At 36.4% G+C, this 138,412-nt stretch overlaps 9 protein-coding genes across 24 annotated transcripts; 4 read left to right on the top strand and 5 right to left on the bottom strand.

Annotated features, from left to right (window-relative positions):
* Positions 1-278: 278 nt before the first annotated feature.
* Positions 279-3,519, top strand: LOC127933910 (calumenin-B). Of its 2 annotated transcripts, none has more exons than XM_052531040.1 (7): positions 279-420; positions 742-970; positions 1,051-1,244; positions 1,471-1,637; positions 1,843-1,903; positions 2,018-2,217; positions 2,322-3,519. In XM_052531040.1, exons 2-7 carry the CDS (start codon positions 753-755, stop codon positions 2,424-2,426), a joined length of 945 nt encoding a protein of 314 aa, XP_052387000.1. In that variant the 5' UTR covers positions 279-420; positions 742-752; the 3' UTR covers positions 2,427-3,519. The 2 variants fall into 2 exon arrangements, with proteins under 2 accessions (XP_052387000.1, XP_052387001.1); XM_052531041.1 differs by lacking the exon at positions 279-420 and adding an exon at positions 469-598.
* Positions 3,520-14,151: 10,632 nt separating this feature from the next.
* LOC127933878 (dnaJ homolog subfamily A member 2) lies at positions 14,152-21,593 on the bottom strand. The gene is made up of 9 exons (XM_052530927.1): positions 21,407-21,593; positions 19,948-20,007; positions 19,632-19,861; positions 17,642-17,722; positions 17,413-17,546; positions 17,137-17,333; positions 16,130-16,274; positions 15,920-16,047; positions 14,152-15,147 (listed from the first exon to the last, which is right to left on the bottom strand). The coding sequence occupies exons 1-9, from the start codon at positions 21,482-21,484 to the stop codon at positions 14,959-14,961; spliced, it is 1,242 nt and encodes a 413-aa protein (XP_052386887.1). The 5' UTR covers positions 21,485-21,593; the 3' UTR covers positions 14,152-14,958.
* A 590-nt stretch (positions 21,594-22,183) lies between these two features.
* Positions 22,184-46,965, top strand: LOC127934373 (serine/threonine-protein phosphatase 6 regulatory subunit 2). 2 transcript variants are annotated; one of them, XM_052531710.1, is made up of 25 exons: positions 22,184-22,435; positions 23,837-23,966; positions 25,295-25,600; positions 26,256-26,442; positions 26,538-26,675; positions 27,992-28,057; positions 28,298-28,410; positions 29,161-29,274; positions 29,353-29,479; positions 29,587-29,739; positions 31,036-31,227; positions 31,346-31,410; positions 31,561-31,676; positions 31,781-31,866; positions 31,948-32,045; positions 32,660-32,711; positions 32,906-33,033; positions 33,112-33,266; positions 33,354-33,516; positions 33,593-33,666; positions 35,599-35,803; positions 44,218-44,369; positions 44,972-45,068; positions 45,833-45,957; positions 46,031-46,965. In XM_052531710.1, the coding sequence occupies exons 3-25, from the start codon at positions 25,374-25,376 to the stop codon at positions 46,261-46,263; spliced, it is 3,066 nt and encodes a 1,021-aa protein (XP_052387670.1). In that variant the 5' UTR covers positions 22,184-22,435; positions 23,837-23,966; positions 25,295-25,373; the 3' UTR covers positions 46,264-46,965. The 2 variants fall into 2 exon arrangements, with proteins under 2 accessions (XP_052387670.1, XP_052387669.1); XM_052531709.1 differs by lacking the exons at positions 44,218-44,369; positions 44,972-45,068; positions 45,833-45,957; positions 46,031-46,965 and adding exons at positions 35,959-36,033; positions 36,110-39,189 and having other exon boundaries at positions 22,185-22,435.
* Positions 46,966-50,791: 3,826 nt separating this feature from the next.
* LOC127934578 (protein ADM2) lies at positions 50,792-57,292 on the top strand. The gene is made up of 2 exons (XM_052532057.1): positions 50,792-51,034; positions 55,376-57,292. Exons 1-2 carry the CDS (start codon positions 50,964-50,966, stop codon positions 55,749-55,751), a joined length of 447 nt encoding a protein of 148 aa, XP_052388017.1. The 5' UTR covers positions 50,792-50,963; the 3' UTR covers positions 55,752-57,292.
* A 1,098-nt stretch (positions 57,293-58,390) lies between these two features.
* Positions 58,391-68,032, bottom strand: LOC127934001 (lipase maturation factor 2). The gene is made up of 15 exons (XM_052531163.1): positions 67,799-68,032; positions 66,699-66,952; positions 65,661-65,689; positions 65,253-65,443; positions 63,972-64,150; positions 63,739-63,877; positions 63,270-63,404; positions 63,095-63,200; positions 62,923-63,019; positions 62,045-62,227; positions 61,685-61,853; positions 61,447-61,558; positions 60,600-60,708; positions 59,210-59,610; positions 58,391-59,090 (listed from the first exon to the last, which is right to left on the bottom strand). Exons 1-15 carry the CDS (start codon positions 67,890-67,892, stop codon positions 59,081-59,083), a joined length of 2,208 nt encoding a protein of 735 aa, XP_052387123.1. The 5' UTR covers positions 67,893-68,032; the 3' UTR covers positions 58,391-59,080.
* Positions 68,033-68,695: 663 nt separating this feature from the next.
* Positions 68,696-99,468, bottom strand: LOC127933999 (C2 domain-containing protein 5). 14 transcript variants are annotated; one of them, XM_052531162.1, is made up of 29 exons: positions 99,223-99,468; positions 98,320-98,416; positions 98,106-98,192; positions 97,842-98,013; positions 97,666-97,761; positions 97,342-97,497; positions 96,764-96,968; positions 95,325-95,498; positions 94,522-94,676; positions 92,697-92,897; positions 91,086-91,174; positions 90,066-90,174; positions 83,641-83,755; positions 83,280-83,450; positions 80,612-80,803; positions 80,157-80,343; positions 79,896-80,060; positions 79,645-79,785; positions 79,484-79,547; positions 79,325-79,386; positions 78,966-79,061; positions 78,714-78,803; positions 74,101-74,188; positions 73,935-74,015; positions 73,176-73,211; positions 72,745-72,846; positions 71,158-71,351; positions 69,747-69,893; positions 68,696-69,662 (listed from the first exon to the last, which is right to left on the bottom strand). In XM_052531162.1, the coding sequence occupies exons 2-29, from the start codon at positions 98,407-98,409 to the stop codon at positions 69,537-69,539; spliced, it is 3,591 nt and encodes a 1,196-aa protein (XP_052387122.1). In that variant the 5' UTR covers positions 98,410-98,416; positions 99,223-99,468; the 3' UTR covers positions 68,696-69,536. The 14 variants fall into 14 exon arrangements, with proteins under 14 accessions (XP_052387122.1, XP_052387108.1, XP_052387110.1 ...); XM_052531148.1 differs by lacking the exon at positions 95,325-95,498 and having other exon boundaries at positions 99,223-99,467; XM_052531150.1 differs by lacking the exon at positions 95,325-95,498 and having other exon boundaries at positions 72,745-72,816; positions 99,223-99,467.
* A 5,815-nt stretch (positions 99,469-105,283) lies between these two features.
* Positions 105,284-107,626, top strand: LOC127934539 (troponin I, slow skeletal muscle-like). The gene is made up of 8 exons (XM_052531990.1): positions 105,284-105,354; positions 105,499-105,521; positions 105,797-105,832; positions 105,951-105,992; positions 106,135-106,266; positions 106,630-106,719; positions 106,806-106,988; positions 107,269-107,626. The coding sequence occupies exons 5-8, from the start codon at positions 106,156-106,158 to the stop codon at positions 107,368-107,370; spliced, it is 486 nt and encodes a 161-aa protein (XP_052387950.1). The 5' UTR covers positions 105,284-105,354; positions 105,499-105,521; positions 105,797-105,832; positions 105,951-105,992; positions 106,135-106,155; the 3' UTR covers positions 107,371-107,626.
* A 2,263-nt stretch (positions 107,627-109,889) lies between these two features.
* On the bottom strand, positions 109,890-129,017 carry LOC127934737 (beta-1,4-N-acetylgalactosaminyltransferase 3). The gene is made up of 20 exons (XM_052532308.1): positions 128,667-129,017; positions 125,134-125,192; positions 122,535-122,609; positions 121,859-121,954; positions 120,787-120,877; positions 120,575-120,675; positions 120,418-120,485; positions 119,386-119,464; positions 119,255-119,321; positions 118,314-118,457; positions 117,238-117,347; positions 117,027-117,127; positions 115,930-115,997; positions 114,220-115,588; positions 112,996-113,249; positions 112,721-112,874; positions 112,516-112,588; positions 112,221-112,374; positions 111,847-111,973; positions 109,890-110,983 (listed from the first exon to the last, which is right to left on the bottom strand). Exons 1-20 carry the CDS (start codon positions 128,797-128,799, stop codon positions 110,875-110,877), a joined length of 3,432 nt encoding a protein of 1,143 aa, XP_052388268.1. The 5' UTR covers positions 128,800-129,017; the 3' UTR covers positions 109,890-110,874.
* A 2,359-nt stretch (positions 129,018-131,376) lies between these two features.
* Positions 131,377-137,383, bottom strand: LOC127934610 (peptidyl-prolyl cis-trans isomerase FKBP4-like). The gene is made up of 10 exons (XM_052532105.1): positions 136,989-137,383; positions 135,791-135,935; positions 134,510-134,652; positions 134,284-134,404; positions 133,915-134,071; positions 133,742-133,832; positions 133,472-133,555; positions 133,186-133,371; positions 132,575-132,814; positions 131,377-132,457 (listed from the first exon to the last, which is right to left on the bottom strand). The coding sequence occupies exons 1-10, from the start codon at positions 137,076-137,078 to the stop codon at positions 132,362-132,364; spliced, it is 1,353 nt and encodes a 450-aa protein (XP_052388065.1). The 5' UTR covers positions 137,079-137,383; the 3' UTR covers positions 131,377-132,361.
* Between the last annotated feature and the right edge of the window lie 1,029 nt (positions 137,384-138,412).

The raw sequence follows: 138,412 nt of genomic DNA, 5'->3' as shown, positions 1-138,412 counted from the left end.
TATATAAATTAAACATATATATATATATATATATAAAGCAAACAATGGCATTCCTCTTTTTAAGTTTTTTTTTTTATTACAATCCTTTGTTTAATACAAGTTTGATTACTTTTATTAAATAAATACTGCAGAAAGATGAGCCTTGATGACGTGCCAGGTCTAAACCAATGACATACTCACGTTTGGATTGAAGTGGACCAATCGCCAAGCGGCTCAGTCTGCACGGGCGTTCGATCTGATTAGCATAAACATAAATATATGTCTATGCTGATTAGTCCGTTAAACTAGGGTTGAGCGTTATCTCCAATCTGATTGGTCAGTTGAGAGGGCCATACAAAGGAAGCGTCTCCCAAACTAATTTGATATCCAGAGTTATTGAGATCAGCCGGGCGGTGTGAAACGGTGTGCTAAATTCACCAGGTATAATTCCATTTTTGCAATAAAATGTGAAACAGTTCATTCATATATTCCCTGATATGCAGTGTTATGTTTCGCTATATCATTTAATGTTGTTTGAGAATTTGCTAGAGGCTTAATGTGGGGAATTAAAATTTTGTTTGCATGTGTAATATGGGAATATTCCTTCAAAAAATGCAATGTATAACACTTTATTACACTAGTACCATGATAGTTTGTGTGTATGATATATAATATTAAATGCATTCATGCATACAGAAATTAACCTGTGTGTAACTGGGTGTGTATACATATTATTGCTGTTTTTTTTTTACTGTGTTAAAGTGTAAGAGAAGATGGACCTGCTGTTGTTGTTGTTGGTCGCTGCCCTCTGCAATCTTCAGTCCTCCAGCAAACCCATGCGGAGGAAGGAACGTGTCCATCATGACACCCTCATCAACAATGAGCACGATGATGAAAAGAACTTCAACCTCAACTACGAGGCTTTTCTTGGACAAGAGGAGGCAAAGACGTTCAACCAGCTCACGCCAGAGGAGAGCAAACAGAGACTGGGGTAAAAACACACCACATTCTGATGAGCGCTTCATTTGAGAAAGTTCCCCAAATCAACCATCTCTCTCTTTTTTTCTACAGTAAGATTGCAGAAAAGATCGACGAGGACCATGACGGCTTTGTGACTCTTGATGAGATGACGCGGTGGATCAAAAACGCTCTGAAGCGATGGATCTATAACGATATGGAACGGCAGTGGCAGGCTATCGATCACAACTCAGACGCTTATGTCTCCTGGGAGGAGTACAAGAACGTTACCTTCGGCTACACCCTTGGTACGTATGATGTGTTTCTTGATTTAATCATGTTTCAGAGGTTAAATCTAATCTAAATGCACATAAATCTAATTTGATCTTTTGGATCATCCATCTACACGAGTATTGAAATCAAATCCATTCATCAATGATGACATGAAAACAACTGATTTAAGTCCGATCAAAAATCACGTTTACTGTAAATAGCTGGAAATCCAGACTAACATAATGAGTTTTTTGTGTTTAGATGAAGCGGATCCCAATATCAGTTTTAACTACAGGCAGATGATGACCAGAGATGAGCGTCGTTTCAAGATGGCTGATTATGATGGTGACATGAGGGCCAATAAGGAAGAGTTTACAGCGTTTCTTCACCCAGAGGAGTTTAACTACATGAAGGATATCATACTGCTGGTAAGTCTCCACGATCATAATGCTAAAAAAACGTCTTCCATATACCTTTGCTGTTATCTTTTGTCATTGTTTGCACACCCTCATGTTGCTCCAGACCCGTATGGCAGACTTTCATCTGTAAAGAGGGCATCGGCAGAATATCAATGTGTCTGGATCAAGATTTTGCAGGATCATGATTGTGGAGGTTTTTGTATTTGGTTTACAGGAGGCTATGGAGGACATTGATAAAAACGGAGATGGTTTCATCGACATTGATGAATATATTGGTAAATTAAAATGTTTTATTTTTTGTATTTAAGACTGGAATAAACCGAAATCAAGTTTCCTGTTCACGGAGTTAATTTTGTCTCACTGTTGCCCTTGTCTTTGTGTTTTGTCAGGTGATATGTACAGTCAGACTGGAGAGGCCAATGAACCAGAGTGGGTGAAAACCGAAAGAGAACAGTTTAGACAGTTCAGGGATCAAAACAAAGACGGCCGTATGGATAAGGACGAGACCCGTGACTGGATCTTGCCCGCCGGGTACGACCATGCAGAGGTTGAGGCCCAACACCTGCTGTATGAGTCTGACACCGATCAGGTAAAAGCATGGTCATTCACAGAGACTGCTAAAAATGATGATATGATTGATCTGGTTTGTAAAAAATGTTTTATCTTGACTTTCTTCTTTTATTTCCATGATAGGACGGACGCCTCACAAAGCAGGAAATTGTGGATAAGTATGACTTCTTTGTCGGGAGTCAAGCGACAGATTTTGGAGAAGCTCTGGTCCGACATGATGAGTTTTAATTTGGGTAATTTAGCACTTGAAAAATGCAAAACAAACAATTTATTTTATAATTACAAGTATACCACATTGTGGAACATTGTTTAAAAAGCATATACAAGAGCAAAAAAAATATATATTTTTTTGACTTTCCTTCAACATCTTTTATAGATTAACACTCATCATCGTTGGAATCAGATGTAGTTTTCACATGCACTGATGAAGTAGTTTTCAGGTCAGCTTGTGAAGCTTGTCAAAGTGTTGTGTAGAGGTTTGTCTTAAAGCCTATAATGCACTAAAATGAGCCCCTTTAATTCAGCAGAATGGCATGTGTGTAACCCGACACCGTATAAAGCAAGAACCACTCTCTTTTGTTTTTACACTACACATTATATTACCTTTTTTTTTGTTTTGTTATACACTTAAAAAAAAAGACCTGTATTATTTAATGCTTTAATGCTTTGCAACCACTACATATATATTTATCTCAGTTTAGCTAGAGGATGTTTGATATTGAACATGATTTAGAATTTTTTTTATTTTAATTAATTTGTCTCTGGCTCAAAATATGCCTAATGAGAAGTTCTGGATTGGAAATTTCAGAGTTTCAAGGCTTGTTGTGTCTGTGTGTGTGTGTGTTTTTTGTTTTTTTATTTTTTTGTATTATTTGATCAGTTTTATTTTTGTTTGATTTGCAAAGGAACATAGACACAACGACAGATAAAATATGTGCACAAAATTGATCATTTAACTGATTGGGTTCTCATTTATGACTTCTATGGCCATTGTACATCACTCGCGGTGACCTGTCATGGAGAGCTTTATGAAAAGGAAGTGCTCTCACTAATGGACTGATCCAACAAATTAAAGCTGTTCTTTCTTCTTTTTTCCATCTCCCTCAACTGCTTTGGAGTTATTATGCAAGACTTTTGGTTTTCTTACCTTTTTTTTCCTTCTCTGCAATTTGTACATGACTGAAAATGACCTTCTCTCCTAAAACTATTATATAATTTGTGTTTATACATGAATGTGAACGGTTCAACATGCTGTGGTCAGGTATTGTAAATACTGTCTTATAGCTGAGATTGTTTTCTCAATAAAACTGATTTAAATGAATCTCATTTTGTTGTTTCGCTAGAGGTGATCTAGTCATTTTTACTTCATTTCAAATTGGCTTTTTTTTTTTTTTTTGCCCAAACTATTTTTGAGTCTCATTGCACCTGTTTTTCCATTACTTTGAGCTTCAATATTAACAATTGAGTCACATAAGTTTAATTGCAGCAGCAATTAAACCACAGGCAGTCTTCTTGTTTTTCATCATATTTTATTCGAGAACGTATGTTGCCATGCAAAATGCAAAATCAATTGAAAGAAAATACGTGATGATGTACATCATATATTTAATGTAGGAATGGCGCAGGTTGTCTGAAACCATCGATGCAGGACAACATGCATAGCAATCATTAAACTTTGGGTTAGCTTGTATTACTTCCCCCATCAGTTTTTTTGTCTCACAGATGCCAAATCTGTTCTTTTCCCATTTCACAAAGGCTCATTTGGTGCTCAAGCTCAATAAAAACACTGAGTTTCATGTGTGTCTGTGTTGTAGAAACCTTTCTGTCTGTTGTGAGGATCAAGAAGACGGTTCAGATGTTGACTATTTGTATCTAGATTAGATACAGACTCCTCTTCTGAGCTACTGTCATCTAAATTTTTTGCAATGTCCTCGTTAACATGTGTTTGAGCTTTCTGCATTGTTTGATTCTTCTGCCAGATGTTCTTCAGATCCATTGTATTGACCCGAGTCGAGTGTTAATGTGCATAGATGTGTTTGTAAGTTACTGACATTATGAATGTTTTGTACATCAATTTCAGCTACTGAAATCTGAGGATCTAAATTAAGATCATGCCGTTTTCTGGTTTGAAACCTTCAGAATAGTTGCCAGACAGTTTATTGGCCTCCGAAACCAAGGCTTTAGGGTTAATGATATGACTCTCCTTGAAGAATGGAGAATTCTGCTTGTGTAGTGTCCTCGGTCGTCTTCTGTAATCTGACTCTAATGGTTTCCTCAGCAACAGACGTGGCTTTGTTGCAATCATGCATCATTCATGAAGATAAACTCCGTGAACAGGTGAGACACTTTCTCTTTTCATGTTTGAATTATATAAGGACTATCTGTTATGTTTGAATTTGATTATGATGTATGAGAAGAACTCATGTCATTATGTTTGCTGTGTGTAGTGTAGATACAGTATGTACATTTTTATTAAAATAATTTCATTTCAAAGCATTTTGGACAATGAAATCAAGCTTACATAAAGTGCCTTGTCTATTGTAGGATGGAAGAGTGTTTGCACTTGGTGTGTGAGTCGATGGGTGTACATGAGGAGGATGAGGTCGGCGTGGACGTGATCTGTTCCCTCTATAAGAGCGTCTTCCTCATCAGCGCCAGCCTGGATGACACAAAGAGAGCCATTTCACAGGTGAACAAGACCTTCTGCTGTCTCAGACGCTCATGAATGAGAAGAAAGAGACAGAAAAGAGAAGCAGAAAGAAAAAGAAAATGTTTTGTGTGATGTGTTCAGGTCAGAGGTCAGAGTGGAGGCTTGTCATGTCCAGCCAGAAGAGTTCTGCATGTTCTCCTCATGATGGAGAAACAACGTGACTACAGAGAAGAGGTATTCTTTTTTTACAATTTAATTAATCTATATTTCCATTTAATATTCTGCTACATTCTATATTTTTTTTCTCTTATTTATACTAAATCTAAATTAAGATAATACATTATATTGCAATATAAACATGTTATATATTATATCTATAAGATTTTTCCTTTGAACTAATCTTATAATGACTTGAGAACTTGATCCTGAAAATAAATGCTCTGTACAATTTTATTTTCTTTCTTACTGTGGAATTTTATCTTGTCAGATATTTATCTTTGTTTGGGGTCTTTTGGGTGCTGGAATTTGAAATTGTGAAGTTATATCATATCACTTGTGAAGTTATATTGTTGTACATTAAATAGATGTGAACGGCTTATAATTTCTACAGCTGTACTGGGATCTCCAGATGTTGAAGGCTGGTAGAATCAGTCATAAACAAATCACACAGTCCTCAACAATCAACTTCAGCTCCAGACAGCAGGTAGAAAACCAACTCATATTTTTCTATTCTATTCTATTCTATTCTATTCTATTCTGTTACATGAGCACACATAACACTGTAAAATATAATGTAAATATATATAATATAGTACAATATAATTATGATTCCATATCTAATATATTAATTTATATTGATTGTTGATTATATATTGTTTTAAATTTTATGGTTTAAGGTTAATTTGCTTTTCACTCTGTTTCAGCTCATTCACCCATTTGTTAATCACTTTGGAGAAAGGTGTCTGCTAAATACAGTATATTTGGGCCTCTTTTGTGATTATTATTATTTTTTTTTTCTCAAGAAGCAGGATCCAGAGCAGTTTAGTATCTTGTATCTTCAGAACAGAGCCGGGAGACTTTGCACCAGGTTATTCACACACGCACACACACACACACACACACTTTCATTCAGCTGCTCACAATCACATTGAATGAATTGACTCTACATTCATCCTGCTTTCTGTTAGACTTGTTCTTGACGGCGTGTGGAGTGTCCTACCATCTCTTTCTCAGAGGATCGCCGGTGTCATGCGACCGGGCACCATCTTTACCAGCACTACCGACATCCTCCAGCTCCTGTATTACAAATATGAGCTCATCAGAGAGCGAGTGTACAGAGAGATGTTACAGGACGAATATGGTAAAAAATATTCCTAAATGGAGTTCATAAATGCCCCCTTTCACAGTACAGTTTAACAGTATCTTTTTGTACATTATTGCAGGTGTTGTTTGGTGGAACTCGATGTCAGCGTGGGATCAGACTGAATGTGTGTGTGAATTAGGAGTGTGTGTAGAGCTGGCCTTCAGACACAGAGACTGGCTTCAGGTGTGTGGACTTCCCGGGGCCCTCCGTTGCTACAGGTATTTGTGCATTTATAAGTGCAGTAGCTACAGTTTGAGTCTGCATTTTTTATGTTTTAACCCAAATATAATTATAAATCTACACTGTAAGAAAAACCCTTAACTTGAAGCCTATATGTATAACGTATTATAAAGATATCCTTTATGTATGTTATGATGCATTACTGTATATCTTACACTATATATAATTTATATATATATATATATATATATATATATATATATATATATATATATATATATACAGCTCTTACATATTATTGCTCTTTTGTTAGTTTTGATTGCTTTTATTGTCCTCATTTGTTAGTTGTTTGGATAAAAGTATATGCTAAATGACTTAATATGAATAAATAATTGCAATCAAAGTAAAATGCATTGTGGTATTTGCAGATCCTTTGATAAATCTGAACTTGATTGTTGTGTCTCAATGCATTATACTTTCTAAAGTTGTAACAATGAATAGATACGTTTTATAATGTATTTTAACAGTGGTTACAGTTATTCATGAGATCATACAATGCATTATAAGTTGCATTATGAGGGCATTACTAGTAACACTTGAATAAAGTTTTAATTATTAATATGCTAAGTGCATTCTTTTAACATGAACTAACCATGAAAAATACTACTAAATAATTTATTAAGCTTAATGTTAATTTCAGCATATACTAAAACATTAAGAAAATGCCAAATGATGTAGAACTATCTGTTAATATTATTAAATAGATTTGCACTAATATGAACTAACAATTAATTAATGATTACATGCTATTAAATGATTAAATACTATAATTAATGTATTGCTCATGGTTAGATAATGCATTAAGCAATGATACAATTCTATTTAACTAATGGAACCTTATTGTAAAGTGTTATCAAAAGGCTCCGTTTTATAAAGGCTTGAAGTAAAACGATGAACTCTATTTGATGAATATGGCAGGAGCTGTGGTTCTGTGGTCTTGCGAGGCTGTCCTGAGAGGGTTAAATCTAGAGATCAGGCTTGGTCATCTACACCGAGGGAACAGGCCTGGTCCGCTGTCATCTTCCTGTCGGAGCTGGAGTCACATTATCAAGATGAGAAGGACTCGATCGGCGCGCTCATGAACAGGTAATTCCCATAAACGCATGTGACTGGCTTAAAGCATCAGTAGGTTTCATATATCTCAGATAAAGTTGATTTAGGCCAGACACATGATAGAAAACACACCATAGATGAAGACAGTTTATAATTTTGCATCTTTGCAAAAAAAAAAAAAAACTTGCGTTACGTTCTAAGATGCAACTCGTTTACGGATTGTGGCCTTCAAAAGTACGTCTTCCCTTCAGCACATAATAAATAAGCATGCAAAACTAGAACTTTGACAGTTATATACTGACATAGTTAAGCAAGACTTTTTAATGTCAATATGAATCTGTAATATTAAACAAATTATGCTAATGGTTGCAGATGTTGTGTGTTGTGACTTATTGCTCCTGTAGATTGGGAAAGGAAGCTCTGCATGTTATATATCTCAGTTTGTGTGTTGCTGTGCGGAGAGCCGAGAGAGAGAATCAGTCCTACACGGCGCTGCTGGTCTCCAGACAGCACTGGGACAGATGGTGAGTGTGTTAAATATGGGAAGTGGACACATCATCAGTTTTTAAAGTATTACATGCTGACACATCCACCTATTTTCACTCGGAAGTCTGCAAGCTTGAATCCAACCCATCTTTGTTTTCTCTAGGCCTTATATGAGAGGTTCAGACAGTCAGGATCTCACCAGGATCTGGATTCAGGAAAATGTGGATCCCACTGCTAAGAAACAGCAGGGCTGGAAAACAGGAAATTGCACACGACAGGTACTGTGCGCACAGATACGTGACATTTGCTGCCTTCAAGTCTGCCAAATTCCTATTCATGAGTTCAGAAGTATAAAGTATGTTGTGTTATAAGAGATTTGGGTTGGGGAAAACTATCAACATGTTTGGTGCTCGCCAAGGCATAAGAGACTTTTTATTTGATCACAAATATAGTAATATTGTGAAATATTATTACAATTTAAAATAATTGTTTTCTATATATTTTAAATGTAATTTATTCCTGCATCATTACTGCAGTCATCAGTGTCACACGATCCTTCAGAAATCATTCAATATGCTGATTTGCTGCTTAGGAAGCATTTATTATTAATTCAACAGTTCAATATTTTTGTGGATACTACAATACATTTTTCTTCAGGAATATATGATGAAAAGAAAGTTCAAAAGAACAGCATTTATTTGACATATAAATAGTTTGTAACATTATAAATCTTTTTATTGTCGCTCTTGATCAATTGAATGCATCCTTGCTGAATAAAATATTTAATGTTTATATGAAAAAAAAAGTACTGACCCTAAATACTGTATTGTATCCTTTTTATGCTCCAACAAAGAATAATAGGACATTTTGGAAAAAAACATGGAAAATTTATTTGGTCTCAAAACCAGCTTCATGAACGTTAAACTAAATGCATAGATTCATATGCGAATATGAAATCATTCCAACTTGACTTAAAGGCTGAAATATTTACCTCATATGCTTGTGTTAAATTCAGTTTTATAATAATTGTTTCTTTTTTTTCCCATCAGGCTGTGCTGCAGTTTTTGGTTCTGTGTCAGGAGCAGGAAAGGAAACGATTGGTGGAGATCGTGCACAGGCTTTCCCTGAGTGACCTCGAGGGAAACATTCAGAAAAACAGTTAAAAACATCAACTTCACATAAAAAATAACACAAACTCCACTCCAAAAGTGATATCTTGTTCCAAATTAATATGAAGTGGGTTTCATTTTTGGGTGAAGTAGCCAAAATGACCAGTAACTTAATATTAGAAGCACATCAGCTGTAAGATAGGCCTCTGGTTTTCTCTAAAGTGTGTATACGTGTCTTTCATTCAGATGTGGTACATGGAAACACGGTGGAAGAGAGCTGTGTGTGGAGCCTGCAGCAGATTAAAGTCTCTCTACAGGAAGCACATGGTCCTTATACTAGACCATTCGCCCCAGGGGGTTCTGGGAGAGATGTCTCATGGGGCGAATGTGCCACTCATTTGCTGACCCAGCTGACGCAAGCACATGATGATGAGGCCTGGACCGTTTTAAACTCTCTGCCAGATTTGGTGAATCTCAGTATATACTGTACTGTGCAGTAATCAGTATGCAAGTATTCCATTTTGAACAGAACCATAGTATATTCCGCAGTAATTCTAAAAGACTAAGTGTGCAATTGTCAAATTTAGAGAGAATAAGCTAAAATAGAAAACGCAACTATAATAATAAAGTCAAATAATATGAAAAGCAAAGTAGTAAGGAAACCAAACATTTTGAATGTGTCATGACAGTGTGCAGAGCAGATGAGGTTTATTGTGTCAGTAATGTCTCTTTCACTTCTCAGGACCCCGAGGGTCTTTGGACTTTGCTTCGCAAATATGAGAGCGAACTTCACAGACCCAGTTTCCACAACCTTCATGAAGTTTTGCAGTCACGTGGACCAGCGCACGCCAGCAGAGGCACCGGCGCGGTGAACGCTCACACTGTAAGGACAAATCACGAGATCCGTCGTGTTTCATGATGGTTTTTAGAAAATCATTTATGCACTAGATCTTCAGCGAGGCTTCTCTTTTGCTGTTAACAGATGCCTACAATCTACTGTATGCAGAGATATGAAGAAACTACACTCTTAAAAATAAAGGTTTCAAAGCAAACCATTTTTGGTTCCCCAAAGAACCTTTCAATGAACAGTTCTGAAAAAGAAAAAGAAAATTTAGTGCGAAGAGCATTTGAATGATCTTAAGAGCTAAATAACCTATAAGGAAACGTTTGTGCAATAGAACGTTCCATGGATGTTAAAGGTTCTTCATGGAATCATCAGTGCCAATAAAGAACCTTTATTTTTTAAAATTGTATGGAATGATCTGCAGAACCTATAGTGTAACACAAACAACTTTTATAATATCCCCAAAACCTTTTAAGAACCCTATCTAGTGAGAAATGGCTCTTGATATACAGAAAGTAAAAAAAAAAAACCTTGCTTATAGAGAGTATCCATAATCATTTGAGAGGAATACAAGGTGAGCATCTGTTTCCTGTGTCTCTGTCAGGAGAGAGAGAGGACTGAACAGGAACAGGAAGAGCCGTCAGATGGTGAAGAAGAACTCTGCACTGGTGAATGACATTCATATGCCAGACTGTTAATATAATGAGGCAATAAACAAGGATATGAGAAAGTTTTAACATTAATTATATACACCATTCTATAATGCTTGCTAAGGCTGCATTTATTGATCAAAAATACAGTAATGAAGTGAAATATTATTACAATTGAAAATAACTATTCTATTTTAAATATATATATTAAAATGTAATTTGTTCCTGTGACAACAAAGCTGAATTTTCAGCATCATTACTCCAGTCTTCAGTGTCACATGATCCTTCAGAAATTATTTTAATATGCTGATTTCCTGCTCAAGAAACCGTTCTTCTTACTGTTAATGTTGAAAACAGTTGTGCTGCTTAATATTTTATGATGAATGCATTTATTAACATTTTTGTGTTTGAAGGCTGTGGCATGGCTTTAGATCCAGAAGAGACTCCATATTTAGAGATCCTGTGTGTCAGAGACCCAAGAGATGAAGAGAGCATGATGGAGACGAGGGACAGAGACGGAGAGAGAAGAGAGGGAGACATGAAGAGCAGAGGAGACCCTCAGGAGATCTCAGTGGAAAAACAAAACTCTCTGATCACACTGGCCTGGAGCAAACCAGCCCACGCAGAGAATTACATTCAGGTTCATACACACAAACATATGCACCTTTCTGTCTTAAATCTGCTCCAGTTTTTCATTCATACATAAAATGGCTTAATTCTGTAGGAAGAGACATCGGCTCAGAAAGGTGAGGCCGTCTCTATAGTAATGCAGGAGGATTTCGCTGATAACACAACTGTGAACACTTGTGACATTTACACACAGCGGGAGAACATAAGCTCTGTCTCACTGCAGCCAAGTGAACAATATGAAGAAATGCATTCAGACCACACGAATGTGAAAGGAAAGACACAGTCCCAAGAAGACCATTCATGCTTCATCACAGTAAGACAACTGCATCAAATTATCCAGCTCTAGCTTCCCTTTTGACGACATAATGTGTCTCAGTGCTCTCTGCTATTTGCATACAATTTGTAATATATAATATGTGAGCTTAAGAAATGTTTGATAAAAGGTTCTCAACCTTGTAAACTTCTGTAGTATAAAATATGAAATACTTGAAGTTCCTCTGAGATAATAATGCACTCAACTTTCAAAATGAATGAATTCCACATTATTAATTTGTGAGATATTTATATTAGTATTTCTTTTTATAAGATAGTATTATCTTATTTTATTTGCATGCTTATTAAAATCTCAAACTCCCTAAAGTTTCCACTAAGAGTTCTATAATAGTTATAATAATTATTAAAATAAAAAAATACCATGAATGACAACAGATCAGTGGTTCTCAACCTTTTTTGTTGTGAATTCCTGTGATATAAAATAGGTACTTGAAGTGCCCCTGAGATGCTAATAAAGCACTAAACTTCCCAAAGATAGCAATTTCATTGTAGGTTTGTAAAAATATCATATTAGAATTTTCTTTTAAAATATCTTTTTTTTTTGTACAACGTCACAAGCCCCCTGAAGTTCCCCCTAAGGGGTTCTGTAAGTTATATGAGTAATTAATAATTGTCAGTTTTATAGCCCCCTGCCCAAACCCAAAATTTAAAGCTGGAACTTAATGAATGAGTGAATGAATAAATGAATGAAAAATCCTTTCACAATACTTATACAACAAATGTGCTTGTTTTCTCCAGGCTGGGCAGCAACAGGAGGACATAAGAGATGGAGAGTTCACATTCAGTGACACCTTACAGCTCGACCAAACTCCACCCACTGATCCAAGCCTGCTGCAAAACACTGACACAACAGATACTAACACAGGGAGAGCAGACACACAAGCCTCACAAACATGTGAGACACGCGAGATCGAGGCATCGCTTCAGGAGCTGAGGAATGAGGAGATCTGTGAGAGAGCAGGTGAGGGGGAGGAAATGATGCGCTGCCTAGTGGACATCCAGTGGAGAGCAGAGCGACGCTGGCAACGAGACCGAGACAGACAACTACTCAGAGTGAGCCGACTCATGATGCATGACATTTCTGTAGTATCTTCAAAACGTGTGGTGTGTTTATGGAAGCCCACTGCCACACACACACACACACACACACACACACACAAAACATGCTTTGCTAAACAATGACAGAAACATATAATTATGACATAAAAGATAAAAAATTCATAATTATGAAGTGAAATATAAATTGTTGAGAAATGAATCCCTTTAACATCTCATAATGTCGGCTTAATTAGGATTTAACAGTGCATGTTTGTTGTAAATGGTCTTCCATGCATTTATTTTTTAGAATATTTAAATAAAAAGGCCATATACTTTGCTTTCTGACCTTTTTCAAACCTTTTCAGGTTCAAGAGCGACTGGCTATTGTCCAGAGTCGGAAGGCAGATGAAGATCTGTTGGGTCTGACGCAGGAAGACACACTCAGACATCTGACCGACACACTGCAACAGGTACACACCTCATGTGCACATACTTTCAGACACCTCTATGTGGACATGATGTAAATGTTGATTCAATGTTCTAGGAGGACGAGCAACAACAGAAAACTTTAGTAAGAGAGAAACTCCAGCAGATGAGGAGAGAACGCTCCTGTGTTCTCCAGACCAGACGGGAGAGGTAACGTATACACACTTATGCTAGGCTAGTTCATTCTGGCAGTGATCACCAGGTGTTTCATGTCATTTAAAGGAGTACTTCACCCTAAAATTTGAATTCTGTCAACATTTATTCATCCTGATGTCATATGCCAAGTCATATGTGTGTGTTCAGTTTTTTGTCTAATTTTGGTGATTAAAAATCTATGGAAACCCATTTTTGCAGCAAAAGAAAAAAAATAATAGTTTAGTAAATCGTAGTTATGACTAAGTCATAATTTTAAGATAAAAAGTCAAAATTGACATACCATGTCAAAATTATGATAAAAGTTGCTATTAAGACATAAAATGTCAAATTGACAACCAAGATTGTCGAAAATTTAGTCGAAAGTGACAGGAAGTCGAAAGCTGAACTTGAGATAAAAATTCTATAGATTTATAAATCTAAATTATAAGATAAAAATGGGAAATCTGACATTTTCATATAATGCACACACATTTAGCACACATATAAATGATCATATTTATGAGATAACTTTCAAAACGACCTAGTGAGGAAAAAAGCAAAAATCTAAATGCTAAAAATATTTTCTTCTTATAATAATTTATAATTTGTACCATTTTTATCTCATAATTATTACTTAGTATATCACCATTTTGATCTAAGCATCATTTTTAACAGAGCAGCATCAACAATCTGCTAAAGTTCTCTGTTTGTGGAGTAAGAAAATCATAAGTTTAAAACTAAATAAAGGTAATTAAAAAAAAAAGAGAAAAAAACAAAAGAAAGTAAGTTGCACTGGTCTGACAATGTTTTGTTTTTATAGGAATACGGCTGGGTTTAAAGAGCTCCTTGCGCCCACAGCTCAACGCATGACAGAAACTGAAGATGGACGCTAGTGCGTACTCAACCCCATTTCTACAAACATACAGCACACGGTCAAAACATTCATCCACTTTATTGATGTATGAGCACAAAAGTAGCTGTGTTTGAATTATAGCAACTTGTAATCGCATTTAAAACACTTTCTTAGTTGCCAACGATAAATGCCGCCCCCTATAGGTTCATAAGTGCTTACAATGCATGCACACATTGGCTGCTGATCTTTTAAGAAAATTGTGGTGTGTCTTTGGCAAATAATAAGTTGCATGACTCATATACCTTTATCATAGACAGTAAGCACATTAAAACACTTCTGGGTTTGGTTTGCTTTGTATTAATCTCCGTAAAAAGTGTGTTGCCCACATGCATGTTATTCTGTCCTGCCATTAAACACAAACCAGCACAACAGTACAAGATGACTGACAGTGCCTGAATAACTGGCAAGTAAAATGAAACACGTTTGATCTTTTTATTGAACTCCTGAAACTCCACAATGCCTCGTTCTTTAACAACTTTGTGCGTGCATGTTATTTTTAACTTAAAGCGTCTGTCTCCCTACAGACATTGACTTTTATATATTTAGAGAACATATATACTGTGAAAGTCTACAATGTGAATGAAGTAGTGATGAATAAATTATTTAGCTTTGCCTTGAGTTATGCTTGTTTTTTCTTTTAAAACAGTGCATGAATGATTGTACTTGTAGGTAAGATTGCAGTAAATAAGTGTATGTTTATATATATATATATACTGCAAGTGTCTGTGTGTTCGGATCACTATATGAAGAACGTGGAGGGTGGAGATTGAATCTGTCCGACAAAAGGGAATTGTAATACTTCCTCAAAAAACTCGCAAAGAATTCTGGGACTACTGATGGGCGCACTGCACCCCTGGCCCATGCGGACCACCTTCTTCGTCGGAGCTGTCGTTGTATGCTTCACGGCGGAGACCACCAGATGATCCCTGGCTGATGTCAAAGTCCTGCAGATCAACTTCCTCTGCATCAGCTGAGATGATAGGAACCTCTGTACGAGACGGCAGCAGATCCTCCAACTCCTGCGTGAACAAACACACACAAGAAAACATGCACTTCAGCTAAAGTCTGCATCTCGTCAGGTATATTCAACTGTTATTTTAGTATCATCTAGGTACTGTAATAGTTTTGGCTAAAAGTTTGTATTAGTTTTCTTTTTTTCAGTTAAAGTTGTATTACTTTTTTTTTTCTTTCTTCACTTAAATTTTTTTTGTCCATATAGTTTTTATTATATACAGTTTTATTATATATATTTTAAATGTTTTTTTTTTACTGAATGAAAAAATAAATATTTTCTAGGAAATAGGATGAAATAATTTTTATTAACTATAACTAGAAAATAGCTCAAATACCTAGTAAGCTAATTTAGAAAGCATTTTAAGTCATCAATGGCACACTACTGATGCAAAGACTTACAAACCCAACTTCTAAGATAAAAAATGTACAATTTTACCCAATATTTGTATACTTTTGATAACCATATATATATATATATATATGTATATATATATATATATAATTTATAAACGGTTACTCTTAATACTATAAAAATATTATTAAATACTATTAACTACTATTAATATTTGTAATTAGCTTTTATTTTTTTATTTTCTGTTTTAAATTTAGTAAATTTGTTATATTTTTATTTATTTATATATATATATTTTTTTATTTATTTTAGTACTCCAACTTAAAATGATAAGTTTCTTTTCATTTAAAGTCAATATTTTATTTCAGGTTTAATGTTTTTTTATTTTTTTATTTTAGTTAACAATAACAATGTTGAAAACTCACCGTTAGTTTCTCTGTGCTGATCCAGCCGTTCTCAGGAAACTTGACGTCAAACTTGATGTACAGATCTCCTTTCTCAAAGGGGTTTCTGTACTGAGGCATTCCTTCCCCTCGGACGACCCTTACAGAACCTGACAACGAGAACACAAAAACATTTCCTACAGCAGATTCTACAAAAACATGAACAGAACATCGAGCAAACATTATGCTCACCTGGCTCTATGACTTTGCCAGGGGGATATTTGATGACCAGATGTCGTCCATCAAGGTGCGTGAGCATGAACTGAAACCCGCAGAGCGCCTCCACCAGACCAATCCTGTGGGATATGTGCAGATCGTTTCCATCACGACGGAACTCCTGTAAACCAAGATATCATAGGTATTTGTGCTTTAAAAGTAGAAAATAAGCAAAAATTTTCATTCTGCAAGACAGCACATCTTAACTGCCTGAAGGTGATTAATTGCTGCAATTCTTCAAATATACATAAAGTGATCATTTACTCAAGAAATGAAAATTCTGCCATCATTTACTGTGTAACTCAGCCACAAGATGACGGTCAGCCATTAATTTCCATAGTATAGAAAAAATACTATGGAAGTCAATGACTACCATCAACTGTTTGGCTACCAATAGTTTTCAGAATTCAACAGAAGAAAGAATCTCATACAGGTTTGGAACAAGTGAAAGGTGAGTAAATTATGACTTTTTTTTTGGAGTGACATGTCCCTTTAAGAGCACATGCATACAGTCAATGCAAGTTAAGTAATGCAAATCAAAGTAATATTCTTGATTCAACATAAAATCTAAGTGAATGAATTAGAAATGAAACTTGAAATTCTGTATGCAACACAAGTAATGACGCTTTTTGGAATAGTAATTTTAACAGGATTCCCTTCACATTTAATAATTTACCATTATTTAGGGATTATCAAAAAAATTTAAAGTTTTACTTATGGTAATATATATTCAAATTTAAATTACAAAATAATAAATTATTATTAATAATAATACAAATGCATACATTTTATTATAACCTTTTATTTTACCATTTTTGTACAGATTACTATAAAATACATTTATAGATTTCAGTGTGCACATTATCTATAGAAGAACATGGGGCAAAATAACCAATAAATTAACAGATAATCAAACTAGTTGTTGATTAGAGTCCAACTATTGACTCTACACTCCTCATTGTGTGTGTGTGTGTGTGTGTTACCTCATGATCTTTCTCCTGCAGCACCAGTATAATGTCTCCAGGCTCTGTGTTGGGTGACTGGTCCGCCTCTCCGCTGAATGTGATCTTCTGTCCGTGTTTCATTCCTTTATCCACGTGCACCTCCAAGACCTTCACCCCTTTACACACCTTGCGGCCCTCACACTCTTTACAGCGGTCTTTCTCGTGAATCACTTCCCCTAAAACCGCGACCAAGCATCGAAATGTTGTATTCGGACCATCACAAATCGAGTTCAATGAATGAAAATGAATTCTCACCCTCTCCATTACAGTCGGTGCACACGGACTGCATCTGCTGTACCATGCCAGGAGCCAGCTGTCTGATCATGATCCGCATGCCGCGGCCCCGACACGCGGCACACTTCTGCACGGCCCCTGTTTTACCCCCTTGACTGAGGAAATTTGTTTTGATTTAATTCTATAGGAACTGTACTTAATTGTTATAGCCCTCAAAGATGGTGTATATATCCTGCTCACACACACTCACCCATTGCAGGCACTGCAGAGTACGTTCTTGCTGAGCTGTAGTTTGGTTGCTTTTCCATTGTACAGATCTTCCAAAGACACTCTATCAGGTATTTAAAAAAACAACAGATTTCTTTTAATTCAGAGTAATGTGTACAGATAAATCATACACAATAAAGGCATCTTTACACAGTAGAGTTAAGGCTGCTCTGTGCCTGCTCAAAGTTATATGACTAAATTATGCCTGTTCTGACCCTCCTCAGCCCATTTCATCAAAGAAAATGCATTATTTATGCCACCTCTGAACAGCATTAAAAACTGTTTGTGCAAATGCCACTTCAGAAGCACATCTATGTTAATTTGAATAGATCCATAAGATCAATTTTGATTTCATGTTGACTTAAAGGGATTGTTCACCCAAAAATGAAACTTCTGTCATCACTTATGCACCGTCAAGCTGACGGTAGCCATTTACTTCAACACTATGGAAAAAAAAATACTATGGAGGTCAATGGCTACCCTCATCATTCTGGTTAACAACATGCTTCAAAATATCTTCTTTCGTGTTCCACAGAAGAAAGGATCTCAGACAGGTTTGGAACAACTTGAGGCCATCCTTAAAAATATTATTGTTTGCCGTAACCCAACCGACCCTGTCAATTTAGGACCGACTCATATTTATATATATATTTTTTTTTGCTTTTAGGCCGATTGACTTTCCGGTTGTAAATTTGCGTTAAGACAGACCTTTTTTTTTTTTACTCTTCAAACAACTAATACAAAAGCAATATATTAGGCTACGTTCTTTCATTAAAAAAACCCATGACGTCATCTATGTTTACACGGATGTCACACTATGGCCTGTGCATTCGCTTCGTCTCCTCTCATTCACTGTAGTCAATGGTTCGCGCTTGGTAATGATGGCTGTGGCTGCAGTAAACAAAATGTTCGTGGTCACTGTTCAAAGTCATGTGGGTTCGGGCACCATAATACATCTAAAAAATTCATTAAAACAGTACGACACCACTTTATCTTGGCACGAAGTTCTGGAAAAACTGTGCCCAGATCTTTTCCAATCTCTTCTCCCATCTAGTCTTTTTTTTTGGAACATGCATCACACAGCAACTGCAGCTTCGGACACACACTCATAACAGCAAATAATACTTCTGCACAATGTTTCTCTTTTTATAACAGAAATGTGAATTCTGCCGGTATTCAGATAGTCTCATGCATACAGATACAGATTCGGGCTAGAATCGCCTACGTATGCAAATTTTTGTTGTTGTTGACATTTCTAATCGTAAACACAGCCATGTTGAAGCCTGCAGTAAAATATTTTTGTCATTACCAATATATTGGTCATTACCAATATATTGAATCTTTACGTTCATCCTGCCTGTTGTCCGTGGATTTACCTATATTTGGTGTTATTTGCCATATAAAATGTATTTAGACACGCAAAATCGATTTTACAATCGATTCAATGAACACTTGTCTCTCAAATCAAACAGGATTTTTTTCACAAAAGTGACAACCCAAGAAAGCAAAGTAAACGGGCTCTCATTTGTAGGTTGCATTGACACCTAGCGGTGGATGCAAGTATAACAGTACCTCATTTTTTTCTTCTCACCTGAAATTCATGCAATAAACATGTTTTTGACGAAGATTTACATTTGTTTGTGGTCTATATTGCCTGCATCAAAATGAGGTTTGCAATTATGTCCCGATATGCTAATTTGTTTAAATTCATACCTACGAAATCACTATCACCATATTATTATTATTTTTTTGTTTACATTGAAACTTGAAAAAAATAATATATATATAGACCTACCTACCGACCCTTTTTTTATATTTACTGTTACTGCAAACCAAAATATTTTTAAGGATGGCCTGAGGGTGAGAAATAATGACAGAATTTTCATTTTTGGTGTACTGTCCCTTTAAAATAGGTCACGCATAAATATGTTCGCTCTTCAAGACTCAGGTTCTTTGTTTTCATATTTACTCACTTCAGGGGATGTATCATGTCCTCTCCTCTCCGTCGGCCTCCGTTCCGGCTTCTGCTGCTCTGGCCGCCCATAAAGCCGAACAGACCTCCGCCAAAGATGTGAGAGAAGATGTCCTCCATCCCGGCTCCTCCGCCTCCACCCTCACGCAAGCCCTGTTCCCCATACCGATCATACAAATCCTTCTTCTCCGGGTTAGTCAGTACCTCGTATGCAAAACTGATCTCCTTAAACTAAATCAAACAGGTCAAAATATTATCATCATCATTATCATGTTAATAGCTTTCAGAACTTGCATTTCGATAAAATGAAAATTCACCTTGTCACCTGCATTAGGGTTTTTATCGGGGTGGTACTCTTTTGCTAATTTCCGGTATGCCTGAAAATGCAAATCACAGAAACATCACTAATTAGTAACTAAAACTTTGATGTACAGTCTGACAAATATTAATTTCCCATTGATTGACACAGAGAGAGTTAATAGAAACCATCCAAAGAAACAGTAATATCACAGAGACTTGAAGATGACTTTTGATTTGATAAGTAAACACTTGACAATAACCCAATTCACCCTAGCAAGCACCCTCTACACTCTTGCATATCAGTACAAGTGTTTTAATGTAGTACATTTACATTAGAATAAGAAAATACACTTCAGTTTTTCTAATTCAAAATTTACATTAAATGCAATGTGCTACTTGCTATTTCTTTGTAATTGTTTGTGAAATTTACTTGCAATTTCTGATTGAGAACTGTTTCTACAACTTTTTTGGGTGTATATTTTATGTAATTGTGGTCAATTCAGATTATTCATCATTTTAGTATTTAAGATTTTAGTCTTGCACTTTGACAAATTCATTCGAAATGATTGTAATGAATGCATTAGTTGTAAATTAGTATTAGTTAAAAAATAAGAAACGGTTTTAAAAATATTTACGTCACACTGCTTAAAATTTCGCCTACAATTTTAACAACTCCTAGTCTGTGATTTCATATTAAACTAATGTCTAAAGTAATTTAAAAGCCCAGTTGTGAGTACTGATCAATGGAAGTTGAGATCAGGGTTTCGTTCAAGCATGGCTCTATCAGACTATTTTTTTCCCCACTAAACACATTACATGGCTTGGGCATTTTCTTTGACCTAATGGCGGTGAATTCACATTGCCAGTTCTTTCATGCATCTATTGTGTGATAACCACATATCCCACATTATTTTGGGTCTGGCTGTGCTTTCTGAAATCCTTTGTGCGCACACAATCAAACAACAACAACAAAATGCTAACATAACACTCGGACAACATGAGCATCAAGCCCAGGGCCTGATCACCTTCTAACAAAGGACTGAGCGCAAATATGAAGATTCACATCAAGGAAATACCTAAAACAAGACATTGCATTAACCATCTCTGACTGATTGCATATCAGACACGAGCTCAGGCTTAGCACAGCAGCTGGTAAGCTAAGCATCTCCTTGCAATGTAATGCTCTTGGACTGGAAGAAGAAGCACCTTCAGCTGTCTGCAGCACCTGACTGATGCTCTCAGCCAAAGGACACGTACAGCAATACACAGATAGTAAACAAACTACATTTTTGACTATGTATCTTTCAAATCCTCCCCCAAATCATTTCCAGACCCGAAAAAGGCCACACTGGAGGATCCCAGCAGCGGGAAACCTGCAAAACACACCAGTGGATCCCCAATATACAGCATCCCCCTTCACGCGCTTCTCTGGTTTCATCGCAACACGACGCGCGCGGCGGGAAGAAACGTCTCTACCTTTTTGAGCTCGTTTTCGGTGGCAGACGGAGATACTCCAAGGATATCGTAGAGTTTAGTGTCTGCGACGTTCGCCATATCTGCAGACCGGTGCAGCAGCTGCGCGCGCGCGCGAGAGAGAGAGAGAGTCAGTCACTCCGGCTGAGCAGCACAGTGCGCGCGCTCGGTTGCTCTCCTGCGCCACAGTGCAAGCGTTATTAAACAATCACGTGTGTTTTTTGGATTGAAACAAAACAGTTAATATCTTTCTATCTTTATTTGTGCGTTTTTTTTTCTTCGTCTTGTTTTTTTGTGTTTGTCATGCGATGCCTCGTCCTAAAACCACCAATAAAGTTTTGCATTCATTACTCTGATAGCTGTTGTTACGCAGAAATTTTATTTCTCGCTTTTAAAAACCAATCAAATTTCTATGTATATTTTTTACGTGCATTTATTGGCATCGATGAGAAAGAGTAAATTGAATAAAGTAAAACTTTCAAAAACAAACATAAAAACAATTTACAATAACGGCATATCATTATTGGCTTACGAATATACTATAATAAATTACAATAATAATAAATTGATATCCATAACTATATATTTATGCTAACACCTTGGGGAAAATTATTTTTTATTTTATGTTTATGTTTGTATATTTTACTTATAAAATAAATACTATTATGATATACTTATTATTGATACAAAATATTTAACATTATATTAAGGAAATACAGCGCTTCAGTTAAAAACAAAACCAATACATGATATATCGAACCGAAGCGCGTTCACACACACAGCATGCGCGTCCGTGTCTCCTGGTCGGCCATTTTGACTTGAGAAAATAATGTCAAAATCTTTTTCTGCTCTCAGTTTAAAGCTCTGAAGGGGCCAGAGCTGGAGCAGGGCTGCCGAAGGAGGAAGGATATTAGGGGTCTCTGGATGCAGGATGATGCATCGCCATCCAAATATCACAGTTCCCGTCTGACAGCCTACAGAACGCAGCTCTCACAGAGATTGCTGTTTGTTTGATGTTTCAAAGTATTGCTGGTAAGTTCACAGCGGTTTATTATTTGTTCATAGTAATGTTATTGATCACCGTTTCAGTGCGTATATTTTCTGGTCTTATTGTGAACACAGCAGATGCGTCTAATGACCTGCATATGGACTCACGTGACATATGAGCAATGATTAAATATACCAAACTCTCTTTAGGTATTCTATAGTCTTTTAATATGCTATGATCATGTTAAAAACACATGCCTTTCACCTTGAACTATATGCTCATATACAGTCTTCATATATTCTGAGATCAGAGATAAAATAGTTGTACTTCATAATATTGCCTTGGCATGCTTTTTGGGGCTCCAGAGTATGTTTACGTTTAATTTATGCAAATGATTATGATGAAGTTTGAAGGCATTTAGCAGTGGAGGCATTTATTTATTATGCTTCGCATCGTCCAGTAACCAGGCATGCAAATTCCCAGCACTCTGATTGGTGTTTCGAGTCTCGCCTCTGCGTTCTGATTGGTGGATCAAGGACAGTGACATTGAACGAGGCAGCTGTGTGTCTGTCTAACGTTGATCTTGGACGTGGGGTTTGATTTTTCTCGTTATGATAAAGACGTTTCATGTAAAAAAAAATAGCATGTAAGTAAGAAGAACTGTTACAGTCGTCTGATCGTCATTGAATGTCTGTAGCTCTCTCACACACGGAAGCGTGGGCGTGAAGTGTGTATGTGCGCGTGCGTTTTTGTTTATGCGTGTTTGTGCGCGCGCACCGTATGATTTGATCAAACACATGTTGATCTCTGCTTTCTCCGAACACACAGGAGTTCAGTTCTTCAGTATTTTCTGCCTGGTGTTTATAATGTTTAAACCTCACTTTAACATCCTGCTATTATATGAATATATAAATTGAGACATCAAACATGTATTACAATTCTGTTTCTATCGTTCTGTCTGTAATTCTATCGTTCTATTTAACATTCTATCTGTCTCTCTCTGTCTGTCTTTCGTTTTATCATTCTATTGTTTTTAATATTGCTATCTGTCTAGTGCTGAAAAAGTCATAAAGTAATAACATTATTTTTATATAAATGTTCTACTGTTGCTCAGCTCTGATATTGTTTCTCCCTGTGAGTGTGTTCTAAGTAAGTGTGTGTGTGTGTGTGTTGTAATAGATTTGGTGCAGTAATGGTAACTGTATGATGTAGTTTCGGCTGACAGTGGCAGCTGACCTCATATCCACTGATTAATCCCATTAAAAGACTAAAAAAGAACATGCTGCTGTTGTTGGGTGTGTGTGTGTGTTTGTGTGAGAGAACACCTTAATGAGTGTTTAAACACTTGGAAGTGTGCTTGACATGCTTTTCTCCACACTCATCTGATGAACTGTTCACCTCACTGCTATTCATCATGTCTTGATGACTTGTCTTTGTCCCTACAGGTGCTTGTGTTGTAATGTGAGGCAGCCTTGTGGATGGATGGGATACTTGACCACTGACCACTCGATTTAGTAAACCAGTGTGTGTAAACTGGTCTGTGCATCCCAAAGGAAACACACCATTTGACTGAAGGTAATTTACTGCCTAAGATGCTCTGTGGGTGAATTATAAACCATACCAGTACTATCCCTTAATCAGTAAAAAAAAAAAAAAACTGCCTCAAAGACATGATTCCTGCCTATTCTCAGCCAATTTTCAAATGTAGTGTATAAACGATAGGGTTGTGCTGATTGACAACGTGTATCGGCGATAGTCAGAGATATTAGGCTCATTCTCCTATTAATGTATTAAATAATAATAATAATAACTATTTTATTAGACACCTATTATAATTAGGCTATAAAACTGCCCAGATATTTCACTTCAGCACCGCATTTGCTACTCTTAAAGTCTGATCACTTAACTTATTACGCACACTATGTGGTGATGACGTAGAAGGACTACGTGAGAACCACTGTGGATGATGAGTTCGCTCTGCAGCCTTGTTTTTATTTTCATGCACACTTCACTATAATGTGATGCATGCAAAATACATAGTTTTGGCTGATACAAAGTCTTCATCCACAAACAGACGTACATCATCTGCAGATATAAGGAATTTCATTGCACTTTAACAAGTAATCTGAATGGCTTATATATGTGCAATATTTTAAAAGAGCCCTCACTAACTGAGTTTAAAGCCACAGTTGTGTTAGAATGCATCTCTTTTTTGTTTCTGTGGCGGTGCGTCGAGCTCGTCATGAAGCGCACGGTCCGGAGCCCTGTATGACTGATGCATCAGTTCAATTCAACTTTACTCCAAATATATGAACTAACCTGTTTTGAATACTTTATATTTAACGTGTTCGTTTATGTCCAATATTAGATATGATGATTTGAAAAATGTCCATATCGCCCAACACTAATGAACGATTCTGAAGACATTTTTTTTTCTGCCTATTCCTAATGTCAAGAGTAGAGTTATGGCCAGTGACCGAAGAAACTGCAAGCATGACCCAGATGCTTTCTCCTAAATTTGTGGGGGTTTTACTACATCCAAACAGAGAGAAACAGACAGATTTAGGCGAAACAGCTTATTTAGTTCTTTGACATTGAATGGAGTATTTGAACATTTTTCAACCCCAGGGACAGTCCCACCTGAAGGTGCAATCGATTCTCATTACATCTGATGTTTAATAATTGTTGTATGTGCTGCTCTGAATATGTTTTATTTATACTGTAGGTGTTCTTTTTTCTGTGTATTATTTATACATTATACAACTCTTCTGGTGCATTTTCTTTATTGACTTTTTGACTAACCAAGAGTGTTGAGTAAGTCAGTGACCTGAAAAACTCTGTAAAACATTGGCTTGCCTTGATATTTTGATATGCTTGAGTAACTCTCTCTCTCTCTGTCTCAGGCACTCTCTCTCTCTCTCTCTCTCTCTCTCTCAGGCACTCTCTCTCTTTCTCTCTCTCTCTCTACTGTAAGCTGCAGTCATGTTCTGGAAGTTCGACCTGCACAACTCCTCTCAGATTGAGAAGCTCTTGGAGAACGATGATGTGACCCTACAGGAGCTGCTGGATGAAGAAGATGTGCTGCAGGAGTGCAAGGCCCAGAACCAGCGCCTCCTCCTCTTCCTCTCCCGGGACAGCAGCATGCTGGATCTCCTCAACCTCATCACGCACGAGCCCCCTGCTGACCGGGAGGAGAGACTGCGCTACAAGTGAGGGAACAGATAGATGGTCTACATTACTTTCAGTGCAGCTCTTAAATAAAATGATTTGACACTTTGTCTGGGATGAAAGGAGAAAAAAAAAGTAATGATCTGTCCAATGAGATGACAAATATTTGGCCATTTTGTGATTATTAGTATTTGGTCAATTGGAGATTTTGCAATTTGTTCAAATATTTATTGATTGATCGATTAATGCTATCATTTTATTAGCTGTATAATTGTGATTTGGACCAGTCTTATTTTTGTATTATTTAAATGCAAAAAAATATTTTTTAGATTTTCAGTTTCTGTTCATTAAAATTTTTAGTAATTTTGCTATTTTACTTTTTATTACTTAATTTTTTTATTGTCTTTTAATTTTTTAAATTTCATTAATAATGAGTTTACTACTATTTAAACATCTATTTGTAAATTATAGTTTAAGTTATGAAAACAATTAATAATAGTCTTAGAAAAAACACGTGACAGCCTTGTCAATGGATAACACACATTTCCAGTCCCTAAATATCTATTTATTTCCAGTAAATATAATATAAGATAAATGTATACTCATTAAATTTAAATTATATTCTTAATTTATTTGCAGTACATACCAGTCATCCACTTTGCATATATAGTTATTTTCTCTCTGTCTCTCGTGCAGGTATGCTAATGTAGCATGTGAGTTGTTGACATGCGACGTGTCCCTCATCAATGATAAAGTTGGTGGGGATGAGTCTCTGCTGAACACACTCTATAGTTTCCTAGAGCAGAAGTCCCCACTGAATCCTCTACTGGCCTCCTTCTTCAGTAAGACCTTCGGCAACCTCATCACACGCAAAACTGAGCAGGTACCCAAACGTGTCTGTTTTTCATGAAAAAATATTAGATTTGTTTCTGCATGAATTTTTCATTCTCCTCTTTGTTCGTTCACTTTATTTATCAGGTGATCGGTTTCCTAAAGAAGAAGGAGGATTTTATTGGGCAGGTGTTGAAACACTTGGACACGTCGGCTATGATGGATCTGGTGCTGCGTCTCATTAGCAGCGTGGAGCCCGTCTGTCTCAGACAGGAAGTGCTTACTGTGAGTGCACACGACCTAATGATTCATTCGGCCTAATGATGTTGTGTATAAATTAACATTTATTACTGTATTTATTCATCTATGTTAATGTTAGTTAATGAAAATACAGTTATTCATTGTTAGTTCATGCTTATTCACAGTGCATTAACTAATGTTAACAAGCACAACTTTTGATTTGAATAATGCTTTAGTAAATGTAGAAAATGAACATTAACTAAGATTTTTTTCTTAGTTCATGTTAACTAAAGTTGTTAACCAACATTAACTAATGGAAAATTATTCTAAAGCGTTACCTAATAAACTATTTTACACTCTCACAGTTTATTTGATTTGTCTACTAACAATAGGCAGTATTTATCACAGAAACGTTTATTTAATGCTTTCAGCTTATCCCATAAAATAAAATGTGCTGTAATTGTACTGTGGTGAGTTGGAAATGCCGTTAAGCACCATATAGGCTAATGAAGTAGTGTTTTATATCCTAAATAGACCCAATTAAATCATATTTTATTTTTACATTAGCATTCAAAAGTTTGGGGTCTGTAAGATTTTTATTTATTTTTTTATGAAAGAGGACACTTATGCTTACTAAGACTGCATTTATTTGATCAGAAATGACCGTAAAAAAGTAATATTGTGAAATATTACAATCTAAAATAACTATTTTATATTTTAATATATTTAAAAAATTAATTATTCCGTGATGCAAAGCTGTATTTTTATCATCATTCCTCCAGTCTTCAATGTCACATGATCCTTCAGAAATCATTCTAATGTGCAGATTGGATGCTCAAGGAACATTTATTATTATTATGAATGTTGAAGACAAAAATTATCTTATTTTTGTGGAAATTGATACATTTTATTTTTCTGGACTCTTTGATGTATAGAAAGTTCAGAATAATAGCATTCATTTGAAACCAAAATCTTTTGTAACATTGTAAGTATCTCTGTCACTTTCAGTCATTTTAATTCTTAAGTATAAAAAAAACTATAATATTTTATATTGATATAGATTTTTTCATTTCTTAGAAATCTGTATATCTGAATATAAATATATTATCATATATAATATAATTATATAATATAAATATTTTTGTTGAATTTATATTTAAAGTGTTTGAAGAGGAAAAACTAAATCTGTAGTTGTTAGTCTTAGAATCTTTTAGAATGCCTTCATCTATTTTAATGTGACCTTCATAAGGCAAAAAAACTAAAACAAAAAAACATTTAGATTAAATAAAAAAACAACCCTAAAACATCAGTGTTCAAAGCTGAAGTAACAGCTGTGTTTGTGTGTGTATTGATATTTTCAGTGGCTGAATGAAGAGAGGCTGATCCAGAGACTCATTGAGCTGATTCACCCTCACAGTGACAGTGAGGTCAGTCACTACCGTTTCACATTGTCTGCAGAACAAACACACAAACTTTTATACTTGCAGTGAAGCATTTGTTTCAAAGCTCTAACTAGGCATGATGATTAATTATAGTGATTTTTTTTCTTTTGATGTAGGTACTGGAAAAAGCCCCTGTGAAACCAAAACATTTCCATATCACAAATATGTATTAATACATATACAAGAAGAAATATATTCATAAATGTGTTTTTTTGGTGTTCACAGAGGCAGTCAAATGCATCTCAGACACTGTGTGACATCATCCGTCTGGGCAGAGATCAGGCCAGTGTGCTGCAGGAGACGTCAGAGACTGACCCTCTGCTCACTACACTAGAGCTGTGAGTGTGTGTGTGTGTGTGTGTGTGTCAAAACTTCCTCTGCAAACTGTGTTTGGTCACCTTTCATGTCAGCTAGACGGTGTCTTGCTGTCAAAGTAGAAAGTTGTCTTTCAGAATAAGTAGCAATGTGGCCCAGACTTTATCTAGGAATAGTTCAAACTAAAAGTTTATCTGAAAATCACCCTCAGGTCATCCAAGATGTAGATGAGTTTGTTTCTTCATCAGAACAGATTTTGAGAAATGTAGCATTGTATCACTTGCTCACCTATGGTTCCTCTGCAGTGAATGGGTGCCGCCAGAATGAGAGTCCAATCAGCTGATTAAAAACATCTCCTTAATCCACAGATAATCTTCATCTCTTGTCTCATGAAATATCAAAAATCAACAACATAATTGTTTAGGACAGTTTCAATCGTAAACTGTGCTTGTTTTGTGCTTATTTTCCTCCTGATTCAGACGGGATGATGTTTTCACTGAAGAAATCAGGTTTTTTATGAATAGAGCACTTTTAGATTTTTAATGGGAAGTGATGGTTTGAAATTAAAAAACATCTTAATAATGTTTATTACAGACATGCAGCTTTTTACTTCCCAAGATGTTAATTGATGGACTGGAGATGTGTGGATTATTGTGGTGTTTTTATCAGCTGTTTGGATTATTATTCTGATGGCACCCATTTATTGCAGAGGATCCATTGGTGAGCAAGTGATGGAATGTGTTTGTGTTTGTTTGTGTGTGTGTGTGTTTCAGACAGCAGAGCATTGAGGACCTATTGAAGAACATGTTTGAAGGGGAAAAGAGTGAAGTGTGCATTGTCAATGGAACGCAAGTTTTACTCACACTGTTGGAAACTTGTAGACCATGGTGAGTAACACACAAACATATTTCATCACACACACTCGCATTCACTGTTAGTAAAGTGTGTGTGTTTGTATGGAACAGTGTGGAGCAGGTGATTGACCCATGCTCTCAGGGATTGGAAAAGTCTTACACTGTAAACAACAGCATCTTAATGGGCATCCAGACACATCTAAAGCACTTTCACCACCTTCTGTTAAACCCACCCAAGGTTGGTCTGTTCATCCAGTTTTATCACAAGTCAAAAAAACTAAATGAAATCACAGAAAGATGGCACACAGAGGACGTAAATGTGCTTCTGACTCTGTCCTTGTTTAGAAATGTGTGATGCTGACCACGATGGGTATTCTGGAGGAGCCGTTTGGCAGCGCACGACTGCATGGATCCAGACTGATGGCAGCTCTCTTGTACACCAGAGCTCCCAGAATCCACCACGAACTCTGCCAACTGAACATGATCAACCTGCTGCTGGTATTAGTCATCCATAATCTAATCCACAAATGAAATAAAATGTTATTATTATAATTTTTTATTTTTTATTTTACATTTTTATATTTGTCGATAATAACACATATTATGCAGTCAATGTTATTAGAAAAAAAAAATTCTACTGTAAGAAGTTGCTTATTTGATTTGGTTAAATTACACTTTAATTTTTTTGAAAGAAATTAACTATTTTATTCAGCCAATTAACCCTTGTTCAAAAGTGACTATATAAAGACAATTACAATGTTACAAAAGATTTATATTTCAAAGGATCACTGTTCTTTTGAGCTTTCATGTTACGACAGCATTTTAGTGCCACATTGAAAAAATAATAATTCTAAGATTACGAGAATAAAGTCGTAATGTTTCGAGAAGACATTTTTTTTGGAATTTTCACAAAGAAACGGTTTAATTTAATGAATTGTTTCACATAAATACAGCGATCTGATCATTTAAAGAGCTTTGTGTTTCGTTATACGACGTTAAAAGTAGGTCTATCAGAAACACAAATCTTATTTTTGTTGGGTGGCTGGCGCACTACAAATAACGAATGCAATGGAAGATATGAAATATTATTTGCAAGCATACTGTCCCTGCGAGTATGACACATGCCATGATTTCTGATAATAATCCCAATAATAATGCGCAATAAAGGCTATACTCTTAAAATATTATAACTTTAATTTCTACTATTTAAATTCTCAAAACATTTAAACATTATTCTCGTAGTATTTTGACTTTATTCCCGAAGTATTTTGACTTTATTCCCAAAGTATTTTGACTTTATTCCCGAAGTATTTCGACTTTATTCCCGAAGTATTTCGACTTTATTCCCAAAGTATTTCGACTTTATTCCCAAAGTATTTCGACTTTATTCCCGAAGTATTTCGACTTTATTCCCGAAGTATTTCGACTTTATTCCCGAAGTATTTCGACTTTATTCCCGAAGTATTTCGACTTTATTCTCGAAGTATTTTGACTTTATTCTCGAAGTTTTTTCACTTTATTCTCGAAGTATTTTGACCTTTAATCTCATACATTTTTATTTCATTAAATTTTTTTTTCATCGTGGCACTAAAACGGCATCGTATCATGTGACACTGAAGATTGGAATAAAATTCTGCCTGCTGAAAATTCTGTTTTAACATTTTTAAATATATTAAAATAGAAAATAGTTGTTTTAAATTGTAGTAATATTTCACAATAGTGCCGTTTTTTTTTTCAGCCTATGAGAGTTCTTTCAAAAACATTAACATTTTCTTTCTTAATATCTCTCTGTAGGATTTGTTTTTTAAATTTTCTTGGAATAACTTCCTACACATCCAAGTGGAGCATTGTGTGTCTGCCATCCTTAACCAGCCGACAACGAATGGGAAAACACACGACAGTCCAGATCAGATTCAGCTGGAAACACAAGACACACAAAACTCTGACAAATCTGACATGTTCACACACTGTGACCTGATAAAGCATGTAAGTGTGACCTTCACTTATTATATATATTATTCTGTTTGTTCCGGCTATGACAGCATCTTGTGAAATACAGTATGCAGTATGTCTAGGTCATTGTGATATAATTGTCTTTGTGCAGCTACTGAAGGACTGCAGGCTGGTTCAGAGGATTTTGGATGCTTGGGAGGAAAATGACAAAACACAGTAAGGACACATTTAAATACTTTTATTTATTTATTTTTTTTATATATTTGTGAGATGAGGAGTCTGTACGTCAATATGCTGGTTGAGTATTTTTATATTACATTAATGTATGGTTATTAAAAGATCTGTCTGTGTGTGTGTGTGTTATAGAGAAGCTGGAGGCATGAGAAAAGGCTATATGGGTCATCTAACCAGGATTGCCAATACAGTGGTGCAGAATGCAGAGAAAGAACAGGAACAGACCCAAATCTCACAGCTAATAAAAGGTAGCTGACATCCTGAGAGTGATATGGGAATTGTGTGTGGTTAATTGATATATTCTTATACACATTCTTTGTCTTCAAATATTTGGTTATTGTGTGTATGACAGAGCTACCAGAGGACTATAAAGCACGCTGGGAGCAGTTTGTGAATGAAACGCTAACAGAGACTAACAAGAAAAACACAGCCGACCTGGTGAGATTTCACACAAAGACAGAAACATGAAGAATGACACCCCTCGAATCATCTTTAATAAGCATCTTTCTCTTAACTCAGGTGTTCTCAGATTATCAGATCCAGGAGATGTCCGCTAACTTTGTTGATCAGTTTGGACTGACTGATGATGAATTCGGGGAGCATGACGGCAGCATCAGGTGATTCCTGCAGTGCGCTTTAGTTTTCCAGATTGGATTATTAAATTAAAAATATGTAAAAAGGTAGAAACATCTTTACAATATTTTAAAGCAGCATTTTTCTTAAATCTACCTTAATTAGGGGGAAAAAAATACATATCCGGTTACATGATGTCCAGCAGTTTAATTAATTTCATTACATTTTTCATTAAAAAAATTTATTTGATAATTGCTTTTTGTTTCAGGTTTAAATTTATAAAAAGGTTTAGGCTGTGTAGGCTGATTTGGTTCAAAAACATTTTCTGTTATGAAACTATCTCTTCACTTCCTGATTTGGTCATTATTATTGTAATATTATATGCACTTTTACTGTAATGTTTTCTCACTGATCAATGAGACATGAGGTAATCTGACAGCGTTGCATTCAACCCTTCACCAACGCCATCTCTCATCATGGTTAGCATCTGATCTGCTTCTGCGCGTTCATGTGTTTTGGAGGAGGCGTGGCTTTGGAGAGTGATTTGCAGGGAGGGTGGGGTCTTATGCTTTCAAAGCTAGTTTGCTAATTCTAGCCTCTCTGAAATCACCAACCTTGATAAAATAAAGGTTTAAGATTATGTCTGTTGTTCGTGCAGTGCCACGTTCGATCGAATCACGGAGATCAACTTTAACCTCGTTGATAAGAGGGTGAGTATTACTTAATGCCAATTCTCTATTATTTGTTCTTTTATTATTTGTACGTTTTGTTAGATTCTAATATCACAATTTCCATGTCTTTGTGTTTTCTTCTCGTTTATGCTCTTATAGCTACCTTTCTCATTTTTTTTTTATTCTTTTTTTTTTATAATTATAAATCTCTTCTCGTTTTTCTCCCCTCTCAGGTGAGCTCTGCCATCTTTGAGACTCACACGAAGGAGCGAATCCGACCGTTTGATGATGCTGAAGAGGAGGAAGATATTTGGGAGGATAAAGAAATCAACTATGCAACACAAGTGAAGGCCAGAAGCAGGTTCATAAAACACACACACACACACTCGCATTCACACACTAAACAGCCATTGCTCTGACTGCTGTTTGTCTTGGGTAGATTTGGATTGGTGACAAACGCTCAGAAGAATGAGGCGGATAGTGGCTCTCAGAGATGTCTGGGGTCACCTGACATGGAGTGGTTTCCGGAGACCAAACAAACTCCAGAAAAGACCAAGAACCAGGACACGGACAAGCAGTCCAGTGATCCGCAGAGTATGCTCACAGCTCACACAAACTAGATCTAGAAATCTTCACCTGATCCAATAAAAATTCACTGGAAAAATTATCATCACCAATCAGGTCCTGGATGGATAGCGAGTTTTGAAGACGACTTCAGCTGTCGGGATTTCACGAGTATCGCCATGGATACAGGCTCCAGCGTGTGGGGGAGCTCTGTCGCCCAGCTCAGTGAGACGGAGGAGAAGGGATGGGCGACTTTCACGGACTTCCAGCCCTTCTGCTGGTGAGGGAGAGACTGTGTTTGAGTTGGTATTGTGTACTCATGTGGAGACTGTGCTAAACACACTCATGTTCTGCAGTTCAGATGCAGGACCCAGATGCAGTTCACCCGTGAGCTCGGAAAATCCAAACAAACAGAGCCAAAATGAAGAAGGTAAGTGGCTTAATTAAGTACATTCATTAATTTTTTTATACTTATACTAATGAAAAACAAATACCTAGTTTTGTGTAATGTTTTTTCATAAATAAAAATGTTGACTTAACACTGTAAACTGCTACCAAACTTTTATAAGCTTCTTGCATTCTTACATAAAAACAATTTTTTAATTTTAGACTAACAAAATTTAGGAGTACATTTATTCAGTTGGCAGGCGCTTTTATCTGTCTGTCAGGCAGTTTGAGATCCGAGCAGGTACCGTTGAATCATCTAGTTGAAGTGAGAGGTAGAGCTGCGTGTCATTAGCATAGCAATGATCGGACAAACCATGTGCCTGAATGACGGGGTCCCAGTGATGTAGTGTATAAAGAAAACAGGAGGGGCCCAAGAACTGAACCCTGAGGAACCCCAGTGACCAGTTGACAAAGATCTTATCTGTGATACAAATGCGTGTAAAGATGATGTAGAGTTGGTTACCTGATTTATGGGTACCTGTGGCGTTGAGCTACCGAAGAACGAAAGAGTCTAGGAGGGAGCGTGGATGTCAGCAGAAAGTGGGTTCTCAAGGTGGTCACCAAAAAGTACTAGAGGGCTGCAGTCCTTAAGGAGTGAGTGCAGAAGCATATCCAGTTCTTCTGGAGGGCGATAAATAACTACAGTGTGGATTTTTTCACTGTGTGTGTGACTGTAATGGCATGAAATTCAAAGGAAGTACTATTAAAGTTAAAAGAGCAGGTGAGGTATTTTTCTTTTTGGAAAAAGAAATGGTTGCAACAGTAGAAGTGTGGATAGGGCACAGGTTAGCATTATTGTGCTGTGTCCTGCGTGTTGTGAAAGAGTGTTTCACTTGAGAGACAAGAGGAACAGGAGTAATACTTTACATCAGTGGTTCCCAACCTTTTTCAACTCGCGGCCCACACAACCAAACACATATGTTTGCGCGGCCCACTTCAAAAAAATTAACTTACCCCGCTATTGTTGGGTTAATAACTTAGTACTCAGAAGCTAGATTTTAAACTATATTTATTGAATAAACTAGGGCTGTGCGATATGGACAAAAAAAAAAAAAAAACTATCGCGATTTTTTTAATCAATTTTGCAATTGTGCTTTTACAGTCATAAATGCATTCAGGATTAATTTGAAACATATTTCCAAAAGAAAACCAATCAGAGCTTTATCTAAAAGTTGTAACATCTCTAGAACAGACATAAGTCAAAATTATCACTATAGTGAAGATGTAAAAAAAATGTATAGACTTGTGGCAAAAAAAAAAAACATGTATACAGGGACTTTTTTTTCTTTTTTGCCATGCATTGTTCATAGAGCTCATTAATTGTAGCGGTGCCTCAGGTGTTTGCAGTGTGTATACAGTATGTGTATGCGGTCAGCAGTGAGAGCGCATAAATATAACGCGAAAGCACATTAAAATAATGCACGAGTGCGAATCTCTCTGTTCGCACGCAGATTTCCTTTGCTCTGTCACAAAACCAGTCGTGCTTGCTCAGAAACACGCTGCTTTTCGAGGAGAGAGTGTGCACACTTAAAACGTGTCTCCTCACTTAAACTGCATCCTGTTCACTAACAAATTCACTCTATGCTCATGTGTTAGACATGAATTATTTTCGCACGTTTTTATTTCTAGCCTTTTACCGCAGTGAGAACGCTCTGATCCGTCAACATTGGCTCAGAAAAAAGGCGCATCACAGACAGTGTGTGAACCTGGAGTTAGGCATATGCGCACGCTCAAATCGTGATTTTAGGACGTTTTCTTTTAATCGCACAGCCCTAGAATGGACTGGAAATGAACAGAAAATAATTGGCGGCCCACCTGCAATACCACTGCTTTACATATCATATTTATGGTAATTTTGATTGTTGTTTGTTCTAAATGATGGTACATTAACATCAAGCCATGTGTCATGTGTAAGTTAAAGGCTCATCGACGTGTGTGTGGAGTGTGTGTGGGGCAAGGAAGGCCCCGCTGGTGGCGTCCGACAGCAGCTCTAGCGGGTCAGACAGTGAGGAAGAGGAGGACAAAACCAACATCATCACAGAGAGCGTCGCCACGGCCAATGCCAAGGAAAGCGTTAAACTCGGTGTAGATGAAAAAAATGAGAAAGCATTCTTCATCAGGTAAAAAAACATCTTGTACACATTATTGCGTTACATCTAAGCATTATTAAATTGTTTGCAGACAGCTGTTAAGATTTGGCATATCTGCTCAAGAAGTCTCAGAGAGTCTAATGTATCAAAAAGTGCACAGTTATGTTCCTTCCACTGTCTTTCAGTGACACTAATGCCAGAGGAACAGGTGGCAAGCTGACAGGAACCATCACTGGTACTCCGTCGCCCAAGGAGCAGAAGTGAGTTTTTCCATAGGAAATTACTGGTCATGTATGTGGTTAAAGTCTCTAAATGCAGCTCTGTCTTGTTCTACAGGGGCGACTCCAGTACTAACGGCCCAGTGTAAGAGCGTTTCACTCACCACTCGCCTCCATCCCCATGACACTTGTTACTCCACACAGGAAATGTTAAAAGCCGTGGCTTCCCTGTTTTCAAACATGTTTCCTCTCCCTCTGGTATTCACTGTTTCTATCCATCTGCTGTGTAGTTACGCAGGTTTTTTTGGTTTGAGCATGAGCGGTACTCTAGATGACCTCTTTCTTTCCTAATGAAGACATCTTCACTGTTAGGAACACTGACCTTTGAACCCTGTGAGATCGGCCCCACTACAGTCTGTGTGTGTGTTTTTTGAGCGTTGTGGAACTAAAATATAATGCACATCCACGGATTAATTTTCATGTATGCGTAAATATGCTCAGTACATCGACAGGCGTGATTTATAGTGTTCTTTTTGAGTATTTTCCAGAGATCAAGTCTGTGTGTGAGAGCGAGTGTGTGTGTGTGTGTGTGTGTGTGTGTGTGTGTGTGTTCTGTCCTGATCTATATCTCTGTTTTCTGTAGCACTTTGGCCCAGTACTGATTTGATTTCAGTGCTGATTTGTTTGCACTTTTGTTTCCACAGCATTTATGTTTTCAGCTCCACCCACCATCCACACAAACACACATTTATGAGCAAAACTAATTGGGAGCAGGTGGCAATAATTTTGTTTTGTTGAAGGCTGTTTTTATATGAAAGTATGGAAGCTTGTTTCCACTCCAGGATACAGAAAAATAAAGGTAATTGCAAATTTCTATCTCACTATTCTGACTTTTTTTCCTCAGAATAAAAAAAAAGTAGTCAGAAATGTGAGATAAAAATTTTCAATAAAATTGTTAGATGTAAAAAATGTCAAGTTTATAATTGTGTAGTGTAAACTTTCAGTTCTGAGGAAAAATGTCAGAAATGTGTGAAAAAGGTAACCTTAATTATTATTATTATTTTTTTTTTGGCTGATTCTACAAGCTTCATATAAAAGGAATAGCTCAACCAGAAGTAAAAATAAACTCAGTCGTGTTATCCCATGACTTTCTTCTGAAGAACACAAAAGATATTTCAAATAATGTCAGTGCATGCTAATTTTATACTGTCAAATTCCTATAAGGACCAAAAAGAACCATCAAATTTGGCATTATGACAAAAAATTGACTGAAATATTGTGGAACAATTGGTCAAAAAATTTCCTCCAGCATATTTTAAAAATCTAATTTGCATTTATTCAGACTTGCTCCATCCCAATTGGTCAAAAGAAACATTGACATAATTTGCTTAAAACCTGGTGTGCTGGTATCAGAAGACTTGAAATATAGTGCACAAGACGTATGCACGTCGTTATGTCTTGTTTATGTTCCAGGAATGAAAAAGTCTTACAAGATTTGAACGACATGATGAGGGTGAGTAAATCAATGAGCAGTGACTATTCCTTCGAACATGTTTGTGTAAGGCCGTTTGAATATTGTGTATGTGGTTGGTATCAGAACGAACTCAGGTGAATCTGTTGTGTATCAGATCGAGTCTGTGTGCAAAAGTAGATCGGGTGCGTTTGCCTTGAAATAGTAGAGTGTTAAACATGTGCACACATCTTTAATAACATCTTCCTATATCACAGTCACGTCTTAGTAATAATTGTAGATGTGTGTTCTCTACAATATGTACACTTTATTTAAATATTTTGAATTACTAGCGAAACACTAGAAAGCTGCTGTGTGCATTTCAATCTAGAGAGATAGCAATAATGGTATGAATAATTTCTTTGGTTTTCATTTTTTTAAGTAATGTAGCTTTGACATAGGCACACACACTGTTTGTGAAAGGGACTGTGTGAATGTTGAAGAAGCTCTGTGTTTTCAGTTTGCTTTTGCACTTTTAAAAACTTGATTTTGATACCAAATGCAATGGGATGTTAGTGGCGTTACGACGATGAAAACTAAAACCCTCGGGTCTGTGTGAATTTGAGTTTACAAGCTGTTTGTTGTGTTGCAGATGTTTGCATGTGCAAGTGTGTTTGTGTTATAAGAGCGAGACCCAAAAGAAATGTCGGCCGATCGGTAACTTACCAGGCTCTGCGCTTGAATGTTAGTCTTATGTTTATTTTTATTTTCTTATTACCATTTTATTTTTTTGCCAAATATTTTCTTTTAGTATGTTCCTCAAGTGATAGAGCATTGTGTTATCAACGCAAAAGGTTGTGGGTTTGATTCCCAGGGAGCTCGTTAGGTAAAAAATGTTAGCCTGAATGCACTGTAAGTCGCTTTGGATAAAAGCGTCTGCTAAATGCATAAATTTAATTTAATATTCTGTCTTTCTCCCATTATGGATAACCGGGTTCTGTTCTCTCCTCAATAATTAATTCTCAAATCGTTACTTCATTCATCGATGTGGTTCGATTGAATTCAGCACCTCTATACTGCCTCTTGGCTGTGGAATAGCAGTGAGTGATAAAGGTATGACACTAATCCCCCTTTATCTTGTCTTCCGCATACACTTGCGCTCTTTATTAACCACTTTTCTGAGTGTCATCTGGTCCAAACACTTGTCATTTGTTTATACATTTGCACGACATGAACACGATGGGAATTAAATTTTGTGATGTAAGAATTATGCTAATGTAATACTACATTTGGTAATTCTAATTGACACATTCTTTCAATCAGAGTTTCACATCTTTTTCTTCTTCCTACATACCACATCAAATTTTGATAGCTAAATAAATAAGTACAGGTAAATGAATAAACGGATGCATCAGAACCTGCAATGTGCAATTCATGTTTCTTTTCTTTTTAGCTCTTGTATGTGTTCATGTAACCAAAAACACAAATGCATACTGTAGATTATGAACTGGTACTGATATTTTGTGGTATGAACTGCCTTGAGCATCTGTCCATGGTGTGAAACTTGAACACTGGTCTTTTGTCATTTAGTCAAATGCCTTTTTAATGTAAACTGATGCTGGTGGTTTTTTCTTTCAACCATTTTTTTTTTAGTTTTTTTTTTATAATGCGATACTGTGCTACATGTCATCTGTTGTCTGAGTAAGGCTTTAAAATCAGATATCAAACAAATAAATATTTAAAATGGGTTTGTGTGTTAAATGCCTTTTTTTTTCTTCATTTAAAACATATGCACATGCATAACGTTTCTGAACGTTTAATTCTGAACGTTAAAACATTGGCAATGTATATTTCATCTAGCTTGAAAGCACTTCGCAAAAATGGGGATTGCAGATGATGAATATAGTTTACATTAAGTAATGAAAATCAAACCGTTTTTAAAGTCAATAGTATGATGATAATTGGGTAATGAAAGGTACAGTAACACAATAAGGTCACTTTAGATTACATTATTTACTTCATTAACATTAACAATGAGCAATCTATTTTTTTTTAGTGCTCATTAATATTTGTTAATGATCGTTAACTGCTCATTGTTAGGAAATGTTAACTCAATAACAATAAATAATGTTAGCAGCAGGTACAACTTGATTTTAATTAGTGAATGTTGAACTTAAAATTAACTAATATTTATACATGCTTTAGAAGTATTTTTTATTGTTCATGTTAACAAATTTTTCACTTTATTACTTTAAATTATATAAGTCTGCACTATGTCACACTTGGCAATAAACCACTGAACTAATGCAGTTAATGGGGAAAAATTATTATAAACCTGCCAAAAATAAAACTTAATGTGCTTTACATGTGTTCAAATAGGGATACGTTCACGATGTCAATATATTTTGGCAATTTGAGGCTTAAAGTTTACATATTTCATACACATTGATCATTCAAAGTGTTTTACATAAGTTGGAAAAATAAAACCTAAAACCTAAAAAAAAAAATAATAATTTACGCATAAGGAATAAATGATAAAATGTTTAATAAATGTTCTAAATTCAAGAACTGTACTTGTTCTTCTGTAAATGTTCTTCTATTCAAGAACTGTACTTATCCAGAGTGAGAAAAATGGCTGTCAAAATCACTCTGGACCCCTCACATCCAGCACACTCCCTCTTTGAACTGTTGCCATCTGGTCGACGCTACAGAGCACTGAGCACTAAAACGACCAGACACAGGACCAGTTTCTTCCCTCAGGCAATCCATCTTATGAACAGCTGATAATAACGGCGAACACACTACACTTTATATTTATATACACATACACTTTATTTATCTAACACACATACTTAGTATACACTTAAATTTTGCACATAATATATATGTACATACATAACTGCATTTTGTAATATACCTGCCTACAATTGTCAATTTGTATAATGTCATTCACTGTCTACATATTTGTATTTTTTATTCTTTTATTATGTGTTTTATGTTCTGTCGCTGTCATTCTGTTGTACTGCGGAGCTTCTGTCACGAAAACAAATTCCTCGTATGTGTAAACATACCTGGCAATAAAGCTCATTCTGATTCTAATTCTGATTCTAAACATTATCTCAATCATTATAAAATCTAATATTAATTACTGACAAAGTTACATTGAAGTGTTAAAGTAAGTCCACTTTTTCATTGCAAAACAATAACATCTGAATATCAGCCTGTAAATGTGTGCATCATTTCAAACAATTCGGTGCCTGATTAATTTAATGCAAAATTTATATTCTGAAAAAAATGATCACTTATTTTAAAATGTAGTTGGTTTTACATTGGTAACACTGTACAATAAGGTCTTATATATTAAATGGATAGTTCACCAAAATATCCTTTCATTAATAACTCACTCACCCTCATGTCATTCCAAACACATAAGACCTTCGCTCATCTTCAGAACACAAATTAAGATATTTTTAATGATATACGAGAGCTTTTTGACCCTCCATAGACAGCAAGGGAACTGCCGCTTTCAAGGCCCAGAAGGGTAGTAAAGACATCATTAAAATAGTCCGTGTGACATCATTGGTTCAACCTTAATATTATAAAGCGAGATTCCTTTTTGTAAAAAAGAAACCAAAATGAATGACTTTATTCAAAGATTTAATACGAGTTGCAATCTTTTGGTACACCATATCTGATGTTTTGCCTTGTGTCATCATGAACCTGAAACCAAAGGAATGAAACGAAAATTCCATGACTGCACTGAAAGTGAAAGTTCCCCTGGAGGCACAAGAGGGCGGTGCCTCGGGTGAGAGGAGGAGGGGCATCTAATGGAAGGGGCGTGGCTTGTACAGTGCGTGTAAGAGAGTAAATATTTTTCACTACTGGTGGAACCTGTCCGTCTACTTCACCAGAGACACACGGAGACTCAGCCTGAAGTGCAAGACACACAAAGAACAGCGGAGAGAACAAACACACATTTACCAGAAACCAGAAAGAATGCTGGACAGAGCGACAGTCTGGACGTAGACCACCGGACTGGACATCAAGTAGATGAAGGCAACACACGGTGTGTTTGTTTACTTGACAGGTGCATCAGTGTGTTTGAGTTTGAATGAGGCGTGTGTGTTTCTGAGTACCTTTAATGGGTAGAAGCATCCTGGATATGGGGGGATGTCAGAGTTACAGCAGCTCTGATGAAGAGGATGTCAGCGCTCTGAAGGCAAACTACACCAATGTCAGCCTATTCAGATTGTGAGTATATACTTCACCCACACACACTAGATAGGAGGTAAAATAAGGAATGCACACATCACACATATGTCAGCTGAAGAGATAAGCGCCAGCATATCTTCAGAGGGAGAGAATGTGTGTGAGTATATCTGTAGTTTCAGTTGTGCATCATGTTGGAAAAAACTTACATGTGTGTTTGTGTGTAAAAACATTGACCCTCTTCACAAGGATTTAAGACTGGCTGCCGCGGGGTGTATTTACATACTGCACACCTGTGCATAAGTGCAACTGGTCATTTTGGTGAAAAAATGCATTGCTTGATTAGAAAATGTTGTTAAAAATTTTGTCTGAAACCAACACTTTATCCTTCACATAAGCATTAAACACATGAAACAGCCATTTAAAACAAGTACAGTGGTAAAGTGGTGGTAATACTAATAGGTGTATATACTATTTCCATATGCAATAGTTACATTGTACCCCAAGGTACTTGCATACCATGATGACCAAAATACACGCAGAAAAACAGGGTACTATATGTGTATTACCACTAGACTTTTGTAGGGCAGCCTCTTCAAAATGAGAAATACATTCTTATGTTTGTTAATATGTTAAACTGCTGTATCTAACATGTGACCTTTAATAGAATCTAACCTCACATCAAGGAAATACTAAAAATAACTATTCAAATTGGTTTTTCCACTCATGTACACTTTTCACCTAAACTAAAATAAACACAAAACTTACATATTATTTATGATTATAGCCATAATATGTACATTAAACATGAAACAAAAGTTATGCAAGTCTATTATTAAATAATAATGATAAATATTTTTAATTCATTATAGACATTCATTAATAATAGTCCAACTGATAAAATGGGAAAATATAAAATATGGAAGCCAACATCAAGTAAATTTATATATGTCCCAGGTACATACGCTATTGATTTCTAATGCTCATTAACGCTGGATTCATTTGATCAAAAATACAGGAAAATTTTTCTATTTTAATATACTTTAAAATCAATTTTATTTCTGTGATACAAAGCTGAATTTCCAGCATCATTACTCCAGTCTTCAGTGTCACATGATCTTCAGAAATCATTTTAATATGCAGATTTTTTTTTAAATCATTGCTGGAAACCGTTGTGCTGCTTAATATTTTTTTGGAACCTTTGATACTTTTTTCAGGATTCTTTGATGAATAAAAAGTTAAAATTTATTATTATTTTTTTTTTAAGAAATGTAAAATTTTATTCAGGAAGGATGTGTTAAATGTTTAAGAAGTGATAGCAAATATTTATATTATTAGAAAATATTTATATTTTGAATAAATGCTGTTCTTTTTAACTTTTTATTCAAAGATTCCTGAAAAAAAGTATTCCAGTTTCCACCCAAAATTTTAGCAGCACAACTGTTGCCAGCATTGATATTTCTAATAATAAATCCATATATTAGAATGATTTCTTGAGGATCATGTGACACTTTACATTGGAGTAATGGATGATGGAAATTCAGCTTTGCTTAACAGAAATAAATTATATTTTAAAGGATATTAAAATAGAAAGCATTATTTTTTAATTGTAATAACAGTTTGCATGATTACTGTTATTTTCTGTATTTTTGATCGAATAAATGCAGTTGATGAGTGTAAGAGACTTCTTTAAAAAAAACAATACAAGTTTTACTGATCCCAAAAAAAAAAAAATATATATATATATATATATATATATATATATATATATATATATATCTGCAAATCTATCACACTTATTTTCTGCAATGCTTTGAATAAAAAGTACATGTAATAAATAAATATTACACACAACGAGCTCTGTCAGGCCAACCTGTGTGTGGTTTTTCTCATTTGCATGAATGAAAATGATTAGCGCTGTCTACAGTAGAAAGCAGCACTCTTTCCAGTGAGAATGTGCTAATTGCTCACTAACGCTGTCGGAAAACATGAACAAGTGAACACAACTCCTTTCAGTACATACAGTAATCGACCAGCCCCATGTGCACACATGACAACTAAACTACATCCCTGTGTGTCCTTGTGTAACGTCACTCTGTGTGTATTCACAAACTGTTTGTTATTTGCACACCAGCTTAACCATTTAAACACAAATTAACTAGCAGACAAGCTCACTGCAAAAGAATTTCCCATCACAAAACCAGCCAGGCATTTATATATCAGCACATTTCTGCATTTCTCCTCTTCTCTATCTTGCTTCCTAATCTAGTTGGCAAATAAAGCTGTAAAAATTGCTTTTGTTCCTCTTTTGTAAGTCACTTTGAATAAAAGCATCTAGTAAATGCTTAAATGTTTAAAATGACTCTGTTTGACACTCCATTCCTGGTCATACTGTGCACAATTCACTAGTGAATTATATATATATATATATATATATATATATATATATAATTCACTAGTGAATTGTGCACAGTATGACCAGGAATATATATATATATATAAAGAGTTTTTATCAAAATGTAATAAATCGCTCTGCTGTGAATTCTCACCGAATGTTCTTTTGACAGAAAGAATAAAAGTCTACATTTAGTCCCATCTGCTGAGGTCAGACCTTACCTGAAAGATCACTTCCTGTCCAGACGCATCACTGATCTCGACCTTTTGACCCTCTCTGCCCTTCCACACGGCCTCGACCAGCAGGAGTGGATAGCAACTAACAGTGAGTGTCCAAAATCACAAACAAAATATAAAAAATGACTGCCAGAAAAAAAAAAAAAAAATTCATAAACAATACTAACCCTAACCTAAATCCTACAACTACAGTTTTTATTTTAAAACTAATTAATACATAAATTAAATATATATATATTTGTAAAAAAATTTGGGGAAAAAGTGTTTAGTGTTATATATATATATGTGTGTGTGTGTGTGTAAATTCAATACACACACTAGTCAGAAAGCACCTAATGCCATTTACAGTTAAACAGATGATGATACACTCAAAAGTGGTTGAGACAATACACTAGCGATAGAAAATGTCAGATATTTCATAACATATTATTAATGTTCAGTAACACATAAAGGAATGATGGGAATGTGTTGGGCTTATCTAGACATTTGAATAAAGGCTTGTCTGTAGCTTAATGTATTCTGACGTGAGATCACCCACTTAGAATATATATATATATTTATATAAAAGAAAACAATGCAAAATAAAAAATAGCATGTACCAATAAACATCAGATAGTTTGGCAGTGGCCTGTGGGTTTGTTAGGCTCTGTGTGTGTCATGTGTGTTAACTCATCTTACCGTCTCTTCCAGCGGTGTCATTTTTCCAGCACACTACCCTCTTCTTCAGCGCTCTGTCTGATTGTTGCTCAATTACAACGTGTCCGGCAGCCAAAAGCTCAGGAAACCTGTGAGCAGAACAAACACACTTCATTACAGCTAGTTAACTTATTTCACAGCTTGAAAAAATGCATAAAATGAGATGTATGTATGCCTTACAAAATATTGCCAAAGCAACAGTTTATCATATTTACGAGACAAAATGATAACAGTTTTACAGTAGTAGCTCTGCAGTCACTATGGTACTTTGATGGAAGCTCCACGGTAAAACCAAGACAGGATTTAACAAACTACAATAAAACATTTTATGAAACACTGAAGGTGAAATTTGAAACCTGTGAACACACACACACACACACACACACATATATATATATATAGTAAATTAATAGTATATAACATATATATTGAATCGTAAATCAATGTATATTTTTCCTATTATAATAATAAACTATGATTTTATATAACAATGTATCTGCAATTGTTATATATAATTTTTATTTGCATTATTCTGGTTATCACTGGTTTATTTTAATATGATTCATCAAGCATGCATGCAGATAACAACACCCAATTAAATTATTTACAAGAAAAAACCCTAAACAACCCTTATATAAAAGTAGCTTTGTTGTCCCAAACAACAGCAGTGACTGCAAAAACACCAGGAACTGTGTAACTGATTAATGCTGAAGCATCATTATAATAAATCTAAATGTGAATCACATCTGGTCATTTCATTATACATTACTGTAAACATTGAAAATATGTTATAGTGCATGATTACAATTGCAATATTTCGTAAGGGATACTAATGAATTGTTTGGTTGTGTTCAGTTTGTATGAATGGACGGACGATCAGGGGAAGAAACTGAAGTGTTCAGCTCCGATCTACATCGACTACGCCTTGTCCTACATCCAGGAGATACTCACAGATGAGCGTGTGTTTCCTACCAAGAGCGGTATGAAGTTCTCACCATAGCTTTAACCATGTGAGCTCCAAATGATCTGAACTATATATATGTGTGTGTTTAGGGTCATCGTTCCCTTCTGGATTCATGTTCCTGATTCAGAAGATCTTTTTGATGCTCTTCCGTACGTTGGCTCACCTGTTCAGCATCCACTACCAAGAAGCCATCGCTGTGGAGATACACCCGCACCTCAACACACTCTTCACACACTTCATCACCTTCAGCCACACATTCAGACTGCTGGAGCCCTCAGAGACGGCGCCGATCGACGAGCTCATCGCAGTGCTCACATGCTGACACACACACACACACAAGAAATATACGTGTGAGCCCTGTGAATCAGAAAATTCACAAATGGGACACTCTATAGCTTTTGCACCTAATGGACACGTATAAGTGAAGACCACAAGACTGTAAGTCCACACGTCCAAATCAAGTGCTCTGTTTAGGACAGTTCCTTTTTTGATCTTACATGAAGAATCCCTTTGATGTTTTGTCCCAGTAGAACTAGAGTGTGTCAATCAACTTCAGACTGAGCTCTGATTGGACAGTGCAGCAAGCCCCGCCTATGAGTAGTTTTTTAGTGCCAAGTGTGAACAGTGGCCAATTTTATTTTGCCAAGATTCAATTCTTAGGAATCTGGGAGCACTGGGAACTGCAAATTATGACCAAACTATTGCCAATTTGTGTTGTTGTCTGCCACAACCAATGAAAAAAAAAAAAAAGATACACTGTCATTTAAAACTTTAAGCTCACTTTTTTTGCTGAAAGAAATTATTACTTCTGTTCATCAAGGATGCATTAAATTGATCAAAAGTGATTCGGTTACAGTAAATAAATTTGTGTTACAAATACATTTATAATGTTACAAAATATTTAGGTTTAAAAATTGATTGATGTGGGGGGGGGGTATCAGGTTTTAAACATTAAGCAACACAACGGTTTTCAACATTAATAATGACTGGAGTGAAGGCTTCTGAAATATGACAGGAATTAAATTGTAATAATATTACTCTTTTCATTTATTTTTGATCAAATAAATGCAGCTCTATTTAAATCAAAATGTCCTGATTGGACTCGCATCCCGTCGCATCTTTTTAGGAAAGATAAGGAAAGAGATTTAAAAAGCCTGTGCTACTGCATACACCATTACTGAGGTGCTTTATTATGGCAAATAAATCATTCACAAACGGTGATTTGAACATAATTACTACGATTAGCAAACAAAAGACCGACAGTAGAATGAATTCCATGCAGAAAATCAAATAAAGAAATTTGGAATAAAAAACCTAGAATGATACTGTGATAGAATAATAGCCATAATATTCTGCTGATGGTCTTTTATTAGTTTAGTGCTGGTTCGTGTTCATGTGTGTTGAAAGAGAGAGGGATACGAGGATAAAGAGAGAGATCAGATGTTTCTCCTCAATCCTGAGCATTCATAAATGAACAACCCTGAGGATATTAGAAATGTACACATGAATACACACCGCGGAGAGCTGGTCTGACTGGTTCACGAGAGAAATTAGATCCGTTTATACACACTCACTGCATCCAGCCATTTTCATGCATCAGTACATTTATTTTTTTGCCTTTTTATCCTCTGCAAACTATTTTAGTACGAAGGAACTGAATTTTGGGATGACAGACTGTTACATTTCTTGAACACACAAGTGTATTAGTGTACTAGCCTATTATACATCGTATATACCATATACTGCTTAAAAAAATAGCATATCATTTCCCAGAAAGCACATGTATATGTCTGTTAAAGACCAATTCATCTGGAAAGCATCTGCTGTGTAGCTACAAACATCTGATAGACGTCTTTCAGATTCATAAACATCTTAACAACATTTTTAAATGTCTACCTACTTGACAACTGATAGGAAACATCCTATAGACATATACTGTAGCAGATGAGCAAACACTAAAAAAAAAATATCTTGCAGTCGTCAAATGGACATTTCCGTGATGTATGTGTGCAATCAGGGTTAGTAGATAGCACATGCAAAATATTTCAAACTGCAGCATGCTAGACTGTTGTCACATGACTTAACCACATTATGTGTTTTTAATCCCAATGGGTGAATAATTAATGAATCTGTTGTTTTGCATTGAAGTCCATGTTTGTGTAAAAATGTGTTCACTTTTAGAAGATCAGTCAAATGAGTCATGAAAAACACAAGTGAAGCATTTTGCATTGAGGGATACATACAGCCCAGTGAAGTGTGTATACTGCACATTCCAAGAATATACCATCAATATACCATGCATAGAGAAAATTCTCAATATTAAACTGAGTATACATACAATATGCTACAGAAGCAGTGAACTAGTATTTCAAACACTCCTGGAACATGCTGTACTTTTCATATAGCTTGATATATAGTTTGATATAGCTTACTATTCTTACTAAACAGTATGAGAAGTATTATAGTATGATAGTATGCATATCCAAATTCAGTGTCAAAGCACTGAGTGAACATACATGTGTTGCTCCAGCAGGGGGAAGCAAAGGGAAAATGTCATTGAAAAAGACTTTCACCATCCAACACAGCACCAACACACTCCCAGGGCTCTAACATCTGCTGAACACTAGATTTATGGAGAATTAAAAAACACTTTCACACATATTTAATCAAAAGACTCGACTCCAAAGGGCTGTTAGCACTACATTGTGAAACCTTGTGAAGCAGTGTTTGGATAAGAAGTTGAAATAATGACCTTGACCATTGAAACATCAGTGCAGAGATGTGATTGGTTGATTCATCTTTCAGGGCACCTGCTGATGGGCTGAGATTGGAGGAATGAACAGGGTGAGAGGGACTGTAGTACAGTAAAGTACAGTAGCGGTCCTCAATAGACTGTTGTGTCTTATTGCGGTCAGCCTCTCAGTGTCTCTGTAAGAGAGCAAACAGAGAGAGTCTATATTGTGTTCAGGTGTTGGATCAGAGGTCATTTACAACAAAATAGGACCCCTGAACTCTTAAAAATGGCAATCTACTTCAGGAGGGCAGTGTTTGCAACCTGGAACCAAAATAAAGGACTGTCTAAATACATTTGTTTGCATATGCACACTAAATTAACATGGTTCCAAATTCAGTCTAAATTTGAATAAATATAGCTATTTTGGAAGCAAATGCTAGTTTGTTATTATTGATTTAAAAAAAAAAATGGGGGTGGGGAGTATATAACTTTAGTAGCAGGGCTGAATGGTTGAGCTTGATGAATGCACTCAACAATGCAGTATAATATTTTTGGGGGGTAAAAAAAAATCTGAAAACGAATGGAGGTTGTTTACTTTTTTATTATTGCATGCAATGCAGTAGAAATTACTGTAAAATAAATGGGTGTCAACTTGTATTTTGTTTTTTTCTAGATATTCTTAATCTAACATCAAATAGTGTTGAAAAACAAAACATCTATGTTGAAAAAAACATTCTAGATGAATATATCTCATCTGAATTTAATCTGAAACAATACAACATATGAATTCTACAATACAATTTTAATAAGATTATAGTCATATTTTTCTGAGTTTCATATTATAATAATGAAGAGAAGAGAGACACTTGGACAGACACACAACACAATACACAAGCAGGCAGCTCTGTCTGAGAGAACCGAGGCATGAATGCAAGCGTATCCTGTTGCTGTCTGACCCATGACGCAAAACACACACACACACACTCCAGCTCAGGAGGTGTCTGCAGAAACCAAACCAGTTCAAGGGCTAATGCTAATTATTTATATTGCATGAAAATGAGTTACATATCAGTCCTGAAAATCATTATCAATCATAAGAGTAACAATACCAATACACAACAGAATTCCAACATTTTGCTAAATGCATCTATTTAGTAAATTAAACTAGTAAAATAACTTTTTTCAAATAATGAGGCACCCAAGTCACCCATCATTTATGAGACTGCGATACAATAAACATCCTAAACTTAAAAAAAAAAAAAAAAAAAGACAACCAGAAGTCTCTGAACAAACTTGGCCTTTATGCTGCTAAGGTATAAAAACACAATCATGCAAAACGACAATCGAAAAGCCTTGTTTAGTGCTGTTATACGGTTTGCTTTGCTTAAAAAAAAATCACACTGAGGTCAAAGTCTAACTGTGAAATGAGCTTAAACAAGATTCACAAGAGAGACACCAAAACACACAAGCATCAGTGACTGTTTAAAATCCTCTTTAAAAGGGCACAGGACACAGTGAGCTCTATAAAACTGAACACACACTTCTGTTATCGTCTCTGACCTTTAAATTAAGCCACAATGTCACACCTGACAGCGCAATTATATTTTTATATCATGACACATACTCAAAAAGGCTTGGCATAAGCTGAACACTTGAAACAATATTTCCCTCGAGAACCAGCGTTCATACAAGAGTCTCATACTCATATAAAGATCCAGCAGGAATAAATGATCTATCTATCAAATAATTAAATAATATACATTTTATTCATATTTGACCACAACATTATCTATCTATCTAGCCATCAAATAATTTAAATGTTTTACCACAACATTCTATGTACCCATCTATTGAATAATTAAAAAATATAAACTGTATTAATATTTTCTTTCTTTCTACCTATCGATTTAAAAAAAATTATAACAACATTATAGTTAATTTTAGTTAATCAAGCGCCTGTGGAGTCTCAGAAGTCTATATTGGGATATGAAATAATTAATTGCTGTAAGGAGGATACATAATAGCTACTGATTCATAATAACTGTAGTTCAGCTAAGTGCAGCACGTGGAGTGTCGGTTCTCCCGGGTCTCCTCCCTCTCGGTATTTAAGCATCTGCTCCATCCTTGAGAGCCTGCAGTTTTCTGCGATTTCAGTCTTACACACGCGTGATTACATGAAGTGAGCGGGAAACATCGGTATCCTCTCCATATCAGAGTGTCTTTTAAAGTAAGGGGTGAATAAGTTCAACCTCATTCTCTGGGACTGTAGGGGAGAACCAGCTGCTGGCATGAAACCTCTGCTGCTCGTGTGTGTGTTTCTTCTGCCTCTGCAAACACTCGCGCTGCCGCTGCGCAACAGGTGAGAGACGCGCGCGCCACACATCTGACGTGTGGAAGCTGCTGTATATATACATTATACAAACACTGTGTTCGATGTTCTCAGTATAACTAAGGCTAAGGTTTATGTAAAACTTGTATGCAACTAAATCTAGTAATAAAATATCGTAATTGTTAACATTAGTCAATGCATTACCTAAAATTAACTTATGAGAAACATTTACATAATTTATTAATTTTTGTTATTGTTCATGATAGTTCACAGTGCACTAATTTAACAGATGCAGCTTTCACTAATGCATTTTTAAAATGAAATGTTGAAATTGACACTTAGGAATAATAAATGTTATGATTCATTGTTAGTTCAGGGTTAATAAATGCAGATAAATAAAGCCTTACTGTAAAGTGTGTTACCATTACTCTTATGTAAATAGCAGACATGACAGATTGCTAAGCTAAAGTTTAAGTATGTTCATGGCAAGTCATTTTAACATTCATAATCTATTGTCAGCATTGACCATATTTGTAAGCAATACATATTTTAAATATCTTCTACAATATAGTGAATTAAATTTTCATTTTGTCAATTCAGAAGTTAAAAAACAAAACAATTGTAACTATAACATGCAGTGTTAGAATTAATTGAGGTAAATCGGGACAATTGTTTCTAATGGGATGACTGGTAAATTGCTATCCTAAATTAACCCTATTATTGTAATAAATACAATTTTCTTATGAATAAATATCAGTAAAGTAAATATTAATATAGTAACTAGTTGCAAAGGAAGGTAAATAATACTATGCAAGGAATAAGTACAAGTGAACATTGAATACTTGTGTATTCAACTGAAATAAGTAGTCTATTAGTATCCAAAGAATGTGAAACTGAAGAAGATACTAGACACTTTCGGCTTATTTTACTAGTATAATTGAGGATTATTAATGCTATTAAATAAACATACATGGAAAATTATTATACGGAATATATGTTAAAATGGCTTGCCACATAGGTGTGTGTGTGTGTGTGACCTGTAGCTCTGCATGAGATAATGTGTGTCACTTGACTGTCTGCATTTGGCACAAGGAGCGCAAAAGAGACGTGCCACCTGTAACGTAGTTTCTCATATTTCCCCATCGTGACCACTTACTCACGATATGGATCAGGCTATTTCTAACTCTGACGTGCAGGATGCAACATAGAATCACGCCTTCAACACAATCCACATACCTCCAAAAGTTTTGATTAAATTGCATTACTCTTAAATTGCATTGAATATAAACTATTCAGTTAAGTGGCATTCATTTTATACATAATTATATCTACAAAATGCAGTTTTTAAATGGTAAAACAGTAGATATAATATTAGATATGCTGAAAAACATACAAGTATTTGTACTAGCTACTGGTTCACTAAAGCAGTCACTTATAGCAAGTAGTTGCTAAAATGTTTATATTCTGAAAAAGCACTACTGTGTTTGTTATCAGATGTGTGACATCATTTTATTGCTATCACTCAGTGTGTCCATACCTTCTGAGGGTTACTTCACCTGTTGGTTTGAGTTTTGTCACCTCAGTGGCTCCCCCTCCTGATGGGTCGAGGCAGTTTTTCTTATTAACAATAAGTCTGTGGCCTTCAAAAGTGAAACAAGGTTACAGGATAAATTTGAACACGCAGTGAGTGCCTAATGTGAGAAAAGGTCAAACAGATGGTGTGAGGTAACAAGCAGCAAGTGATTTAGGACTTTAATGTTCAACTGGAAATTAAATCCTCTTTTGCGTACACACTCGTGTAAGGGCACAATGAATTTACGTAAGGTGGATTTAAGCAGTTTTTCCCCCCAAATTAGCCCCTTGAGCACTCTCAGTGAGTGGATTGCAACATCATTCTTAACAGTTTGTGCGACTAAGATGGATATTTGTGCATGCTAACATCTCTCTCTCAGGCCCAATGCAGGGCACTAATGTTGGATCTCTCTTTCTCTCTCTCAAACTGAAACTTACAGACTTCCTCATTGACTAGTCGTCAGAATAAAAAATCAAAATACATCTCCTCTTCTTACTCTACAATCCAAGAGACTCTTCACCTTGTATGCTGTCTTCCATATTCACAGACACTTGGGCGTGTGTGTGTAATCTAGAATCAGAGACTGAAGTGTATGAATGGAGCAGTGAAACCGTAGGACTTTAGCTTGGGGAAGAGGCTTAGTAGGGCTTATGCTGGGACGGGGTGATGGAGAAACTGTGCTTGGCTGCTGCTCTCCGGCCTGATTTCAATTCAGTATACACTTATGATGCACAGGGACTTTTCTTATCTAATCATACATATGACTACAACAAAGGGTGTCAAACTAATTAAGATAAGAAGCCGGATTTCATCACGATAGTGTAAGTGAAAGCAATTAAAGTACAAAGTGCATGTAACAGGAAGAAGCTGAAACCCAAAGGCAAGAGTTCACTGATAAAAGAACTCCTGAATTTGAATCAAATTTGAACTGTGTCATCAAAAAGGAAAAGGGGCTGAATTGGATTTTTACGTTTATATTTAAGAAAGTAGAAACGTTCAACATTAAAAAAGTAAACATTTCAATGTTTAACTAGAAAGGAAAGTTTGTCAATATAGAGTTTGAATGCTGGCTTGACAAAGACTTGTTTGAAAGTTTAGGAAAATAAGTTTTAGTTTGTGGGTTTATAGACAGAACAATGAACAGAATTATAGAATATCCAAACAATCAATAGAACAACAGACAGAACGACAGATCAGTAGATAGATAGAACGCACCAAATCGATTCAGGCAGACAGGCAGACTAAAACATTGTTGAAGCTCTTAATGACGTAGATGTGTTGTTCAGGAAAGGTTTGACAGCATTTAGGCTGATGGTGACCTTCACAAGAGGGAAAGCAGTGTGTGTTTTGTTGTTAAGCAGTGTGTGTAGCGCATGTTAAATGAGGAATGTGTTTTGGAAACTCCAATGATTCCAGGCTTGTTCAGTCTTTCCTGCTCTGGCCCACATTTAATGATATGAAGGAGCAAGTGCAGCACACACACACACACACACACACACACACAGTCAGACCTGTACTGACGCTGAACCCCGGCGGTCCCACATCTCCGGTTCTGCTAACAGACTCACCACATAATGCCAGCTATTCACTGCACAATACATCTGGCACCTAAAACATGTCTAGTATCAATGGTTGTGCTATATTTTCCAACAGGTTTGCTATCACAGACGTCAAACTGAGTACTAAACAAAGGTTTGCGTGGGTTCCGGTTGACTTAATTAATGCAATCATTTAACCAATTTGAGTAATAGAAGTGTGTTATAGAAAAGGAAAAGAAAAAGGAAAAGATACAGTGTGTGTGTGTGTTATGGTACTGCATCCAGACTAATCCTGTTCAGAAACATTCTGATTCAGATTAGGTTTAAATTTAAAGTACTAACTTATACCCCACATTAATGCATACCGTAAACACATACACTGACACACGGTCTGTAACACCTACACTCGGACACATACATGCATGCATTAATACAGATACTCTGATATCATGATTAGAATTTACAAATATATAAATATATCTGCATAAAAAATTATAGTGTGATATAATATTTAAATATCAGAAACATCATATACATATTATTATTATTATTATTTTTCCAAATGCTGTCCAAACAGCTTACCATTCATGAAAACTGTAATACAACTTTTTTTCCTAAAAAGAAAAAACAATTTAAACTCAGAAATGTCAAATAATCGCAAATAATTACAAAGAAACAAGAAAAACCTATCAAATTAAACTTGAAATAAAAAAATAAAATAAAAAAGACAGGAATAATATTTTTTCCTGTAAACATTTTCAATATTTTACTAAATTTATCATTTTGGACAATCAATTTTTACAGTGTAGTGACACAGCAATTACAAACTTTACCTTAAATAACTCTTTTACAAATACAATAACTAAATTAATAGCAAATATAGTGCCAAACACCACATAACATAACCCTCTAACACAGTCAGAGACCTCAGCCTAACAATTTTATATCCCTTATTTTTCCTAATCGATATTTAAACAATGCTCAGAATGCCTCCTGAGGAGCCAGACTGAAGAAGGAGTGTGTTGTAGAGTGAGGGAATATTAATGCATGCCACAAATAGCTCAGACTACAGCCAGAGAAACGCTTGATTAATAACAGGCTCCACCTAAATTGGTCTTAATGCTGCAGAGCCTCTACTTTAATACTTAACCTAAGTCAGCTTCTATGTGGAAGTCTGAATGATGTTTTTAAACAGACCTGGTCAATGCAGGCATGTGCTCCACTGGAGGTCAACCAGATTATTTCTCTTTCCCTCACCAGATCGAGTTTTCCCAGCAAACCCGGAAAGCTTTCAGAAACACAGGGTGATATCTTCATGGAAACCATCACCATTCCTTCAATATCTTCGAGTGTCGGGGCAAGGGAGCGCCGTGCGGTCTGGAGGGCCCTCCTGCATAAAGGACCCCCGTTGAAACAGACCAACACAGCAGCCAATCAAAACAGGGAACCTTTCCAGGAATATCGGCATGACCTCAGAGGATCACGCAGTCATCCACAGGGTCAGCGGATGCGTGTGGGATGCGTCCTCGGCACATGCCAGGTACAAAACCTCAGCCACCGTCTCTACCAGCTGAACGGCCCAAACGGACGGCAAGATGCACCAATCAATCCCAGAAGTCCACATAGTTATGGATAAGACTATGACCACACAGCAAAAACCTATCCAGAAATATGACAACAGAAGACCACCGACACCAGCGGGGAACAAACTCAACAAATGGTGTAATCAATTGACAGGTGTGCTGTCATGAGAAATCATATTCTCTTGATCGCTTGAAATAAGAGTTCAAAGTGCTTACTGTAACGTCCCCTAAACAAGCATCTGTTAAAGCAACTCCTTACGAACGTCTGCAACTCTGACGTCATCTAACATTAACACACAGTATGATCTCCAAGATTAACATGCAAGCTTCTATTTCAGTGTTCAGAAACTTAGCCTGGCCTGGTTTTTGCAAGAAATTGATTAGTATTTACATTTCGATTTTCACCGCAATGTCTGAACTGTCTGAGAGCTGCTTCTTCAGCCTGGACAGTTGAACTCAGGTCAGTTCAGACAATGCGGTGAAAATCAGAGATAAAGAAAACCATATACTGTTCAGTTTCTTGCACAGACCGATCATTTTGTGTCTTTACACATCAATGAATCGTCACTGGCCGCAGGGTTTCATTTGGTTTTGTTTGTGTATGTTTTATGACCCTCAAAAAACATGATTCCCATCCACTCTGCAACGGTTTGAGTTAAAAATCTCTGTTTGTGTTCTACTGAAGAAACAAAGTCACCTACATCTTGGATGTCCTGGGGGTAAGCAGATAAACATCACATTTTCATTTTTGGGTGAACTATCCCTTTAATGGTAACTGTTTTTAAGCATGTTTCCTGAACTGTCCTCCCATCAGCCATTGGCTGGAAAATCCTCAAACTCACAGCACTGGCTGAACCAGTGTCAACTTGTTAGGCCGCTCAAACCAACAGAGTTATGTTACAAGCCTCAGACCCACGCTGTTTACACGCTTCAGGGAAATAGAAGTCTTACTTACAGCTGTCTCTGCATTTTACACTAGGATTGGAGACAGCATTTTCACTTCGAATAATTACACACAGCCACTTTGTGTGTCCACATACCTTTTGGGATCACTGTATATTCCCATTTAAACTTTAAAAATGTTTCTTTTAAACATAAAGCACTTTAAAAGTGACATGATCGATTTCCTTCTTTAATGCCATTGACTTGAATGGAAGAAATGTTATTTAATTCTAAGTTAACAAAAGCTTGTGTAAATATTGTAAAGGAAGTATTTAATGACTGTTTGTAGTTATGTGTCAGTGCTGTGCATTTTAATATGATTTAGCGGTTTCAATAAACAAAACAAATGCAAATGGTTATTGTTTTTGTTTGTTAGGGTCATGTGGGCAGCTGTAACAGAATGCAGACACATACATGCGCAGATCATTACCACTGTGTGACATGACTGATAATATTATCAATAGCCCACCATGACACTTATACTAGAGTACTCAGACACTGAAAAAAAAAAATAATAATAATACAAATGTATATATCTTAACTGTGGAGAAAAACAGCAAAAAGAATAAGATAAAATACACCATTTTTTATAAACAGTTACACTACTGTTTCAAATGGTTGGGGTTAGTAAGATTTTTTAATGTCTGGTATGGAGTGAGTTTTGGTTCTTTATTACATGCGAGAAAATAAAAGATCTGAGAGAAAAAAAAAAGTCCATAGTCTGTAAAGTCTGTAAAGTCTCTTTTGCAAATAAAGGCTGCATTTATTTGTTAATAAATACAGTAAAAACCTTAATATTATCAACATTAAAATTGTTTTCTATTGTAATATATATTTTAAAAATGTAATATATTCCTGTGATGCAAAGCTGAATTTTCTCCAGGGTTACATGATCTTTCAGAAATCAATGTTGAAAACGGTTGTGCTTCTTAATATTTTTGTGGAAACCATAATACGGTACTTTTTTCAGGATTTTTTGATGAATAGAAAGTAACAAAAACAGCTTTTATTTGAGGTAGCAATCTGTTATAACATTATAAATGTATTAACTGGCACTTTTGATCAAACACTTGCTGAATAAAAGCTTTGATTAATAAGTAATGGGTATTTTTGCCTACTGGTACTGTGCTAATAATGAGTTTTCAAGCATAGCCTACTATTATTTTGACATATAGTGGCATGCTTCCTGAATATCTGCACATGCATTATAGTGTTTTTATGCTTTAGTACTAGTAATAGTCAAAAAAACTTAAATATGTTATGATTCATTGGATTAGTTTTTGTCGTGGCACCAATCTCAAACATCTAGATCTTCGTCGAACAACACAATCTCAGCTCAACCATGAGGATGCTGAACCTGGTCAGTATCTGACATTCACCTCAGTGACACCTCAAATAATGTCTAGTTTTCGCTCTGTGCTCAATAAAAATGGGTGAAACTAGAAAGCATCCATGAAACTTTGGCACTTTGGAATTTTCTTCAGATAAAACTAAAGAAAATAAAGTTAAATAAAATGATAAAGGTGAACAATGTGTAAAAAAAAAAAAGAAAAAAGTTGAATTTAAACTGTGGGAATCTTTCCTACAATGTAAAATAAAAATACATATTAATTATTACCATCCAAAACTTTATCTCATATATTATTACTGTATTAGAATCTTATGTCTTTGTATGTATTTTTAAGATAAAAATGAATTTTACTTTAAATTGTTTAAAATTAAAACTTCTTTGGAAATAACAGCGCTCATGTCAAGGTTTATTTTTCTACGTTTATTACAAATGTTACAAAACATTAAAGCGCAGTGTTGTGTTTTTGCACATCTTCACTCATATGAACACACCAGACAAGCAATACTACATCACAGTGGCCAAATATGTAATTACAATACACAAATATCACAGACCATAACCAGTTACAGACTGATAAACAGTTTCATGTGGACAGTCGAAGTGAAAGACTATTTAAAAATGTCATATTTTCTGTGATCTAGATTTCTCTGATGCTCTTGGCTTACTGTAAGGCACAGCACATACTGGGCTTCATTCATAAAACACAAGCCGAACAAATGATTGTCTGTCTAAATTGTTCATAAAATCACAAAATAAGTGCCGTTTTTGGAATTAGGTTTCATTCAAAGTGTAATTTATGATTTTAAAAACATCAATTTCCCTCTTCTGTTTAATGAGGTCCAGTATGTGTATTTAAATGTACAGTTTCTTACAGTTATCTTCAGGTCTCGTGGTGGAAGACATTCAGCTTTTCTGTAACATATTATGTAGGGTGCAAAGCAGTTAGTGCATACTGGGAAAAACAATAGCCTACCTTATTTTGCCAAAAAAAAAAAAAGTCAATAGGACAAAAGTTTTGCAGTGTGGCCCTTCAATCGGTTTTAGTTGAACATCCAGGACACCAATGGCTCACTACACTGCCTACATCTCTCAAAACTGCCTGTGAAAACAGAGAAGAGTCAACGAGGTGTAAGTGCTGATGTTTTAGGGTAGATGTCATTACCCTGAGCTGGTATTATAGTCCAGAGTTTCATTTAAAGCCATTTAGAAAAACCTCACTTCCTTTTCCTTAGGCGGTCCACGTCCGTTTCCTCTGTGTTCACTTCCTCTTCGATTTCTCCTTCCTGTTCTTCCTCACTTGTTGCATCTTCTTCCTGCTCTTTTCCATCTTCCTCTGAATCATCCTTCACATCCTCCTCCTCAAGTTTCTTCACATCCTCTTCCGCCACATCGGAGCGCTTCCATCCTGCGGTCTGTTTATCTGCGTGTTTGTTCTGGAGCGAATCCCGCTGGTGATGATGTGCACGTGATCTCAGAGAGTTGAGGAGACACACGGTCGCTGCCGAGCTGAAGAGAGTCCAGAGCAGAAGAGGAGTCGGTATCTCACGCGCATGCTGACCAACAAGACGCAATAACTGCGGCAGCCAAGCAGTCGAGCTGCGCCTCGGAGGAGCTTTATCCTGAAGGACACAAACAGAGAGATCTAAATGACTTTTAAAACTAATCTTTATTAATCAAGACATGACTTTGTGAGGGAGAAGGAGTGAGCAGAGCCATATCTAAAAACCAAAAAACTAGAAATATTTGAGAGTCAACTCTTTTGACTTAAGCCAATAGGCCAGAAACATCATAGCAATGGATAGTAATAACATTTGAAAAAAAACTTTAACTTGTATATTCATACAATTCATAAAAAAAAAAAAAAACTTCAGAACTTTAACTTGTATATTCATGTATTCATTCATTATCTTAAGTATTCATACAAGGCTGCACAATGAAAAAATTAAATACTAATTGTTTTGTGATTTTTTTCTGTAATGTTTATATTATTATTAGTAGAAGTATACTACTATAATAATAATAATAATAATAATAATAATAATTGTATTAAAAACCATTTATAGTCAGTGAATTATAAGCACAAGATTGTAGTTTTTTTTCATAATTTTGGTTGTTTTTTCCTCCCACATTGTCCAGCCCTATATTCATATATAGACTGAAGATAAAATTAATTTTACATTAAATTGTCAGCTACTCAGCTATAACACTCACAGAATAGTAAATATCTGTAAATACCAACACTTATACCAGTGCATGTTTTTTAAAAATATTACAAAGCATTACAGTGGCATGTTTTTGTGTGCAAATAATATCTTAACGCCAGTTTCATTGTGTTTTTCTTCTTCATTTAATCATCTCTCCATAAATAATACAAACACACATTGTCTCTTTATCTCAGCTATTAAATGTCTGTATTTATCTATGCTGGTGCATGTTCAAGTAAAATGATAAAAAAATACTGTTTGTTGAATCAAAATACCCTGCAGATAGACTTAAGGTCTGTTTGTTCTCCTCTGAGGTTATCGACATTTAAAATGTGTCCCAATTTTTAAATACCCAAGTCCCAAATAATTACATGTTCACTTTGGACAGCAGACTTGTTTCTTACCTTTAAACCATGTTGAACCAGCATCTGTTCAAGGTAAGAGTCGCCGAGGTGCACCATGGGATAGAACTCTTCCACGTACACCCGTCTCCACCATCTCTGAGGATATGACCTAAACACAACCAATATGACAAATTCACAAAGACAGAAAATGCAACCAATGAGGTTAAAAATAAAAAAAAATAAAAATAAACATTAACTGAAAAATAAATAAATGAATAATAATAATATAGAATTGCAGTGCTAAAATAACTATAACTAAACAAATTAAACTAATAAATAAAATCAAATGTTAACTAAAAAATGCTAAAAAACATATATATATATATATATATATATATATATATATATATATATATATATATATATATATAGTAAATTTAAAAGTAAAAGTAATTTTAAGTTGATTAATTAAAAACTAATACAAATTTATAAATATAAGTCACACCTGAGTATAAGTCACATCAGTCCAAAAATACGTCATGAGGAAAAAAACATAAGTCGCACTGGACTATAAGTCGCATTCATTTACAGCCAAGAACCAAGAGAAAACATTACCGTCTACAGCCCTCTCGCGGCTAGAGACGGTAATGTTTTCTCGGTTCATTTTTCTCAGTTCATGTCAAATTAATTTTGATAAATAAGTCGCACCTGACTATAAGTCGCAGGACCAGCCAAACTATGAAAAAAAAGTGTGACTTATAGTCCAAAAAAAATACGGTAAATAAACATAATTTTAACTAAAATTAAAACAGAAAAAAATTTAATAAAGAATATATAAATATAAATCAAAATCTTAAAATAAAAAATAGAATAAAAGTAAAGGAAAGGAAAACTGGTGCACACTTACCCGTCCTCTTTGGGCTCACTAAACCAGTATTTGTAGCGGTGAGCTCGGAGGTAAGCAGGAGGCTGTTTGCTGAACGGATACTGAGACTCATCTGTCTGAATAAGTCTGATCACTGCACAACACACACATGGAATATTTCCACAGTATAGTATAGTACATAACATTGCATCTTGTTCAGACTGATGCACTTGATGCATTTAAATCTCATGCATGCACAAGCAAACACACGTGGTCTCACCGTCTCGCTTGCCCTGCAGGAGTCTGTGTAGGAGGCTGCTGAACCAGGGGCTCTGTGTGTGCGGCCCAAGAGCAGCAAACCACATCTGCCAGTCCAGCCTGGGCTGGTGCGGAGCCACCACAGGGGGCGCTGCACTCATGTTCCCCGGCTTATACATGAACTCGATCTCCTGCATACAGTATAAAAACAACAGTTACTGAACACAATCATATATATAAGATATTTACATGTACTGATTTCAGTTACTAGCCAGTATTTCACTTTTTTATTTTAATGTTTTCATATTGTAAATATCTCCTTTACATAAAATGCAATGCTGTAAATCAGACACTAAGCACTTCTACAAATACTTAAACTCACCGTCCATGTGTTGCGATCCATACTGCCTTCAATGACCACTTCTGGACGGCCTCCAACCCCGGTCATTCTCCGGAATAATCCATACGAGTTGACCAGCTGGTAACGGTCGGTCACCTCAAACGCTGTCCGGATCCCAGGCCAGAGGTTACTGTGTGCATCGTACACAATGTTGGTGTGGGGAACCTGCACACACACTTCATTATTAGAGCCATCATTTCTACATAACTTAAAGAGACCGTTTACAAAAATAAAGAAAGAGTTCTGTGTGCACTATGCTTGAAGTGCACAGTGTACATTGCGATAAAGGTTTAAGGTTTGAACATGTGGAAACTTGAATGAGATTTTGACAGAAAAATGTGGAAGGCAAGATTTTCTGATGCTAATGCCAATTACAAAACTCCATGTGAAGTCCTGTTTATGATGGATGGATGCACTTTATTTAGCTTCAAAATCTCAAATCACTGCTATTATAAAGCTTGGAAGAGCAAGGACTTTTTTTTTTTATATATAACGATTGTATTCGTATGAAAGAAGAAAGTCATATACACCTAGGATGGCTTGAGGGTGAGTAAATCATGGGGTAATATTCATTTTTGAGTGAACTATCCCTTTAAGAACACTCAAACAGGAAGTAGTGCTCCTGACATTTCATAAAACTAAAATAAACATTAAGAGAAATAATAAAATATATAAAAAGCATGCTTATTTTATTACAGTCAAAATTTCTAATTTTCATTAATCTTGAAATGCAAAAAACAAACAAAAAAAATTACAAAATAAAATGAACACTAAAACAGAAAATATAATTTTTTTTCAAATCAAAAAATTAAGAAATACTATAAATGTATAATAATGACAGAGACAGGAAGTTGGCTGACCAGACTGATGGCAAACATGGAGACTGTCGCCGCAGTCATAACCGCCCACTGGATCGTGTTCCAGAGACGCCACAACACTCCTCTCACACACGCACACCTGAAACACAAACATCTGTTCTATCAGAACATACGGAGCCAACCAATCAGATGGGAACTAACCCACAACACTCACTTAAACATGGCCGAAACGATCTCCCATGTGAGAGACAGCACACCAATCCAGATACTGGGAACCGTGACCGTCTTCAGAAAGCCGTTGAACTCAAAATAGGTGAATGCTGAGGAAACAAAAACAGATTAATGCACTGAACGACAGGTGAACGGAATAAGACAGTCAAAAGCTTCACCTGTTTTGGAGGAGACGCTCTTATTTTCCCAGTCCACCTGCAGGTCAAAGTATTTGACGCTCCAGTAGCCAAGCAGAGCGTATGAGCCGATCTCTAACATCACGGCCAACCAAGAGAACAGAGTCTGCAACAATGCTGGAAAACAACAACAGAAGAGAACCTGCTTTCACATCTCATCCTAACAGGGCACAACATACATTTCCCTCATCATCACCTAGTACTTAAAACAGCACATAAAAAACAAAAACAAGAAGCAGTATATCAGAACGATTTCTGGAGGATCATGTGACACTGAAGACTGGAGTAATGATGCTGGAAATTCAGCTTTGAATCAGGAATAAATTGTATTTTAAAATATATTCAAATAACAAAACTTTCTGATGTCAAATTTCACTGTTTTTACTGTTATTTTGAACAAACGCATGAAGCCTTGGTGAGCAGAAGAGACTTCTTTCAAAAACATCCATACTGCTCTCAGTCTTCGGCGTGGATCTTCGGAGCCAGAAGTTCACATGTCGGTCATCCAGCAGCGACATGCACAGGGTGATGGTGAGAATATTAAAGAAGTTATAATTCCCAGACAGGATGATGAACACCTGTAGCAGAACCTGTAACACACCAAGGTGTCACATTAATGCACAAGCACAGGGCAGCTTCTCTGTTTCTGATCAAACACACACACACACACACACACTCGCTCACCTGCATGTAGAAGGCGACGAGTCTGTGTCTTCGTATGGGGCTGAAGAACATGAAGGGAACGGCGATCTCGATCACAAACGTTCCCACCACACTGAGCTTCTGGAACCACACCGGCAGCTGATGAGCAAACCAGGCCAGCGGGGTCGGGATACACTGCGTCTCATAGTGATAGGTCACAGCTGAAGAGACAAGAACAGAGCGCTGTTTGACGCTGAACTGACATGAATATGACATGATGTGCATATTTTATTTCAGACATAATAAAAGCAATACATATGTCTAGTGGCAGCACTTTTATGTCATTTAATACAACTTAAAGTAAACTAAAGCTAATCATTAGTGTGGAATATTAGCATGCTGCTTTTTTGAAAAATACATGTGTAAATAACTCTCTCTCATATATATATATATATATATATATATATACACACACACATATATACACACATAAAATAAATTTATTTAAAAAAAAATAATAATAAAATTCACTTTGCATTCCAGAAGAGGCATCTGCTGCCTAAACATTATGCATTTAGACTTACAAATAAAAATCTTAAAAATAATAAACCATTTAATTGTTTATTAAACTGTAAATGAAATCTTAGGCAAAACATTAAAATAAATAAATACATACAATATATTGTATTTATTTTTAAAAAAGGCAATTTGCTCTTACCTATTCAAACTAGTGACATTTTTTTAATAAATGATCATGGAACAACACATTATTTTCAGTTAGTCTACCTACAAATAAATGATTCGCTTACAATCTAAAATAATATTTTTTTAATCCATGACATATCGATTTTCTGTATATTTATACTTCCATTATATTTTCATGTAGCTTTTATTATTATTTTTTTTTTAAAAAACATTTGAAAGAATGTAATAAATTATGGTCACATGATCTCACTACACTGCAAGTTTAATTTATGGAGATTTTTGTTTTTTTTGTTTTTTTTGTTTTTGTTTTTTTAAAGCAATTGTTCTGCAAGTATGCCTTCTTTAGTGGTTTATAAAAATATATATAAAATAAAATAAAGATTCTGTTTCCATTTCATTTGTCAACTTGAGAGCACTGCATTGTGGGACACTGTAACTCGCACTGTGCTTTAACAGGTCATTTGAGGATTTTGTGCATGCAGAATACATACTGTAAAAAAAAAAGTGTAAAAAAGTCCCCTGTTGTTTTAAGTGTAATAGGATATTCTGAACATTTCAGCAGCAAATCAAGACAATTTTGGCACAAATATAATCTCCAAATCTGAGCGGATTCCTCACCGGTCAAGCCCCACCAGGTGGGACAGCGGCTGGTCAGTTTGACGACACCCGACGCAAACATCAGCCGAAACAACAGCCAGCGCACCAGCCAGAAAGTCACGTTATCATGGAGACGCACCTTTGAAGACCAGGGCATTTTCATGGGAGCGATGAGAATGGCCAAGAAGCCCGTCTCCAGCAAGAGGTTATCCCTGAGATCAAGATGTTTGACAGATCTGAAAGTCATTTCCAACTAACACAGACGTGAGACTACCGTAAATAACACTCTGAGTGTCTCTCGAGGTCAAGACTGTTAAACAAGGCAGTTATACAAAGCTATAGACCATTACATAACAAACTTCATTTGGGGAATAAGAACATTTGTGAATCAGTAACACATCTGGTGGTGACAGAAGATCCAGTACTCACCACTGAAAGTATAAGAAGACCTGGCCCACCTATAGAAAGAAGAAGCACTGCATTTCAGTATCTTTTACATTAACTTCTAATCTCACATTTTTCCCCCTTGATAAGTAGTATTCGTGATGAGTATCAATCAACAAGTACAGGTTTTTTTAGGTAAAGGTCAACAGCATGTTAGCTATATTGCAAATATAATATGACAATGAAGTTTAAAAATAGACTAACCGTATTTTTCGGACTACAAGTCGCATCAGTCCAAAAATACGTCATGATGAGTAAAAAAACATAAGTCGCACTAAACTAGAAGTCGCATTTATTTAGAACCACGAACCAAGAGAAAACATTACCGTCTACAGCCACGAGAGGGCGCTCTATGTCTTCAGTGTAGACTACAGGAGAACTGAGCAGCATAGAGCGCCCTCTGGTGGCTGTACACTAATGTTTTCTCTTGGATGTTTTCTCTTGGTTCATGTCAAATTAATTTTGATAAATAAGTCGCACCTGACTATAAGTCGCAGGACCAGCCAAACTATGAAAAAAAGTGCGACTTATAGTCTGGAAAATATGTTTATATTTGTATATATATGTATGTATATTTTGTATTATACTGTATATGTTACTACAGTATATATTAGACACTATATTACCGGTACACAATGTTTTATTCATTAGTGATACAACATAAAAATATCTGCTGGAATTATATTTTTGATTATTTTTTTCTTTTGAGAATTTTACATTCAATATAGTTTAAAGATAGCAAATTAGAAAATTATTTATAATAAATTCACTTTAAATGTACTTACAAATATGAATTATGTAAATATGCGTTTAAAAATGTATGCAATTAAAAACTATGTATATTAATATATATTGGCCAATATTTGGCCATTAGTTTGATTATTGGCATCAGCCAATGACCTGGTTTAAGGAGTTTTTTTTAAAGCTTTTACATGCCATAAGCTACCTGTTCTGTATATATAACACAAGCCAGTGAAAACCACATATTGGTGTAGCACTCATGGCCTCTCACAGAGTCTGTACCTGGTAGAGGGACAGATAGAGTATCCAGAGCAGCAGGAAGACTCTGCAGTCTCTGAGCACCGGCAGAGCCAGAGTCATTAAACTGAGCAGAGCTCCGGTCAGACTCAGCAGCTCCATGCACTGCTGCGTGTCCAAGCCCAGACGAGGACCGAACCACAGCAGCGTGGGAGAATCCTTCAGCTGCTCCACGACACTCTTCCCAGACACCCGCAGCTGCCACCGCGCCGGAAGCACTCCCTCGTTCCCATACAGCCCTAAAGACAAAGAGAGAGAACTCACAAAATGCTTTCTGATTAGTGACCTAAAAATTGGGCAGAATCTGAAAAGTGATTCATTTTATGTCATAGTGTCACTTTCAGTTTCAGATTTTGCAGAATCCTAAAACTTTATTTCCAGGTTTAAGGTCCCACATCGTTTGTGTGTTTATATGACTTTAGGACCCTGCATAGCACTTAATGAATACTATATTCATACACTATGAAATTGTATATATATATATATATATATATATGTATGAAGACATCAGATGCAAAAGCCTGTAAGTGCCATCTGAATTTTTCTCTTCAGCATTTTTATCAGGATCCTATGTTTAGGTTTAGTTATTTCACTTTGATGGCAATGAAAAGCATTTGCTTATAGCCATTAAAGTTAAATAACGGAACATAAACATAGGAGCCTGATAAAAATACTCTTTACATATAGACAGACAGACAGATAGACAGATAGATAGATAGATAGATAGATAGATAGATAGATAGATAGACAGACAGACAGACAGGGGTGTGTGTGTGTGTGTGTTTGTGTTATAAGTGCATTTCTTTCAGGATTCTTTGTTTATGTTCCATTTTTTTCTGATATATAAAATGCATTTGCTCTTTAGTGAAAGTAAGGCTTAAATATTCAAAAGTTCCAGATTTTAATATAGCCTAGTTTCTTAGATTTTACAGTCTGGGTGTTTCTGAATAGGCGTCAACGTGCTCCTTCTAATCTGAGATCTTTTTTTTTTTTTTTTTTTTGCAGACAGTTCTGCAAGATGTTTAATTTCACTGATGAACGTGCCGTTAGTTCAATACATGCAAGTTAAACAACTCTAAACTCACCTGGAATCTGTACGTAAAGAGACGCGAAGGCAAACATATAAACAGCAGACAGGCACCACAAGAACATGTGGCTCGGCAACCTTATTTCCCCCATTATTTGTACAATAAACTCCTAAAGGAAACAGATGGACTTGGAATCCTCAAGATGGAGATCAGGAAGGTTTGAATACACAGAACTGACTGAGTGAGCGACACGTCTGACGTGCTGGAACAGAGAGCGCGCGGTTTACCAATGGCGAAGATTTGGCTCATGAATATTAATTACGTCATACTCTGGGACGTGAGATTGATTGGTTGACTGGTGTAAGTTAGTATGCGGATGTTAGCGAACTGGCGAATTGATGATCCCTACTGGAGTGAACGTTTGACTTTTTATGAATATGTATTACGTCAGAGACGCTTGCCCATGAGAGTAACCGATTGGCTGAAAAGCACTTTGGAATGTAGGCGTTAACTTAAAACTCGTCTAATGAATATTAATTAGGTTGCTTACTTTAACTTGACAATATCGGAAGGCTCACAAATAAAATTACTATTTATGACTGACGCTTTTGTCATAGATGGATTCAGTAAGATATTTTCCTTTTGCTACAAGTAAAGAGCTTTTTTAAATTCTGAGAACTCAGAATTTGAATAATTATTTAGTGTCTTAACCTTGCTAAAAAAAATATAATACGCACACATACATACGTATATATGTGTGTGTATGTATAGACTTGTTATAGCACTTAACGTTATATCATTCCTCTTTTGTTGTTTTTGATTGCTTCCATTGTCCTCATTTGTAAGTCGCTTTGGATAAAAGCTTCTGCTAAATGACTAAATGTAAATACACACACACACACACACACACACACACACACTAAAAACAGAACAATTTAACATGGACTAAACACATCAGAGCAATAATAGTTTTATTCAATTATATTAATGTGCAATTTAGATTTGTCCTCAGGCAAACACATACAAAATAACAGCATTAAAAGTCAGTCCACACAATAGCAGAGTCGTCCACCTTCATATCCAGACCCATCATCTGTACATTCAAATGTCAGTCCATGGTGAATGACAACTCCACCTTAAAATATCTTCTTTTTCTTATGATTAACTGGCATTGCACATGCAAGAGAATCGGACCGGCCTTGCAGAAGTCCGACCCAAACATTACGTTTAAATAAAAGCATACATTGTGGCACATGAAAAGCAAACAAACATTTCCAGCATATGACATGATTTGAAAGAGATCAGTAAGAGATGACAGGAAGTGTCTTATTTGAAACCAGTATTCAAAATCATGAACTTGATGTCCATGTGAGTGCATCAGTAGTTTATACCTTTATTTAAATACAAAACATGGCCATTTAGAGAGTCGGTGACGCATTTACACACTCTTTGCGAACACAAAAGATGCATTTTTTAGACCTTTTGAATTTGGTAGCTGCCTCCATCACATCTGGACAAAATGGAATGTGAACAACAATGGCCAATACATAGAAACATGGCAGACATCCTTTCTGAAAGGCTTCCGATGGAGGAATTTTTTTATATTCTGAAATAAAACAAAATATTGGCCATTTAAAGGGTCTAAAACATGACACTTGGGAAAACTAATCAATAAGGTCTAGATTTTTGCTTCTTTTTGGAGATTTGGTTGGTAGATTCAGCGTGAACTGCTTCAAATGGCATGGTTCATGCTAAGACTTGTTTACTTGAGAATTTGTCAGGTGTGTATGTGGGTTCACGTTCCTTCCCCGCCGTTGGAGGTCTGTGTTGTGGCTGACTGTGGCTGTACCGAAGTCAACTCGAGTTCAGATTCTCGGACAAAAATAACAGCATCCCCACTGACATTAATTAGGCACTGCGCCTGTAAAATACAGCATGAGCATAAATGAATAAACATGATGGGTTGAGTGTGTACGAATGTGTGTGTGACTGTGCATGTATTAACCTGATTCTTGTTCGGGTTCTCCATGAACACACACTCCTTCATGCTGTAAGAGACTACAGCATTTCCTCCGAGAGCAGCGACATGGGCGCGAACCATCGCAAATACTTCAGCAATAAACGTATGCAGGAACCCACTTACACCTCCCTCCTAAAACATAAGAAAAAAATATATAATAGTAATAATACAATGTAAAAACAAAACGAAATAATATTAACACCAAGAATATAAAAACAATTACTATTTACTAATTGTAATGACTTTTAAAAACATTAATATTATTAAAATATTTAAAATTAAATTAAAAGGAACAATATTTTGCACTAGTACTATTATTATTACTCATTTAATGATGTTAAATTTTATATTATTACTACTAATAATAACATTACTTATATAATAAGTAATATTAACAACAAGTTACAACAATATTAATACCAACATTAATGTTTACAGTTATTATTATTTGTAAAAAAATAATATTATTAAAATACTTAATATTAATCATATTATTATATTAACAATTTTAATAGCACACAATATTAAACTATTAATAGTAATCCTAATACTTTCATTACAATTAATGTTAATACTTGTAATTAATTGTAATATTATTTAAATAATTTATTTTAATAACAATAAAAATATCTAATATTAACATAAAAATATGTTTGTAATTTTCATTACTATTATTAATTCTAATTAATTTGAATAATATTTATATTATTAAAATATATTGTGTAATTTTTTAGCATTAATAAAAAAATAAACACCAATAATATTTATTATTGTTATTACTATTAATATTATTTGACATCAGTTATTTTAATTGCATTAACATAATTAACATTATTTTTTCCCAAAATATATATTTTTTCCATTTAAATTTTTCGGATTCCATTTTTTTAAGTTTTAATTTTTCTGGATTGCATTTCTTTCTGTTTTAATTTAGTTTCCGTCCCTATTTAGTGAGAGGACAGAAGCTAAAATCACTGCGCACTTCCGTGTGTAAAAAACGAAGCCGCGCTTCTGTGCCATTCATTAACACAGACACGCAGAACATGCGGGATTCATATTTAAATAGACTTTTCCGGCTTAATATTCACAGTTATTAGTCCATATCGTGATTTGATGTGAGTGCAATGACCTACTTTTGATTAATTCATTCAAAATGTAAAAAATTCTGTGACATTCCGCGTTAAACTGTAAATTCCATTTTTATGACTGGATTCCGCGATTCTGTCCATGTTTTCTGCATCGCAGAAATCATAGGGCCCTACATTATACACATTTAATAATAATTTAATAATAATTTATTATTAACAATAATAAGCAGCAGCAAATTTCTTAATCCGTGCCAAAATGAATGAGTCTGAACAGGGATTTATGGTAGTAAAAACAGTGAGACTGCTACCTCTCTGAGTGAGGAGGTCTCTCTAATGAAGAACATGTTGATGATGCCAAGGTATTTGATGATCTTTGCTCCAGGAATGAAGGAGAGCGGGGTCATTTTGACCACTGTGACAGAACTGCCCGAGTAGGAACGATTTGACCGAAGAGAACGAGAGCGACCTTCAGGCAGTGGGCTGGCCTTCTCCATAGATGATGCTGTTGACAGTAAGAGAGCGAGAGGGAAAGAGAGAGGGGTAGAGAGAAAAGAAAGAGGGGGGTGGAAGATACCAGACATGGCCTTCAGAGGGCGCTGTACAAGACCGACGGATGTGACAAGACAAACATAGTGTGACTGAGGAAAAAGGGCATGTGTGTATTTGTGTGAAGAAAATCAGCAGCATGTGATCAAAGCAAAGCAACAGTACTGCACCATGCAAATAAACAGCATGCAAATACAGAGACAGGAGGAGAGAAAGAATGAATGCATGCATGTTCAGTCTCCCTTGATAAATCACAGGATGATGAGCTTTGAAGAGGAAGGACACTTTGTCCATCAAGAGTGTGAAAGAGCTTGAAATCTCAAAGCTGTAATACATCATACATGACGCTGCATCACAATTGTTACACAGAGCGCTAATACGCATGCAAACTATCTGTCAGTGGACTGAATTAGGGCTGGGTGTTATATCCAGTATTAATATGGTTATTTTGTAGACAGCATACAATAAAGCAACAGAGAATAGTTTTTTTTTTTAGCTATAACACCCAACCCTTGACTGTGCAACCTGTACAGCCATACTTATGATGCATTAATGAATCGTGCGTTTCTCTGCATGGGCCCATGACAGAGTTGGTCTGTGCTTTATTTATTCTCATCACATCAGCAAGCTCAATTATGAAATCACTCAGGCACAACTGAAAGAGAGACAGTCTTCATCTTGGTTCCTCACTAGGATGTAACCTTAACTTTCACATTCTGTTCATCAAGTTTGATCGGATCGGCGTATGGCAGAAAGACTGCTGGACATAGTGTGTAAGGGTGTGTGTAGAAGTATAGACTGTAGTCAGAGTAGATGCCATTTTAAATTTGACATTTGATTTTTAATAAATACGATGCTGTGAGGGTTAAAAGATAAATGCCACACTACTGTGTACCTAGGACTTTAAAACAATTTTAAAAACATTGAACCAGAGCCCCATTTTCGTCCACATTAAATAAAATATGTATATATATAAATATATATATATTAAAAAAAATCAATAATTCACCAAATAAAATAATTTAAAAAAAAAAAACTTGTTTTTAAGGAACACCGAAATGAAAACATACTCCTAAATCATTTTACTTCCATACTGTTTTACATACAAAATACAAAAAAAAATATACTGTATTAATTTAAATATATTTTTTTGTGTTATGAATGTGTTATTTTAATGGTATTTGGAATAATGTGCACCTATGAAATGAACATAATAAAACCAAGAAAATTTGTATTAAGGGCCCATTTTGATTTTGTCTTAAAGTTAAAGATTCTTTTAAGTATGCAGACTATTCCAACTAGGGTCTATGTGATTGTGTATGTAAGCGAGTATGCGTGTGTGCTCCTACTTGTTTTAACCGATCCGCGTCTTATGGTGTGAGCTTTCAGTTTAAGCTGCTCTATCCAGGAGCTGCATCTGTCTGCAAAGGAACTGTAATCAACTGAGGGGGCTGGACACAAACACACACACACACACACACACACACACACACATATATATTCATTCAGAAACAAACACAGATGGACACAAACAGACACAGAAATATGTGCACATACATACATGCAAGTACATACACACAACGACACAACAGAGGGATAAAGAGAAGAGGAAACAAGACATAGAAAGAAAGAAGGAAAAAAAGAAAAAGGGGTAAAATGGATGATGCTGGGGTGTGTGCTGCAGCACCTCAAACTGTCCCACACAAAAGGAGCAGAAATCAAAAGGGAAAAAAACCACCCTGCTGCCTCCAGAAATCTCAGCAACGGATCAGATACTGACCTCTGGCTGATGGATGGCTGCCAACCTCTGATAGACCTGAGACACACACAGGAAACCAATGCAGTGTTAAAGGGATGACACCAAAGAATACAGGATTTTCATGAAATGTAAAAAAAAAAAAAATATTCTCTAATGTTAGAATTGTATTTTTTAATGAAAATAAATGCATTTAATTTTGGAACAAGTAACTTATGCAATTTAAATCGGCAATATAATAGTTATTTCACCAATATCTCAGATTTTGTTTTTATTATTATTATTATTATTATTTTTTTTTTTATAGGTATTAACCAATATTGGATATTTAACTTTTAAGATATCATTATTAAGATAACATTATCTGGCCAGTGTTGTTTTAGTTTAATTTACACAATTATATTTTTTTATTAATATTTTGAATGTTTTTTTTTTTAATATATATTTTCTGGTTTCAATTTCAATTTTAAAGTTTAGTAATTTAGTTGTTTTTACCTCTTTTTTTTTATTTTTACTTTTTTAATACTATGCCTATATAGTTTTTATTATTTATTTCAGCTTTAGTTACAATAGTACATCAAATTAAACAAACAAACAAAAATAAAAATCAGCTGAGGTTTATTTAATTTTGAGTACGAAAATGTATTTTACGGCTTTAGTTTTAACAATCTATAATTATGCACCTAGCACTAACATAAAAGGATTCCAGCAAACTTTGAAAGAGCTCTAAAGGACTGTATGGGACATCGGGTGAAGTTTAAAGCCAGGATTCAACAGAATTACCTTTGGGGGAGATGGAAGAAGAAGATGTTTCAGCATTGAGCTCCAGATTGAACTGAAGCTGCTCGTCATTTTCTGTTATGGCTGCAAAGGACAATCAAGACTGAGGACCTGCTTTTCAAAAAGGTGTGTCTTACATGAACATACTGTACATACAGCACATGCTTACCCTTTATCGGTGTCTTTTCCCCACTTTGTTTGCCATTTTCCAAAGTCTGCTCTTTGTCAAAGCTCAATGCCACAGCTGTCACCGCCACCTGCCAAATAAACAACACAGAGCAACAGGGCTGAGCAATATGGCCAAAAACCATTATCACAATACAATCTTTCACATCAATCTTCATTTCTTTCAAGTTTAAAGGCAGGTTTTTGCTCCTAATTGAAAGTTGTAGAAACCTGAGTGATATTTCAAATCATGAAACAGGTTTGTGTTGCCTGACTTAGCTGATGCATATCTTCAGCACAGTTTGCAGTGCAGGCTGCGATATAAATAATATTGTATTGTATTATTATTTATTTGTCTCTTAGAAATGCACATTTGACTGTAGTTTTAGTTGACAGTAGTAGCAGCCTAGAGTAAGGATACAAATATGTAAATAAACAATAAATATCTAATATCAGTAACATTTACAAAAATTGTAACAACTTCAGTTTCATACGGTGAAATGTAATTATTCTGATTTTTTGAGTTATATTAAAATTAAAAGTTGGTCTTGCATAGTAGAATTCATTTAGATCATGATAACCACAGTTAAAACCACACATATAACACCTAAATAACAGGGTAAAAATATAACTATATGGTTTCTAGGTATTTGTACAAAAAAACAAAAACAAAAATAAAACAGTAGTGTAAATACATTTAATAATAATAATAATAATAATACATCAAACTTGTATAGCGCTTTTTTGGACACTCAAAGACGCTTCACATGGGGAAACAAACAAAACAAAACAAAACAAAACAACAAGGGTTTAGGGAAAAGCTAGTTTGAACAGGTGGGTTTTGAGTACTGATTTGAAGTTTGGCAGTGAGTCCGAGTTTCTGATGGATGTAGGGAGTGAGTTCCAGAGGGTGGGGGCAGTGATAGCGAAGGCTCGATCCCCCAAAGTCCGTCGGTTAGTGCGGACGATCGGAGCAAGGCGGTTTGTGCCAGCTGAACGGAGGTGGCGGGTGGGTTGGTGCTGTTCCAGGAGCTCAGTGAGGTAGAGTGGGGCCAGGTTATGGAGGGACTTATAGGTGAGGAGAAGGAGCTTATATTGAATGCGATAGTGAACAGGTAGCCAATGGAGCTGACGGAGAACGGGGGTGATGTGTTCTCTTGACCGGGTGTGGGTTAGGAGGCGGGCAGCTGAGTTTTGGATGTATTGCAGTTTTTGTAGTTGATTGGTAGGAAGTCCGTATAGAAGGCTATTGCAATAGTCAAGTCTTGAAGTTATGAATGCATGAATGAGAATTTCAGCTGTTGCCAAGGTAAGGGAGGGGCGAAAGCGGGCAATATTGCGGAGGTGGAAAAAGGATAGTTTAGTGATATGGTTGATGTGTGTTCGGTATGAGAGGGTGGGGTCCATTATGATGCCAAGGTTTCGGACAGAGAGGGAGGGGGTGACAATATGTCCGTCGATAAGGAGAGTAAAGTTCTGAATAGAGGAGAGGAGAGATAAGGGCCCGTGATAAGGAGTTCTGTTTTACTGCTGTTGAGTTTAAGAAAATTATTGTCCATCCAGGCTTTAATGTCAGAAATGCAATCGGTGATGGTGGAGAGAATAGCCGGGGAGATGGATTTGGTGGAAAAGTAGATTTGGGTATCATCTGCGTAGCAGTGAAAATGGAGTCCATGGTTGCGGATGATCTGACCGAGGGGAAGCATGTAGATGGTGAAGAGGAGGGGGCCGAGAACGGAACCTTGGGGGACGCCATGGGTGACAGGGGAGGTGTGGGAGTTGCAGTTATTAACAGAGACAAAATGGTGACGATCAGAGAGGTAAGATGTGAGCCAGCGAAGTGCTGTACCAGAGATGCCAATAGATTGAAGACGATGGAGAAGGACAGTATGGTCAATAGTGTCAAATGCAGCGGAGAGGTCGAGGAGAAGGAGGATGGATATGAAACCAAAGTCGGCAGCAATGAGGAGATCATTTGTGACTTTAAGAAGGGCTGTTTCTGTACTGTGGTGTGGACGGAATCCGGATTGAAATGTTTCGAAGAGTTGAGAGGAGTGAAGATATTGATGGAGTTGTGTGTTTACGGCGCGTTCCAGGATTTTTGAAAGTAACGGAATATTGGAGATGGGTCTAAAGTTATCCAGATTGTCAGGGTTGAGGCCAGGTTTTTTCAGGAGGGGTGTGATGGATGCAAGTTTTAGCGGGGATGGAACAGATCCAGACGTAAGGGAAGTGTTGATGATGATGGTGATGAGAGGAATAAGGGTTTCTTGACAGCTTTTGAAGAGAGGAGAAGGGATCGGGTCAAGCTGGCAGTTTGAGAATTTCATGGTCGAAAGGAGTTTGGAGGTGTCAGAGGGAGACAGTGGAGAGAAGGAGGAAAAGCTGTGGTGTGTGAGCGGAGGGAGTTGATATTCAGAAGGAGGAGAAGCGGAGGAAGTGGATGCTAGTGAACAGTGTATTGTATGGATTTTGGTATGGTAGGATGACAGAAAGTTATTGCATTTGTCTATAGTGAATGTGGAGGTTATATTGTCCTTGGGTTTGGTCAGTTTTGCAAATGTGGAGAATAATGTGCGGGGGTTAGAAGAATTTGAGTGGATGAGTTGTGAGTAGAAATTGGACCGGGCAGTTTTGAGAGCAGAATTGTATGTGGTTATGGCGTGTTTGTAGGCTTGTGCATGGACAGTGAGACCGGATTTTTTATGGATCCTTTCAAGTTGTCTTTTTTGTCTTTTGAGAATGTGAAGATCTGGGGTGTACCAAGGAGCAGAGGTGGAGAAGGAGACTGAGGCAGTTTTAAGAGGGGCTATTTGGTTGAGGCAGGTGGAGAGTGTGTGGTTGTAGAAATTGACTAGATCAGAGGCAATCGGATCGGAGGGAAGTGAAGAAGTAGAGATGGCATGGGATATGGATGAGTTGAGAGAGATGGGACTAATAGATTTCAGGTTTCGAAATGTAATTGTTCTTGTGTGTTTGATGGTAGGAGAGGGGGTAATGACATCCAAGGTGATGGCCAGATGATCAGAAATTGTGAGGTCAGTCAATGAAAGGTTATGTATGGTGAGGGAGGGTGTGGAACAGACCAGGTCCAAGATATGTCCATGATTATGTGTGGGTGAGGTGACATGCTGGGTAAGGTTGAGGCAGTTTAAAATGTCCAAAAAGTCAGATGTGAATTTTGCTGTCGGAGAGTCGATATGAATGTTGAAGTCACCAATGAGGAGAACGGACGGAGAAATGGAAGACAGCTGAGTTACGAAGTCTGTGAAATCAGAAAGAAATGATGGACAAAGTTTGGGAGGGCGGTAGATGACTGCAGCAGTGAGTGATTGGGAACCAGGAAGTCTGAAAGCCAAGTGTTCAAATGAGGATACAGCCGGGATGGGGATGGGGCGGATGGAGATATCGCTGCGGTGAATAACTGCGATGCCACCACCTCGCCGGTCCAGACGGGGGTTGTCAATGAAGGAGTATCCAGGTGGGGTGGTCTGATTTAATGCAAAGTAATCCATAGGTTTATGCCAGGTTTCGGTAAGACAGAGAAAATCCAGTTTATTGTCAGTAATGAATTCACAGAGGAGCAGGCTTTTATTGTTGAGTGATCTTGTATTGAATAGCGCTGTCTTAAGAGGCTTTTGTTTTGAAATCCAAATGGCGGAAGTTGAGACGGGCAGGAGGTTAGATGAAGTCGCGTGAAGAGTGCGCGGATGACGTATGCGGATGTTGTTGTTGCGCCAGTTTCCAGGCTGGAGTGAACTTCGGCCGGACCAGAAAGATGGAATACTGTTTTCGGCACTGAAGTAGTAGTGAAGATTACGACGGGAGCCTCGGTGGATATAAGGGCGACGACGAAGAAGACAGTGTTGTTGCAGAGTAGAGATGATGTCCAGTGAAGGAGGTGCGCGGTGGTTAAATCTGAGAAGCTGCAAGGACGTGTATCGAAGTGCCATGGTCAGAGCCGTAGATGACAGAAAGGCCAGCAGGAAAGTCATAAACAGTAGTAGCCGCATAGCTGACAGGCTGCTCCGGAGTGCAGGCCGGCCAGTAACCGGGCTGTAATCCACTGCTCGAGCAGAAAATAGCGGGGATGGGCCGAAGGCAACCCCGGGGGCTAGCTTGTTGATGGTCACAGCAGAATCACAACGTGACGGGCAGCAGATGCGGCGACCAGGCAAAGACACAATCCAGATCTTGAGGTAGGAACAGATACCACCGGTACTAAACAAAGTCAGTAGGTAAAACCGTTTTTGTTACAAACAAACTTTTTCGTCCGGAGTGAGAAGCGGCAGCCAAAACGCGCCAGCGTCCTCTCCATATTAATTCCATTTCATGTCGTATAAATGCACAAAAATACTGTAGTTATATTCCATTACTCCTTTAATACATGTCTACATTAATAACATAATTTTATATGAATATACCACATTACCACATTCACCCATTCCTACTGACCAATTTTGTAGGACATAAAAAAAAAATAATCTAAACAGGACAAACAAACCTTAAATGTTCCTTTCTTACTTTCGTTTTTGTTGTTTAACAGTAATGAGGTCACAAACTAAAAGTTTAATACCATATTTAACAAAAACATAATAAGGTCAGGTGTGTTCTCACCTGAATAAGCTCATCTTCAGGTATGGCCACTGTGAAGTTCAGGTGACAAAGACAGCATGGGACCATGGACCGCAGTTTGAAGTACAAGCTCTACAGAGCACACATATAACCCAGTTAGAGTAGTGATATCCAAACATTATTTATTCACTTGGTTTAGCTGGTCCATATCAACTATAATCGTACTGATCTCCTCAGGAAAAAAAAACCTGATAAACATATTCAGAAAATATGTATTCAGGAAAAGGTATTCACCTTAAGCAGGTTCTCACAGAGGTCACTGAAAATCTTATTCAGTCCCTGATTGGTCAAGTTGGCGTTAAGGCGGAAGACCCTCACAGAGGTAAACATCTGAAGAAAAATGTTTAATTCAACACCAAAAATATTAACAACATATTAGCATTATACAGAGACAATAAACATAACATAATAAAAATAGCTTCATCTGTCTGCAAATATTAGGGCAACAGTAACTGTCTTCATTGTTGGCTCTTGCTCCCATTCTGGCTTTATTAAAATACTGTTGGTTTCTGTTGAGTCTTGAAGATTTAAACACATCAACACACTATCTGCACTTTTCAGGAGATGGACAGGTTCGCTGGGATGAACAGTACCTGTATAGCTGAAGTCCAGTTCTGAATCCCAGGCATGATTTCAGTGTTGCAGCTGTAGAATCCTGAAGGAAAGACGAGACAATGTTCATAAACGCAGATGATTATATAGCCAAGTAAACACAGAATAGAGTCCAACAGTGGTCTAGCAGATGTGTTTACCTGCTGGGGTGGGGGAATCAGTCAGAAGGGCATGTATATCCTCCACAGCATCCGTGTCATCAATCTAGAGGAGTATAAAAACGTTTAAAATGCAAAATGCATTTCCAGCATCTCCAGGTTCGTCTGTCGCATCCATAAACCTCCAGAACAAACAAACTTACCTCCAACACAAAGGCATCCTTCTTCCCATGGGATAAGTCTATTTCTGACACATCATCTGAGCTCTCTGAGTGAGAACGAAAGAGACGAGACCTCTGACGGGGCTCAGGGATCGGCGAACCAATGATCTCTTCCACAACCTCCTATGATGAAAAAAAAAAAAACTATTAAACGTTTTAGCTGTGTTTTTAAAAGAGGAACAAGCGGATAAAATAAAAGACTTGAAATACACTTGACGTGTATATGCACTTACAGGAGGGTTGATTTCATACAGTTCTTTGTTTTTAGTAATGGTGTCATTGATTTTCTTCTGCATATTAGAGATGTGCTGTTCATATGTGATGTCACTGGGAGTTTTTCCCACAATCTGGATTCCTCCGGGACTGGGTAAAGCTGTCAGATAAACTCCTGTTGCAGACTAGATGCAACAAACCACAGCTTTGAGCATGAAAAATGGTCAAATTTAATAAAGTACACTAAACGCACTGAGCATTGCTGGTAATTTCACACTGACCGCTAATCCTAGAAGCATGGTCTCTCCCACTCTGATTTGGATAAGTAGCCCGAATAAAGCATTCATGCCCCGTAGCTTCAATTTGTTCATCAGCTGTGTGTGGAGCTCGTACTCTAGAAATGGCAGAAGATTACTAATGGCCGTGGCGTTCACTTCTCCCTGGGCCTTCTTTTTAGTCCTGCACAGCCTACAGTGAGATGCAGAGAATACAAACTAATTATTCACGTGGGACACTTTAAAAAAAGCTTTTATTAATTCACTGAAATGTAATGTTGTGATGTCATTTTTTCTAGTTAAAATTGTAATCTAAAATTCTGATTTAGTTTTTATTTAATTTACAAATGCAGCCCTACACACTGTGATTTAAAGCATGTTTCACTAAATAGCACATATACTATTTGTGCTATAGTGCAGTATGCAGCACAATAATATAGCATTCAGATAGCATATTTTACCTGGCCTGAATCAGGCAGCCCTTCCCGGTGACGCTGGCTTCAGTAGGCAGGTCGATTGTTGTGAAGAGGACGTCGGGCACTTTGTAACGGCGACAGCAGTAGCAATAGGTAAGCTGAGCAGGAAATGGTATATTCAACTCATCGTACGGTATGTGGCAAAACCCACAGCCAGGGGACACCACCTCCTCAAATCTTACAGAAATAAACACTGTAATTAGTACATGAACAATAACACAAGAGAACACAGAGACCTAAAACTGAATACAATTACTACATAAGCATACAAATTTGTAAAGACGGTATTATTTTTTTAACATAAAATATACAAATGCAGAGATGCAGGACTTAATTTGGTTAGTAGCTGTATATAAAACATCCTAAGCAGACATAGACAGACACATACACACACACACACCAATTTAATTAGTATTGTTTAGTACTGAGATTAAAGGAAAAGTTCACCCAAAATGTAATTTAAGTTATGATTTACTTACACTTTTGTCATTCCAAACCGTTTGGTTTTAATGCCACCATGAAATCCAAATTCACAATACTGCAGTGTTTATTACAAATTGTTTATCCATCCATATCATTTTTTTAATGTGAGCTTGTAATTTTTAAATCAAAAATATTAACTTTCCCTCCTCCACACAAAACAAAATTTCTTCACATAAGATCACAGGAAACGACAACAATCTAATCAATTCAAAATCCTGTCCTATATTCTTTTCTGTATTTTTCTCCTTGTTTAAGAAGCCATTTCACTCAGATATATGTCACAATTTCTGTTTCATACCGATGTTAAGAGCTACTGTACTCTATTAAGGAAACTAGAGCTGAAACAACGAATCGATTTAATCGATTAAAATCGATTATTAAAATAGTTGTCAACTAATTTAGTAATCGATTCGTCGCTAAATAAATTTTATTTGCCATAAGCGGCTCATTTCGTGCATATTTCAAATCTGCGGTGACCAAAGTGTGGCAGTAATGAGCCACCGGAGGTTTTACTCAGCCAGTACAGCAGGTGAAGTAGCGAATAGCCAATAGCTGGCCTCGTTTTATGTCACGTGCTTCCCGAACAGCGTCTCTGCAGCATTCAGCGGGAAGTGGGAGTACTTTACTTTGAGCCTTTAAAATGAAGAGTAACCTGTAAACTCTGCACTACTGAACTGTTTAAGGGGCCGTTCACATATCGTGTCTTTTGCGTGCTCAAGTTCGTTATTTCCTATGTAGGCGCGCAGCATGAACTCTCATAATGGAAGCGACGCGTTCGCGACACGCACGCGGTGCGATGCGCCCGTTTTTCCAGGCGCGTCCACACCGCATCCATTTATCCTTTGCTGAAATTTCCGGGTCTTCATGGAGAGGGCACGTCATGGAGAGAGCACGTCATGGTTGCTTAGCAAAGGCAGACGCCTCAGGGGCGCTTCTGCCCGAGCGCTTTGGAAAGAAGGAGAAAGCGACGCGACTAGCGTTTTCCACGCGTTTTTAGGTGCGATATGTGAACGGCCCATAAGAATTTTATTTGTGCAGATTCTCCAGTACAAGGTTGTTTGCAAATGTTTAGTCGTAAAAGCTGATAACATTGCTTTTTAACAGTTAACATTTAAAGCTTTACAAAATGTTATGTGATCAGTTTGTCGTTTACCAGTTCATAATTCAGACTTGCAGCCTAATTATGACTGAATGAGAGAGGTAAAATGCACTTCTTTTCTAAGTATTCACTGCTCTTTTTCACACAGCAGGTTTTTTGTGTGTGTCCCATTTTTTTTTTTCTGGACAACCTTCTGATGGATTTTACTTTAAATTGTGAGTTCCATTCAGGTTTCATGCCATTGGCACTTTTTTTCGAAGGATTGTTTACAATTTCACAGCATAAGCTATAAAGCTTTTTCCCAGTAAATAATAAAATACAATGCACTGCAATTTTATTCTGTTTTATCCTTATACTTCGTGAACATATGTTCTCAAAGATTCCTTAAGCTTTGTTTGGGATGTTAAACTACTTTAGGAGCTCTAAGGACTGCCATGGTGAAAACAATATTTGAAATCTCCTTGTGAATTTTGCTAGAGTATGGGTCAGTGTTTTGATTGCAGAAGAGTTCGACAAAGGATTACTAACATAAAACAACTCCAGGTATATTTTTGATGAGGATATGACAATGCAAAATGGTTAAAATCTCTTAAAAATCTATGCTGAATGATAAAGACCCTTTATAAATAATTTACTTGGGGAAAAAATGGAAAAAACTAAAATATAAGTACATAAACCGATTAATCGATTAATCGTAAAAATAATCGACAGATTAATCGATTATCAAAATAATCGTTAGTTGCAGCCCTAAAGGAAACGTAGTGACATATCTTTTCTATATTGTGATTTACAAAAAATATTTTATATTCACAATAAGATTTATAACATTAATTTAGAAAACAAACAAGATGAATTGTCATTTTATGCTGTCTTTAAAGTTATTTTATGATTTTAGAAGACTAATTATGGATTATTTTCTTGGTGCACCCTTTTTGACTTTTGATATGACATGAGGGGAGAGTTAATAAACACATTTGTTTTTGTTTTTTTTGGGTGAACTATTCTTATAAGAGTCCCTTAGCAGGGGGCCAAAGGTGTGTGTGTATGTGTCTGTGTGTGTCATTAACCTACCCTAGCGAGGCTGAACTACCCATATCCCCCTCGACCCTCTCTGACCCTGTAGAAAAGACACAAAGCGGTTGCTGTGACAACCTGAGTTCGGTGTCCAGAGGGCCGTCCTGCATGAATCGGGAGCTGAGGATCGCTGCGGTGCCCGACGCTGACAGAATACACACCTCCTCGCTGCAAACACACGAAGCACATAATCAGAGCCTTTCATCATGTCTGGATGACCAAATGAGAAAGTAGTGCAACTAAAAAACAAGATTCATTTAATTCACTCCCTCAACTGTCTTGAAAAACCTAAAAACCGTTGAGAACCAGTGTGTGAAAAGACCCTCAAGAGTAGAGGATTGTGTGTGTGTTTAAGTACCAGATACTGGTGGACTCGCTGTAGCCCACCACAGCGTGGCAGCCAAGAGATTTGGCATGAGACTTTATTTCCTGACGGATCTCCTCCCACCACGCATCCCTTGTCTCCGGCTCGTCTGAAACAAACATATTTATATAATACAATCACACACACCACTGGCACATAAACACCTCCACTCGCTTTAGCAGCATACTAGCCCTGTTAGCTGGTTTCTTGACACTCCCAAATCTGCCACAACTCACAATCGTGTTTATTTTTTGTTTATTATTACTGTCTATATCAGGGATTCCCAAAGCGTTTTTTTGTAGGCTGAACCTCTTTGACCAGATTTTTTTAATGAATATTTCAATATTGCAAACTCACGGTTCTCTGATGTAGGTAAATGGTCTCACTGACTGTTAGTAAGGTTTTTTTATTTTAATATTATTAATTGATCATAATTTTTAATTTTTATGATTGAATTAGTAGCCTTTCATCAACTCACAAACCCCTTGCAGTTTTTTCATGAATCCAGGTAAAACAAAACTGCTCTATATCAATAAAATGCTAGATTTGATATTTGAGTCCCATAGTAGAATGGCGTTTATCCCTGAATTGTCCAAAGCATGATGGCCTGTTTACACCAAGGACTATAACATTAGTCAATTCATATCAATTTGTAATATTTGCTCTAATTGTATGAGAACAGTGAAGTCCACACCACAGCTTTAATGATAATGACACTGAGGAACAATATCGTTGGAATCATTTTCAGAGCATTTTTTTTCCACATGATGAATGATAAAAATGTCGATTAGGGTGCTTTCACACTTGGTTCGCTTGCCTGATCCGAACCAGAGATCGATTGCTTCCCCCTCCCCCTGCTGCCACAGAACTGCGTTCATATTATTTTATATGGGTCCGAACCGCAGTTCGCTTGCGTCATTAAGCCAGCAGCTGTTTACCCCATTGCTTAGTAACCACGGCACAGGAGAAGGCAGCAAATGTATAACATTACTCTCTGCCCTGTATGTATTTACGTTTTTCAACCGTTCGTTTTGTTTACAAAGTTTCAGTACATAACGGCACATCTTACAAATGTACTGCACATGTTCTAAAGACTGCTGCAGGAGAACAGAAAATTTACAGCTCTCTGCTTGCAGTCACGCTTGTCAGGAAAGTGAGTGAAACACACACACACAAACACATTTTCATCAAATAATATGTAATTAAAGCGGTTCACTTCCGCGATTTGGTACGATTGCATTCACATCAGCAACGAACTGTACCACAGTTCACATGAACCGTGCCCCAGACCACTGTTTTTAAGTGGACTCGGGTACAGTTCGTGGGTGCGCTCCCGAGTTTGGAAGACAGCGTTCACATCATCCAAACAAACTGAACTCTGACGTCAATCGAACCCGGGTGCACACCAAAAATGCTAGTGTGAAAGCACCCCTAGAATCCACCCAACTTTAAAGAGCTTGAGCATTTAAAGCAGCAGATGATAAAACTGGTGTATGAACTTAAAATAATCAGAACGTTAGAATGCGTCAATGTGGACACTAATATAGTCATTATATTTATAGCTATTGTTCTTGGTGTGAAGTTGCTTTAGCATGTAGCGTTAAAAAGGCCTTAAAACATCAACAGAACCGTGTTTTATTCATTTTAATCTCTCTCTCTGTCTATATATTTTTTTTTTCTTTTTTTTTTTTTAAAGTGTCTAATATCAAAATTGTTTTCAGAGAGGGAGAAAACCATGCACTAATGTAAACAAGGCTAGTACTGCTCTTCGCTCTTTCATACACACATACACACACACTCGCATGCATGCACAGTTGCTCACACTCTCTGAGAGCAAGGGGTTTTTATGAGAGCAAACTCCCCAGCCTGTTTACCACATACTAGGAGAGGACAGAGGGGAATGAAGAAAATGATGATGACGATGGTGAGGACAAAAAGGACAGTGGTGTGATTTGCCATTCTCCTGATTGACAGCTTTCATGAACTCATCTACAACAGTTGGCAGAGCATTCCCCTGCTAGTGCAGTCAAGCTTCCCAATAGAGGACAAACTCCATACTATCCTGGATAAACAGCCAACAGCAGAACGGAGTTTGATTAATAATGGGGAAGTTAAAGAGAGAAGTGCACAGTGGAAAAGAGACCAGAAGCAGGAGAAAGTGCAAATAAATTAATAAATGATGGCCTGATGTTCAACTTACCACTGTTATAATATGATACAAATCACTCATAGCCTAATTAATAACACAGAATTAAAAATACACCAGTCCACAGTGAACTTTCTCATAAACTAAAGACCAAACATTCAATTGCTTTTGTAAACAAATTATTCTCAATTAGTTGAAAAACAGCACCTAGTCAGAGCTCAAAAATAATCTGTCACTTTTGGCCAATAAATGCCTTAAAGCCAATAATTGCATTTACATTATTAAATTACAAATTTATTATGTTAAATTACTTTACTATACCAATGATAGTTTTTTTAATTATCTCAATATTTGTGACAAACGGTTTGTAGGCCTATTTCTTGTGTAGACTATATTCTTATAATCACCAAAAAACATTTTTCCCCCGTCACATTTATATACAGTGTATATATATATATGTATATATGTTATATATATATGTATATATATATGTTTGCTTTTTGACAGCTTCCAGCCCTTTATTACAGATTCTGGGCAGTGTTAAACTTTTTGCACCTTCCGAAGTCAAACAACAGTAAATGATGCATTAATGAAAATAGGAGGAAAAAATATTCAGTCAAGAAAGCAAATGTCTTGAACTTGAAATCATGAACAACCCCAGACAATGACTACAAATCAATATCAGACCATGTGATATTAGCTTACACAAACATAATCCATAAAGTATGATTCTTTATTACTTTAGTAGAGTGAAGCAACAATGACCACAGAGGCAGCAGCAATTGCCCAAGGGAATGTCATGATACTTTTCATGACTAAATGTAGAACATTGTCTAAGTCCACTTCACTGGATTGATAGATCAAGTGGTCACGTGATCAGGGAACACTGGGTAAGGGGTCAGGTGAAGCGCAGTCAGAGCGGATCAAGGAATGATCAGCCAGACCAGAGAACAGCCACACATCCAGCTAAAACATGCAACAGGTGCCAGACATACAAAAGCACAGCTCATGGCAGCTCATGCAACACACACTACTGAGAAAAGACTTGAGTTTATGTGCTTGTCTGTGTATTTGAGATTACCTCATCATTAATGATTCGTTTTACAAATTTTATTCATCTTTAAATGTATTTGTAATCACTCTTGACAAAAATCAAGTCATCTTCCTAATTGTGAGTATGCATTGAACAACAAATTTCAATATATATTAAGGGAAAAGTTCACTGTAAAATAAATGTAAAAAAAAAAAAAATCATTTACTAACCCTCCTGTTTTTCAAAACCTGCATGACTTTGATACTTAAAAAAATAAATAAAATAAAATAAAAATCTCCTTTTGTGTTTTGTGCATGGAAAAATGTTCACGCTGCTCTTTTCCATAAAAATGAGGCATACGGGACAAAAAAAAGAAAAAGAATCATAAGTCATAAGTACAACCATCAGTTGTACAAACATCTCATGAGTGCTAAATTTGAAGTCTTGTGAAGTCATACTGAACTACTTGTGATGCACAGACAGAAACTGAAGGTGTTATTCATTGATAACCTTCCCATCTACTGCAGACTGAGATATGAGGCATGCAAGAACAAACTTCTACATGAAACCTGTTGTGGAAGGTATACATGCTGTGCTTTTCATTTTAAGGAAAACAGCAGCTAAACTTTAGTGTTTCTCAGAAGTAAGAAAACCATACGGGTTTAGAAAAACACTGCAGTGAGTAAATGGTGACAGAATTTCATTATTGGGTGAACTATCCCTTTAAGAATGATTACAATGTTGATTAATTGCTTAAAGAACATATTCAAAATTCAATACTTTATACAAACTGATAATATGTATTAATCATTAGGTAATTTGTAACAGCTGAGCTGCCAGGGGCTGCATATGTGTTTGTGTGCGTGTTTGTGTGTGAAAAGCAGGACTGAGGGTAGGGAAGTACCTGCAGTGAAACTATTCCAGTCTAGCAGTTTGTATGATCTGGTGTTACCCAAGGCTGAGCCAAATCGCCACATTAGTAGATCGGTTAAAGGAGTGGAGAGAAAAAGAGAGAAAGAGAGAAAGAGAGAGAGAGAAAGAGAGTAGAAAAGAAAACGAAAACCAAACACCAACTACAAACAAGAACACAACACTGGACAACACCACTCCACAGGAACTGCAAAGTCAGACAATAGTTATCTGAGAGGGTGACCATGAGAACGAGAGCGAGAGAGAAGAGATGGACAGAGAGGAAGAATATAGATGTCTGGGAGAGAGAATGAGGGGGAAAGAGGTAAAAGAAGAAGAGAGATAAAGAGATATAGAAGAAAGCATGCAGCAGCACTATGTCAGAGGCTCCAAACTAGCACATCTACAATAAAACTACATGAGCGGCTCCTTCAACCAAACCATGCTTTAATTAATACACACACACACACACACACACTATTAAAACATTCATATGCAGATGAAGTAATAGATGGGTTTAATTTGTATGTTGTGGAATAACAGCTGTGGGTGTTTGTGTGTGTTTGCAGTCATCTATTGTGAAACTTGTGTATTTAAATAAATTCAATGCACACAGACTGAAGTTGTTTAAGTCTTTGGTTCTTTTTAATTGTGATGATTTTGGCTCACATTTAACAAAAGCCCACCAATTCACCAATTAATCTCAAATTAGAATATGGTGACATGCCAATCAGCTAATCAACTCAAAACACCTGCAAAGGTTTCCTGAGCCTTCAAAATGGTTTCTCAGTTTGGTTCATTAGGCTTCACAATCATGGGGAAGACTGCTGTTCTGACAGTTGTCTAGAAGACCATCATTGACACCCTTCACAATGAGGGTAAGCCACAAACATTCATTGCCAAAGAAGCTGGCTGTTCACAGAGTGCTGTATCCAAGCATGTTAACAGAAAGTTGAGTGGAAGGAAAAAGTTGCACAACCAACCGGGAGAACCGCAGCCTTATGAGGACTGTCACACAAAATCGATATAAGAATCTGAGTGAACTTCACAAGGAATGGACTGAGGCTGGGGTCAAGGCATAGAGACGTGTCAAGGAATTTGGCTACAGCTGTTGTATTCCTCACTTCTGAAGTCACTCCTGAACCACAGACAAGGTCAGAGGCGTCTTACCTGGGCTAAGGAGAAGAAGAACTTCATTGTTGCCCAGTGTTCAAAACTCATTTTTTCAGATGAGAGCAAGTTTTGTATTTCATTTGGAAACCAAGCTCCTAGAGTCTGGAAGGAGGGTGGAGAAGCTCATAGCCCAAGTTCCTTGAAGTCCAGTGTTAAGTTTCCACATTCTGTGATGATTTTGGGTGCAATGTCATCTGCTGGTGTTGGTCCATTGTGTTTTTAGAAAACCAAAGTCACTGCACTGCATTTTGGAGCACTTCATGCTTCCTTCTGCTGACCAGCTTTTGGAAGATGCTGATTTCATTTTCCTGCAGGATTTGGCACCTGCCCCCACTGCCAAAAGCACCAAAAGTTGGTTAAATGACCATGGTGTTGGTGTGCTTGATTGGCCAGCAAACTCACCAGACTGGAATACCATAGAGAATACATGGGGTATTGTCAGGTGGAAAATGAGAAACAAGAGACCAAACAATGCAGATGAGCTGAAGGCCACTTTCAAAGAAACATGGGCTTCCATACCAGCTCAGCAGTGTCACAAACTGATCAGCTCCATGCCAATCCGAATTGAGGCAGTAATTAAAGCAAAAGTAGTCAATACCAAGTATTGAGTACATGTATAATGAATGAACATACTTTCCAGAAGGCTAACAACTCACTAAAATGTTTTTTTTTTTTGGTCTTTTGAAGTGTTCTAATTGGTTAAGAATTAGATTTGTTAAACATGAGCCAAAATCATCATAATTAAAAGAACCAAAGACTAAAACTACTTCAGTCTGTGTGCACTGAATTTATTTAATACACAATTTGAAATGAATTACTGAATTAAATACACTTTTCCATGACATTCTAATTTATTGAGATGCACCTGTACAATGTACAAGAACTGAAACTGATTATACAATAAAAGCCTCACCAACAACATGCACACTGCCAAACTACCTCATAAGTTTAAATTTATGCATTTAGCAGACACTTTTATCCAAAGCGACTTACAGTGCATTCAGGCTATCATTTTTTATCTATCATACATCTGTTTATTGGTTTCTGCTCTTACTACAGTGGAGTTGTTATGTTTCATATTGTTTTAACTTGTGTTCATGTATGGTATATTTGGTGTATTTGTTTATGTTTGTGCTTGCATAATATGAGCCGTCTTACCTGGGTTGTGGATTCGATCCAGAAGCTTTACTGAGCGCGCACTGACCACGCCTCCCACATGAAGGAGAAATCCAGGAGGGAAGACAGTCAATGTGAAGAAAGGGTATTCCTGAAACACACAGAACGGTGATGTAGGGATCATACAGAAATGATACAGGTGAACCAATGGACATGAAGAAATCTTCCCACAAAACTAAAGATTTTAAAGCACAGAAATTGAAGCCTGTGGGTCAAGCAACTGTATTGTCAATATTTAGCAAATCACAACAAGACTCATGCAGAGATACAGAGATTCAGGTAACAACTCTGTTGAGTGCAACACGTCTTACCAGCAGATGTAAGTGGCATAACAAGTTGCAATAAAATGCACATAAAGGCTATTTTAATTCTAACTTACCATTCTGATCTACTGTTTGCAAATACATAATAAATATGCATAAATTCCTGATTAAAAGCCTCAACAAAATTGTTCCCAGTACACGTTTCTTTCTCATCCACAGACTGGATGAAGACACAGACTTCAAGATCTCTGGCTCTTCATTTAGATCAATTTAATTAATTCACAAGACCTTTTACCCCCGACCAAGATCTCAGCAAAACTGTGATTTACAGGTAGACATGAAAGCTTTCTAGCACCTGTCAAAGGTTCTAGAATATTCTCCATGGAAATGGGTGCATAACCACATGGCCCCCAAACCAATAGTCACAATACCGATGTGTCATTGGTTTGATAATGAAGTCATTTGGACAGTAGAAGAGATGCGGGCCTTCCGATTTAAAGTTCTCAAACAGGGAGGAGTTTGGGAAACATGTAAGATTCTACAATCGGAAAACATTTGGCATGCCCTCTCCAGACATACCCATGCTCTAAAAAACGCTTCAGAGGATGATAAAACCCCCTGAAATCCAGTGAGAGAGCAATAGAGTGGAGAAGCATAATTCTCATAATCACCAGTACCAATTTTGTGCATAAACTTGATTGTTAATTTATAAATGCATGTGAATGTGTGTTTTTCTTACTCTTTGCTCCAGTGCTGATTGGGTCTGCTGCTTCAAAAGAGCTTTAAGGGGCCCTGCATCCTTTCCTGCACTGCCACCACTTCCCATTCCTGTTCATGATGGATAAGAGAGTAATTCAGGCGAAATGAAACAACACATAACTTCTAAACAACCCAGTGCACAATGTTACAATATCCCATGCACTCACATACATTGACCTCTTCTGTGTGCCAATGGCTGCATTTACATGCATTATATTAATTTAAATTTCTTGTTTGCCAATTATGACTTTATTAATATTTTGGTTTCTTGATCATATTTATATGAATTCCTTGACATGTAAGCACATCACTTATTGCATTCACCCTGCTTTATTTATATAGCACCACTAAAAACAATTGTTAACCAAGGTGCTGTACACTATATCGAATATCATTAACATTAACATTTACAACATGGTGTTAATATACACTTTTTTTTTTATCTCTTATGCTCAACAAGACCGTTATATTGTGAAATATGATTACAAATTTTGCAGTCATTACTGTAGTCTTCAGTGTCACATGATTCTTCAGAAATCATTATAATATGCTGATTTGAAACATTTATTACTATCAATGTCGAAAAAAGTTGTTTTGCACAGTATTTATTTGGGGAAACCTTGATACTTTTTTCAGGATTCTTTCAGAATTATAAAGTTAACAAAAAACAGCATTTAAAATAGAAACCTTTTGTATCCATAAATGTCTTTAGAGAAATCTTACACGATTCAGCACACATAATTGCGCATATCACCAAAGCAGTGTGTTTATCCCTCTATGGTTAATCCCGGGAAAGCGTGTTTATTCTGAACCAGCCACAAACATCCAGGTTCTGAGGGGTCCTACGTGTTGATTCCCCACGTACAGTGTTGAGCAGTCAAATCACAACTCGACGATCGGACCGTACAGTGAGCACATAAAAATCATGAGCTTTGGCTTTACATAACATGCGATCTACTCGTACAGTGTGAGTTGGTACCTTGCCGAAATCGCACAGAAATCGCTTAGTGTATGCCCGGCTTAAACCATTAAAGTAATGTACGTATGAACACATTTTAAACATTCAGAGACTTTAAAGAATTAACATAGATTGCAGACAAAAAAAGTACTCTACTCATTCACTAGCTGGGCAACTTAATCAAGTCATCACTTTTTGACATATTAAAGCACAATTAATAAACAGTTTCAGACACACAAGCTCAGATCCCAGGCATTAGGAAATTAGATTTTCGGAACCAGCTTAATAGAGACAACAGAAGGCTGCTATTTTTATTCTTTTTCTAGTTTCTTCTTCCATTGGCAGAGAGATCTAACCTGCAGTCAGGCTAACAGAACACACGCAAGTGGGGTTTTGTTAATCAGGGAGCTCAGAAGACATTAAACCACACCACTCTATCATAACATGCACTCAGAGTGCATTTACCAAGAGATGTGGGCAAATGAGAAAAAAAATCTATTTGTTAGTTTGCTTTATTCAGCAACAGGCATGATCTTCTGTCAGGGGACAGCGCAGGGGATAGTGTGGTCACACTGGATGCAGTCACAGCATCAAGGGTCAAAGGTCATAGGGACAGCAGTGGGTGTGTCCTACCAGAGGCCGCCAGCAACAGTTCCTCACTGAAAGACACACTCTTTCTCAGCATGGCTGAGTCTGATTGGCTGACATGGAATGGGGGAGGAGTTGAACTCATGGAAGCCATCCTTGGCCGTAAGTGAAGGGGCAGATGGGCAGAGGGGAGGGGAGATGATTCATACTCAAGGGCAGGAGCACTGGGACACAGAAATATCCCCACTGACAGAGAAAGAATGAGAAAGAAGTTTGGGGAGGACAGGTATGAAAGACATCATATGAGAAGAAAATAAGGGGAGACTGAACTACACAACAGACAGGGATGCAAACTAATGATAGGTAAATAAAATGGTTTTCCTTGGATTTTATTTTCAGTAGGGTGTTTTTTGACAGTATAAGCTGCAGTTTTGCCACATCTGAAATTCAAAATGTCAAATCAGATTAACTTTTTTAATGCATTTCAGAGGTGAATTATCAATTCAAGGTCTGCTCCCCATACAAAGTTATTTTATGACTTCAGAATAATGGCCACAAGTCATATGGACTACAAAACTTGTGCTTTAAGGTGAGGTTTTTTTAGTGAGATAACATGTGCGGTACTCAGTATATATCACGGTAATGCATATGCACAATACGGTTATCGTGGGCTCTTCTTAATACCATGAATAATTATATATCACAAATTATTCCCAATTTGGAATGCATTTTAAGAACACTTTTCCCATCAATACTGCTGTATGCTGCTTGAAAGAAGTGCACTCTGATTTAAACAAGAAGCATGAAAAGCACATGGGGGAACAAGTGAGAGACACGCTGAATGGAAGCACAATGTTGTGTTTGTGATAAACAGCCATGGATCAGTGGCAGACTTGAATCCTGACTTGAGTATCACTATAATTCATTCTACATGATAAAAAGGTGGCTTCAAAAAGATCGGTATCGTGATTGGTTATCAGCAGATACTGCTTCCTATGATCGACAATCGGTGGATGATGAACCTTAATATTAACCTTACATCTGCTTCACAAAAATACCTCTTAAGATGCCACATGTTAAAGGGATGGTTTTACCAAAAATTCTAATTCTGTCATCATTTGCTCACCCTCATGTCATTCCAAACCAGTATGAATTCATTTCTTCTGTGGAACACAAACAAAGTTATTCTGAAAAAAGCTGAGAAGATATTTTGACGAACAACACTGAACCTCATCGACTTCCACTGTATGGACAAAAAAAGACAGTTCTCAAAAATATCTTCTTTTACGTTCCACTGAAGAAAAATAAAGTAATATAAGTTTAAAACAACATGAATATGGGTAAATAATGACAAAACTTTCATTTTAGGGTGAACTATCCCTTTAATAGTTAAACCTTGCAGTAAAAAAAAACAAAACAAAACAGAATATAACATAATTTTTCAGCATGAAAACATTATCAATAAAAGCAAGTAGTTTGCATCCCTGGAAAGATAAAGTAAGAAAAAGAAGTAGACAAACATGCATAAAATTAAAAATTAAAAACAGAACTGAAGTCCTTTAGAAGGGGCTGATTCACATAAGGAAGACATGGTATTGAGTTGATTTTCTTCATAGATTTAAAATTTACAAAATGCGAGATCACTGCCTTGAGTAAAATAAAAATCTCACACACATAGATAAAGTAATAATGGAAGGACAATACAACAAACATAAATTAATTCAACACAAAATTAGACCAAAATAAAGGGAGACACTGGGCCCTACACCCTCTGCCTCTCGGTCACTAATATTGATTAAAATCAAGGTCCATAGAGAGACAGAGAGAGTCTGGTAGAGTGTCAGAGGTCAGGTGGGGTCGGGTATCTTACCGGTTTTGGGGGTTAGGCTGAGCTCGGTGTCAGAGGAGGAGGACTGGCGACTGTAGGACTTGGAGGGGGAGAAGGAGGAGAAGGTTTGTGCTCTCAGAGGAGTGGGGGGTCCTGAGGATAATGGGACCCCTGGGGCCTCCTCCCCAAACACTGGCCTGTCAGAGCAAGGAGGAACACACTCCATCAACACACACAGACTCACAGGGTCATACATGAGGACTGTGCCCGTGTGTGTGTTTGAGCATGTGCATGTGTATGTGTGTGAGGAAGAGGAAGAGAGATTGAGAGAAAGAGAGAAGAGTGTTGACTGCTTGCTGCTGAAAGGGTGAAGCGTGTGAGGATGTCAAGAAGAAAGGAAAGTGCTTTATGGTAGTGGATGAAAAAATAAAATGGGAGAAAAACAAAACAAAATCAAACACTGTGAAAACAAAAAAGAGGCAGGACACAAATGAGACAAACAAGAAGCATGTGTCAGCCAACCAAAGCACAACGTTTTAATAACAAGGGTCGACTAATGCCTTCACAAGGCCAAAATATAAAATTAAACAACCCTCCCTGAGAAAAAATAAAGGTATGTACACGAACAACTTAAAAACACAGAAGCCAACCAACACCTCTGATTGGATATACTCTTTGAATGACAGCTGAATGCAGCTTACTGATTGGTCAGGGGCATTTTTAAGCTGTAAAAAAGGTTGCTTTGGCAGCTGAAGGGGAGGGGGCTGGTGATGTCATAGCTGTCTGCCAATGAAGAACGGGGTGACGGGTCCGTGGCAGGGTCATGGGGGTCGAGGGGTACCTGCCTACACTGCCTGGCTCTGGGGGCTTCTGAGCTCCTGTGTCTGGGTTTCATACCGGCGAACAGCAGTGTTGGCACAGAAACGGAGAAGCCCTGAGAAAGACGACTGCTCGCACTGTGAACGGGACTGCTGTGTGTGGAACGACATCCGAGAGTGGAAGGAGCAGCCTGCGGAGAGCTACACACACACACACACACATTCACACATATTTCATACATTAAACAAACACACACTGTGTACTGTACGTCCACAGAGAATGCAAACACACATATAACAATGATATACACAAACATGCACGCACACACAAACAAGGCAGACTGCATGGAGAAAAAAAAATTATGTAATTTTTCGGCTGTATTTTACAACCTAGTGAGCTGACTTCATAGACAGCGCCAAAAAATGCTGTCTAGTTAGGCAGGTCACAGTCCTTCAAACATTCTTAGCTCCCTATAGGAAACGGGACGAGACAACACAAACACAAAACAGAGGCACAAGGCAGCAGTCCAAACGCAAAAAACATCTAGTTTGAAAATGCACAACCGAACAGCATTTAAACTTTTAGCCATCTAACGCAAACACATGCTGGTGCAAGAGAGATGCGGCATGCAGGAGAGCTAAAGAAAAAGACAGTAAGTGCAAGAGGGAGATAAAGAACATGCAGGGGAGAACAAGATTGAGGTGTGTTATGTTTGTGTGTTGAGAATGCATTTCTGTAAAACTTATAAAACAGCAACTCATAAAACAAATACACTCACACACACCCTCCTACTCATTTACATATATAAACAGAAAACAGAGAGTAAACATTTTCTTCTTTTTCAGGTTGCATTAATACCTGTTTAATAAAACCAAAGGAATGTTAGATAATTGTAATAAATTATTTAAATAATAACAAATTACCTTGAACAAAATTGTCTGCTAAAAGAAAATAGATGAAAATCTAAAACATAATTCAAAAGTTTGGAGTCAACATGACAGCAAAGACATTTATTATATTACCCTTTTAAATAAATGCTGTTCTTTTGATCTTTCACAATATGACTATTTTTGTAAATGCTTGGTGAGCATTAACAGACTTCTACAAAAATGTTGCCAACCCTAAATTGTTGAACAGTAATATACATTGACTGAAATTCTGAATTAACAGCCTCTATTTTTACTTTCATTTAAAGGGATAGAAATTTCCATGGATTCATTGTGATTTCTATAATAACCCATACATCATACATTCATTTCTAATCTTAAATTCAATTCTTATATTCAGTGTAAAAAAAATCTAATCTAATGTACTGCAGATTTAACTAGGATAGCTGTTAGAAAAAAAGCAGCAATTTCCAAATCTCTTTAAAAACGGTGATGACCTGCGCACACACACTGACATTTTATCCTTGATTTATAGCATTGGCGGTGCATGCGTATGTGTGTGCGTAGGTGACACTCACTCTTTCATGTCTTTTGAAGGAGAGGAGTTGCTGGGGTGTGTAGCTGTGGCAGGGAATGTGCTGATTTTCTCAAGTGTGCAGGCTGTCCCAATGGCACGAACCACAAGGCCTGATTCTCCTTCAAGGTCAAAACACTGTAGGTACCCCACCACTGCATTCCCTCCCATCTCTAGCACCTTCAGACCAATCTTCCTCTGCAATTCACCTACAACAGAAACACAAATGCAATTACACACCACATGAGCCAAGAAAATATTGACATTAGTGTCTCATATTCCACATATAAGTCTTCTAGCAAGTCACCTTTTAGCAGATGATCATATCCAAAGCAACTTAAAGTACAGTTAGTCAGAGTAGAACAATAGGCCTATATTGTGCTTTCCAAAAGTCCTAGATCTAGGTTGGTAAGACTTTTTATATTTTTAAATAAGTATCATATGCTAACCAAGGCTGCATTTCTTTGATCAAAAAAACAAAAAACACTATAAACAGTAATATTGTGAAATATTAATATAATTTAAATGAACTGGTTTTTCTTCAGTCTTCAGTGACACATGACTCATCAAAAATATTAGTACCTGACATGAGAAAGATGAGTCTCTGTCTGGCCTCGTTGGATGCACGAGGGGTTCTGATACGGTCGATCCACTGATACTCTGGATCCTCATTTACCACAAGCTCTTCCACAAAGCCATGTACCATAATGGCCCGGTAACATCGGGGAATGGATTTTGCTGAAGAAATAGAGCGACAGAGCCAGAATGTGAATGAAAATTCTCAGGGAATGACAAAATAAAGACAAGAAGGAGAGCAAAGCAGGGTAGAAAGTGGAGGAAACAGATCGTCAGAGGGCAGAAAGAAAAGAAGTACAAGAAATGGAAGCAGATGATCTAGATACTTACTACAGAAGAATTTAACCCCACATGATGACTGTCTGAAGCGGTTCAAGTCATTAAAGAGATCCACCTTCACCAGAACGTTGATTTCCCCTCTTATACCTGAACACAATCATATCATCAGAACAAAATAAGTCAGAACTCCTTAATATTACAGACTGAATTTGCTTGTGGACACACACCATGTATAGTGTCATAGATTGGAAGCCAGCCAGAAATGACAGTAGCAGCTTCACTGCAGAGCAGTGGATCGATGTCGATGTACACCTTTCCTATGGCATCATTAGCACTGTATGTGTCATGGTCGAGAACAGTAATCTGCAACGGCTCATCCTGCAAATCCTCATCATCCACCTGAGGGGTAAAGGATAAAGGATAAAGGATAAACATAGAGAATAAACTGCACAATAATCCATCCTAAAGCATGACAAGTTCAAAGAACTTACCTCGAATTTGAACCACTCTGAATTCCACTGAGGATTCAGGGATTTGGGGTACACATCTGTCTTAAATGTTGTGTTTCCAAACTTCACCTGTGGAACAACAATGCATAAGTGCCGCTCTATGATAAATCAAGGGATATCCTACTTAGGGAGCATTTTTGTTCGAATGTGCATAGCAAGAAAAGTGACTGCATTAACAACCTAACACTTGACTGACCTCTACAAAGGCGTCCGTGAGATCGCTGGCACGGTCCATGACAGGCAGGTGCCGCCCGGCAACAATCTTCGCCTTTAACTTCCCAGGCATTATTCATCTATTTAAACATACATGAACACAAACTTACAGTTAGCACACTGGATCGAGGCAAAAAACAAACAAAAAAACAGACACAAAGCAACCTGAAACAGGTGATGACAACAGGTGCCTTTGACAGATTGGAGGGCGGACAGAAAGGCCAGACACTGACTACAGATGCAGATAAAAAGCTTTATATAAAATAAACATGCAGTCACAGAATTAATCATCCCTGTTTACTTAATACATATAACATATATTAACATAACATGTTGAACATACATTTTTATAAATATAATTTACATTTATAGATTGGGTTTTAAAATATTTAGTCAAACCTTTCTCATTATGACATACAGGTTCATAATAACAAGATTATTCAAAGAGTAAAACCAATTTATGATTAATTTCACACACATTCCCCAAAATAACCAATTAAGTTAAATATATCTGCAATCACATTGTTCATGTAAAACCACAACACAGTTAGACATGAAAACGTGATGTTTGCATAATGTTGATAATGTTATAGCATTTAAAGTATACACGTAACGTTACGTTAATTTTGTATAATATCTCCGGGTTCACCTTGTGGTTAGAAGATTGGTAGCATTCATATATATATATATATATATATATATATATATAATCAGCCAGGTATAATACTACACCAGAACACCAAAACCATTTATCGAAGAAATTATTCGACAATATTTCTTATGTAACGTATTATACATGACACAAAGGCTTATTTATTGTATGATTTACTTATGAACTGTTCAGCTAAATTACATTATTGTAGTGTTTTTGATCCTGTCAGCTCACCAGAGTTTCACCTCAGCGGTTCAAATCTGACATTAAAGTCTCCATCGATCCTCGCGCCGATTAAAACGCTTCTTCTGTCATAATTAGAGCTCAGGAAGGCGCATCGTCGATCCTGTGAGCCATTTCGATGGCAATCATATCAAAATGTTGATGTTTATGAGGCTAATTTTAAAAATAAATTTGTCTGTCAGATGAAACGGCTCCCGCAGGATAAGGTGCATCGCTCGCGCATGCGCAGGTAGGATGGACGTGAACTTTCAAAGCACATCCGGGTCATGGACATTCGCAGGTCGGGGTTTTGGGCCAGATGTGTGCTTATTTTTAATATTTTCACTTTCATCTTAAGTTTTGGGTATTATACAAGATCTACCTTAAATCTTTTATAAATCTTTCGAGGATTAAAAGTCAGTCGTAAAATAATCCCATTGCATTCAGAGCCACATAAACCAGTGGATGGTGCAGCCAGACCTGTTATTAGTCCACTATTATTACACACTGCTACCCCACTGGGTCAATGAAAATATATTTTATTTATAAAGCCCCTTAAACAATTGTGTCAAAGCAGTTTACAGTGTTAAAAAGGAAAAGTGTGTGCTGATAAGGGAGGACATATCAGTTTATCAGTTAGTCAGTTCATTGTTGATTCAGTGATGTCGTGTCCAGCTCAGTTCATTTCTCTTCCAATAGTGTCTGTGCGGTCAACTCAACAAAGTTGCAAGAAATTAAGTGTCCCCAACTAAGTAAGCCATAGGCAACAGTGGCAAGGAACCAAAACTCCACCAGTGACAGAAATTAAGAAAAAAACCTTGGGAGAAACAGGCTCAGGAGGACAGTTCTTCTCAAGCCAGACAGAACCAGCATGGTGTGGTTTCATTCCAGGCTGCAACGACAGTCAGATTAGCCAGAGGACTCATCTGGTTCTCGTGGCTTTGTGCCGATGACCATCAAGGTCTTTACAGGGGATCTGTCTCCAGGGTTTGTCTAGTTGACATGGTCTCCGCTGACATGTAGGTCACCTGGACTTGATACGGACTGGATCCAGGTGACTTCAGTGACATCTGATCTGGGTGGCTATGGTGACTTCAGAATAAGAATAAAACCATTGCAACTGCATTGGGTGATTCAGTATAAAGCACGAATACTTGAACCTATTAATAAATGGGTCATTCAAAGATGTGTAGCTCATGTTCTTATTGTGATATATTGGATAAAGTTTGAAACAGTACATTTTAAAAAAAGTGAAAAATATATATACATTTCAAAATTGTTGGACCATAGCCTATTGTTACGACCCTATTTAGGGACCAACATAAGAAAGCCATTCTAAAGGCAACAAACACCACAGTGGCCAGGGCAAAAGTTTAAGTTTTAATCCACAGGTAAAATTAATATCCAAAAATAGGAAAACAGCAAAAGTGTATAACAAACGAATCCTAAATAAGGACTGGTGAGCTAACTAATCTAAACTACCACTAACTCAAGAGTCAAGGAAACTTCCTATCTCCCGAGGAAGAAATCAAACAGCAAAAGTCTTCCGGGTCAGCTCACTTACCCATGCTTTCTATGTACACTGTGGTAACTAAACAGTCAGTCTCTCACCAGCCTTAAACAAAAAAAGAATGCGAAACAAGACTAAACACAAAACAGAGTTCCCAGGGTAAGTCTCCATTGAAGTGCCAGCAGCTCTTAAATAGGTAGAGGCTTCAGGTGTTTGTAATGGTCTCCGCCCACATCCAATTAGCAGCTGCACTCAGGAAAGGAAAGAGAGAAAGAGCAGGGGCTCGTAACACCCCCACCCTTAAAACATTAAATATAATTTAAACAAATTATTTTTAATTAATTGAATACTCCAACTATAAAATTGAAAACTCCACCACAGACCAAATGTCCCAATACACAACTTAAATTTTATTTGACTAAAGTATTGGTGAACTCAACTTTATTAAAATCTTGGAAGTCATACTCACTTGGCAGTTGCTTGGACAGCTCAGATAATGGTGCAGGCAGGAAATGGGTCTCACGCTAAAAATAAGACACGCTCTCAACAAGTTGTTCAGGCCTGACCCAGCAACTCCAGACACCAAAAAGGACTTAATCTCATTATAAAATCTTAACAGGGACTTTGAGTGTCAAAGCCCTTTTTACTTTCTGACTCAAAAAGATGGAGGTCTAGGTAAGAAGCTACTCACTAGATTTAAGGTTTAGAATGGTGCTTCCTAAACCTGCTGTTCACTCAAGAACATTGCCATAGTCTCAGGAAAGCAATTCTTAAATTCCTCAAGAATTACCTTCTCTCCAGGATGAGCAAGATCTGTAGGATTTCATGGTATCTTAGAATTGCAGTTTTAACAGCCTCAATCTAAAATCTGGTCGTAAGGGAAAGAAAAACTTGAGCCACCGGTTAAAATGCATTGAAGCAGTACCTTACCATACACACTTAGCCCAACAAAGTTACAACTACACGTTCAAAATGAAAGTTTTTCCTATATCCTTCTATGAAGGGAAGGACCAAACAAATGTTTACAAACAGCGAAGTCCTCACTAGCTCAGTTGTTACAAGCTGTTTGACTCTTACTGCTCAGTTCAAATTTTTCAAACGCAGGAGTTCTCCCTCTCCCGCGCCAATTTTCCTGACTCCAGTTCTAACCTTCTCAGCTTGGTCAATTTCAATTCGTTTTTCCTTTAACCTGCAGTTCATGGACTTAAAATTCCTTCACATTGAGACTTCAACAAAGGAGTCTTTATGCAAGTCAAACTGACTATTCTGCAAAACGTTTTTTTTAAGCAGCATCACCTGAAGATTCATTTTGATCCAATATAGATCAACTTTGTCTCATAGTAGCCTTAACACTACCACGAATACAGTTTTATCAGAATCCGCAATTTGCTTAAGTTCTGCTTTCCAACAACTATTACCGTACTAATGAAGGAGACTGCAAAAAAAAAAAAAAAAAAAAAAAACCACCTTCTCCAAAATCAAAATCCTCCATCATAAAACTTGTCACTACAAAAAGGTAGTAAGAACCTACTGTAAAAATACAGAAGCAAATACACGAACTTTACCCCATGAAACACCTACAACCCATGGCCACTCAAAAGTGGTTTCCACAAAAAGAATGGCTAAAATTGGTCAAAACCCAATTCAAACTAAATGCAACCAAAGGACATGCACAAGTACTGTAGCCATGCATCAAATACAAAAGCATGCAACAGTACTAAAACAAAAGTAGAAATGCAATACACAAAAGCATGCTACAAACAAGCAAAAGTAGCAATGCATCAACTTACAAAGCAAGCTACACGACACAAGTAGAATTGCCTCAATCTCTTAAAGCAAACTACAAAACACAAAAGTAGCATTGCATAAATATAAATCTCACAAAGCATTCTACAAAACTATAGCAGTCCACACAAAAGCATTAAGTAACAAAAGATACTACAAAGAAGTAGCTCTTCAAACAAAAGGCGATTCATATCCCGGACGAGCCCCCAATTTATGTTACGACCCTATTTAGGGACCAACATAAGAAAGCCATTCTAAAGGCAACAAACACCACAGTGGCCAGGGCAAAAGTTTAAGTTTTAATCCACAGGTAAAATTAATATCCAAAAATAGGAAAACAGCAAAAGTGTATAACAAACGAATCCTAAATAAGGACTGGTGAGCTAACTAATCTAAACTACCACTAACTCAAGAGTCAAGGAAACTTCCTATCTCCCGAGGAAGAAATCAAACAGCAAAAGTCTTCCGGGTCAGCTCACTTACCCATGCTTTCTATGTACACTGTGGTAACTAAACAGTCAGTCTCTCACCAGCCTTAAACAAAAAAAGAATGCGAAACAAGACTAAACACAAAACAGAGTTCCCAGGGTAAGTCTCCATTGAAGTGCCAGCAGCTCTTAAATAGGTAGAGGCTTCAGGTGTTTGTAATGGTCTCCGCCCACATCCAATTAGCAGCTGCACTCAGGAAAGGAAAGAGAGAAAGAGCAGGGGCTCGTAACACCTATTGAATAAACAGCTCTATTAGCAACAGATTTGAATAATCCTCTTTAGTTTTGTAATAGTAGTTGGTTTGTCTCACATTTTAAAACATTACATCTTGGATGATAAATTACAAAAAAACGGTACAATAATATATATAAAAATACATACATATAGAAATGTAGATACACGCATAACTGCAGTCACCTTGTTCATGTGAAAACAGTACTATTACAGAGAGACAATAAATAAATAAGCAGACTGGCCCCATAAAGCCTATTTTTTATAAAATCACCAAAGTATTCACTTTCAGAGTTATTTATTTTCATCTGATAAATAATAATACATTGGACTTATAATAAACAGGACTTTATCATCTGTTGGCATGGATGCTAATATCATTTTATGTATCTTTAGTTATTATTCTTGGTGTGATTGTGCCCTATATGCCTATTACTGAAATGACCCAGTTTGTGTCTAACATTAATCCTTACATAAGCAGGCATCATGTTACCTAAAATCCACACCTGACTTGTCATCAAAGCCTATTTTTGTACGCATGTGTGGCATCATTTGTGTGCACGCAGTTTGTTAGTGGGATAAGTAGTATTGTTTATGTGCTTCTGTTCTAAGGATCAATTTGATATCTCGTAAATATCGGCTTAGTTTTAAATGAACAATTGGATCAGAGGGGTTTTCGCCTCATTGAGCTGCCTTAGGTGGAAATTGTTGGATCAAATATGCTTGCGGATGCATGAGAGATATTCCTGACACCCAAGCTGTGGAAACCATTCGCCCGGAGAGTCTGTCAGTCGGACCGGCTGATCGAGTGGCAGAGCAATACATGGCCTGGGAAGCAGACATGCCACAGCTCTCCGTATGAAAAGGTTACTGAATAAATAGATCATACAGTACACCTTCAACACAAAGTTCTTCCTCACTGAATCTCAAATGAGTTTTTGGTAAACAAATAACCTGCAAGTAAAAGTTTTGTGTGATTTCTTGACATTATTGTGGACGAAGATGTGCAAAAGCCCAAATGGCCCTGACAGTAGCTCAAAAAGAGATAAGGATTTAGTCAAGTCAAGTTACATTAGCTCGTTATACAATACAGATAGTTTCAGAGAAATAAACAAGAAAATAACTGTTTTAATGTGGCAAAGTTCTTCAATTATGAAACAAATACAACTTTACCCATAAAGCAGTGTCATTGGTGTCACGTCAGTTCAGTGTTAATTCAGTTGGTGGATTCTGATGTGAGAGGACAACAAACAGGATGGATTTTTTTATGTATTTTATTATGAACTCGTCTTTTGGCCACAAGCAATGATCGAAAGTCAATATGCCTTAATAATGGATTTGTTTTTTGCTTCACAGGATGTTAATCGCTAGACTGGAGTGCTGTGGATTACTCGTGGACTATTGTGATGTTTTTATCAGCTGTTTGGACACCCATTCAGAGGATCCATTAGAGTGCAAGTGATGTAATGCTACATTGCTCCAAATCTTCGATGGCCTGCATATTTTCATTTTTGGGTGAGCTATTCCTTTAAAGAACAATATGTGTTTCAAACACTGGGATAATATTTTAGGTCCTGGGTGGGTGGGCAAATGGTGTTTAAAATTAGTCTGGAAGTGAGGTTTGTCTAGGAACATGTGAGGGTGAGCAGGTGCTGATTGTTCTGACCTATGACTAATGGACAGAGACGTTTGATTTATGCAATGTCTTGTTATTTGACTGTAATACATTTGCTCTAAAGAGGTGAAGACTTAATGAACCGCAGTGTCCTGTAATTTACATATCTGCCTGTCCTTTTTTTGATGGTGGAGTTTTCCTTATACTTACCTGTTCTTTTTCACAATTTCCCGTTATAGGACGTGCCATTTCTGTTTGCTATAATACATTTGAGATGCATATAAAAACTTATTTTGAGTCATATACTGTTTTAGGCTTTGAATTACTTTGTCCTTGTGGCATTGGACACACACACACACACACACACACGGCACTCTGATATGTTGAGGACAGCTGCCCATTCATTCTCATTCCTGTGTCTGTGAGCTAAAATTACAAAGCTGCTGCCTGTCACACATAAAAACGATTGTCTCTGTCCTGTTTGTGCTTCCAGAAGCTGCAGGCAACTCCTCAGGTAACACATCTCTCTGTGTCAGCCGCCACTCTTTCCTAGAAATCTCTCAATGCGGATCAAGAAACTGATTTAGTTTAGTCTTGTGATTGCAACTAATCATAATTGTTTGTTTTTATTTTTGCTTTCGTTTATTTGATTTTACAGGTTTCACAATGGCGGACGAGTAAGTGTTTTATGCATTATTTTTCATGAGCATGGCATGAACAAACATTTGTTTTTAATATTATTTTCTTCTCTTTTCTCTTTGCAACCACCAATAAACATAACATCTGCAGCAAAGTAAGTAAATAGTCTATTGTATATGTGACTGAAATAAGAGTAATATTTAGTTAAAGCGATAAAAGCTTTAATAACATTATACAATCATTTTCTGATAAGGAAAATGTGATTTATACTCTGTATTTTATTCCAATTTTGATTACATTTTTGTGTATCCTCAAAGCCTCCTGCTCCATTGCCCCCTCGAGTGCAAGCCAAGGTATTCAACAGTACTATGATTATGATATTGTGAAATATTCAGTGATTTCTACATGGTTGAAAGACACAATATAATGTATAAAAATTAAGATTAAATTTGTTTCCTTTTTTTTTTTTAGCCGAAGTCGAAGATTTCTGCATCTCGAAAACTTTCCTTGAAGGTATGATAGTGGTGTGTGTGTGTGTGTGTGTGTGTGTGTGTGTTTTCTATACTTTGAGAACTCAAAAAAGTAAATCTACATGTAGCAGATATACTGATTGCTGTTTTTTGTTAAATGTCTATTCACATATTTTTTTTCTCAGATCCTTTTGCTCCAAAGAGCCATGGATGAGTTGGAACAGGAGAAGGTCAATCGTGATGAGGAGAAGGTGAAATATCTGAGCGATAAGCTTCCACCTCTTCAGATCACCGGCCTTTCAATGGAGGAGTTACAGGTTTGTAAAAGACAACTTCATCAACATAAACAGACACTGACCGAAATGCTAGAGAAATCACATTATTTATATAGTTTTTTCCACATTTTTAGGACATTTTTAATAATCACAATTTTTTGTACTTATATTTATACGTATATTATTATATTTATACGTATATTATTAAACGTATATTTATTTACATTTAAAATAGTTATATTCTATAGTCTAGTCTAACTCAAATTGAACAATTTATATTTTTTTCAGTCACCTTACAACTTGCATGTTTCTATTTGTGTTATTTTATTTAGATTTGATAACTTAAATATTATTCACAATCATGCAAAATAGTAGTAGTAGTAATAATAATGATTTTGTGTCCAGAAACTATGTCGACAGCTCCATGCCAAAATCGATGTCGTGGATGAGGAGAGATACGACTTTGAGGCTAAAGTGAATAAAAACAACAAAGATGTGAGTAAATAAAATATACCTTTTCTAAACCTAAACTAAAATTAGATGACAGTTTCTGTAATGGACACAGTGTGTGTGTCTGAAAGATCCATGAGCTGAAGCTGAAGGTGCAAGATTTAGGAGGGAAGTTTAAGAAACCTGCCCTGAGGAAGGTGCGTGTGTCTGCGGATGAGATGATGCGAGCGCTGCTGGGCTCCAAACACAAGGGCTCCATGGACCTCAGAGCCAACCTCAAATCTGTGAAGAAAGAAGACATTAAACAAGAGAAGGTACACCTGCATGCTCTAATGTATGATACTCACCAAAACATGAACTCATTTTACTCTGGAAGCTTGATTCCACCATGTGATAAAAAAAAAAAAAAAAAAAAATTGTAGTCTCACTCAGTACACATAGTGAAATGGGGCAAATATGCCTACTTGCTTCAAAAAATATATTAATTGGCCTAAAAATCATTCTTTGTTTTTAGAAATTCAAGAGAATAAAGAAAATATATTTTCAGTTTTTTTTAATTTTCATTAAGTGCAAGATGCATTTGTGTTTTGTCAGGTTATATCGACGGAGGTGGGCGACTGGCGTAAGAACGTCGAGGCCATGTCTGGTATGGAGGGCAGGAAGAAGATGTTTGATGCTGCTGGCGGAGGACAGTAATAGCAAAGAGTCTGTATAATTGTCTATATGTGTATGTGTGTGCATTTGCTATTAGTGACAGGTGAAATCAAAATGAAGAAAATTGCCTGAGTCACCAGTAAAAAAGAAACAATATGCATGAATACGAATCTCTAAAGAAAGCTCGTAATTATATGAATATGGAAATGTTTAATGCTACTTCGTTGTATACTATTTACCCACTTAAGGTTAATAAAATTTCGATCGTGCTAAAATGGCATGCTTTATTATGACTACAGACTGTCGGGATATATTTTTAATACACACTGGATGGATAGAGCTTCACAACCTTATGTGATTGACGGTTTGGGTTCCTCTTACATATCAGGGTGGTGAGGTCATGTTCAGATTATTCACACTGTGTGACTGACTGTGTGTTTGTGCACAAGGACAAGGGATTTTTTTGGTCAACACCTGTCTGAGGGTGACAAAAGAGACGAGTAATGCGGCCTGGTTTGGCAGGAACACTGTATGAACAATGGTGTGGATGTAATGTAGTAAAGAAAGAGAATGTGCATGACCTTTCATAGTACTCTTAATAAATATATATATATATATATATATATATATATATATATATATATATATATATATATATATAGGGATATTTTAAATCCAATTTAAATGCAAAATAACTTTTTTTTTCTTCTTTTATATCAAAAGATTTGAGTTGACTACTGGACTGTTCACAAGTTTCGGGTATGTAAGATTTTATGTTTTTGAAAGAAGTCTCCTATATTCACCAAGCTTGCATTTATTTATTAATAATTAACTTTTATTATTAAGTTAAAAGAATACTATTATTAAATATGATTTTAAAAAAAAAAATTTTTTTTTTGAATAGATTTTAAAATGTATTTTATTCCTGTGATGCAAAGTTGTATTTTCAGCATCGTTAACTCATTGGTAGTCTCATGACTAACAGAAATTATTCTAATATGCTGATTTTTCTGCTCATAAAACATTTATTATCAAACAGTTGTGCTGGTTAATATTTTTATGGAAAACATGACACACTTTTTTTTCAAGATTCTTCTATGAATAGAAAGTTTAAAGTTGAAATATTATAAAGGTCTTTATGGTCACTTTTGATCCATTTAATGCATTATTTATTAAGAAAAGTATTTGTTAACGGATGTTTTTTTACATACTTTTTTTATGTAGACTATATCTATTCAATACCATGCAGTTATATATATGCTAATATTCCATTCTGAACATCCAAACAACACTGTTAATAGAGTCAGCTCCTTTAAATATGTTAAAGTTTAAACAATTGAGTGAGATAATGAGTGTCTATCTTTGTACTTTGCACTGACAATGTGGTGAGCTCAGCTGACTGTAGACCTGAGAATGCACGTATACACAACTCCAAATAAATGCAAGCCTTCACTAAATATAGCCCCACCTATGTATAAAATTAAAAGGCATTTGTAGAATTTAAACATGTTCAGATGGAAGCCAGAGCCTCCTGTTCTTATTTCAAACCTTCACAAGCTCATACCAACAGATGGAGAGTCCTCGTTTAACCTCGTAGATGCTCTGGAATTAGATGTGGTATTTAGATGCACGTTACATTTTGGTGGATTTATTCTCAATATAGTTTCAAAACACTATATGTGACCCTGGACAGGGTGTATTTTCAGCAATAGCCTAAAAATCATTGTATGGATCAAAATGATCTTTTTTTTATACCAAAAATCATTAGGATATTAAGTAAAGATCATGTTCCATGAAGATATTTTGTAAATTTCCTACCATAAATACTGTATATCCAAACTTAATTTTTGATTAGTAATAATATGCATTGCTAAGAACTTCATTTGGACAACTTTAAAGGTGATTTTCTCAGTATTAAGATTTTTTTTGCACCCTCAGATTCCAGATTTTCAAATAGTTATATCTCTGTCAAATATTGTCTGATCCTTATAAACCATACATCAATGGAAAGCTTATTTATTCAAAAAAATATTGACACTTAAGACTGGTTTTGTGGTCCAGGGTCACATATGCTAAATGGAGTGTCTTACTTAAAGTATACATAATAAAGGCCTTCTGAGATTACAGTTTATAAAGTTTAAATATGGATTTTTTTTTATTTTTTTTAACAAAGATGCATCGCTTCAGAAGGCCTTTATACATTTAGAAAGTCATAAATACCTAGGGTGACCATACTGGTCTTTATGGTCAAACTATTTTTCCATCATTACCTTCAGCAAGAATGAAAACCAAAGCCAAAACCTGGATGTTTTAGGCAATATAAAAAATCTGACCAGGATGTGTCTGGGAAAAAGAACATAGTATTATATACATAGGATGGCTTGAGGGTGAGAAAATCATTGGTGGGTGAAAGATCCTTTTAACGCAGCTTCGAAGCAGTTCAAGCATGAAAAGCATTTATATTTTGTTCAGAAGAAATGTACCTGCTTCCACTATAAACAAATCATTGACATTTGCAGTACTGGGAATCCTACTGCAGTACTGAGAAATGTTCTTCGAGGTCTGGTCCAGTTATTTATTACAGCAATGATGCACATTTACAAGCTGCTATTTCTGGAGTCTGGCACAACAGACGGATCAGCCTGAGAACAGAAGAATGATGAAGCTAACACGACCAAAGGAAGTACATTATTCTATGCTGCAGTCAGACAGTAAACTAATTCATAGATTCACTTAATGCTCATCAACAGGTGATGCTGATAGTGATCATAAAACAAATAAAACACACTGAAGAAACATTTTATTTTAAGGTTGTTAGTGTCGTGCATAATTGACTTAAAGGTCATTTTCATTTAGCTGGCAACTAAAATTTTGAAAAATAAATAAAAAACAACTTGATTTTAAGTAACATTACTAACTATCACATCTTCAATTCATTGCATTTTTTATAAATAAAAAAAAAACAAAAAAATAAATAATAATAAAACAAGTTCTTAACTTCTTTAGTATTTTGAGGGTGATAAATGACAGATGTGTTTTTGACAGGCTTTGTGAGATTGACTTGAAAACAACAGTATTTGTAACCTGAATTAATTTTCTTAGACAAACACGCTCTGTGAATATTGCACATTTCTTTGGTTTTGGCCACTGATTCTTTCAGTTCCTAAGAGGAAATTCTGCAAAGTCAAACCCTCACCCAAGACACCTACTGTACCTACCTGAATAAATACACTTTTTCTCAGTATATACATCTCATTGAATCCGTCAGAACAGGATACTCAGACAGTAGTGACTCAAGGCATATTGTTGACCTGAAGTGACGACAACAAAGTGATGCTGAAGCCATCAATAAGTTGCATCAGTTCCTTTAAGGTTTGTCTTTCTTGATTGCATAGCTATATTTGAGGTTTGGACGCTACAACCCAAACATAACAGGCGTCCTTGTCCCGAGTCTCTGTGTGTCCCCACTAAATGATCACCTCAAATTCACATCCAGAATGTCCTGAAGTTTAAAGTGCCACAGTAACCGTTGCTTAGCAGCCACTGTTACGTATTGTGCAGCATCTGGCGGTTCCACATGCCACGCTTTGAGTGAAAGTAATGGAAGAAGTTCCTCAGGTAGAGTCGCTCCACCTCCAGCCCCCCCTGAAGGATCCTTGAGACCACACAAAACAGAAAGCATTACTGATTATAGAGATTACAATTCTGGCAGACACAAAAAGCTGAATTATTTTCACGTTAAAGGCAATAGACAATATTGATATTCTAGACAAGGCAAGTTTATGTATATCTTTAGCACATTTCATACTATAAATGATGGTAATTCGAACCTTGGTGGTGACTTAACTAAAAATCGATCACTTTAAATGCTGCCAGTGAGCTTAGGAATCACGTCATAATGCAAAATGATACGGACTTTGAGATCAAGCTAGTAATAAGATGTAATTGTGTTAATAAAAAAAAAATCAATGTTTTAAAGATTAACTTGTATTAAAGCTGCAGTAGGTAACTTTTGTAAAAATATATTTTTTACATATATTTGTTAAACCTGTCATTATGTCCTGACAGTAGAATATGAGACAGATAATCTGTGAAAAAAAAATCAAGCTCCTCTGGCTCCTCCCAGTGGTGCTATTGCCATTCGCAGGAATACACCACTCCTGTTAAGAATCAACCAATCAGAGCTGCGGTCCGTAGCTTTGTTTGTGTTCAAAATGTAGAAAAATTTGTATAATAAGCGAGTACACCATGAATCCATTTTCCAAACCGTGTTTTTAGCTTGTCCTGAATCACTAGGGTGCACCTATAATAAGTGTTTATATTCGGACTATTTTAGATTGCTTCAGCGGAGTAACCCAGTACCTTTGTGATTCTTCATAGACATAAACAGAGAGAAGTAGTTCCGGCTACGATGTTCTTCCGCAAGACGCAAGCAGTTCTGTTTATTAACCGCTAGAGCGTCAAAATTTACCAACTGCAGCTTTAAGTGTGATATTAGTGTGTTGTCTCATGACTGACCGGTCCAGTAGTTCCCAGTCCTCTCCTCCCCAGCGGTCCGTGAATTCTTTAGTGTTCATGCCCCCGATGGAGTCTAGGTCTGACTTATAAATGCCCAGAAGTCCAAAGCCATTGACCTCCCAGTAACCTGCACATTTACAGCACAACTGTTTTCAACACTTGAATAAGAAGAAATGTTTCTTGTAGAGCCCTGCTTAAGGTTTAAGATTTAAGGGCCTTAAATCTAGACCATGCTGATGCTGGAAATTCCGATTTCATTCAAAAACAACCCCAATCTTTTGAATAACAGTGAAAGTGTTGATATACAGTAATCTGATTCTGTGTTGTATATGACAGTGTTGTTATCAGTTTATCTCGTGTTTGTTGGACTGTACCATCAGGTTCCAAAGGTGTAGCACCACAGTTCAGTCTCATGACTATCGGAGCAAAGGCCATGTGCCTCTCCACACAGTGTTTTCTCACAGTGTCGATGAAGCCAGGTGGAAAATGGATGTGCAGGTCACATAGAAACACAATACTGTGATCATCCTGAGAAAGAGACGGATATTTATAAGCTGCAATTAAGTGGCATCACCTCGCATTAGTCCTGCCTTCATTTTCACTGAAGATCATGGCATGTTTCGAACAAGTTTTAGAAATTCACGTCATGCGTCTGCGTCTTAAACTTACAGTAATGAGGTCTATTCCTGCCTGCAGTCCTGCTGATCTCTCAAAGTTTCCACTTAACCGGAGGTATTGATACCTGAAACGGAGGACACACAATAGAAAGCAAGAAATAAATATGATAGCTATAGAAGCATGAGATGACATAATGTGCCATATGACCATGAAATCTAACTCTACCAAGCGTGTATGTATAAACTGGTAAATGTACCTGGGTAAATACGAGTTTTGTAGTGCTTGTTCTATGTTCATATCAGTGCTTTCATAGTCAGTAATGATGACATTGAAGTTCTGATCTCCCGTGGTGCGGTATATCTCCTCCATGTCTGAAATAAACTGCTGCACCCAACGTGCCTGGTTCTTCACTGCAGACATACAAACACAGACACAAGATACTTCATGAAGCACACAAAGAAACATGCCCAAGTCCCTTCCTTCACCAGGGTTAGTCAGAAAGCGTCTTGAATAAAGCTTCAGTTCAGTTACCTGGGATGATGAAGTGGACAGTAGCAGCTGGGTTCCAGTAGAAGCTATATGGATTGCAAAGCATTGGTTCTTCCCCCTGAGCCTTTTGTTTTTTGTGAGAACCCCAGACTTCAGTTCTTTTGACATAGATGTACTGAACCAGGCGCAGGTGGCGTCCCGAAGCCTCCAACAATTCCAGTTCCAGAAGATATCTACTGCCACGACTGTAATCAGGCTTCTTCTCAATGTTCACAATACGCTTTAGAGAGAACTGCCTACACACACACACACACACACACCAATTAGTGTCAGAGATTAATTAAAATGTTCAGAATGGCATATTACTATACTATAAATACCATTTTTACTGTGCACAGATTTTCCGTATTTATGCAAAACCACAGGACCAGAGCATATTGTGTGACATACTCTAATCTAAAATACAATGCACTTCTAATTTCCATTATTATGGTGAATGAACTGAAAATACTATTAACTAATATTTTTGCCAAATGATCAGACACATGACGCATACAATGTAAAATTATATAAAATAAAAATAAAATAATATAAAAAATAAAATATTGCATACATAATTCACAATTTTGGGTCGCTAAGTTTCTTTATGTTTTTGAAAGAAGTCTCTTATGCTCACCACCGCTGAATTTATTTGATACAGAAAAATAGTAATATTATGAAATATTATTAAAATTTTAAATACCCATCATCTACTGAAATACATTTTGAAATGTCATTTATTCCTGAGATGTAAAGCTGAATTTTCAGCATCGTTCCTCCAGTGTCACATGATCTTTAGAAATCATTCTAATATGCTGATTTGCTGCTCAAGAAACATTTCTGATTATAATCCATAATGAGAACAATTATGCTGCTTAATATTTTTGTGGAAACCATAATATGTTTATTTTTCAGAACTCTTTTAGGAATATAAAGTCTAGAAAAAGATGACTGTCGCTTTGATCAGTTTAATGTATCCTTACGGAATAAAAGTATTAATTTATTCTGTTCTTTCCTTTTTGAACAAAGTAACTCATATTAAGAAGTTCCTCTTTTGATGCAGGTTTCACATACATTTTTTTAATAAAATCACATGCAGTAATCTGTATAAGCTGTTTATAACACAGTATGCTAGAACTGCATTCCAAATAAAACTCAGAGTCTCGTTTTGCACACTGCAGAACTGATTGAATTTTAGATTCATTATAATTGTAACAGTCGGCCTACCTTGGATATTTCTTGTTTAGTTTCTTCATGAAAGCTTCCACTACAGGCAATGCTTCTGATTCCTCAAGCAGCAGGCTTCCAGACACATTACACTTCAGATCGATCCAGTCGGAGCGCAAGGCGTGCAGATCTAGGGGTTTAGCCTGGAACGTCTGACACCACTTGACTTCCACGTCATACACAGCCCTGTTTGTGAGATCATAGTCTTCGTCCTCTGAGAAACCCTGATTCACCCAAGCATCGTCTTCATCTCCTCCGTCTCCGTCCTCTTCTAGATGTATGGGATTATCATCATTCACATGACCCCAGTGACGGTTATATTCTTTGTTAGATGGAGCTGCGATGACCGATGCCTTATGTTCATTGGTCTCATCATGAGCTACATTTTCGTGCTTGATGATAATTTTGTCGTCATCTTCTACAGCATTTTCAGGGTTGTCCTTCAAAACATGCACGGCTTCATCTGCTTTATGTTTTGGGTGTTTGAGCCTCTTAATCGGTAACCCTTTGTCTTCATCCCCATGCAAGGAAGGCCGTTCATCTTTAACCTCATCTAATGTGTTCTTGGGTGCCCTGTCCTCATGATCTCCAAGATAGACTTTCCGATTATCCATCCGATTCACAAGATCATGACGTTCCTTCTGGACCTCATCAAAAATGGCTTTGTTGGTCACTGATCTTTGCTTCATCTGGTTTGCATCTCGTATGTCCTCCATGGGAATATTTCTGTCTCTGACTGCCACAAGATTTGGATTTCCATCACTACTATTGCTGTATTTGGCTTTATGCAGATGGAGCTCAATTTTATCATCCGGATTGAGCGAATGGTCCACTTTTTGTTTAACCTTTGACCTCAAACGTTTTCTCTGAGCTGGTCCTGGATTCTGCTGGTCAGGTATCTTCTCCATGACGTTATTCTGAAAACGCTGTGAGTCTTTTTCTTTTCCCTGGTCATAGTTCTTTACCTCTGAAGGTGGGTTTTGGAGGTAGTGTTGGTCCTGTTGGTTTTGTTCAGGAGGTCTCCTTTTCTTCTTCTTTCTTGGTTGCTGTTGTGGTTCCTCTGGGTGGTTCTGTGGTTGTCCAGGTGGTTTTGGGATTTCCTTAGGTTGGCTGTCTTGGTCTATCTGTTGAAATCTGTTGTTTAGGTCACTGCCTTCCCTCTTTTTTCTGATTTTGCCATGTTTCTGGACAGAAAACAGATTGCGGCGTCTCTTCATTGTATAATCATCAAACTCGTCTCCATAATCCTGGAGAACATTGTTCCTCTCCATAGCTTTAATTTGCTTCCTCTCCTCAAACTTTCCAGCATTCTGAAAGCCCTCATCTTCATTACTGCCCAGATTCATGGCTCTTCCTAGCATGCCGTCTCCTACAGAAAGACAAAGACAATAAATGTGGAATGAACAAGCACTTCCTGAACAAGTTCTGAACCATCAAGCTGATGCATGTTTTAATACAATCAACAAAATTGACCATATTTTAATAAATTTACCTGATCTTACAGCACACAATTGTGATAATACACTTTCATAATATGTAACATTATACATTATTAATAAGATAATAATATTTGTTTTCAAATTTTCACAAAATTAAGCCCTGCTCATTATTTACAACAAAATATTTCTGTTGCATTAAGGAAGTTAAATGGAATGTGAATGTTGTCTTTAAATTTAAATACAACACAAAAGCATTCATAATCTGCTGTACCTTTATATTTGATGACTAACTCCTCATTTTCAGGCAAATCCAGTTTTATGTAGTTTGAGAAGCCGTATCTAAAAAGAGAGATGATTTGATCTGATATCATAATGCACAAGGTGCACCAAAGGTCTTATTCAAATTTTTTGTGCATATCCAATTGGAATCCGATTTAAATGTTTGACCGTCCACACTGTTTATCTCTGTTCAGATTAGATCTGTATTGGTTTCTATAGCAATGACGTTGCGTTGGTTTGCATTTGCCAAAAACAACAATAATAGCAATACAGATTGCAATACGGATGTTGTGTTACATCGTGACAACATGTTGCAGTCGTGCTGGATTACATTGCATCTAATGAGGCAGAAAACCCAAATAGTTGCATAGACTTTCTGTCTTGTTTCTGCAAAGACATTATGCATGTTTTTTGACAAACAACATCTGACCCGTTTACATTTTATGTGCTGTAAGTAAGAAGGCAAAAAATCTATGGTAAATCTGATCTGAGCGTTCAGACTGAAACGGATTTCCAGAAATGCTGTTTGAATAGGATTTCAAACCAAACAACATATAAATGTAGCTTGAAACAGATTTCTAAACATCAGATTTCAGGTGATTTTTTTGTCGTTCAGACTTGCTAAATATGATCAGATTCCATTCGGATATGCACAATAAAATCGGATTTGGACTGACAGTCGGAACAAGCCTAAAGAGAACTTCAAAACATAAAAAAAAAAAAAAAAAGATATGGTCAAAATGTTTTTTTTTTTGTTTAATAAAGAAATGAATCCTTTGATTCAGCAAGGAAGCATTAAATTGATCCAATATGACATTTATATCAAATTATGTTCAAATAAAGCAGCATATTATAGACATCATGTGACTAAAGACTGTTCAGCAAGTTCAGCTTTGCATCACAGGAATAAATGAGATTTCAAAATACATTCAAATAGAAAACAGCTATTTTAATTGTATTAATATTTCACAATACCATTGTTTTTACAAAATTTTTAATCAAATAAATGCAGCCTTGGTGAGCATAAGAGACTTTTGAAAAAGGTACCAGCCCCAGCCACATGAACGGTAGTGTCCTGTATTTGTCTACCTTTCCAGATAATCCGGATCCACACGGTAGAAACATTTGTTATCGTTCTCCATGTGTGTGAGCCGTGTGTAGTCATTAGGATACACGTACGTCAGGTGCACCTGCATCAGATTAGAGTGATCCAGATCATGCAAGCATAGGCACAACACACTCCGCTTTATAAAGGGATGCAATAAAAAAAAAAATATTATCTCAGTGTGTGAGCACTTACAAACTGCAGGCCCTGGTAGCGCATTAAACGATATCCCTTTATGCTATAGCTGGGGTTATAGATACAGTCAGGTAAAACTCCCTGCAAACGCGCCCTGTCCAATAATGGAACTACATGTACAAATACATACAAAGACAAAAAACATTACACTTCATTGCTATTATTATTATTATATGACAATAACAACAACATGCACAGCTAAATACATTAATACTAAACTGTCTTCATTCTACAAACTGAAGCATCTTATGCAGTGGTTCTTTGTTTTTAAGTGACTTGTATTATTACTTATATTAGTATTATTGTTTTTATTGAAGAACACATGAATACAGTTCTTAAAATTTGTGAAATCACTAAATGGATAGTGGTTAATTTAAAGTAGTGTAATTATTAGTAAGATTCCTAGTTTCTGTTAATAAAAAGAAGTTTGAATGTCATGATTGCAGCAGAAATAACACAAATATTATATAGAACATGGAGTAGGGGGTGACCATAGGATATGGTGTTGGATAACAAGGCCCTTGAGTCACTATGCCACACGGTGGCACTATATTCATGTTCTGTTTGCATACATTACAATGTTTTAAGAAGTGCTTGTACACTTGCACATGCAACTTTAAGATTTTTTGTAGATTTTGTCTGAAAGTCAATACATCACAAAACTAGCCAGACCCCAAAATAATAAGTCAGGGAAATAATAACAAGAAGTGCAGATGATTTAGTATTTATTATAATAGAACTCTCATCATCTGCCAGAGCCACTTAATTCAAAAAATCTATATTTCCTCACTCTCATTTTTCAAACCTTTATACATATATTCTGTGTACGGTTATATTATGTATACAATGTCCATGTTGGACTGTTAGATATGGTCACCATGAACCATCAATGTATTAAAAGAGTTGTGTAAATATTCTTTACTTTTACTTCCACTGAAAAACATCTGCATGTGGGTTTGGAACGAGTTAAGTTCAGTGTCTAATAGCTGAGAATATCTGCATTGTTGGCATATTATGTTTCTTTAGATTAAGAAAAGGGTGTTGAATAAATAAGAGTTTGTGTCTGAATTTCTCACCCTGATGAAACGAGTCACGTGGGTCTGCTCTCAGCATGTCTGCTCCGTGGGGCGGAGTCTGAGATGACCTCTGGAGCGGAGTCACATGACTGCCAATGGTCTGAGGAATGTGATTGACATCTGCTGCCTTCAGTGAGGATTCATCTGTGCACACACACACAGACGTTTGGAAAGCACACCATACCATACTAATTAGTATGTAGACTGTTCAAAGTTTAGACTTGATAAAAATGTAACATTTCTGAGAACACATTTTTTTTTTATGTTAAATATTATATGAAAAATTAACTTTTCAAACATTCAGATTCTTCAGTTTTCATTTTAAATTTAGTATTAATTTAATTTTATAATGCGGTTTTGTCATTTATATAATTTTTAAAAATATACTTTATTTAGCTTTCATATATATATATATATATATATTTATTTATTTATTTTTTCAGTTACTTGCCAAGGCAATATTTCAAATTTTATTATTTTTTTTACAAATTTTTACAAATTATATAATATTTCAAGTTTTTCATTTAATACTAAAATTATTTAATTTCAGCTGTTTTTAAATTAACGAAAATGATACTTAATACTTAATAAAATAAATAATAATAAATTAATAATAATTAAAAAAAACGAATTTTAGTTTTAGTTAACTAACTAATGCAAACACATATTATATAGCAGGCTAAAGTCACAAAAACCCAGATTCTCACTAGAAATACATAAATAAACATTAACACAGAAATGAAGGCAAAGGCCTGTATTGACACTTCAGCTGAAGCAATAAGATGACAACACACACACAATTTGTACAGTGGCGACTACCCTGTCATTAGTTCTCTTTCAGGGCGGGTGTGCGGACAGGAGCAGCTATTCCAGGCTTTCTAACACTACCCTGACATTTCTGCAACCACATCCCAAAATAACACACACACACACTCACTCACTGGTGTAGAGGGAGATGAACTTGGAATCAATGATTGAAAATCCATTCCAGATCTGCTTGAGTTGCCACTGTAAGTAAAGACAGACAGTGTCATAACAGTGTCCAACAAACCCCTTCAGTAAACACACTCACCGCAACCTCCACATGGTCCGTTCCTTTATCGTTTTGTTTGTGGATAAGCTCAAAGAAATATTTATTGTTCTTTTGCAGACTGTAAAACACAAACACACAAAGTGAAATTTTACCACTTTGACATGAACACCATTAAATCTTTGAAACTTTTTTTAAATAAAGCATCTATTGCAACTCAAAAGTTTTACATTGAAAGATAACATGAAATTGACTATTTACTATTTATAAATTAATAATTTAAATATATTTTTTTATTCAAAATATTTTTTTTCTTTTAAAAATAACTTTTTAATGTCTTGTAAAGTTGCTGTCTTGATATGCTTTATCACAAACACAAGACACATCGGAATAAAAAAAAATTCTAATTTTAACTAATACAATTAGGAAATGGGAAATAAAGAAATACATTAACTATTCTAATAAAAAAAATCAAATATTAATTTTTTTATTTTATATATGATATTAAAAACTATAACATATTATACTAAAATAATGTCATTTGATTGATAAATAAACAAGGAATGATTAAAATAAAATAAAACAAAACTGTCATGTAATGTTTTCCCAGTTAAAGGGATAGTTCATACAATTACAAAAATGAAAAAAATATTTTTTTTTGAAGAATTTGTAGTAGCCACTGACTTTCATGGTATATTTTTCCATACTATACTCAATTGTTACACAAATTCTTCAGAATATCTTAATTGTGTTCAACAGGAGAAAGAAACTAACACAACTTATGGGTGAATAAATGATGACAGAACTTTCTTTTTTTCTGAACTATCCCTTTAAATCAAGTGATTTAATTTTCTAAAGCAATAAGAAAAGACAAATGCATATAACAATTACTAAAACTGATGTACATCTATGCTTCCATTCTAAACACATCCAGTATGATATACTTTAATAATATATTGTACTACATTAGCATTGTAATAATTTTAATAAAAATGAGTCCCAACTAAAGTGGTTTTGTAACTTTCTCATACTAATAATATCAGATTATGAAACACAAACAGAGCATTCACTTACGGAATGAGATCTGATATCTGACTGGCGTATTTCCCATATTCCCCTGGGGCGGTCCATTCTCTGCCTGTCTAAAAATCGAGGAATCACAAAATTAAGTGTACGCATTTCACGCATCTGCATGAAAGTAATTGTAAAGTTGACACTCCGTCTCACAAACCTTTCCAACATACGCGCGGAGCTTCAGATTGTCTGGATTCTCATCATCACTGAGCCAAAACTCACTGTTATCATCAGACGCCACTGCAAACAGGAAGTCACCTGCCAAACGAGGAGGAGGGTTAACAGCGGGACAATGGCACACAGTCTGAACGTGTGTGTGTGTGTGTGTGTGTGTGTGTGTGAGAGAGGGAGAGAGAGAGTAAGACAGACCATCAGTATAAGGATGTATGTATCCAAATATCCTAAGTCCATAATTGGTCCAGTGGGGCGACACAGCAAGCTTCTTCACAGTTGTACGATTCTACAGAGATAAAAACATATCAAATACAACGCAAACAAATGTAATGCTGCAAGAAATGTATGCTGTTAACAGTGTAGTTATTTTTGCTCATTGAAATAAGGCTGAAATAAAAAATGTCAATGAACTGACACAAAATAAGCTTAATTTGAAGTACTAAAATGACTAAAAATAAAAAAATAAAAATAAAAGCAGCTAATTCAAAATATTAATAACAGTACATGAATAATACTAAGGTAGTTTGTTAACATGCTTGATCTTATTATAGTAGGAATATTTAGATAAATGCTGTTGTTTGCTAGTACTTTTCTGATTCCCATATACAGCCTAGGTCTATTCTAACAGTATTTAGACTAAATGTATCTAAATGTAAAATTAAATTTATGCATTTAGCAGACGCTTTTATCCAAAGCGACTTACAGTGCATTCAGGCAATCTGTTTACATTTATTAAAATAAAAAGCATGTATATACGTCAGAAAAAAAAGGTTCTGTCAATTTTTTTCCGAAATGTCCTCAAATCTAAGACGTGGACTAAAAGACATTAAACCCATTTCAATTTTTTTTTTTTTTTTTAAATGTCCCAAATGCAAAAATACAGTAAAAACAGTCATATTGTGAAATATTATTACAAATTAAAATAACGTTTTTCTATTTTTATACATTTCAAAATGTAATTTATTCCTGTGATTACTAAGCTAATTTGTTTTTGCAGTCATTACTCCAGTCATATGATCCTCCAGAAATCATCCTAATATGCCGATTTGTAAACATTTCTTATACCAATGCTAGAAACAGCTTAATAATTCTATAAAAACCTAGATACATACACTGTAAATGTCCTGACTACCACTTTTGGTCAGTTTAATGCATACTTGCTGAATAAAAGTATTAATGTGATTAAAAGAAAATATTACTGACCCCAAACATTTGAATTTTAGTGTATATATGGCAGATATGTCATCTGTACAGATATAACACCTACGTGAGGATATAGTGGATAATGTAGATTCTTCCGTAGTTGATCTATAGATGAACCACACCAGTCCTCAAAGACGTGTAGATTCGCCATTCCTTTATACTGCGGCAAACATACAACACACAAATAGATAGAAATGAACACGTTTTTATATTCCAATATTCTATACAATTAAAAGATACAAGTTTACATTTCGCACTTGTGGGGTAAGACACATTAAAATACGGTTAGTAATGTCATGTTTTCTATAGTGCTGAAGTCATTCTGAGGCACTTTTAATTACCAGCAAACAAACAAAATGAACATAAATGTAGCGCTCATGTGTCATGTTTAAAATAGTGCAGGGACACCAGAGACACACACAGAGTCCTGCTAAATTTAACAAGACACAAAAACTCTTGCTGAAGACACACAGAAAGAGCCGTGGGCGACATACTCATGTGGCTTAATACCATCATCTTTACAGCGTGTGCACATTAACAGATCATGCATACAGAACTCTGAGTGACAGAAATATTACACACTACTACACTAATAAAGAAAGTACCAAAAATACCATGGTATTGGTTTTTTGTGCACATACCAAGCAAATTCTATGTGCCATAGCAATACCATTAAACCTGGTATACCATTATGATAATACTATCCATGTGTGTTTCTGTCCTTGTGGCCATATCATTACCTCCACCCTCCAGGTCTGTTGAGTGTTTTTTGGTGTCCAGGTGTCTTTATCATGATTATCGTCAGCGATGTGAGCCTGTGACACACACACAAAATACCCTTTTTGTTCGTGCTTCTGCATTCCAGCAGCATTTTGGATTTCGTTTGTGTTTCAAATCAACTCTGCAACTACCTTGACAAAATTGTTTTGCATTATATTTTTATCCTTGCAGTATATACATTTTCTGCATGCATGGAATACTAGAATGACCTACTACATTTGCCAAAATTGGCAATATACAACCAGAGAATGTTACATAGAATACCAAATCCCACAATGCAAAGTACTTAAAGGAACAGTTCACTCAAAAATTAGAATTTTCTAAAAGCTTACTCACCTTCTGATTGTCCAAGATGTAGATGAGTTGGTTTCTTCATTGGAACAGATTTGGAGAAATGTAGCATTGCATCACTTGTTTACCAGACAGAACCCATACAGTGAATGGGTGCCGTCAAATAGTCCAGACAGCTGATAAAAACATCCACAAGTAATGCAAAAAGTAAACTGTTCGAACATTAAAACCCACTGAAATATTTGTTTAGAACTGTTTTGGACAGTATTCACTTCTGTGCATATTTCTCTCCTGATTCAGACGAGGCAATCTTTCACTGTAGAAAGCAATATTACAGATAGGGGACTCACATTTATCCTGACGGTTTAAATAAAAAAAAATTATTGATGGATTTGTTTCTTACAAACATGCAACTTTTCACTTCACATGATGGATAACTGCTGGACTGGAGCGGTGTGGATTACTTGTGGATTATTGTGATGTTTTTATCAGCTGTTTGGACTCCTCTGACGGCACATATTCACTGCAGTGCATCTATTGTTAAGCAAGTGATGGAATGCTAAATTTCTCCAAATCTGTTCCGATAAAGAAACAAACTCATAAACATCTTGGATAGACTAGGGATGAGTACATTTTCAGCAAATTATTTCTTTATCCTCACAATTCATTTTGAAATAAACGAGAAAAAAAATGTCAGCCATGACAAATATTTTTCATGACACAATATATTTAACCTATTTACCTAAGAGTCCTGTTTAAAAAAAAAAAAAAAAAACTGATTTTAAAAAATTAAAATCATTTTACAAACCAAAAAAGTTGGGACACATTGTGAAGAAAAACAGAATGCAATGATGTGGACGTGACACATTTCAATATGTTATTCAGAATACAACATATATGACATTTCAATTTTTTAAACTGAGAAACTGTATAATTTTAAGGGGAAAATAAGTTGATTTTAAATTTAATGGCATCAACACATCTCAAAAATGTAGGGACAAGGCCATGTTTACCACTGTGTGGCATCCCCTCTTCTTTTTATAACAAAATTTCTGCAAACATCTGGGGACTGAGGAGACCAGTTGCTCAAGTTTAGGAATAGGAATGTTGTCCCATTCTTGTCTAATACAGGCTTCTAGTTGCTCTTAGGTGTTCTTTGTCTTTCTCTTTATGATGCACCAAATGTTTTCTAGGGGTGAAAGACCTGGACTGCAGGCTGGCCATTTCAGTACCCGGATCCTTCTTCTACGCAGCCATGATGTTGTAAGCTGCCCATGCCACACACACTCATGCAACCCCATACCATCAGAGATGCAGGCTTCTGAACTGAGCACTTATAACAACTTGGGTTGTCCTTGTCTTCTTTAATCCGGATGATATGGCATCCCAGTTTTCCAAAAATAACTTCAAATTTGGATTCGTCTGACCACAGAACAGTTTTCCACTTTGCCACAGTCCATTTTAAATGAGCCTTGGCCCAGAGAATCATGTTTAGATATGGCTTCTTTTTTAACCTATAGAGTTTTAGCCGACAATGGCGAATGAGACGGTGGATTGTGTTCACCGACAATGTTTTCTGGAAGTATTCCTGAGCCCATGTTGTGATTTCCATTACAGTAGCATTCCTGTTTGTGATGCAATGCTGTCTAAGGGCCCAAAGATCACGGGCATCCAGTATGAACCCTTACGCACAGAGATTGTTCCAGATTCTCTGAATATTTGGATGATATTTTGCACTGTAAATGATGATAACTTCAAACTCTTTGCAATTTTTCTCTGAAAAACTCCTTTCTGATATTGCTTCACTATTTTTCACCACAGAATTGGGAGAATTGGTGATCCTCTGCCCATCTTGACTTCTTAGAGACACTGCCACTCTGAAAGGCTCTTTTTATACCCAATCATGTTGCCAGTTCACCTAATAAGTTGAAAATTGTTCCTCCAGCTGTTCCTTAAATGTACATTTAACTTTTCCGGCCTCTTATTGCTGCCTGTCCTAACTTTTTTGGAATGTGTAGCTCTCATGAAATCCAAAATGAGCCAATATTTGGCATGACATTTCAAAATGTCTCACTTTCAACATTTGATATGTTATCTATATTTTATTGTGAATAAAATATAAGTTTATGAGATTTGTAAATTATTCCATTCCTTTTTACTCACAATTTGTACAGTGTCCCAACTTTTTTGGAATCGGGTTTGTAATTCTAAGACTATAACTGGTCTCCGTTAATGAAACATGAAACAAAAGGAAGTGTGAGTTATTACCACATGTCGAGCAGCAGCAGCTTTTTTCCAAGCAGCGCTTTCACTGTGGACGGTTACACCTTGAAAGAGAAGAAGAGGAAATATTTAGTCAAGTAAATAAATTAATTACATCTGACCGACCACGTGTGTGTGTGTGTTTGATCCAGGACACTGACATTAGGTTGCCATTGTTGGTTTAGGATTTCTCCAGATAGACTGAAACTGATTCCATGCTCACATAAATCTTTAATAGGAAGGAAAGCATTAACTTAGACACTGTCAATCACACCAAACACACTTGCAATCTCATCCCTAATTAAATTAAATTAGCAACACATCTGTCCATGTACACTACATGCTTAGGACACACATTGTTTTTAATAAAGTCAGTTATGATTGCTAGCTAACCCTGACCCCAGGTCTAAAAAGAAACTTTTTGCATTTTAAGAAACAAAAAGCATTCTTCATTTATAAATATTTTTTTTTTTATCAAAGCAGAATATTTGTCAGATTTACCAAGCTTTTAAGGACAATTTTGTTCCCTAAATATGGCTAAACACATGTGATGTTTAATTAGCGATTTGTTGTTTTTAAACAGCATTGAACAAAAGCCTGTTTCTGCCTCAGAATAAAAACACCTCAAAATTTGCTAATTTTTTTTTCTTCACAACTCTGAGATCTCACAGAATCAAACCTTTCTTTTCACAATTTTGTGGTGGAGACATCCTGCTCAACAGGGAAAAAGTATATCAGAATTTGACAAACAGAAGATGCATGCACACAATACATACACAAGAACTTTCTAGTATATTTGCACGTTAGGTCTCTTCAAAAATGTACAGGAAACGTCAAGATGCGCATCGGGAGGTGAAGCCAACACACTCCCTGCAAAAATACATGTGTGTGTTTGTGTGTACAGAGGAGTTCAAGTGTGCTTAACTTAACACGTTGATGCTATAGCAACAATAAGCACAGGAAATGACGCCTCCAGTGCAGTATGGGAGAAAGGGGGGGGGCTCCAAATACTCATATTTGTGGTAGTATTTGCACTAGACCACTTGTCTGTGCTTACATGATGTATTTCCTGTATTTGGCCTAAGTGTTCAAGTGGTGAAGACCACAAGTGTGTGTAGAACTTTTCATTATCCGAATAAACACACTTATACTGTTGCAAAATATGCAAGTGTTTACAGATTTGTATTTTGATTTATATATTTAATGCGCATTTAAATAATAATGATCATATTTTGTGCATCTTGTCAGTGAACAACAGCTCTGCGCAGTAAATGCTGTTCCATGTGAAAGTACACACGTGATGGAGATTTACCGCTGATTACAAACCGGCTTTACTGACAAGATGCACATTAAATATCGCATGTGATTTATCGTGCAGCCATAAACATCAGCTTGATAAATACATGCAGATTCACAGAGGAATGGCATGCGTGTGAATTCATGGCCAGCGGACTCACAAGAGTGACTCACAGTGATGCCATGTGCAGATCAAACATTCACTTCTGGATTTCTTTATAAATGCAGAAGGAATTTCACTCACAAGGCAGTGTAAGTTTACTATTCAAGTCCAGGTGGTGTGACATTGGTGCTGCTTCTTTGACCTGATACTGACCTCAAACAAGCTGTCAAAAGTCTTCTGCAGGTCAGAGCTCACCAGACATCTCTCAAGTTTCCTCAATCACATAAGCTTCTCTTTGTGCAGCCTTTGCAAAACGGGGCCAATGAGAAAACATAACTGAAAATTGCTATATGTATCAAGGTCCCTGAGTCAGCAGAAAAAAAAGAAAAGCAGAGGAGACGGCGTGAGTCACTCTGGGACCCTGACTCAGAGCTGGTGTAAAGAAACTAGCTAGACCGGCCGGGCAGAAACAACCAGCCTGATGTTCTTGTGTCTGCATGCAAAATGACCATATCCGTGTTCACATCAACGCAGTGTATTCTGTCATTGCACTTAAGTCAATGTTCTGTAGTGTTTGCATGTTGTATTGTATATTGTATCACATTGTGTGTAATAATAATGGAAGCACTTCACCATGAAAAACACTTCTTAAAGGAACAGTTCACACAAAACCCTCAGTCCATCCAAGATTTGTTTGTTTCTTCATCAAAACAAATTTGGACAAATTTAGCATTACATCTGCTACTCAATAATGGATCCTCTGTAGTGAATGGGTGCCGTCAGAACAGTCCAAACAACTGATAAAAACATCACAATAATCCACAAGGAATCCACACCACTCCAGTCCATCAGTTAATGTCTTGAAAAGCAAAAAGCTGCATGTTATGGTAGAAAAGGGATTTGTTTCTTTCAAACACTTCTGCTCTTCACAAGACATTAACTCATGGACTGGTGTGGATTATGGTGATGTTTTAATCAGCTGTTTGTACTCTCATTCTGATGGCACCCATTCACTGCAGAGGATGTATTGAGGCACTACATTTCTCCAAATCTGTGGAATTTAATTAATAGAACGGACTAGAAGTAAATGTTAAAAATGTGGAATGTAGTGAGTAAAATAGGGACACAATTAGAAATGGAATGTATGCTGAATGTAATAAATTATAAAACAATGGATACATCTAGAAATTAAATTGCATTTGGTAGTACAATGGAATATTACAAGAATTAGATAGAGTGGAATGTAATTAAAAACCGGAATCCTATTAGAAGTTGGTTTAATTAACTGTAAATGTATTTTTTTTTAAGATAATGGAATGAATGAAACTGTTAGAATAAAATAAAAAAGGACAATGGAATGGAATTAATAATGTAATACTGATAATATTCGTTTAAATTCATTAAGTAAGCATTAAAGGATTTTAAATGCATGATGTGGAGGCCAAGAACCAACAGTGGCCTCAGCGAAGTGCATTAAATCCTTTAACGCACGACAAACTGTTGATTTTTTTGTCTGTTTTCTGTTTTTCCTTGATTAATCATAATCGAGTATTCACACAGTCCATGGAATAATATTAGTTAATACACCAGGTATCACTAACTAATAATGAACAATACTTTTACAGCATTAAATATTTAATTAAAGGTTCTGTTAAATTCTTCACATTAACACATTGTTCAAATTGTATAAATTAACACTGGTTTAAAAAAGTAGACATTAAGAAAAGTTAACATTAATAAGTTGTCAAAATTTGTGAGTTGAAGAAAATCTAGTAATTAAATCATGAAAATGCCAAATTAAAAATAAGTGTAAAAAAAAAAAAAAGTTAAATACAAAATAAAACATTAAAAAAGATGACATTTTGTTTGTGACCATTAACCGAAATCAGAAAAGAGTAAAAGTTTAGATCAAGATTTTGTCAGATATGTTCGGCTGACAGAAAGTTTGGGAATCTTGACCTAGTCCAATAAATGCTGTATAAATGTTGTTCATGCTCCATTCGTGATGCATGGTCTATTAAATAAGGTTAATAAATTGACCCTTATTTTAAAGCATCACATAACTTGTTAGCACTAACCATTAGCATAACGAATGTATCAGTGAGCACCAATAAGTGTCAGGGCGTCAGATGTCACTCACCAGTGCCGCTCCAGTCGCTCGTGGCCATAAACTCCAGATAAGCCGCCAGTAACGCCACCGTCAGCACCGCCCCGAACACAATGTATCTGCCGTTGCGCTTAAATTTCCGCACGGGGAAAAAGTTGAGCATCATCTTCAAGTGCTTCAGGCTCCGTGTAGTTCACACAAGTTGAAAACCGCTGTAAAGATCATCGACACACGCTTTCCCGGTTTCAAACCAGGTGGGAAAAGTCTACGTCTCTTCTCCGGTTCTCATTTCCTTCTCTGTGATTCAGCGCCTGCAAGAGTCCCTCACACATCAGTGCGCGCACAGGTTGAGGAGACCACGCCCTCTGTTTGACGTCACTGCTCCTGAACAGGTAACAAAAGGTAAATACAAGACTACTATATATGGAGCAATATACCAAGCTATTTCATCTTCAGTGAACAACAAAGCTCTTAAGACGGTAAATCTGTGCTGTCTTTTTCATTTGTTTAGTTAAAAAATACGATGTAGGCCTATTTGTCGAGATGTAGTAGCTATTTTTATTTTTATTTTGTGTCATTTATTTATTATAATTGGTATATAATGTATATGCATGCATAGCTTTTGTGATGCTTTGGCAATAAAACATTACATTAATAATAAAAAAAATGTATTAACATAAAAACACCCATTTACAGAAGTGTTTATTTTTTTTGACAATTTGCAAAACAAATGTTTGTGTGTGTCTGTATGTGTGTGTCATTAGCACAATATACAAAATAAGTTATTAAATATTTAAATCGATATATTTAACACCCACACCCACACACACACACAGAGAGAGAGAGTTATCATAAAATTGTATTGGAAAGGACTTATAAATATAATAATAAAATAACTTAACATATCGATATATCGATATTGATATCTTTATATAAATAGATAGATAGATAGATAGATAGATAGATAGATAGATAGATAGATAGATAGATTAAAAAAACTAGTATGGAGGACAAAGGAAAGCGTTTGGATGTGTTGTAGGGCAGCTGATCTGGACAAACCTGTATGTCCTGTTATACTTTTGCTGCAGGTTGTTTTGCATGCAGGTTTATTCATCTTCAGTGTCAGTGGCGTTTCCAGCAGATGTGGCATGGGCCTAACATTTTAACAAGAGAAATGAAAGAAAGAGAGAGATGATCTTAGCAGATACATCACCGACAAGCAAACATATCTGCCTAGGGACTTTCCCATCCCCAGTGATCAATGTGTTACCGAGTGACACACTGCAGGCAGACATGAGGGAAGGTCTCAAGTTCTCAAAGCCAGTGACATAAAATTATGCTACATTTTCATCAATAGGAGTTTGATTTAGTTAATTTTAAATAAATCAATATTTTCTTTAACCTTAAAATGTGTGCAATGATATATATATATATTTTTATATATAAATACAAAATATATTTAAAAGGATACTCCTCAATTAAGTCATTTCTGAATATAAAAAACTGTTCTCATGTTTAGTTTGCCATTTTTATATATTAAAATGGAGTATGTTTTAATACCCCTGCTTTATGTATCTGGGTCACCCATTTTGTTATTTTGCATGTTGTGTTTGTCTTTAAATACACAGACAGTGTTTACGGTCATGGTCATATTTATATTTAGTAATAAAGAGAAGAAAAAAAAGCTTTCATTTAGCAGATGCCTTTTATTAATAAGGACATATTTACAGTGATAATCCCCTTGGAGCAACCTGGTTACATGTACAAACAAAATGAGTTTTCCGCTATAAGGATAACGACTTCTGTTGTTTTTAGATTAGTATTAGTTAGTAGTTCTACCCTAATTAAATGCACCTCCAGCTAATCATTCAATCAGGCTTGCTTGAAAACTATATGGTTTGTATGTTGGAACTAAACTCTGCAGGGCCACCAGGAACTGAGTTCGACACCTGTTATTTATTCCACTCACTACAGAAGCAGAGGCAAAGTCCTTGTTAAGTACATCTTGGCTAATACATTTTCTGATTTGAAAGTTGTGCAGTTATTCCTGAATTAATCTTTTCCTTCTCAATCTAATGCCAGCTGTTTGCATGATTGTAAACCTATCAAAACAAGTTGGCTTAATGCAGTCATGCTCAACCTTTTTGACTCCAAGGCTCCCCCTTCTGTCTAAGACAATGTTTGAAGGGATATTTCTGACACTTCTGGTGAAATGACAATTTGCTTGTTTTCAAACTTTACTTACTGAAACTAGGACTGGTATTATGTTAAATTAAAACATTTTTTTGTCAATTAATATAAATTATAACAAATATATTTATTATAAATATATTAATTTCTAATACTTTTCCAGGGCTATAAAACACACTTCTAAAATGATAATGGTTACCCAAGACCATGAGAACCATGATTCATGAAAATGTCAGTTGAAGGAAAAAACAAAACAAACATTTGTTCAAAGTTTATATATATATATATATATATATATATATATATATATATATATATATATATATTAATGGAAGTTATTATTAGAAAATACTATTTTCTACTTCCGAATTTCACATTTCTGTACAATTCTGTTTTTCTGCATTTCAGCTGACTGAAGTAGTACACTGATTCATCTAATCAATGCATTTCCTTTGATGAATTCCACTGGTTCCCAGTTTATCTCTGCAGGGACAGACATATTTTATACTATTACACTGAACTAAATGCTACAGAACAGACACTGAAGCAGGGGGATTTGGAGTTTGTTTTATTGTTCTAGTCGACATCAGAGGTGCATCTAGGACATGGAAAAATAACTATCTGTAGGTCTCTCACACAAACCACACTACAGTACTCCAGTCCTTCATGAGCTCGGTCACAGAGAGGCTCTTCTGTCATGACCATTCACCATCAGATTACAGTGTGCAAAAGGGATTATGAAGAAATCATGGGAAGTCTTGTCCACAAGAAGATGAAGGGACAAGGGAGAAGTTCATGTTCTCACCTTATATTTAAAAATAGCCATCTCACCATATAGGCTACAAACAGAAAATGCGTCAATTGAAAACTAGACGATTCTTCACAGGAAAGTTGTGTTGTTTATCCTCTAAAATTCTTGCAAGACTTCGACAGAGATTCCCTATGTGCCCGAAATGCTTCCAGTTATGACACATTAAACATGAAGAATTTAACAGTGGAAAGATGTTCTTTTAAAAAAAAGGGGGAAAAAAACAAATCAAATGTTTACAAGTCAAAGAAATCAAAACAGTCTTTTTTGCCCTGCTGATCATTTCCATGCACAGAAAAGCGCTTTATTGTACAGCAGTGCAACTCAAGAGTTTCTAAGGAGCAGCGACGGTATTGCACCCACGCAAGAGGCTGCAGTACAGGCTACAGACAAAGAATGAGTTTGCTTTATTTCCACCATATCTTAGAGAGATGCAGCAGAGGACATGGCCAGGCCGACTAGCTGCCTTACAGTATCGCACGCAAACATTCATACACATGTGCAATCATATGCGAGTGCACACCTGGACACAAGGGTCTGGCCACAGTACTAAAGCAAACACCACTTGCTACATTAGATTAGAAACCAAAGAAAGTGCACTTCTTCACTCGCACAAACACAGTCGCTTCAGAGGGACAGATATTATAGAAGGTACAAAACATCCTCTTAAAAAAAACAAAAAATAACACAAAAGACAGTAAATAATACACACACACACACAAGCACACTATTATGCTGCAGTTTGTTCCTGGGCTCCGTTTTCATCTATTTCAACTGCACTACCATTCTCTTTCTTTTCCTGCTCCTTTCCTTGATCTGACTCTTTCTGGAAAATAAAACACATACACACACACAAAACAAAAACATTAGATAGAAGACAACAGCTGTCTGGTGGGTCAATCTTTTGTGCAGGGACTAAGAGCTAGTAACCGTAGACACTTACTTTGGCGTCTCTCTCTGCGAACTTCTGGAACATGTTGGCATAGAGGCGTTTGTCCTTCTCATGTTGCTCTTTGATATGTTTCTGGCAGAGCACAATCTGGCTCTTTGCGGCCTTATTGGCTGGATACAACTGAGTGACCCGCTGGAAGTCTGCTCTCGCCCGGTCAAACTCCTTCATGACAACCAGTGCCTCTCCTCGCCTAAACAAAGCCTTCTCGTTATTTGCATCCAGCTCCAGTGCCTTTACACAAAATACAGGACGCAAAAAGAAATCAGGAGAAATGAGAACAGTTTGGCCTCTTTTTAAGATTCAAGAGTTAATATCAATAAAGAGAAACTCTGTCCAGTGCTTTTTTTTCTTCTTTTGCTATTAAACTTGCTAATGGTGATGAAAAGTAAACATGAAAGGTTTAACCGAAATAGAACATTCAACAATAAATAAGTACTAACATAAAAAAAAACTTGTTAACCATTTTAAATGAAAGACATTACAAATCAAGAGTTATTTATTAACATGTTTAATAAACTTAATCTTTTGACTTTTGCAGCCATGAAATATGACTGTGCAAGCATGACCATGAGCAAGCTTAAACAAGGTTGTTCATTTTCTACCTTGTCACAGTTCTCGAGGGCAGGATTTGGTTCCTGCAGCTTTAGGTAGCACATAGCTAGGTTGAGATGAGCAGCCAATCGCAGAGCTTTGGCATTCTCTTCCTCATCCGGCTGCATAGTAGACTCGTGCTCCAACCAGGACACAATGCGTTTGTATTGCATGACTGCCTGCTTGTATTTCCCCTCCTGTGCACAGAAAACACACTCCAATTCTTAAGTGTACTATTAGATTAAAATGAGACGTTGCGGATGGATAACATGTCAGTGTGTATGACATTTCTGCTACCTTAAAATACTGAGTTCCTTTTTCTTTGACGATGGCACTCTGTTCTAGTTTCTCAAACGTGTTCATCTCCCAGGATTCTTTTGCCTGTATGAGAGAACAACATATTAAGCTCATATCCATTCATGACAATGACTGTGTACAGACATTAATGCTAAGCTGATCACTTACAGACTGTAATTAATCTTAAAGCATGATAAAAAATAAAAATAAAATAGCGATTTCCTGATTTCCTGAGTGAATTCTGCTGGTTATTTCGGAGCACATACTGACCTTCTCAAATGCTTTCAATTTGATTTTGTACTGCAGTGTAGCATTAGGTGGGATGTTGAATTTGTTGCTGCCAGCAGTTCCAAAGCCATACCTAAGATAGATGCACACGCATAAATAAACTAAGCATGGACCTCAACAGACACTGCTTGCAGTTGTAAGAAATGTGTGTTTACTTTGGTTTGATGGTGAAGAGCGCCTCTTCTCCCTGTTCCATCGCCTGCAGGGCTCTCTCCACACCTGGAGGCAGACCCAAACTCTCTCCATCTCCCACCTCAAACTTCAGCTCACGCTCGTCGAAGACACGGTCCTCGTGACAGCCCTCCAACCACACTAACCCAAAGAGATAGAAAGATTAACTACTGCAAATACTGCACTAACACAGAATGAATAAAGGAATAGTTCACTGGAGAAAGCTGTGTATTTTCGGGTCAACTGTTTCTTTAAATTAGTTTTGCTTCATTCTTCAGTTTACATTTGCTGTATTTTTTAATTGAATTGCTCTCCATTTATTGACTGTTGGAGGAATATGAGCGGTGATTTACCTTCCACAGATGCACCCTCATTAGGCTTCGTGTAACCCTCCCCCTTAGTGATGATCCTGCGAATAATCCCACCATCTTCTTCACCTGTGATGTCCTCCCCGTGAAACTCAAACAACTCCACCTGCCAGACAAACAAATAGACACGTCAATAAATACACAAACTCCTCACAATTTTATTATTGATACAATATTCTGAATATCCTGTTCACATGCATCTGGACCTCACCTGGAACACAAGGGTAGCGTTGGGTGGGATTTTGGGTGGGCTGCCAGCGGCTCCATAGGCATACTCAGGTTTGCAAATCAGTTGGCAGATCTCACCAATCTTCATCGTGGCCACACCGATGTCCCATGCTTTGATCACCTGACCTGTGAGACAGAGCAAACAATGGTTTAAAATGGTTGACTGGCATGCTAGACAATGTCTTAACTCTTCTGTATTTTCTAACTACATCTGTCCCTAATCCCTGCAGTTCCCACAATGCACATGGTTGAGTTCAAGATTGGTTTAAAGTTGGCATGTGTGAATGCATGTTGTGAACGATCAATTCATGTGTGTTACATTTTTTTTAACCTTACCATTTTTAATCAATATGTTGATGTTTCAGTGAAACGACTGACTTCTCCAGTCATCCCGTCCATTTAAACCCCAGCCCTTCCAATACAATCAACTGCAAATTCGTGTTAAGATCTGCCTCCATCTGATCAACAACCTATGCACTGAACCATATCCTCATAAAATCCATCTTTTTTGATTATTTGTTTCACTCAAATGTACAACACAATAGGCATTACATATTTCTGAATGCAAAAACCCGTAAACAAGTTAGCATTTTTGCATATCTGGTTTCCATCATCCCCAAGTCAATGTTTTTTTCTAAATGGATTTTTAGTTAAATGCCTAAACAAGTCTGTGGTTAACGCAAGCTCAAGATATTTTGACATTTGTGATTTTTATAAAGCTTTTAATTGTCATGAAAATGGTTTTTGCAAACAGGTGTTTAAATGGGACTACTGAAAAACAGTAATTGGGAACATTAACGCATTTACTCAATAAGCGCTTTTACATCCTCATTATGTTTATAATGGCTCTTTTGCTAATTATTCTAACTCGATGTAGTTTGACGTGATGAAGTTTGTATTTAAACGTATCGGTGTACTAATATGTATTTATAGCCTATGTTTAACTTTTTTTCTTCTGCTGACTGTATTTAGGGTTCAACATTTTTTAATTCACAGTGCTTATTTGCTGCAATAATCCAAAAGCCAATGTAAAAATCCTACTGGGGTTTCATCAAGGGGGATAAAGGGTGATAACTTCCAGGTTGGCAAACAAAAATACGTCATCACGGACGTAAGAAATTATATGTCACTACTTACATCAAATCACTATTTTAACCAATTACAACAGGTGTTATTTCCATATAAAACTACAGCACCAACACCTTGTTTAAATGTCAGGGAGGGTAGACAAACATTCATCACACTTTACTCTCATAACACCCACCTTTGCCCAGCTCAAAGGAGAACTTCTCTCCTCGATCACGGCTGGAGTCGAACTGCGTGCCATCAAGCAGCGTCCCAACATAGTGTACAAATACTTTATCACCGGTCATAGGCAACTCAGTGCCTGTGCCTTCCTTCTTGACCATCTGCAGAAGAGAGAACAAGATTAATCATCAATCTGTTGGTCACACTGTATTACACCTGTGATCTGTCAATCTCCGTTCAAAGACTGCAATCAGAAAAATGTTTGCGCTTACATTCATGATACGTTACTCAAAAACAACAAATTAATCTACATTTGCATATAATAAATTACTTTTAATTCGCATAGGTGTCATATTGCGAATTATAATTACAGCTCATTCAGATAAATGTTTTTAATGCATTACACTGAAAGTGTTCAATTATCCCAAACAAGTAATTCCTGTTTGTATCCGTTTCCACTGAGAAGTTTCCAGAAATTACATGCTGACCTGCAAGTGCATATAGACTGCCACTCATTTCATTACATTACATAAACGTGTCACTTGCATAGAAATGCAACATAGACGACATTTGAATGTTTGCTTGACATTACACATTGTTAATCTGTACAAATAAAACAACAACAACGAAACACACCTAAAGAAAAAGTAAAGTTAATCTAAAAATAAGATTTCTATCATCGTTTATTCGCACTCATGTTGTTCCAAACCTGAATGACTGTATTTGTTTTTGTCTATGGAACACAAAATTACAATTTAGAGCTTATGAAAATAACAGTCACCATTCGCTTTCGCTGTATTAGACAAGACTGCAATGAAAGTGAATAGTGACCGGAGCTGCCAACAACTAAATATCTAATTTTGTGTTCCACATAATTCTCAATTTAAAAAAAAAAAAAAAAAAAAAAAAATCATGTAAGTTTGGTTAGACATTCAGATAGTATATTAAGATGAAGCTGTCATTTTGTTGGGTGAACTGTCCCTTTAAACAGAACAAGCTAGCTAAAAAGATTCAGCAATCCTGCAAAATTAGCAACAGGCGGTGTTTGAAACCAATCAGCAATGTATGAAACCCATTTATTCATATTTCAGTGCATACAACAGCTAGAGCTGCAGTAAAGTAAGCTAACACTGAAATATTGGCTCTAACATGCATTCAGTCAAGTCACACCTCCTTCATGGAGTCAATGCGGCTCACGACCCTGCAGTATTTACCTTTAAAACACCTCCATCTTTCTTCGGGGTGATGTCTTCACCCTCGATGGAGATGCTACAGCCTTCATTCACCACCTCTTCTGCAGTCATCTTTGATTTGATCCTCAAAACAGCCCCAAAAATAACTCCTTACAGAGCGTCTAGTATGAGGTCTTTCCTTCACAGAAATCACTGGACACTCGACGTCCGCAGGGCTAAATGGAATTAATATCGCGATTAGGAATGGATTTGGTGATCCACGGTTAATATTTGGACGCTCGGGCTTGTTAAATGTAGTTTTTGAGTCCGGGGACGAGCTGTGAGAGGCGTTTATATAACAATCGGCCCGCCGCTGGAAACTGAAGCGACTCGACTACGAACTTTCCAGAGCTGCGCGAGATTGAGGAGATGGTAGCGTCTAGAATCAGGGTTGCCAAGTTTTTACAACAAAACTCTCCCAATTTATACTCAAATTCATCCCACTTGCGTTTCGGTGGAGAGGTCCTGCAGTAATAATCGCATTCCGCTGGGTAAACTACACGTTTTTCGGCGTTGTTACCTTGGTAAAATTCGCGTTCTAAATATTACGTTATTTGGATCGCTTAAGGTAGCCAATTTACGCGGTAAAAACGCGGACTTGGCAACACTCTCTAGAACTGACTGCAACCATAGGCACCATCGCTAAACTATTAACCACATCCAATAACTAAAAAATGGTTACGTGCGTTTCAATGGTAAAATTCTTATTATTATTAGTAGTAGTATTATTAGTATTATTATTATTAGTCTTTATTCATGCAACTAAAACATATAAAACAGTACATTTATAGTAAAAATTGTAATTATAAAATAAAACCAAAATAAATATATTTTTTTGTCTAGCAAAAACAAAGCATAGCAATTATAGTCTACCAGAAAGAAATGACATTAATGGATTCTAACCCCCAAAAATTGATTTATAAATAAAAAGTTACCCAGATTACTAAATACATTATACATTAACAATGTACTGTACACACCTTTTATATATCTTTTAACAATGTTTAAAGACAGTAAGTATAGGTTGCCTGCTTTACTATGATAATGACAATGTTTATTTCCCCCACTGTATAATGTTTTAAGTTTTGTTAAAGTTTTGTTAAGTTTTGTATATTATAATAAATTGAATAATACAATTTTGTTTTATGATACACATTAGTATTTATACTGCACACTTTAAATTTTTTTTAAATGTGAACTATTATATTAAAATATGTACATGTATTTATATTGACCAAATTATTTAAAGGAGATAGACAGATAGATAGAGAGATAGATAGATTGATGATAGTGAAAATCAACAGATAACATTCATAAAAGTAGTGCTGTATACTGTTAACAAAAACTAGTAAAAAACTTAATAATACTTAAATTATAAATGTAAATTATACAAATTATAAAATTAT

This window comes from Carassius gibelio, chromosome A18, assembly GCF_023724105.1.
Source record: "Carassius gibelio isolate Cgi1373 ecotype wild population from Czech Republic chromosome A18, carGib1.2-hapl.c, whole genome shotgun sequence".
Classification (NCBI taxonomy): domain Eukaryota; kingdom Metazoa; phylum Chordata; class Actinopteri; order Cypriniformes; family Cyprinidae; genus Carassius; species Carassius gibelio.
The sequence above is the reverse complement of the archived record's forward strand: the minus strand, read 5'-3'. Positions and strand labels throughout refer to the sequence as shown.

Coding starts and splice junctions, on each gene's coding strand:
- LOC127933910 (XM_052531040.1), top strand. CDS start 753: ATGGACCTGCTGTTGTTGTTGTTGGTCGCTGCCCTCTGCAATCTTCAG. Junction 971..1,050: donor GAGAGCAAACAGAGACTGGG/GTAAAAACACAC, acceptor TTTTTTCTACAG/TAAGATTGCAGAAAAGATCG. Junction 1,638..1,842: donor TGAAGGATATCATACTGCTG/GTAAGTCTCCAC, acceptor TTTGGTTTACAG/GAGGCTATGGAGGACATTGA.
- LOC127933878 (XM_052530927.1), bottom strand. CDS start 21,484: ATGGCGAACGTCGCAGACACTAAACTCTACGATATCCTTGGAGTATCT. Junction 20,008..21,406: donor CCGAAAACGAGCTCAAAAAG/GTAGAGACGTTT, acceptor TTGCATTTTCAG/GCATACCGGAAATTAGCAAA. Junction 16,048..16,129: donor TGGCAAAGTCATAGAGCCAG/GTGAGCATAATG, acceptor TCTCGTTGTCAG/GTTCTGTAAGGGTCGTCCGA.
- LOC127934373 (XM_052531710.1), top strand. CDS start 25,374: ATGTTCTGGAAGTTCGACCTGCACAACTCCTCTCAGATTGAGAAGCTC. Junction 25,601..26,255: donor GAGGAGAGACTGCGCTACAA/GTGAGGGAACAG, acceptor TCTCTCGTGCAG/GTATGCTAATGTAGCATGTG. Junction 29,740..31,035: donor ACATGATCAACCTGCTGCTG/GTATTAGTCATC, acceptor ATCTCTCTGTAG/GATTTGTTTTTTAAATTTTC.
- LOC127934578 (XM_052532057.1), top strand. CDS start 50,964: ATGAAACCTCTGCTGCTCGTGTGTGTGTTTCTTCTGCCTCTGCAAACA. Junction 51,035..55,375: donor GCGCTGCCGCTGCGCAACAG/GTGAGAGACGCG, acceptor TTCCCTCACCAG/ATCGAGTTTTCCCAGCAAAC.
- LOC127934001 (XM_052531163.1), bottom strand. CDS start 67,892: ATGGGGGAAATAAGGTTGCCGAGCCACATGTTCTTGTGGTGCCTGTCT. Junction 65,444..65,660: donor GTCTTCTTATACTTTCAGTG/GTGAGTACTGGA, acceptor TCTTGATCTCAG/GGATAACCTCTTGCTGGAGA. Junction 63,020..63,094: donor ATCGTTTCGGCCATGTTTAA/GTGAGTGTTGTG, acceptor TTTGTGTTTCAG/GTGTGCGTGTGTGAGAGGAG.
- LOC127933999 (XM_052531162.1), bottom strand. CDS start 98,409: ATGCCTGGGAAGTTAAAGGCGAAGATTGTTGCCGGGCGGCACCTGCCT. Junction 95,499..96,763: donor CCTTCAAAAGACATGAAAGA/GTGAGTGTCACC, acceptor GTGTGTGTGTAG/CTCTCCGCAGGCTGCTCCTT. Junction 83,451..83,640: donor AGCGAGTCCACCAGTATCTG/GTACTTAAACAC, acceptor GTGTGTTTGCAG/CGAGGAGGTGTGTATTCTGT.
- LOC127934539 (XM_052531990.1), top strand. CDS start 106,156: ATGGATGAGTTGGAACAGGAGAAGGTCAATCGTGATGAGGAGAAGGTG. Junction 106,267..106,629: donor TTTCAATGGAGGAGTTACAG/GTTTGTAAAAGA, acceptor TTTTGTGTCCAG/AAACTATGTCGACAGCTCCA. Junction 106,720..106,805: donor TGAATAAAAACAACAAAGAT/GTGAGTAAATAA, acceptor TGTGTCTGAAAG/ATCCATGAGCTGAAGCTGAA.
- LOC127934737 (XM_052532308.1), bottom strand. CDS start 128,799: ATGATGCTCAACTTTTTCCCCGTGCGGAAATTTAAGCGCAACGGCAGA. Junction 121,955..122,534: donor AACAGACCTGGAGGGTGGAG/GTAATGATATGG, acceptor TGTTTGCCGCAG/TATAAAGGAATGGCGAATCT. Junction 111,974..112,220: donor TACACCTTTGGAACCTGATG/GTACAGTCCAAC, acceptor GTAAATGTGCAG/GTTACTGGGAGGTCAATGGC.
- LOC127934610 (XM_052532105.1), bottom strand. CDS start 137,078: ATGACTGCAGAAGAGGTGGTGAATGAAGGCTGTAGCATCTCCATCGAG. Junction 135,936..136,988: donor AAGATGGAGGTGTTTTAAAG/GTAAATACTGCA, acceptor TCTCTTCTGCAG/ATGGTCAAGAAGGAAGGCAC. Junction 133,833..133,914: donor CTCTTCACCATCAAACCAAA/GTAAACACACAT, acceptor CATCTATCTTAG/GTATGGCTTTGGAACTGCTG.